The following is a 115,325-nucleotide window of genomic DNA, read 5'->3' as shown; positions in this document are numbered from 1 at the left end:
CTCATCTTCTTCCTCCTTTTGTTCTTCAACTGGACCTTGGGAGATCAGTCCAATACTCCGATGTGGGTTTTTGTCTCAATCACCATCAATCACCAGATGAAGGTTCTATCGTGATATGCAAGATATTCATCAGTGTGACTATGGGACAAGGCCAGTTCCCTTACTGCCCTCTCCCTTACTGCCCAACGACCTAGCTGGGGACATCCCCATGAACACCTGGGAACCCCTCTAGAGTCAACCCTAAATTAAGATATCTTCTTTCCTGCTCCCATGTCCTCCTTTTCTCCATCTCAACCATCCCACTCCCCCAAGCTCTCCCCAATCCTCCTCTTCTCCCTTCTCTCTCCCCCTCTCCTTTTCCCCCCACCTCAATCCCACCCCCATGCTCCAAACTTTTGCCTGATGATCTTGTCTGCTTCCAATTTCCAGGAGGATCTATATATGTTTTTCTTTGGGTTCATCTTATTATTTAGCTTCTCTAGGATCTCAAACTATAGACTCAATGTCCTTTGTTTATGGCTAGAATTTACTAATGAGTGAGTACATACCATATTCATGTTTTGGGTATGGGTTATCTCATTCAAAATAGTGTTTTCTATTTCCATCCATTTGCATGCAAAATTCAAGATGTCATTATTTACACCTGTCAGAATGGCTAAAATCAAAAACACCAATGATAACCTATGCTGGAGAGGATATGGAGTAAGGGTAACACTCATCCATTGCTGGTTGGAATGCAAACTTGTGCAACCACTTTGGAAATCAGTGTGGTGGTTTCTCAGAAAATTGAGAGCCAACCTACCTCAAGATCCAGCAATACCACTTTTGGGAATATGCCCAAGAGATGCCCAATCATACTACAAAAGCATTTGTTCAACTATGTTCACAGCAGCATTCTTTGTAATAGCCAGAACCTAGAAACAACCTACATGCCCCTCAATGGAAGAATGGATAAAGAAAGTATGGCACATATACACATGGGAAACATTTGCTATTGACATATTTGTTACTTATGTGTTTGTGTATGTATGAATATGTATAAATATGACTATCTCAGTTCATATTTGAAGTTTGTGTGTATATGGTTTCAAGGCTGATCACATTGCATTGCACAACCAATAAAGGAGTTCATCCACAGAAGTGGGCTTTCAGCCTGATTCAAGAGTTGTTGGTTACCACAATCATTTGAGTGCCACTTACTGAACACTTATGGACATCTTGTCATGCTGGTAACTGGAATGATTCATAGGTGTTCCAGATGCATAGGAATCTTTGATTACTTCCCTCCTGTGGCAAATTGAATAGTATTTTCTGGCACCATGGAGACTTTACCTCAGGAAAGAGAGTTTCAGGTCAGATCTGCTAAAATTATCCTAATTCTATGTCCTACCTATGTGGTAACTTCAGCAATAGGAGCCCACCCTCCACCCCTGAGAGAAAACCAAGGGCTATATAGGTAATATTTATTACATTGGGAGTCACTTGGACCCTGATCAACCATTTAAAATGAGATTTTTTTATTACTGGTACTGGGAATTTTGTTAGTCTATAGTTTTTGTGGTGAGCATTGAACATTGTCAACCCAAATGGCATGCACAGGTACCTACATACATACATACATACAGATAAAGATAGAGATATATCAATATATATACAGTATGATTCCTTGAGGCTTTATCAAATAGCTTTGGTCTTACCTGTCCCTTGTCCTCTCTTCTTCTTCTTGACCACCCTCCTAGTCCCTAGTTGGAGCCCCTCCCTGTTTTTTTTTCATTTCCCACTTCACATCATCTGTGTTCTACTATTCCCCTTTCAAGCCACTACCCCCTTTTGTCCCTTTATACTCTTCTGGTTTCTGTGGTTATTCCATATTGTATACTCATATCTTAGTATTTGGGGTACAAACTGTAGGTGTTTGATTTTCTGTGTGTGGGTTATCTTACTCAATATAATCTTTTTAGGTCCATACATTTCCCTGCAAATTCATGGTTTCATTCTTTTTTATAGCTGAATAGTATTCCATTGTGCATATATACCACATTTTCATTATCCATTCATCAATTTTGCTCAGCCAGTGGAATAATTTTTGACATGAAGATACTTTGCTCCCTAAGTTTAGTCTTTGTTATTCCCCAGAGAAATTCTGTGCCTACCCATAGCTACTCTGCATTTTTCCCAGCCCTATCCTGACCAGGCACAGGCAATAATATCCTACTTTATTTCTTTATGGAGTTTTCTATCCTTCATACCTCATACAAATAGAATCATACACAAGATGGTCTTTGTGACTGCAACTTTTTAATCAGCTTACTATTTTCAAGATGAATGAATGTATCAATATATAGCAATCCTTCATTTACTTCTGTTGCTGACTGTTTCATTGTAAGGTAGGCTCTGTTTTGTTTATCCAATCTTCTGTTGAGAGTAATCTCCATTTTGGGACTACTAGACTGCTATAAACTGTTCATGTACAAATGTTCAAGTACCACAATTATTTTAGTTATGCCTAAAATATGCCTAAAAATAGAATGTCTGAGTCTTGTGGTAATTCTACTTTTAATTTCTGAGAAATTGATAAATAATTTTCTCCAGAGCAGCTGTAACATTTTCTATTCTGCAGTAGGATGAGCAGGTTGCTTCCCACCACCCAGCTAGCTTAGCCCCCAAAATAACCACACAAAAATTGTATTAATTAAATTGCTGCCTGGCCCATTAGCTCTAGCCTCTTATTGACTAACTCTCACATCTTGATTCAACCCATTTGTATTAATCTGTATCGCCACTTGACTGTGGCTTACCAGGAGAGATTCAGCATGTCTGACCTGGCAGCTTCATGACAGCTCTCTGCCTGCCTCCTTTCTCCCAGTATCCAGTTCTCTTTTTCCTGGCTATCTAAGATTTGTCCTATCAAAAGGCGAAGGCAGTTTTCTTTATTCAACCAATGAAAACAACACATAGAAAGAAGACTCTCCTACACCACTATTCTCACCAATAATATAGAAGAGTTTTGATTTCTCTCCATATTCACAATTATTTTACATTTCACTAGCTAAAACCAACATAGTTGGTGGTTATGACATTTTCTTTGAACATTTTAGCATCTTTAGAGAATGACTAATTATGTTGAGTACAAGTTATGTTATGCTCATTATTTGCCATTTATATGATTCCCATATAGAAATGTTTGTTGGATTCCTTTGCTTTTTTATGTGTTGTTTTTCTTTCATTAAGTTGTAAAAGTACTTTTTACTCTCTAAATAACAGACTCCTACCAACTGTTATCCAAATGTCAAATGTCATACCATTTGTGAGTTATTTATAAGAGAGAGAAAGGAAAGAGGTATCTTGATAGAGAAAGCCACTATGGGGTTAGGGAGAAACACGGTACTAGGGAAATTCCCAAGAATCCACAAGGATGACCCCAGCTAAGTCTCCTAACAATAGTAAAGAGGGGGCCTGAACTGGCCTTCCCCTGTAATCAAACTGGTGAATACCCCAGCTATCATCATGGAGCCTTCATCTCACAATTGATGGAACCAGACACAAAAATCCACAACCAAGCCCTTGGCTGAGCTCCAGGAATCCGGTAGAAGAGAGGGAAGAGGGACTACATGAGGAAGGAGGATCAAGATCATGATGGAGAAATCTACAGAGAGAGCTGAACCATGCTGGTGGAAAATCATGAACTCTAGACTGACATCTGTGGGGTCTCCCGTAGACTGAACTAGGCTCTCCATATGTGGGAGACAGTTGTAAAACTTGAACTATCTGAGGGCCCCATAACAGTAAGACCAGGATCTATCTCTAGTGCATGAATTAGCTTGTTGGAGGTCATTTCCTACTATGGGATGTCATGCTCATTCTTAACACAGGGGGAAGGGGTTTGGTCCTGCTCCAACTTAATGGACCAAACTTTGTAGAGTTGCCATAAGTAGACCTTACCTGTTGGGAGAAATGGATGGTAGTGGGCTGGGGGAGGTAGGGTGTGGGAGGAGGTGGGGAGGGAGAACTTTGGTTGAAATGTAAAAAAAAAAATTAAATAAATTTTATAAACTCCCTGGAAGTGTCCATTGTTGTACAAAAAAAATTGGTTGATATATTCTTCCTTCTGCTCCTTGAAAGTTTTTGAGTTGTTTTGTGTGTGTCATGTCCTAAGGCATAATAACAACTACCACTAGGAAAGACTACAAACAGACATTAGGGAATCAAGACTGGAATCTTAGGCAATGACATATATATAGTTGAGATTAACAAATGTCTTTCATCATTAAGTAATCAAAGGGGATGAAATTTTACCCCTTTACATATTCTAAGATTTCTATTGTGCTCACCTTACTAGACCTGGATGGAGGTGGGTGGTCCTTGGACTTCCCACAGGGCAGGGAACCCTGATTGCTCTTTGGGCTGACGAGGGAGGGGGACTGGATCGGGGGAGGGGGAGGGAAATGGGAGGCGGTGGTGGGGAGGAGGCAGAAATCTTTAATAAATAAATAAAAAAGATTTCTATTGTCATAAATTTTGTGAATATATATATATATATTTGCAAAAAAACAGCATGTGGGATTGAAATTATATTTGTCATTATAAACCCATCACATTCAAATTGAAACTATTATCTTACTCTTAAATTCACCTTTTCTATTCCATCATTTCCTCACATCAGGCCACATCTCACTCGTTCACATTTGCACCAGATGTCAATCATTTAGTCTTGATTCATTCAAGAAAAATGTTAGTTTCGTTGTGAAATACCAGTCCAACTTCGTTCTTTTCATGTGACTGTGAATCTTAGACCATTCTAATATATGTGGACATTCATACATACAGTAGTTTACAGTGCCTAGGGCAACTTCATAGTAAACTATGGAATCAAGAAATAGAATGTAGAGTAAAAAGAAAATATAGGTACATAATGACATAGGCATAAGCATTCCTTGCTTGTCATAAAGCATCAATAAAGGCGTCTACTGACAGAGAGTAAAAGTGTATACAGGAGGATGTCTGGACTGCAGAGATGTGATCTAACATAAAAGAATGGAATGATTTGGATGTGACCACTTAGAAGCAACATTAAAAAAATAAAAGTATCAATGTTGGAGACTTAAATAATCATGTTCATGGAGCTAAGACTAAAATGAATGGCCACTAACCCTATTTATGAAGCTGTGGAGTGTTTAGGGAGATGCTCCAAATTTGAATAATCTGAGCCAAAATTTACTTTCTTTCATACAACCACCACCAGACTACTACAAAGCATGTCTGCAAAAATTATCAAGAAGTTTGAAATAACAAAGAAGAAAAGATCTTCCAGGAGGATAAACAGATACCTACTTCCTTCCTAATGACCAGAAAGAATAATTTTGGGCCCTGGTATGAATCATCTCTTGGGCAAACATAAATCAAAACTGTTACTACAAAGCAAACAGTCTATTCTGAGTATAGATTAGGTGAAAGAAAAAGGACAAGGCACACATGGAAACAAAAAAGAAGGAATGAAAGGTAAAGATATGTTCTCAGAAGTGGCAAATAGATTTTAGTAATGAAAAGTGCTAGTTAGCAAAATGAACATAAATATTTATATGTGCCCCATATATGAGCCAATGCATTACAGATATGAACTTTTGTGGACTGCTTTTCTGAGTCTTGGCTCAAATATTATTCACATTTCTTTGTATAATAAGTTAATTTTTCTGTTTTTTTTTTTAAGAAGAGTGAAAATAAGACTTGGGTATTTAAGTCAAGTCAGTTTGGACATGGGAAGACAAGATATCATTCATACCTGAATTATGGCAATATAAATAAGAAATTTCAATTAAGCATTTTTACATTACTCTGACCAGAGTCAGGAAAACTGTCTTGGAAAGTTACTGGTACCCACTTTCCCTCAACAACACATCACTGCTTAGTGCATTGATTATGAGAGGAAACGTAAATTAACATCTGACCCTACTTGGGATTTGCACCAATGCTCAAAAGAATAACTCTATTGACTCACTTATGGAGCAGTAGTGGAATACAAAGAGTTGCATTTTCCTAAAGTTGGCAGAATCTGGCTTTCCAGGGCCCTATTTTACAAGGCTGTAAGTCTACCAAAGACTTGATGCAAGCCTTGATTCAGAGAACTATTCAGGATCAAGGCAGTAGCAGTGAATACAGGCTTAGATAGCAGGAGTCAGACAAAACTGACTCCAAGAAAGACATATATGTTCATTTATATTCTAACCCTAATCAGAGATTCTTCTGGGTTCTACAAACACTGTCCAGGTAGGATGTGGAGAGCTAGATGTGGTACATCTGACCCACAGAATTTCTAAAAGATAACCTATATTATATGGGGTTATTCTGTACACTAGTATTACACTTTACATGTTGAACAATCCTAAAATATTTTGTTTGAGCAGAAAATTTTATGATGTAAGGGAAAGTCTATAATACCCAATATCAGTGTAAATATATGTTCTGTGTAAGTTAATTTAAAATCCCAATAGCTACAATCATAGCCAGAAGAGAATTTTCTTCTTGCAAAGGACTCTAACTAGGGCCCCTTTAATGTCTCTGTTTCTTAGGCTATAGATAAATGGGTTCAGCATGGGAGTCACCACTGTGTACATCATGCCCATGACTATCTCCTTTACAGTAGAATTGTTGGCTGATGGACATAAGTAGAGACCAATGACTGTCCCATAGAAGAGTGAGACCACAGACAGGTGGGAACCACAGGTGGAGAAGGCTTTACGGATACCTCGGGCAGAAGGAACCTTGAGAATAGAGGTGACAATTCGTGCATAGGACACAATGATGAGCACAAATGGAATGACAAGAATGATGCCTCCAGTTATAAATATCACTAACTCATTCACATGGGTATCAGAGCAGGACAGCTTCAGCAGAGCAGACATGTCACAGAAAAAGTGGGGGATCACATTGTCCTCACAGAATGACAATCTAGCCATGAGCAGGGTGTGCAGCATGGCATGGAAGGTGGTCAGCACCCAGGACAGAACCACCAGGCTCATACAAAGTTTGGGGCTCATGATGCTGGTGTAATGAAGGGGGAAGCAGATGGCCACATAGCGGTCATAGGCCATGGCCACAAGGAGAAAGCTCTCAAGGTCTGCAAAAAACAGGAAAAAGTACATTTGTGCCAGACAGCCTGCATAGGGGATGGATGATACTTGACTCTGCATGTTCTGCAGCAATTTGGGCATTGTGACAGAGGAGAAGCAGAGGTCAGAGAAGGACAAGTTGCTGAGAAAAGAATACATGGGTGTGTGGAGGTGGGAGTCCAGATGAATGAGGATGATGATGATGAGGTTCCCCAGGACGGTGGTGAGGTACATGGCCAGGAACAAGGCACAGAACAGGTGCTGGTGCTCTGGGGAGATGGGCAGGCCCAAGAGGAGAAACTGGGGGATGACAGTTTGGTTCCTTTTTGTGTTGCCCTGCATCTAGGATCTTTAAGAGAAAATAAAATGTCCTTAAAATACAAATAAAAGCAAACATATGTGTGACAAACATGTGATCTGTGAACATGTTCTCTATACTTGATTTCATCTTCATACCTGAAAGCTGACTCTGCGACCAGAATCACCCCATGTCTAAATCTCAGCCACCTAGCACAGCATTAGAAGCAAAACCTCTCTCCCATCTAAAACATACTCAAAGGTTATCCTGTGGTCTCCAGTTCTGATGACTGTACGACCATTCACTTTCAATAACTACTACTGGCTGCTTTTCTAACAGTATATTCCATGTCACTGCTCCCTGGAGTATGTTTCTGAACAATTTCCCTTGTGAAGATGAATGTTCAGCCCCCAAATTGCTCTCAGGGCATCAGTTGTCATCTAAGTTTCATGGGCACACCTACCATCTTCACTACCCCAGCATCAAGTGCTGAGTGATTCCTGGATTTACCAGGCCATCTTCAGATCAGCAGACCTCATTTTCCCCTGACATTTTCCTAACCCACCCCTCCATCTTTCATACCTTAGTGTGAATGGAATCTAGGCTCAAGTCAGATTCCTAAGAGTTTTCTTTCTTTTGTTTGTTTCTCTAACAATCTAGAAAGTTCTACAGATTCTGTGTTTTCCTTTGTCCTGTATTTTTTTACCTTCTCTGCTTCCTTATTTCTTTCCCTCTTCTTTATGTCTCTCCTTTCAGCTTTTTTATTAATTTATCTAGTTCTTTGGCAATTTGATTAGTGTATTAATGTATTCTGGTTACTTCAACCCTCCCCCCATTCTCTCTTTTATGTCTCCCACCCCTATTAACCATCTGTTTTGTTCTTATCTGTTTCTCTCACAGATTCATTTTTCATTTTGTTTTGTGACTCATTTAGTTTATCTAGGGACATCTGTGTTACCACTACATTGAAACTGCTCATTAGGGTCTGGTGTGATCATCAGTGTGCACCCAACCAAAGACAATGACCATCCTTTCCCTGAATCTGTCAGTACAAATTATTTCAGTGGTGAGGGGAGAGCTCTATCCACACCTGGCTGTTGATGGGACTATTCTTGTATAGACACACAATGCAGTCATTCATAATTGTTGAGAGCTCATGGTTGTAATCACTATGTATTGCCCAGAAGATGGCATTTTACAACCCTTCTCCCTATATTATACCTTTTGCATTCTTTTCTCCTTTTCTTCCAAAATGTTCCTGGAGCCTGCAAGAGGATGGTGTGAGTGTCTTGTTTAGGGCTGAGTTGCTATGTATTCCCATACTGGCCTCAAACTGACCATTCTCCTATTTTCACCTTCAGAATGCTAGGGTTGCCTTGTGTGATGCTACCCCCAGCTTTGATTCTTTTTCTAATTGAACTATGCTTATCCCATTTCCCAAATTTGGACCATGCCAGAATTATGTCTGGAAGGTTAGATCAGACCTGCTGAATTCCCTGCTTAATTTGAATTCCCTGCTTTCACACTTACCTTGTTTTGACTCCTTCACTCCCTGGCTGTCTGAGATGAAAATCTGGTAATCATTACCATGCTGAAAGTTTCATGAATGGTCACCATTTTTCAGATGGTGAAATTCTTTTAAGGCACAAAAGGCAAAATGTTCCAGGAGAGTTGTCCCTTGCCTACCTCCACATTATCATGTGACCCACTGCATAAACAGGTCCTACACAACAGTGTGTGACTTCTCCGTCACTATCTCTCCACACCTGCCTTTCACAGCTGCCGTTCTTTCTATCTGGTCTCATCTGCCCTGTGCTTCCTCTTCACCCGGCTTCTCCTCCATCTCTCCTCCATTTAGACTACATGTGACTTGAGGAGCTAAATCTTTTATGCCTTTCTAGATGAGCCCCACAGTCACGTTTCCACTGCATCCTATGTTCATCCCATTGCACTCAAGTCCCTGATCACTGGTTTGACTGACTTCCCACCCCTGCGTAAACTCCATGCAGGAAAGACTATGTCGCCATCTTGTGGCATGAACAGTACCTGGCATGGTGATTGGACATGACCAGTGTCTCATGAATTTTTGATGGCTGTCGCTCAGACTGAAACACAAATTTCTTCGACTTCAAGGGATGCAAACACTCATCTAAGATGATCACTGCTATTGTACTTTTCCAGAAGTCTCTAGATTGAGCTATATAGCATTACCTTTGGACATCTTAATATATAATTCCTGAGTATAACTTCAGGCCTGTGAAAAATATTATACTGCCTAAGCATGCTACTTTTTATCCTAAATTACCTGAAAAGTACACCATACATTATACATAAATATTTTGCCCTTTATGTTGATATATTTGTGACTTGTTAATATTAGGATGAAAATAATATGATAGATTTAATTATTTGGGAAGAAAGGAAGGAAAGGGGTAATTTCTACTCTTGAGACCACACTCCAGTTTGTCTCCAGGTACAAGCATATGTTGGATGCTTCAGTGCTAAGAAAGCTGAAAAGGAACAATGAAGCACATGGTACCTTTTTCCTCTAAAGAATAATTGAATCCACATGCTAGAATTTTCACCCTGATGGTGCTGTTTAGTTCAAGCTGCACTGATAGTGCTTGCTTGCTTCCTTGCTTCCTTGTTTCTACAGTAAGGAAAATCATCATTAAAATAGTGTACATGTGGCTTACCAAAAGGTTCATTCCTGAGAAATGAGGAAGATCTCAATTTGACATCTAGATATTATAATAAATCAAAATTAAGGGATACCACCTGGAAGACAGTGACACTCATTAGGAATAAAAGTTTGAGCCATTCCCATGATGGTACCTCTCATTTCCCTCACCTTATACACATACATATTCTCAGTATTATACATATTCTTATACATATTCTCAGTCAAGGCTACAAATAAGAGGCATAAAGCATAGAGCTTCAAGCTGGAGATATAACCCAGTGATAGGGTGCTTGTCTAGCATGCCCAGGACACTAAGTTCAAGACCTTTAGTAGTAACTCTGCTGGTCTGTGGATTACACTTAGAATAATAAGTGTGTATTCTTTGAGGACAAACTTCTGAACTGTTCCCCAATTAATGTGATAACTATAATCTCTTAGGGAAAAACTCTCTAAAGTATTTTTAAGCTCCTTGAGTATTTAAATAATATAGCCAATATAGTCAAGGGCTGAAAACCTACGTATCTGATATCTATCTCACAGGGATTTCATCATGCTGAAATGGCTCAATTTGTGAGAATGCATTTTATACTAATGTTAAAAATGTTGTCCTTAATAAATAACATAAATAAATCCCATAGAATGTCATAAAAGCAATAAAATCAAAAACCTCAAGTTGTAAGAACACTAAGACATCAGCTCATTCACCCTCCAGTCAACTTACCCAGAAATATCTCAGGGTGACTCCAGGAGCTGGTCTAAAATTCTGCTCCGATTTATTCATCATAGGCATATGAAGAATGATCTCTAAGTTGTCACCTGTGTACGTCACTCTTGTTCCTATCTCTCATTCTGCTCATCTCTGATCCTACGGGACTCTGTATCCCAGAGGTATCTTTGTCCTAGAGAAACTCATTTAAAACAAGGTAATTATCCAGTACCCTTCTAGAACCAATTCTCTAGAAGCCTTGTTTCTGATTAAATCCCCTGATTACACATGACGATACTTTGGAAAATGGTAGGAGCGTAAAGAAACTGACGGGGAAATGTTTACTCATCACCAAGGTTGTGTCAATGGAGCTTGCATCTGAGGGGGTAATGAAGGAGGTTGAAGAATCCAGAGAAGGTATCAAAGGCTGTGAACACTTTGTCAGTTTTCCACAAGAGTCCTTTAGATGATCTGAAGCAGAGAACCATCGTTAAATACATGTGCTTGAGAAAAAAGTCTATTGACTCATAGATTCTAAGCCAACTTCCTCTATGACACCCTTAAAATATATAAGCATGCTGCTAGTGAGAATCAGACTTGCATGACCCAACTTTGTACACATGGCAACGTAAGATGAACTCCCCTAAACCATGTTCAATTCATCCTCAAGTCAACATACAAAAGTCCAGACTCCCACTTCATTCAGCCCTTTTCAGCCCCATAGGAAAGCTTTGGTATCATTCTCTACCACCTTCCCAACATTTTCCATATGTACCTGAATATCCCAATGCCATGTTCTTTCAGTCCCTCTAAGCAACCACTTAGCCATAGGTGACATTTCCACTGCTTCTCCCACATTCCACCTGCACTTGGCAGTCATCAGCTGAATGGAGCCCTTTCACTACTTAGGAATCTACATCATTGTCAACTTATCTGGTTGTTAGTGTTTAAGTTAACAATTTATTTAAGGGCATGGTGCCCAAAGAATTCCACAACATTTAAAACACAGTATTCCCTGCTTCTGTTACATAGAGAGCATCCAAGTTTCCTGTGCTAATCAACATCACCCACCTCAGGCAGAAAGGCACCACCGCTCTGAGTACATCAGTTTTTATAAGAACCAAAAGCATCTATGTGGTAGCCACAACCCCAAAGAGTGAAACAACTATTACGTTCCCTACCAGAATAATTCACCTTTTGAGAACTAATACTTTGGGCATACCATTTTCAACCTGCCGTTTCTTTGTAATTCATAGCAGCCAGAATCAGCTTTTCACAGGCTCCAGCTGGCTTCAGTGGATGCACTTTGACAGCATTGACTTCAATCCTTCTGCACATGCTGCTCAGGAAGTTCTCTAACTACATAGAGAAACGTACTGCAGGAATTCCCTTAGCACTTAGAGAACTAGAAAGATCGACGATCCGTTCTGTGTAAATTATTTTGGAGAATGTGAGGGAAATGGATGGACGTGCATTTTTTTTGTCCTGACTTTACCTGTGGAAATCTTAATTTTCAATATCATTTGATAGAAAGACTATTTAGTCTATTTAAATGCCTTCCTACTTTCCTCAAATAGAAATAGCTTGTAGAAAAATGGATCTATCCCACTCTGCTCATCCATATCTGCAATCCCAGCACTCATGAGGCAGAGGGCAGCAGAACTGTGAGTTTGAGGCTAGTTGTGGTGGTTTCAATGTTACTAGCTCTCACAGGCTCATAGAGAGCAGCACTATTAAGAGGTGTGGCATTGTTGAAGTAGGTGTGACATTGTTAGAGGAAGTGTGCCTCAGTTCTTCCTGCTGCCTGCAGATCAAGAAGTAAAACTCTTTGTCAAAAACCAGGCATCCATACATGTGTGTATTAATATCTGAGTCTTCAATTCAATTCCATTGGTCAACCTCCCTGCTTTTATGCCAGTACCAAGCTGTTTTCATTACTGTAGCTCTGTAATAGAGCTTGATGTCAGGGATGGTGATCCCCCCCCCCCGGAAGTTCCTTTATTGTATAGGTTAGTTTTAGCTATCCTGGGTTTTTGTTTTTCCATATGAAGTTCATTGTTGTTCTTTCAAGTTCTGTGAAGAATTGTGTTGGGATTTTGATGGGGATTGCATTGAACCTATAGATTGCTTTTGGTAGGATTGCCATTTCTACTATTTTGATCTTACCTATCCAAGAGCATAGGAGATCTTTCCATTTTCTGGTGTCTTCTCCAATTTCTTTTTTTTTCTTTATTTCTTTTTTTTTTTTTTTTATTTTTTGAGACAGGGTTTCTCCGTAGCTTTTTGGTTCCTGTCCTGGAACTAGCTCTTGTAGACCAGGCTGGTCTCGAACTCACAGAGATCCACCTGCCTCTGCCTCCTGAATGCTGGGATTAAAGGCGTGCGCCACCACCGCCTGGCATTCTCCAATTTCTTTCTTCAAAGACTTAAAGTTCATGTCAAATAGGTCTTTCACTTCTTTGGTTAGTGTTACCCCCAAAATATTTTATGTTATTTGTGGCTATAGTGAAAGGTGATGTTTCTCTGATTTTTTTGACAAAGAAGCTAAAATTATACAATGGAAAAAAGTATCTTCAACAAATGGTGCTGACATAACTGAATGTCAACATGTAGAAAAATGAAAATAGATTCATATCTATCCCCATGCACAAAACTCAAGTCCAGGTGGATTAAAGACCTTAATATAAATCCAACCACACTGAAACTGATAGAAGAGAAAGTGGGAAGTAGTCTACAATGCATGGGCACAGGAGACCACTTCCTAAATATAACACCAGTAGCACAGACACTGAGAGCAACAATAAATAAATGGGACCTCCTGAAACTGAGAAGCTTCTGTAAAGCAAAAGACACTGTCAATGAGACAAAAAGGCAGCCTACTGAACAGGAAAAGATCTTCACCCATCCCACATCAGACAAAGGACTGATCTCTAAAATATATAAAGAACTCAAGAAACTAAATATCAAGATTCTAAATAATCCAATTTAAAATGGGGTAAAGAACTAAACAGAGAAGTCTTAACAGAATAATCTCAAATGGCCAAAAAATACTTAAGGAAATGTTTAACATCCTTAGCCATCAGGGAAATTCAAATCAAAACAACTCTGAGATACCATCTTACACCTGCCAGAATGGCTAAAATCAAAAACACTAATGATAGTTTATGCTGGAGAGGATGTGGAGTAAGGGGAACACTCATCCATTGCTGGTAAGGGTACATACTTGTACAACCATTTTGGAAATCAGTATGGTGTTTCTCAGAAAATTGGGAGTCAACCTCCCCCAGGATGGTTGCTTACCCTTGGGCTACATTTCTGATTTTCCTGACTTGATCAGGGGCTTGCATGACTGAAGATGTATTTGGCCAATTTCTCTGCATTACCTATCTGTATCTCTGTATTTTCAGGTATCCTTTCACTTCTTTTGTGAATTTTCAAAACTTTTTATTCTTTCTTTTTGGGATAGTAGTGTGTGACAATTCTGTATTCTGTCAATTATGTTTTAAATAAATGCTTATTGGCCAGTAGCCAAATAGGATGTATAGGTGGGACAACCAGACAGGAAGTAGAGTTAGGGTAATGAGAACAGGAGTATTCTGGGAAGAAAGAAGCTCTTTTAGCTGTCCTGCTCAGACCATGGAAGAAGCAGGATGTGACCTGCCCCACTGAAAAAGGTACTGAGCCATGTGGCTAACATAAATAAGAATAATGGGCTATATAAATTATAAGAGCTAATACGAAGCCTGAGCTAATGGGCCAATCAGTTTATATCTAATGAAGACTCTCTGTGTGGTTTTCTTTGGGGCTTACCCACTGTGGGAACTGGGCAAGACAGAAACCCCAACAAGCGGCCCATCATGTTACAGGATAGGGTCTATTTTCTTTCTAATTCTGATTCTTTCCATTGACTCACACAGAGGCAGCATTTGGCCCATCATCTGATTCTCTTAGAAAGTTCTTGAATTGATTTGCAAGTATTGTATTAAGATTCAGGAAGGATTCTCTACGCCTCCCACCTCTTTTCTACTCTCCTTACTGCCTGAGTCCTAACATGAATTCCAAGTGTTTGGAGTTCTGTTACAAGCTGGGGGCTTCAGCTCCAGGTTCTTTTGTGAGTAGTACTATGAGGACTCTGTGCCCTTCTCCCCAGAGAGTGATGAGTAACCAAACCAAGCAAGAGAATTGTCTTTATAATGATTCTTTACTAGCAACTTCAATATCCAAAGCATTAATGGGGTTTACAATCTTGATAGACATGGGGAATTGATGATGGGCAACACACAGGCAATTCAATATCACAATTATTAATCCTACTAATTCTAATACATAAAACCAATTCATAACCTTAGTTTGACTTATCACTTCTCTATAAGACACTTCTTAATGCAACTTATCAATTAACATTTCCTAATACTCATACCAAACATTAAACATATGTATTAAAATATCTATTTCCCTTAACATTTCATGCTCTAATATCAATAATAATGTTTCAATAACTTCTAACAACTCACACTCTAAGTACATGTTACAAAATGCCTTACTTAAATAATCCTATATTACACACACACATTAACTAGCATCATACAACCTGAAATTCTTCTGCTTTAAAAGGACTTTTTGGATTCCTTCAAGCTGGATGCCTGACTGCACTGGGTGCTTGACCACAAAGCTCAGACTCTTGATCACATAGTTCTGTGTGGTCTGGTTATGGTCTGCTCCCAGGAGATAAGGTGTTCGATGTCCTGCTCTCAGGCTGGGACCAGGTGCTAGGTCAACTCTTGACCGTGTAGTCTGTGGCCTGGTGTTAGTCTGTCTTGGAATGCAGGGCCTTTGGACTCTGCTTTCAGGTGACAGAGTCTTCAGGAAACAAGGCTTTAGTTCTCTGCTCTCAAGATGGCAAAGTGTTCTGTTTGCTCTCGAATCAGGAGGTGAAGCTCTGCTCTCAGGATGGCAAAGCATTAAATGTTTAGGCAAGGCATTAAATATTTCTGCTTTTGGGAGACAGGCCTGGAGGATCTCTCTCTATGAGGCTCAATGTGCCCAGGCCATTGTAAGAAGTGAGATAACTGCCCTGCTTCTGCTCTCTCTTTTTATATACATTAGTAAATAACTTGTTTACTTGACTTCTGATAGCCAGATGTCCTAGGCTATAGATATCGACTGGGCAAAGAGGGGTGAGGTCTCTCTCATGTCCATGTTTCTGGTAAACACGTTCACTCCAAGTCTGTATCAACTGGACACAGAAGGGTGAGCCCCCTTTTTTGTCTTACTGGAAAACATGTTTACCTCAAAATGACAAGGGTGTTTTTCCTACATGTTTTTCTAAACATTTTCTCTTAGTAATTTTCCACATCACACACAAGAAGAAATGCTTTTACACTACACTAAGTTGCACTCATTCTTATTCTATAAATTTCCTGTTCTATCTACACTGCAGATTTCCCTCTTTATTTATTCATTCAGAAGAATCTGTTTCCATGCTCATTACAAGTTCCTAGGAAGGATGTCTTAGCAGCTCTCTTCTTTCTTCTTAGCACTCCAATCATAAACCACATGTCAAAACTTTCCTTTCCTCTTCCTTTTTACTTAAACATCCTGCCACTCAGGAAGCAAACAAGAAAGACACTACTTAGAGCACTGGATGGCTTAAAGTCAAATGAACACCCCAAAGTTGCCCTCAGTATCCTACAATGCCATTTTATAGATGCTTGGTTTTATGAAATGTCCAGCAGTGGGAAGAAGCAAACAAAACCTTAAGAGAAACCACATGCTGGGGTCCACTTTGCTGTTCTCATCAGAAATGGTTCTCATTGGTGATGGTCTAAGTAAACGCAGCCAGGCTGTGGGAAGGGTGGTCTGGCACACAGCCCAGGGTAATATCCAACTAAGAGGTATCTGAAGAGTGGCATTTCTTTTATTAGAATGCAGAAGACCATTCTCCCACCAGGATATTTTACATTCAGGCCAACACAATCTCTTCATTTGAGATTTTATTTATTATTTATTGTCTTTATTCTATCAATCTACATAATAGTCTGTTGATTTTGGTTTTTCAAAATCTAGTTCTTAGTTGTTAGTTTCACTGATATTTCCCACTGTCTGTCTAGTCTCTCATTTATTTTAATCTAATCTGTAGTGTTCTTTTCTTCTGTTACCATGCCTATTTGTTTATTTGTTATTTCCTTGAAGAATAGCATTAAGTTGTTTCTGACCTTACTACTTGTCTGCAGGTGTCTCTTGGTAGAAATTTTGCTATTAGAAGACATATTCTCACTACATCCCAATATTTTGTATGGGGTGCTTCCATTTTTATTTCCTTAAGATATATCACTATTTCCCTTTTATTTTATTCCTTAAGTCATTGACTATCTAAAGACATGCTTAATTTTTATGTATTTGGGGATTTTCTGTAATTCTTTCCATTACTGAGTTTTAACTTTATATCATTGTATTCAGAAAAAGCATTTGATATTATTTCAACCTTCTTAAACCCTTCCTGTGTGGCCCAGCATATCATCTGTTTGAAAGAATGTCCCATGAACACTTAAATACTTGCTCAGTTGCTGTTAGACACAGGTTCTCCACTTGTCCATTAGCTCCTGATGCTTTAAGTCCATTGTTTCCTCATTTGTTTCCTGTCTAATGATCTCTCTGATATGGGAAGTGCTGTGCTAAGATATTCTACTCTCATTATCTCACAATCCACTCCTCCTTTTCAGGACCTTTACTACTTGCTTAGGTGGTTAGATGCCCCACTATTTTAAAAAAATTAACCCTCTTCTTGATATATATTTCCCTCATCTTTTTCAGTTCTCATTTAATGTATGTTATAACAGATACATGCTGTTGCCACTGTCTTTATTTTAGTAACCATTTGTAGAAGTTTTTCCATCATTTGGCTTTCATTCTCATTATGTCAAACAGAATTGGGAGTTTTGTCTGTCTGTGTCATCCTCTGGTTGGTTGCTTGCTTGGTCAGTTGTTTATGAAAATTTTTTCCTTTCTTTTATTTTTGAGACTATATTAAAATTACAACATCTCTCCCTTCCCTTACATTGCTCCCAACCCTTCCATATACTAATGTGGAATTACCCTGTGTATGCTATAAGTATGTTTTATTGCCATTGGTTATTTAAGAAGCTGCTTTTTGGAATAGCCAGTCTGGAAAAGAGAGAGAGAGAGAGTAGGCGGAGTCAGAGAGACACCATGTAGCCACCTCAAAAGACAAATGTCAGACGCCAGATGGAACCTTGCCAATAGGCTACAACCACGTGGTGATGCACAGACTAATAGAGATGGGTTAATTTAAGATATAAGAGTTAGCTAGCAATACGTTTAAGTGACTGACCAAGAAGTGTTTTAATTAATATAGTTTCTGTGTAATTATTTCAGGTCTGGGTGGTCAGGAACAAACAAGCAGCCTCTGCCTACAGATTGGTGCCCAAACATTTGGGGCTGATGCCTGCCACCCACTTTGGGTCCAGGTTCTTGTGTACCCACTCAGGATTGGGAGAAAAGCAGCTGAGATGGCGCAGCACTCCCCACCTGGGCAGGTGGTGGGATGAGATCTGCTAGGAGTGCACAGTCAGGAGAGCATGATCGATTCCTGTGGCCATAGACAGAGGTATTTTAGGTCATGCAGGGCACTGCACAGCATATTTAGCTTTTACTCAGAAAAAAAAGTGGAATGGTTTATATGCTACACAGTGCTACCCAGAGTTGAGGTGGTGAGGATGGCTCCCAACTGACAATCTCAGAGGCAGTTTAATATGTGTCCACCATGTTGGGCTGGGCAGAGCCAATAGTCAGAGTGGCAGGGCTGGCCCTAGCCATGCCCGCTTAGCATTTGGGGGGGAAAAGCTCTCCTGGTCAGAAAACAATTACAGATATGCACACAATAAAGATAAATTCAAATAGAAAAGACCTGTAAATGGGTCACAGTGTTGGATAAATGTACATAGGCGAGAGAGAGAGAGAGAGAGAGAGAGAGAGAGAGAGAGAGAGAGTATAGACAGTTATAAGAATACAGACATTCATATATTAAAGGAGTAAAGATAATAAAATAAATATTAAACTTGTAGAAAAAGTAATAGAGTAAGAAAAATCAGCCATGTAAAGATGGAATATACACAGAGAGTCTTAATTATGTATATTATTGTGTTTTCTATGAATTTTTCCACTGCAGAGAGACATTTGATTCTGGGGGCTACTACATTAAACTAACATAAAGGTATCTTAACTTCAAAATTTGGGTCTAAGGATATGTTGCTTTGGAAAAGAGTTTCTTCTTTTGTCTCCACAGAGGATGAAAACCTGTGGATTCCCTCCAGACTAATGTGGTTTGATAAACCAAGATACCCCGAAAGGTTGCCATGAACACCCAAAATTACTTCACCCAACAAAAAGCAGGAAGTAGTTTGGAGAGAACTATGCCCAAATTCCCAAATATTGTTTAAAAATGTTTGTTTACATTTAAAGGGGGATATGCTATAGAGATGAATAGTTTGCATTGGTATGGATCTTGGTTTATTGATACAAATATAAGGTCAATTTGGACATATATATATATATATATTTCTGCTCTTGACTAAGATATTGTGCATTAAGCTCACTTAAAATGCAATGTATAATTAAGAAGTAAAGGTTAATAGTCATCTGTAATAGTCAAGCTTGTAGTCATGTTAGTTAGGTTTTCTAGATGTAGAGAGATATATTTCATATGGATAGGTATTCTTCAATTCTTTCAAAGACTAAGAGAATATGGCATTTAAAATTTTTAAGAAATTAGGACTTTTCAGGACAATGAGACATTTGCTCCTGGCAGCACCAGTCTACTTCAAGATGATGATGAGCTTGATCAATGGCCTCTACATTGTAATTAGATAGGAGTAACATCACTGTACTGTTGAATCATCAGGAGCCTATAACCAGAATGTATTATATATTTCTCTATTAGGGTTTCTATCACTATAAAGAGGTACCATGACTACAGTAACTCTTATTTTTTAAAAACTATCTTTCTATTTTTATTATCTTTGTATCATTTTATATTATTATTTCTCCTTTGACATATCAATTCCAGTTCCCACTCCTTCCCCTCATCCCACTCCCACTACCTTTTCTCCCATCCCACCCCTCCCTCTATCCACTCCTCAAAGAGGCTTCCCATGTGGAGTCAACAAAGACCAAGGCCTCCTCACAATATCTAGGCTGAGAAAGGTATCCCTCCAAAGAGACTGGGTTCCAAAAAGCAGTAAGAATAAATCCTGGTCTCACTATCAGTGGCCCCAGTCTTCCCTAGCCATACAACTGTTACCCACATTCAGAGGGCCTGGTTTGGTCTTATGCTGGTTCCCTTGCTGTCAGGCCAGAGTTGGTGGGCTCTTATTACCTCAGGTAAGCTATTTTAGTGGGTGTCCCCATCATGGTCTTGAGTTCTTTGCTGGTATTCTCACTCTTCCCACTCTTTGACTGGACTTTGGGAGCTCAGCCCAGTGCTCCACTGTGGATCTCTGTCTCTGGACCATGGCAACTCTAACAAAGAAAACACTTAATTGCAGTGGTTCACATATACTTTCAGAACTTCAGTCCATTATCTTCATGGTAGGGAGCATGGTAGGATGCAAGCAAACATGGTACTGGAGAGGAATCCTACATCTTGTAAGCAACAGGAAGTCAACTGAGATACTGGGCAGTATCTGAACACAGGAAACCTCAAAGCCTGTACCTACAGTGACACTTCCTCCAGCAAGGCCATACCCACTCCAACAAAGCCACACCTCCAAGTTGTGCCACTCTCTATGAGATTGTGGGGGGCAATTATATTCAAACTATCACAAATTCCAAAAACAGATGGTTTTCAAGGTTTCACCACTAGGAAATGATAAGTGTAGAACTGGAAATATAGTTCAATAGTTAAAAGTTCTTGGTGCATGAGACTCGGACCTGAGTTTAGATTCTCAACACTAACCTAAAAAAGGCATGGCCATGCACCTGCCTAACTCCAGCACCATTGGAGTAGATACAGGAGGATCACTTGTTTCCTTTCTCAACCAACTACACATTTCTACTTCTGCTATTTTAATTACTGGACAATTAAATAATATTATAAAAATTTTCTTAATGAAAAGAGGTGAATAACATAATTCAGATAATAATAATATTGATATCAGTTATCTAATACATAGAATAGGTGTTGATGATCTGGAGGGATGGACAGATAATAATAATACTGATATCGATTGTCTACTACATAAATAATCTCAATTATTACCATCATGTACATCATACCATCATTTTCTTCTTACAAAACACTCTGACAAGAGCGCCCTTCATATCTCTGTTCCTCAGGCTGTAGATGAAGGGGTTCAGCATGGGAGTCACCACTGTGTACATCATGCCCATGACTATCTCCTTCACAGTAGAATTGTTGGCTGATGGACATAAGTAGAGACCAATGACCGTCCCATAGAAGAGTGAGACCACAGACAGGTGGGAACCACAGGTGGAGAAGGCTTTACGGATACCTCGGGCAGAAGGAACCTTGAGAATAGAGGCGACAATTCGTGCATAGGACACAATGATGAGCACAAATGGAATGACAAGAATGATGCCTCCAGTTATAAATATCACTAACTCATTCACATGGGTATCAGAGCAGGACAGCTTCAGCAGAGCAGACATGTCACAGAAAAAGTGGGGGATCACATTGTCTTTACAGAATGACAATCTGGCCATGAGCAGGGTGTGCAGCATGGCATGGAAGGTGGTCAGCACCCAGGACAGCACCACCAGACCCACACATACCTTAGGACTCATGATGCTGGTGTAATGAAGGGGGAAGCAGATGGCCACATAGCGGTCATAGGCCATGGCCACTAGGAGGAAGCTCTCAAGGTCTCCAAAAAGCAAGAAAAAGTACATTTGTACCAGGCAGCCTGCATAAGAAATGGATGGAATTTGGCTCTGCATGTTCTGCAGCAATTTGGGCATTGTGACTGAAGAGAAGCAGAGGTCAGAGAAGGACAAATTGCTGAGAAAAGAATACATGGGTGTGTGGAGATGGGAGTCCAGGTGAATGAGGATGATGATGAGAAGGTTCCCCAGGACGGTGGTGAGGTACATGGCCAGGAACAAGGCATAGAATAAGTGCTGGTGCTCTGGGGGGATGGGCAGGCCCAGGAGGAGAAACCAGGAGAAGACAGTTTGGTTCCCTTCCATCATGCTGTGTCACCTGAATCTTTAAGAGAAAAATTTGAAAGTCTCTTAAATCCAAATAAAACTGAACACATTTCTATGATAGATGATCTGCTACATGTCCTTCTGTAGTGGGAGCTGTGGGCTGTGTTCCTGCCGCCCCAGCTCCTGGTCACCTGGCTAGCTCAGCCTGTAGAGCATGAGACTCTTAATCTCAGGGTCGTGGGTTCGAGCCCCACATTGGGTGCCATTTTGTAGTGGCTAGCTTATGCTCCGAAATAACAACACACAAACTGTATTCTTTTAAACACTGCTTGGCCCATTATATCTAGCCTCTTCTTGGATAATTCTCACGTATTAATTTAGCCCATTTCTAATAATCTGTGTAGCACCCCAAGGTGCGCTTACTGGGAAGATTCTAGCCTACGTCCATCCTGGGTTGGAGCTTCATCACGTCTGCCCGAGAGGAGCTGCATGGCATCTAATCTCACTTCCTCTTCCTCCCAGCATTCTGTTCTGTTTACTCCACCCACCTATGTTCTAACCTATGAGGGCCAAGCAGTTTCTTTATTAATTAACCAATGACCTTCCTCCATCATCCTTCAATAATTGTTTGCATTCTCATAAACTGAAAGAAAATAAGTATATTTCTTTTGTGTGTTTTTGACAGACTTTCTACTTAGCTTTGGCTGACCTGAAGCTCCCTGTGTAAACCAGGTGGGCCTGGAACTCAAAGATCTCCCTGCCTCTGACTCCTGAGTGCTGGAACTTAAGGCAACCACCACCATGTCTGGATTAAATTTCTTAAATTTAGTCCCATGACTAAGTCTAAGATACTTGTCAGTTATCTCACTGGTAATTAGATACAGTGAGATTGGCTGTTATTTCCTATCTAAAACATGGAAAGGTGAGCCACTCTCATGGTCATTCAATGACCATTGGTTCTCAGTAGTTAGAGTTAGTTTGTTTTGGTTTGGGGGGGGGTTGTTTTTGTTTTGTTTTCTTCTCCTAATAGTAGCCTCTTGTTCCTGGGCCTTTGTACTAAACACCCATCTCTTCATTGTATGGCTTTTTCCCTTAAAAAGCTTGCCTATTTCCATGGCATCCATTTTTACTTGTGTCCCAGCCACAATTTTCTCTCCCTCCTTTTCTCCGAGTCCTTCCCTCTGACCCCACCCCTCTATTCCCACCACCCCCAATCCACTCTTTTATTTCTGTTCAGGAAAGGGAAGGTCTCTCTTGGATATTGACAAAACATGGCATATCAAGTTGTCATACAACTAAGCACCTCCCCATGTATTAAGGCTATTAAGGTGACCCCAGTATGAGTAGGGTCCTAAAAACTCGTAAGAGTCAGAGACAGCACCTGCTCCCACTGTTAAGAGGAACAAGGTACACAACTTTACAGAAATGCAGAGTGCCTCAGTTACATAAATGCAGGCTCATTGGTTGTGGGTTCAGTCTCTGTGGGCCCCTATGAGCCCAGGTTAGTTGATTCTGTTGGGTTTTCTTGTGGTGTCCTTGACCCCTTTGGCTCCTATAATCCTTTCTCCCTCTCTTCTGCAGGATTCCCAAAACTCCACCTAATGTTTAACTGTGGGTCTGTATGTTTCCAACAGTTGCTGGATGAATCCTCTGGATATAGTTGGGTTAGGCATCAATCTGGACACAGGCGATAGAAGGCCAGGCTATATATCCACTATTGCTAGGGGTCTTAGCTTTGGTCACGCTTGTAGATGACTAGGAGAGTCCCTTTCACCGGCTTTTTACCTGACCCTCACGTGTCCTCTTTTCCAGTAGTCTCTTTAAGTACTCTCCTCCTCTGCACCCCCAACCTGATCTCTCATGCTCACATCTGCACCTGCACACAGTCTTCTCACAAAATCTCTATTTCCACTTCCCAGGGCGTACCCGACATCCCCCCTTAAACCTTCCTTGATAGCTGGTCACTCCGGATTTGTGTTTTGTAGTACAGTTACTCTTTATTTTACACTCAAAATCCACTTATGAGTGAGTACACACCATGTTTGTCTTCCTGTGTCTGAGATACCTCTCAGGATTTTTTTCTACTTCCATCCATTTGCTATAGCATCACAATTATCACCTGAAATTCTTAACTAAACCACACCATTACCTGTAGTACTCTACCAACTGTTTATTATCTCCCCATGAGTATAACAGGGCCACCTTCAGCTCAATAGATCTCAAATGCCAAGTACACCTCACCCTGCCCTTTCCCCAGTCTTCTCTTGCAGTTCCTCATATCTCAGGGGAAGAAATCTAGGCTCACAAAAGAGATGTCAGAATTTTCATTCATCCATTCATTCCCAATAACATCTAATCTAGCAAATCCCACAAAGTCTGTCCTTTCATTTCTTTCTAAGTCATCCATCCATGCATCATTTCAATTGCCACACAGAAACTGCCATTGTAGCTCATCTAGATGGTTTGACTGCCCTGTTGGAATAGTTCATCTCTTTTCTTCTATCTATTTCAATCTTCTCACATTGTTGCTGTCTGAGATGAAACTGATCCTCATTCTACACAAAGTTTTTGTTGTTGTTGTTGTTGTTGTTTTCTCCTCCTTCACAATATAAAGTCAAAACTCCTAAAGACACTAGAGAAACCAGGATCATTACAACTAGTCCCTTCCTGCTTCCACAGCCTCACCTGCTCACACAGTAACTCTCATATTCCAGTTTCACCGACACTGGACTGAAAGGTCAGTGTCTTGACTCCAGCCCACCACAGTTGCTGTTCCTGATACCTAGTGACATCTTCTCTCTGCCCCCATTTCACTGGACTTGCTCTTTAAGTACAGTATATGGGGCTTGATCCACTAAATCCTTGGTTTCTTTGGAGGTGAGAATGGATATTGTGGCCCCACTGCACCCTCTTTCCATTCTACAGCCATCAATGCCCTGGTCACTGGTTTGAGTTGACTTCTCACCATACTGTGTGTTCAGGAAAGGCTGTGTCTATCCTCATGTCTTCATCTTGCAGCAGGGCTACCTGGAATGCTGCCTGGATGTGAACAGAGTTCTCAATATTTGTTGTCTGTGCTTGGAGTTAAGGCATAATTAGAAGCCTGCACATCTTCTCAGACTCAATAGTTTGGAACCAAGTAACTTTAGATACTGTGTTACAGGATTCCCAGTGTAACTTCAGATCCTTGGAAAGCATTAGGCTGCCCAACACACTATGATTTATTCCAAACACACAATCAGACAACCTGTGATGTGTGACTGCATTGATGTTTTGATTCTTGGGTAATAACATGCATATGACTCATTGATATTGAGATAAGAACTATTAATTTGAGATGTGATTTAGGGAGAAAGGAGGAATAAAGAAAATTTTGAAACTTTGTTTCAGTTTGTCTCCACATATCTATGTTAGGTGCCTCAGAGATAAAAAGATAATTAATAAGACCTTTAAGGCACATAAGAAGTTCCTCCCTTGAAGAGACACAAGTGAACCCAGCTGCTGGAATTTCAAACTTACCAATAGTATTCAGTCTAGCCAAACTAACAATTCTTACATTTAGACATGACCTTCTAGTGTTGCAGTTGGGAAAGCATCAATAAAATAAAAAAAAGCATTAATAATGCCACTGATCAACACCTGAGTTCTGGGGGTTCAATAATGGTGTCTCTCATTTTCCTCATAGGGTACCTGTTCAGTTCTCAGTCTGAACTGCATATAAGAGTGACAAAAGGGGGCTGGCGGGATTGCTCAGTGATTAAGAGCACTGACTGCTCTTCCAGAGGACCGGGGTTCAATTCCCAGCACCCACATGGCAGCTTGTAGCTGTCTGTAACTCCAGTTCCAGAGAATCTGACATCATTATACCAATGTACATGAAATAAGGTTAAATAAAGTTTTTTTAAAAAGTGACAAAAGGCTTAGTTTTACTCGTGGCACAAAATTTAATTTAGACCTGAAATACTCATAAAGTCTGATTCTAATCAGTAAGTCTTGGGTGTGCTCAAAATTCTACATTTTAAATATTCAGACTTTACATTTAGTGGCTCTAATTCTGAACTGTGAATCACACTTTGATAGATTAATCATATAGCTTGCTTTTACAAATACAGATTTTTCACTCTGTCACCTAATAATTGTGATTATAATCTCTTCAAGGGGATTACCTGAGTCCTTTTAAGTTCCTTGAATATTGTTGCCATAAGAACCAGCCTCCAGCAGCTCAGGAGTTGAGGAGAATTCAACAGAGTTAGTGAACTAATCACTCAACCTGACTTTTCTATTTGCAGAAGTAAATTTAATTCTCTTGGGCCAGCAAAGGGGAGCTAAAGCTAAAACTAACTCTCTGGGCAAAAAAAAAAAAAAAGCAGGAAACACACACTTCCAACATGTCAGGATCTCAGTTAGGGTGCTGATGAATGCCAGGCCTTCAGCGGGTCAGTGAAACAAAAGAGGAGATGCAGAACAGGTGAACTACTGGACAGACAAACAGACACACGAGGACTTTTCTGAGTGTCAAAGCTGAGCTCTTCATTTTATTATTCTTACTGTCGCTGTTCTACTCAATTTTTTTCTGTTTTCCTGCCCTGATTTTTCTTCTGTCTCTCTTCTAACTTTATTTTATCCCTTACAGTTTAGATATCCTATCAAAATTCTTCAAGCAGTATAAAAATTACAATATTACATTCTATTTTTTCAATTTAATTATTATAATAAATACAAGTAAAACATTGCCTGTTTTCCAAATCTCATACATAATTAAACATTTTATGTATTACAGGTGAAAAACCAGTTGTTCCAAGAACCCTCATACATTAATACCCAAGCAAGTAGTTATAGATTAGCAGAGTATAAGAGAGAAAAGTATTTTTCACAGCCAGTTCTTTTCTGACAGGCTGAATTTTGTAGTTACAAAGGACCAATAATTTTATTGTTTATCTCAATAGGTATCTTATTTAAAAATCTTAAAAGAATCACCAATCTAAACTTTTATATATTAAAAAGAATCAGTCTACTTTCTTTAAATCCTCAGGGTGCATACCTGTTCATCAACAGTTTTTTTTTTTTTAATAACAGGAAGCTCAGGGAAGAAATGAACACAAGGAATTAATCATCACTCTCGATATCTAACTCATACTAGTAAGAAAAGTACATCAGCCAGCAATAGTCAGGTTACCTGCTCCCTGACCTCAATGAGTCCCTTGCTCAGCTATTGAAAGTATGTTCTTCTAAACTTTATATTGATTTCCAAAGTTTTCTACCTCAAAGGTACTAACAAAAACATCTTAACCTAATATTAAGCCATACTTAAAGCTTTGTTTTAGCTATGATGAACACCAATACTCATGAACACATCTCTCAATATTAAGATTTAAGAAAAAAAACCTTGAGCTAGCTTAGCTTCTGGGACACATTGATTTTTTTTAATCATTAACCTAAGCCACAGTCCATACAGCTCCTCAGGAAAAACTAGTTGTGTAACATTTCATTGTTCCTATTTTCTATCCTCGGCAGCCCCTGCTTTATCAGGGGTGTGGGCAACACCATATCTTGTTTTGACATATATTAGTTTTCCCACTAAGCTAACCTCTATCATAATCCATTACTGTATTTATTAAAGACCCTCAGTCATCAAAATCCTACTAACACTATTATTGTATAAAATCATTGTTTCAGTTAAACAGTGCAGCTTAGGAGGAAATTGTCTTCATAATAATTCACAAGTAAAATAGGATATTTTGATGAAATAATCATACTATATTAAAGGCAATGGAGATCTCACACCATGCCAGATACCAGAGACAAAAGGTAATAGCAAACGTGCAAAGACACAGCAGGGGCAAGAGCCATACTGGAACTGAGGCTCTCGGGCCTTACCTATCCGAGATTCACCCATCAGTGCCGTGCCAGCTGCTGCTCCTCTGAGATGGTCACTGGCACTTGAATAATCAAATACATAACAAGAACATCTGTATAAAATGTGTACCTCACAGCAACGTCACTATATTGAGATGATATAATCTTATGATAACACATTGCATAATAATACTAATGAATGCTATACTAAACATGGTATATGTGACAACATCTAATCAGAACATTTCTACAATATGGAAAACACATTGGGAGGCACAGAGATTGAAGTATATCTGAAAAAAATGTCTTGCAGAATATCATGAGACATGGGAGATTAAGACCTTCCAGTTAGGGACATAAAGGTTCATTCAACTTCCTGCCAACTTACCCAGAATGTCTCAGGGTGACTCCATGGCCCTGATCCAAGATCCTGTTCCCATTTATTCAGTATAGGCATAGGAAAACAGCCTCTGTAGTCATCACCTGTGTCTCTACCATCCCTGCTCACATTCCTCATTCTGTTCATCCCTGGGACTAAGGGGGCTGCATCCCAGAGGAGTCTAGATCCTGGAGGAACTCATTAAATAAGACAAAATAATTATTCAAGACCTCTCTAGGACAAATTGTCTTGGAAGCCTGTAACAGTGACTGATTAGTCACTGATCATGTGTGACTGTACTTTGGGGGCTAAGGGGATGAGACAGCTCACTGAGAGATGTTTAATCATTGTCTGTCTAGGGAATCAGCAGGGTATTGTATGTGGGGAGAATAGTTTGAGTGGCCTTAATATAAGCAGGGGCCTTACTATGAAGACTCTAAAATAGCTTCAAAGTATTAAAGCTTAGGCTTTATCATGTGAACAAAAAACTATCAGTGATCTTTGAATACCAAAAGATATTTCATAAATATTTCAGTGGTAGCTGAATCTTTCACTACAACTAAATTCCCCATACACATATTCCAGATAAGAGAGAAATCAACTACAAGGACCAAGCGTTTAAAAACACACAGGAAGGACAGGAATAAGAGAAAAGAGAGACACTACCACATCATGTTCAATTCTTCCTCGAGTCAAAAAGAAAAGGAAAATGGATTTGTATCTTATTCAGTTACTTCTTGCTTCTAACTTCTCTAAGAAAACTTGAGTGCAGCCCCCACCATCATCCTAACCAATCTTCTTAGATCTTGAAGACCTTCCTAGTGTCAGCTTTTCCATTTGATCATTTCGGCAGTTTGAATGTATTTGGCCCCATAAGCTCATAGAAAGTGTGATGTGTGACCTTGTTGGAGAAAGTGTGGCCTTGATGGAGAAAGCTGAATGACACACACCTTAAACCAGCCCCTCAGGCTGGAGGGCACACCTTTAATCTGGGCCACACTTTCTATTGGAAATGTGTTACTGTGAGGACAGGCTTTTAGGTCTTTTTCTTAAATTTCACTCAGTGAAACAGTCCTAGTGGACTTGCTGAGTCAATATGTAGAACTCTCAATTCCAGCACCAAGACTGCCTGCCTACCACCATGCTCCCCAACATGATGAACTGAACCTCTAAACTGTAAGCGAGCCCCCACAATTAAATGTTTTCTTTGTAAGAGTTGTCGTGGTCATGGTGTCTCTTCACCGGAATAAAAATTCAAAGTAAGACAATCATGAGATTAAAGTTGATATTTGTAATATTCTATTCTATTCCTATCCTGTGTTCCCTTTTCATCATTTTAACTAGATTTGGCCTTCATTCTTCAGAAATATGGATCTAAATAGTATTGCCTTCATTGGATTTCTAGAATAGCTGCCTTTGATTTGTTGACACAAAAAAAAGATCCTACAGTTGGCTTTATTCTCTTAGTAATTACACTTCCATTTCTCTGATTCTTTTAGTTGTAAACTGTCATTCCATTGTCTGTAGTACAATAGTTTACCCATTAACCTGACAAAGAACACCTCAGTTGCTCCAAGTTGGGGCGGTTATGAATGAAGCTTATATAAATAGTTTCTGGAAATTAGACATGATCTTTTTCTTCATTTTGTACAAAAATGAATTTTTCCATGTTACCTATGATAAATTACCTCAAGCAGTATAGCAATTTGTCTTTTGATTCAGAGACTTAAAGAGCCTCCAACTTGCTGACTAGCAGTCTGTCTACTAAAATAGAGCCAGTGAGGCATCTGTTTAGAAATGGTCCTTTCTTTGAAATGTTATCAAATATATTTATGTAGTGTCATATTTTTATCTTTCCTCTCTTAATCCATAATAACCTATGGCAAGAAATTCTGCAGACTTAGACCTTTCCCATGTAGAGCAGTGTTCTCAGCCATCCTACTGCTGTGATCTTTTAATACAGTTCATGTTATGGTGACCCCCAACCATAAAATTATTTTCATTACTACTTCATAACTGTAATTTTGCTACTGCTATGAATCATAGTGTAAATATTTTTGGATATAGAGGTTTGTCAAGGGAGTCATAACCCACAAGGTTGAGAACTACTGATGTAGAGTCTGGCAGGGTTACCTCGGGCCTATTTTCCCTGTTTCTTGTATCCTAGTATTGGGCTCCTCTGGTTCCATGAACTGATTAGACACATTCAGAACCTGAAACTATAAGGGAATTATGCCTAATTGGTTCACCCTTAAACATTTGTGTTAGACACCACTGTGGAAGTCACTCTTAGTGGTGGTGAAATAAGTTACTCTGTAATTTGGTCTCCCTTTTCCCTACTTAATGCATACCATCTCTCATTTCTCCCAACAAGATAAAGCTCTCTGATAATGCATTTGGACTGGAAATAAGACTTTTCTCAGTATATGTTTTTAAGTTTCATAGACAGGGCAGAATGAAGCATTTCAGACTGAGAAATGCCTCAGAAGTTATTATAGCACTTATCGAGAAAATAAAATTGCTTAGAGATTGGACTTTTTCCTGTTGCTAAAACATTTTAGGAGGCATTATACCACACTATTTTGTGTAACTTCCATCCTGTAAACCAAGGAAAGAGATCACCTGGAATATGACTGAAGACTCCATCCAAAAAGCAAGGACAGAAAAGAAGAAAAGTGGAGTGGCATAACACATAGATGAGAAGGGAATGCAATGGACCAAAAAGAGAAGCCCAGGGGGGTTGTGGCATCAATATTGAATGGTAATGAAAACTAAAGCTGAACTAGGCAGACTTCTTTTAAATCCTAGTTAAAATTTTCCTGAATTTTAACCAAAAGATGGTATAGGAGGATCTTCTTTCTATGTGTTGTTTTCATTGGTTAAATAAAGAGACTGCCTTGGCCTTTTTGATAGGACAGCAGCTTAGATAGGTGGAGTAGACAGAACAGAATGCTGGGAGAAAGGAAGCAGAGGCAGAGAGTCACCGCCTTGAAGCTGCCAGGACATGCTGAATCTTTCCCTGTAAGCCACGACCTCAAGGTTCTACACAGATTATTAGAAATGGGTTGAATCAAGATGTGTAGGGACATAGCCCCACCCATTGTGGGCGTGTTCGCCTCGGGCTAATGTTTACGGATAAATCTGCCGGGCGTGAGCCCAGCAGCCCTTTTCTTTTGCTCAGCTTTTCCAGTGCTCCTCCGGAACCTGTGGTCCTGTAAGTCTATTTCCTTATTAAAGCTGTATATATCTATATAATCTGTCTGCATTCATTTGCGCCACCACAAAGATGTAATAATTAGCCAAGAAGAGGCTAGAGCTAATGGGTCAGGCAGCAATTTAATTAATACAATTTCCATGTGGTTATTTGGTGGGCTAAGCTAGCTGGGTAGCAGGACAGGGCCCGCCGCTGCTCTCCTCACAACAGAAAGATGGAATGGAATACCATAGGCTTAATTCTATAAATCAACCCAAGAGTACATGAACAGCACAAAGTGGATTCCACAGGTGTTTTGTTTTTTCTTGTTGTTGGTGGAGGTGGTAATTGTTTTGGTTTTTTGAGACAGAGTTTCTCTGTGTAGCTTGGAACCTGTTTTGGAACTCACTCTGTAGACCAGGCTGGCCTCAAACTCACAGAGATCTGCCAGCCTCTGCCTCCCAAGGGATTAAAGACTCGTGCCACCACCACCTGGAAGTCCATGTGTTTTTAACAGAAAAGGACACACTAAGTTGGGTGGACATGGAAATTCCTCAGAGGAATTGGGGAAATGAATGAATACGATCAAAATTCAATGTATGAAATTCTCAGCAAATAAAAATATTGTCTAAATAAAAAGTAATTAAATGATCTACATAAATGAACAAGTACAGAGTAATATTTAATACTCATATTCATCTTGCTACTGATAGTGGGAGTGCCTCCAGTATTGTCCTTTGAAGTCTGAAGGTTTGGGGGCTATCTCACATGTTTTAATCCCATGTTAAAGAATCACCTACACCTAAGATAGAGTTTTCAACCCTTTGGCTAAAATCAAGTAGATGAAGTATTTATTTCTTTCTGCTGTAGTGAGCATTTTTACCTGAAGTGGTTTTTAAAATTTAGCAAATGTAAAGCATAGCCCAACATAACTTCAAAACTAAAGAAGTCTAGTTATGCTGTTTAGGTCAAATCTATTTTTAAAAAGTTTTATTTTCATAAAAGAAGTGAAATACAGAAAAATAATAGTGATAAACCCATGCAAGAGGTAAATTAACAACAGCAAATGCTTCAGTTTACACTGCATAACTCCCTTTGTCACTGTTTACATTTCATTCATTACTTTAGTATGATACTTCATCTCCTCATCGACAATTTTAACAAAATCTTGGAAAGTCTTTTGTTCAGAAGCAGATGCTGGTCTAACAGAAACACACTTGAAAATGTTCTTATCTGGGTCGTAGTGTCCAACACACCTGTGAACTCGGCCTCTGATCAGTCTTGGAAGTTCACGATCCTGTTTTTCAAAACATAAAAGTCAAAAATTATGTATTGCTTCATCTAAAGATCAATGTCTAATTTATAATATGACAAATGATATGATGATGTGATATATGATATGATAAACATGAATCACCATAGATGGTATGGTTCTCTGTGCTACTTATAAGATAGCTAGGTATTTACACATATCCTGTCACAGAGGAATGGCCCTATCCTGGATAAGGATTCTTACAAACTAGCAAAAAGTTGCTTACTAGAATATTTAAGATTCTCCCCATAACAGCTCATGATAGATATTCTTTTTACTAAAAGAATTTCTACTGCCACGGGACTATAGCCTATATTTTCACATGATTTTTTTGTGTTATTGTTGTTGTTAGCCATAGACATTGAACGTGAACACTTTAAGATACTCACAATTTCATAAAATACACATGGAAGAGTATTTTTCCCATCTCTCATAAGAAAAGTCTTTGAATAATGTGGACCAGGCGTGACGGCTGAATCCAGGACAGCTAGGCAACATGGAAGTGGGGAAATTAATATAAATAAATACAAACAAAATTTAACAAAGAAAAGGTGATATTTAAGTGTCATTACATAACAGCCTCTCCCCGTTCCATTTATACAGTGAAATTCTATGGAGGAATTATCCTTTCAGTGTGTTCTATAGACTGGCTGAATTCCAGAGCTGTTGTAACAATAAAATGCACTATAACAAGTAAGCCTTATAGTTTAATGAAAACAACATTGAAATAGAATTCTAGTGCCAAGTCTTCAGCTTCATACTATTTTGTAACATTGTTCAAACTTGATTTATTTCATTTCCTAAAACAAACTATATCCCTGTAAGAAATACAAGAACAGAGAAAAAACAAATAGATGTCAAGTGTTTTCATTACTTCAGGTAAACAAATTGACATACCTATCCCCTTCCACAGTTACATTCTGAGGTAGGGTAGAAGCACTTAAAATCTACCTTTTGGGCTAATTTTCAATATATATTTACCATAGTTTTATGAAACACATCTCTCTAGGCTGATTCATCCTACATAACTGCAAGTTTTTATTGTTTTAAGCTACATCTTCCCATTTTCTTTCCCTTGAGCAAATTGTTTAACATCTCTCAAAGCTGTTTCTTCATCAACAAATACAAGTCCTAACTCATGTTTAGCATCATAAATTTTTATCAAAGTGTGTTATTCAATCACTTAGTAACCATTTCCTATGCACTGTTAGTAGACATCTGTTATTCTGAAGCCAGCCTACATTTCCCCAAATAAACATCATCTCCTTTTCCAATTTGTGTTACTCTTCATGATACCCTAGACATTCATAATGACATTAAAAACATCCAAATATATTACTGAAGTACTCTTGAAATCTTATACCTACCCAATATTTCAAAAAGAAGTACAGTTCTCTGCACTTGTGCATGCCAGTACCTCATGCTTTCAATGACTGCAGAAATAATTCTTAAAGAATTATCTTTTTCCTTCAACTGACGCAAGGGGGCATCCTTTGGGGGAAAAACAGCATTGGAAAAATGTCTTATTCATTATACTTTCTGAACTACGTAGAGTCTAGGTCCTTATAATAAATACATATGTAGAATATGTAAAAAGAACTACTAAAAGTTTCAATGCAATTAAACCCCCAAATTAAAGCCAGCATTACATCGCACTGCATTATAGTGTGAAAACAAGAATGTACTTAAAATAAGAAAAAAACTATGAGGTAAGAGAGATGTCCCAGTGGATGAAGTACTTGCCATATAAGCTTAATGGCCTGAGCTGGATCCCCAGAACACATGAAAACCAGCTCTACAAAGTTATCCTCTGACCTCCTGACTTCCATACAAATGCCCTCTGACTGTCACACATATGCTTTGTTTGTACATATTTATGTGTGCATATATGTGGTACCCACAGAAGTCAGATCCCCTATAACTGGAGTTTCAGAAGGTTGTGTTTGTTCATTTGTTTGAAGATCTAGAAATACAGCTTTTAATCACAGCACTTGGGAGGCAGAGACAGATAGATCTCTGTAAGTATGAGGCCAGCCTAGTGTGCATAGTGAGTTCAGGGTAACAGAGTGAGACCCCCTATCTTAAAACAAACAAGCAAGCAAGCAAAAAAGATACTAACTTTGAAAGGTAGGGGAACAATTTCCTTCCTGGGGGTAAGGGTTGTAAAGAGCACTGACAAAACTATTTTTCAAAGTTTCTCCATTTTCACCCTCTAAACAAGATTTAAATATGCCTCATTGAAGATGACTGCCACGGTAAGCCATTGTTACTAGGGTGACAATACCATATCATTCTGTGTATTAAGTAGCATAATATTGAGAATCACTATAAAACATGCTATCTTAGTCATATTTCCAGAAAATAAAGAAAAAAAAGAATTGACCCTAATTGCTTGCTAAAAAAAAAAAATGATGTTTAGATTATGGTCTGAACAAATACAGAGTTCTTAAGTACCCAAACACTAACAGCAGTAACAAACTAAAAGGGCAGAGAGACAAAAATAGAACGATCAATGGCCATGAAAACTGGGCTCACAAAGAGACACAGACATTGCTACTGATAAGATACTGAAGTAGGACAAAACAAACCTCCACCTCTCTCTACATCAGCATCCTCCCAGTGACCCCCATGTAGCTGACCTTTGGTAGAAGCCAGCAAACAGAGGCTCCCAGGGTGAGGCACCAAGTAAGGAAATGCAGTCCCCCAGAACACAAACATGTACAGAGGAACAGTGGATCTGGCCCTGGGATGAGGAACAAGGGAAGATAACCTGCACATACATAGAAAACATTTCAAAGGGCAATCAGAAGTGCAGCTGAGGAACAGGTGCATGCTCTGTAGAAGAATGGGACTCAAAGCTGATAAGTATCAGTATACACCATATCATTCACAGTGTGAAGAGTCCAGGGTGAACAGCACTTTGCAATATGGTGTAGAAGACAGAAAAGTCAGAACAGGACCAGAAGTCCTGTGAACTATGAAGCAGAAGTCAGTGAACTATGGCCTACACCCCAAATCTAACCCACTGATTTTATCAACTTGTATTGGCCCATATACAAACAATGTATAAACTATTGTTACCTTAATAATTAAAAGAGTAAAAATCAGTAAGAAATTCTGAAATCACTATAAAAACAAAAAAAATGTAAGACATTTCAGAAACTAACATTCACCTACTCCAAAAGGAAACTGGATATTTGTGTGAATCTGTATATGCCATACTTACTTACTACACATGTAAACATGCAAATAAGTCATTCATTAATATTTAAATGTTTACCTTCAGAGTGTTTTCTCCTGGGGTGTCACCCAACACTGTTTTCTTAAATTGATTTTGTTGAAAACTGGGCTTAAATGCCTGCAGTGTACTGGCTCTGTCCGGGCCTTTCACTGTAGAGCCAGGCAGCTTTGATAAACATGTTTGTCTGAGTACTCCAGTTTCCTTGTGTCCATCTAAGTTAGGAAATTCAGGCATTCCTGACTGTTTCTGTTGTTGAGCTCCCAAATTCATTGAATAAGAATTGAATTTACTGTTTGCTGCTGCGTTTACTGTTTTATGCTGAGGACGGAAATCATTTTTATCCCAAGTTCTCAAGCTGGTATTTCTGTTGTCGCCTCTGAAGCTGTAAAAGTAGAACATACTTCTCTGTCTTTTTATTTAGAAAAACCTGATGAATTTTTTCATTCTTATGACAATCAGTGGTTTGCAGCTACTACGTAGTCAGAAATTTCAAATACATCATTCATTGCACAATGGTACAATATAGTATTACTTCTCTTTCCAAACTTAGAGACACCCTAGGGAAGAAATAACTCATACAAAGTTATATAGCAGCAAGTCACTGGTAAGTTCAGAACTCAGACAACACCAGTCTCCCATCTCAGAGTACAGTGCTACAAACATGTCTACAATATTCAAACCTTCATATAACGGGAGTTTCCAAGTGAAATATTTTGAGGACTTCTGCTTAATTCTTTATACATTTATTTTGAAATTTTCTACGAAGTTAAAAAAAAAGCTACAGCTTGCCTGTAAGGTTATTTAATACTTTGTGCTTTGAAAAGCCTACTAACCAACCTGTTTTAGCATTTATTACCATATTAACCTAAATGACTTACAAAAGCTGGTCAGTGTAGGATTTAATAAGACCCAAACAAAAGTATTTCCTAAGCAGGCCAGTTAAGAGTTATACAGAAAGGAGAAATTAGTTGAATTACAAATTCTTAACTATGAATATTGCAAACATTACAAGACAATTAATACAACCCATCCTTTGTTTTAAAAAGGGGTGGGGAGAACCAGTAATAAGCAAAAAGCCTATGTTTTATGGGACATAAGGCTTGTACAGTTTGAGAACAATTGTTAATAAATTAAGTATAAATTTAAGAATAAATAGGATAAAAAATCACAATTGTGAATCTTTAGGTTATAAATGCCATAAAAAACATTAGTATTCAGGAAAAATATTAGAATTATTGTTATTCATTTTGTGTTTTGTATACCCTGTTGTGCAGATATTTCCTCTGAATTGAAACATTCCTTCAGGAGAGGAGGCTCACAAAAGATTCAAGTAGCTAATGAAATTGACAAAACTCAGAAAAATCACAAGATTCTGGCTATTTCCACAGTTACATAAGCAGCAAACACTGTTGCAAAGATAATACTCTTTGGCATAGTTACCTGTTAAATGTACAGAGAACTCAGAGATGAGCTTCTGTGAGCCATCACCTATGCTAGGGCAAGCTTCTCCATGATGTAGCTGCCTCTGAGCCCTCCACACGCTTATACATAACCTTGCACACATGCTCTTTTTATTATTTAAAAACTCACTAAGAATCACTATAAAATGCTATTTTAGTCATATTCCCAGAAAACAAAAACAAAATTTATCCTGTTTTCTAAAAGCAATGATTTTAAGATTTCTGAGTAAAACAAACACAGAGTTCTTAAACACCCAATTAAAGAACCAGCAACTTTTTTAAATACTACGTTAATTCAGCTACTCAAACAAGCACTTGCCTAGATCCAAAGTCTATATATCTCAATGAAGCTCTATGTAGTTATCAGACTCAATCTGAAGCCATGGAGCTTTACTTCAGATTGGTATACTTTCAACTATCAATTAAACTTTGTGTACTATCCACCAAAGAACTAGATCCTTATCTCTTACCCTGAAAATAAATTGACTGATTGATCGATTGAGTGATTGACCAACTGATTAAATCAAACCTCCAATGGATCAAAAGTCTCCCTGAAAATACGACAGGGAAAAGTAAGGAAAACACTACAAGAAACAGGCACAGTTATGAACTTTCTAAATAGAACAGTAGTTGCACAAGAACTAAGTCAACAATTGACAAATGGGACCTCATGAAAGCTTCTGTACAGCAATGAACATGATGGTCAGTCAGTAAAGAGGCAGTCTTCATTATGGAAGAAAATCTTTGCCAGATATATTTTGTCACAGAATTAATGACTACAATACACAAAGAACTCAAAAACCTAAACACCAAGAAAACAAACAACTCAATCAAAAAAAAGTGGGTTGTAAGTATAAACACAACTCTCAAAGAAAAGATACAAATGGTTAATAAACATTAAAAGTGTTCATTAGCCACCAGGTAAATGCTAATTAAAGCTACTTAGAGATTCCATTCTTACCCCGGTCAGAAGAATAAATAAAATGATAATAAACACTGACAAGGATATTAGAAAGAGAAACTCTTATTACTGTTGGTGAGAGTGCAGTCTGGTACAACCACTATAGAATTTAAGTGTGGGGCTTCTCAAAAACACCAGAAATATATGAACCTGTGGAGGATAGGTAGGGATGCTATGAAATGTTGTCTTCTGGACATGATATGACAATTGCACTCATGAATTCAACAAGAGCTGGGGTAACCTGCATGAAATCTGCACAAGATCAAACCAGTTATACTTCCAGCACAGAGGCGGTAGATGATCTCAAGCCCTATTATTGGCAGTTGATAGTTTCTGGAGAAGAAACGTTTTTTTGATGATGTGCCACCAACAAGATTTCAGTGTTTCAGTGACAGCCTCATACCCATGCACATGTGAACAACACTAATTGGACTTAGTGAATTACTTAAGGGAAAGATGGCACACACTTCAATCCCAGCACTTAGAAGGCAGAGGCAGTGGGATCTCTGTGTGTTCAAGCCATTCTAGTATATACTGAGCTCCAGGACAGGCAGGACTACATAAAGATATCTTGTATTCAAAAAATAAAAAGACATGAAATTGAAAGGGGGACATGTTGAAATACACGAAAGTGTAAGAGTAGGAAATAAGTGTCATATGTAGTTGTATTTCATTGTATGTGTGTATGAAATTCTCAAATCTGGTAATAGAACTGTTATATGACCATGCTCTATCACCTTGGGCATATACTCTAATGTCTAAAGGACTCTATATCCTACTATGGAGATACTTCTTTATCCATTCATTGTAGGTCTAATCACAATAACAGAGAAAGGGAATCAGCCTAAATGTCCATTAGTAATGAATAGATAATAAAAATATGATCAACACATACAGTGGAATCTTATTCTGTTGTAAAAATTTTTTAAATTGTAAAATTTTCCAATAAATTGATGGATCTAGAAAATATTATACTAAGTGAGGAAACCCAGGTTCCTATCAACAAATGCCACATTATCATATGTGAATCCTGGCTTCAATTTTTTCAGATGGATATGTTTAACTTAGAATACCTATATAGGCCAAGTGGCTAAAAAGGGGATGTTGAAGAAGTACCTTAATGGGAGCATAACAGAACATAGGCAATATGAAAGTAGAGACTGGGAATACTGGGGATGGGAGAGTTTATGTAGGAATAAAGATAGGCATACAGGGAAGATCAGGACATAATCAAAACAAAAAGTATATGAAAAAAGCTATATAAAAATCTACTATTTTATTTTATTTATATTTTTAAAATAATCTTTTCTCATTTTACATATCTATCCCACTTCCCACTCCCTCCCTCCTCCAACTCCCTTCACCTTTCCCACCCTACCCCCATCCACTCCTCAGAGAGGGTAAGGCTTCCCATGGGGAGTCAACAAAGTCTGACACATCACTTTAAGGCAGGACCAAGGCCTTCCCCCACCAAAAAGAATAGGCTCCAAAAGCTAGCTTAAGCACTAGGGATAAATCCTGGTCCCACTGCCAGTGGCCACACATACTACCCAAGCCACACAACTGTCCTCCACATTCAAAGGACCTAGTTTGGTCCTGTGCAAGTTCCCCTGCTATCAGTCCGGAGTCAGTGAGTTCCTACTAGCTCAGGTCAGCTGAACCTACTACTTTTAGGTCAGTTTAGACCTTCCATATATATCCACAAGTTCTGCTCCAACAGATCAGAACAAACCATTCATCAAAAATATTTGGAAAAAATTACAGCTATACCCAACATATACTTGTCATTATTACTTATGTACATCATGCCCAACTACATAGCATTTACAATGTATTACACTGTACAATTTAAAGTATACAGAAATGTGTACATAGATTATATTCAAATACCAGTTACGTATTAATGTAGAAATTTCCTAAATGTATGTCTAAGAAAGATTTTTTAAGGAAAGGAGGAGAAAACAAAGGCAGACTTACCCCCAGCCACTTTGGCTTCTTTCAGCATTTGACTGCATGGGTTTAGACACAGAATCTTGACTTTTCAGGGAATAAGAAGCAGAAGCTGGTATTTGCCTTTCAAGGAAATATATTGTTAAATATAGTTTGCTTTCAGATTGAGAAATGCATGCAGAAATAGCATCACTCAGTAACAGACACACATTTATTGGTTCATATTTTTACACATACCCTATATTCGTTGTTTTCTTTAAGGGAGTCACCTCTGGATAAGCAGCTTCCCACGCCCAATCTCAAAAGTATAAGAAAAGTAAAAATAAGATACCTTTTAAAAATAATTCCTTATATTTAATAAATTTGAGAGTTCTAACAATTTGAAGATAAAGACGCAGTCCTCAGTAGTATTTAATTGCAGGATTTATCATAGCCTGCCTAATTTTATAGACATCTTTCTTCCCCACTGTAAAGATAGTAGTTTAATTTGTCTTTTCCACAATCAATTCTGATATAGTGCCTTGTAAATGAAAACATAAATTTAGTCAAATCCAATGTTTCTTCAACTTTATTCTACCCTACATCAAGAAATAAATCATAACTGGTAACTAGATAGCTAGTGTATGAGACTAATGGAAAGACACAGAACGAAAGGGTAAGATAAAATTTTAACATCAAATCTAATCCTTACTATGCATGATATACACTGACATTTCTATTCTGTTCTAGTTACTCTCTTATGTTTTCAAGATTTCTATTTTATGTTTTAATTATAGGGCGTAGGCACATGAGGGAACATGCTCAGGGAGGCCAGAGGATCCCCTGGAGTTGGAGTTATAGGGAGATTGTAAGATACCTGACATAGGTGATAGGAACCAAACCCTGAAAGACCAGTAATTCCTCTTAACCACTGAGCCATCTCTCTATTCCCTTACTCTCCTCTTTGTTATCATTATTAATAAAATTTATTCTATGTTTTTCATATCATGTATCCTGATCCCATTTATTCCCCGTCTCATCACAAATGCCCTCTGCCCTTGCATCCCCCCACCAATAAAACAAAATTCAAGAGAAAAAAACTGAAGAAAAAATGAAAAAAAAAATTTAATAGGGAAGAAATGCAAAATCTCATCTAGAAACTGAAGTGTGACCCAACAAGTCATGCAGTATACTCCTTAGTCCATACTTCTCTACTTGCATTGCAAAGAGTCACTGGTCTGGTTTGAGGCCCCTGGTCTCCACTACCCATATGATGCTGGACCCCTACGAGGACTCTTCCTGGACTGTACAACCCACCGGCACCCTGTGTTGTGGAGTTCTGGCAACTTTGGGCCTGTGGGTCAGGCTTTAACATGCTCCAGCAAACCATAGATGGGGTGGACGTTGGGGCAGGCCAACTCATAACCCTAGGTCTGGGCCTGAGCTGCTGTAGGAGTTGGTCGACCAGATAAGAAATGGGGACAGATGTCCCATGCTTACGATTTAGGGAGTGGCTCACCCACACCTCCACTAACAGGGCTGGATCTGTTGTGCTGCCCTGCCAGGGTACAGGGTTTGTTCTTCTGACAGTTGCAGCTGGTGGGGACAGTGATAGCTCTCCCACTCTTATGACCACAGGGACAGTTCTCCTACCTGTTCCAGGCATTGGTGGGCATGGGGGAGGACTTCTTTCCCCTGCCCATGCTACCACAAGACAGATGAGCAATGGGGCAGCTCTCCCATGCTCACATCTTCAAGCCTGGCTCATCCACATGTGCACTAACAGGGTTGGCTTTATTGTGCCATTCTGTTGAGGCACAGGCCCTGTCATCCCGAGTGCTGCAGCTGGTGAGGTCAGGGATAGTTCTCCCACTCTTATGACCATAGAGCCATCTCTTCCTTCTGCTCCAGGTGGTGGAGGGAATCTTTCTCCTGCCCATTGTCACAAGACAAATGTTACTCTCTTTTAAAAGTTGATTGTATCCCAAACTAATAAATCAAGATAAAAAATCGTATTTCCTGGCCGGGTGGTGGTGGTGCACACCTTTAATTCCAGCACTTGGGAGGCAGAGGTAGGCAGGCGGATCTCTGTGAGTTCGAGGCCAGCCTGGTCTACAAGAGCTAGTTCCAGGACAGGCTCCAAAGCCACAGAGAAACCCTGTCTCAAAAAAAAATTCATATTTTCACAAGTAATAGTTCACACTTATAATTTCTCATGTTCAATATTCATGCTACTTATTAAACATTTTAAATAATAAGGAAGATTTTAAGTGGTAGAGAATGCTAAGATAAATGGTGTCTTATGCATGCCCATTTTCTACTTTATATCCATAAAAAAGGAATGGGTACCAAATATGGCTCTCTGTGGGTAAAGATATTTGCCATGGAAGTCTCACATTTTGAGGCTGACACCAGAGCCACAGTGGAATGAGAGAACTGACTCCCAAAAGTTGTCCTCTGACCTCCACACACACCATCATGATATGCAACATGTGCACTCATTCACACATACTAAAAATAAAATTTAAATTTTGAAAATGGGAATGTTATATGCTAACTTTATACTTTTAATTTCTGGTGTTGAAGAAAAACAATTTAATGACTATACCAAAGTCTATGGAAATATACTAAATGAAATTTAAAATGAGTACTGCTATATATAAAAATTTTATATTTAATATTTTATCCACGATTCCAATAGTAATTTTAAAGTTTATCCCAAAAATTTAAATATACATAATATAATAGACCAAATATATTTCAAAATGTTTGCCTATTAATGCCTTCTTTCAGAGATAAATAAAGTCAGTAAACATTGAGCCAGTAAACAAGATGGCTTAGTGGGAAGGCTTGCCATCAAGCAAGATGACCTGAGTCTCATCTCTGGAACACACATGCACATAGATAGATAGATAGATAGATAGATAGATAGATAGATAGATAGATAGATAGATAGATGGATGGATGGATGGATGGATGGATGGATGGATGGATGGATGGATGGATGGATGGATGGATGGATAGATAGATAGATAGATAGATAGATAGATAGATAGATAGATAGATAGATAGATAGATAGATAGATAGACAGACAGACAGACAGACAGACATAGGCAGGCAGATATAGGCAGGCAGACAGACAGATAGCTAGTTTACTGGCTCACAGGGTGAGAAGATTTTAGTGGTCTCACTTAAAAGGTGTCACATTAGAAGCTTCCTGACTCCAAAACTTAATCAAGAGTTACAGAAGGAGTCGATCTCTAAAAAGTAGAGCTAGAATATGTAAACTCCCAGCAATAGCAACTTACACAACATACTAATTGAAGCTCTATAAGGGCATACTAGATGAGAGTATCTTAGAACAAAGTATCTTAAATTGGGTAATTTACAAATAGGAATTTTTGACAGTGCTGGAGACTAAAACATCTTAGATTGAGCTAACAACAAACTAGGTATTTGGTGAAAGCATGTTCCTGCTTCAAAGATAGCCCCTTAGTGTATCCTCACATGACAGAAGTAGCAAACATACTTCTTCATCTTCCTTTTTATGTGCACGAGTCCTGTGCATAGAGATAGAGTCCTCACAACTATAAGCACCTCCTAAAAGTCTGTACCCTACTCAATGGTTAACTGCAACTTAAGAATTTTCAGAAAAAGAGTAAAAAACACAACAAAGAAAAGCAGGCAAAACTGCCCTAAGAAAGCAATGACTAGAACACAGCACCAGAAGTTCCTGGGCTTGTGTCTTTTCTACAGTCCATTTTTTCCATTTTTTTCTTATACTCCATATACACTTTTCCCTGTTTCTGAGGTAACTCAAATTCTTCCATTCTTACTACCAAATGTATAAGTCACAGTAATTTGTTTTGAGAAAGAAAATCTTTGCACTGTAGGTTTCTACTTTATTAAAACAAAGGCTCCAGACATAAAGATACTCTATTTAAATGCTAAGCCACCCTCGTAGGCAAGGCAACTCAAAACTCTTGTGCTGGAATGCTCAGAAGGAGCCAAGTAATCTCTATATCTGAGCAGTGAAAAACAGCAGGGACTTGGCCTCAATGAGAGACCCAGGAATTTTCTACAATCCTAGTTCTTGTCTCTTAAAATTTTCACCTTACTCATTTTCTTACCTGTTGGTAGAGGAGGAGAACTGTAACTGTCAGAAACAGTACTGATACCTGGATCATTCTGAAGTGGATTAGAAGTTAATGGCTGTCTGTTCCTCTTTTTCTGATTGAATAATGGCACAGGCAAACAGCCTACATGGAAGGTACCAATAAATTAGTATAAATCAGGTAAGTATATCTATTTCTAGACTAATTACCATTAATAATATGTAACGATGAATAGTTTGTCTACTTCTATATGCTAATACTCAAGATATACTTAATATGCCCTTAAAATGATTTTTATAATCTTTTAGAAATCCTAAATAGCTCACCAGTATCTCAAAAGTCCTTTCTTCTTCTATCTTATCACTTTAATTCTTACTTTTAAGCAATTCTGTTTTTATCCTCAAACATTTCCCAAATCTACTTCTTTTCCATATTTCCCTCTTCTGCAGCAGAGTACCTACAGAATATACCAAAGCTAAGAAAGAAGAAACTATGAACCACGTTTTCCAAAATTCTAACCATGTTTTAGTGTGTGACAGCCAGCTTCTGGGGCCATAGTCATCAAACTTCAGTTTGACTAAGATTTATCCTAGAATTCTGATTAACATGTGGGTTCAAAGGTTAAAATTCCCAATGTTGACAATTTTATCTCAATATATTTAGTCTGAAACCCAAATTATAATTTTAACAAATGTCCCAGCTATCTATAATGATATTTTTCTATGGATCATTTTGAAAACGTCTTAGACAGTGGCTCTCAACTTTCCTAATGCTATGACCCTTTAATACAGTTACTCATGTTGTAGGAATCCCAACAATAAAAATTATTTCATTCCTACATCATAACTATAGTTTTGCTACTGTTATGAATTGTAATGTAAATATCTGATATGCAGGATATCTGATATGCAATCCCCAAGGGGGTCACAACCCACAGATTGAGAATCACCTTAATTGCCTTAAAAGAATGACAATACCGCCGGGCGATGGTGGCGCACGCCTTTAATCCCAGCACTCGGGAGGCAGAGGCAGGCGGATCTCTGTGAGTTCGAGACCAGCCTGGTCTACAGAGCTAGTTCCAGGACAGGCTCCAAAACCACAGAGAAACCCTGTATCGAAAAACCAAAAAAAAAAAAAAAAGAATGACAATACCCAATCCAAATAAAAATAAATACTATCACCACTTCCTCCAGATCCCAGAAGCAAGTTCTCCAGTCAAAAATAAATAAATAAATAAATAATAAACTTTAGAAGCTACAAATTCAGGGACAAAAGACATCTTCAAAGCAAGAACTAGAAATCCTAGATAGGGCCCAAGTTCTTAAGTCTCTAGTCAGAAACTCTTGACACTCTACCATTGTCTCGCTACCCCATTCTCATTGCACTGCAGAATACTGACTTTGGAGGCTCTCTAATGAATCAGGTGGGCTCTTGAGCCAGGCTGCCGATGTTAAAACTGTGCCTTCAAAGTGAATTTGAAAACAACTTTAAAGTCAAATGTGAGCAGTTTCCTTAAACTCTTTGTGCCCATGATACATACAGAGAAGCATAATATGATGATTAGGATTATGGAGTCTAAAATCAGAGATTTCTAGGTTCAAGTCCTGTTTCTACCACTCAGTAGATTATTTAAGGTCTTTGTACCTTGGTTTCTTATCTAGAAAACAGAGGTGATGGTAAGAATTAAATAATACTTCTGATGAAATGTATAGAATACGGTGTGCCCACCATAAATTATTATTATGATCTTCATTGTACATTATGATCACTTCCCTAACTCTCATCATTCTTGACTTCTGTCCTTATATTACCTAATAATTGACAAAATATAAATACAAAATATTAGAAAACAGAAATGCTTCTAAAAACATTTTGAACAAGTCAATCACAAAACCACAAAAGAATGTATTTGTTTCCTGCTTACAAGCATAAGTAAATCAATCACTTACATTTTGGAGAAAAAAAGCATCAGAGGAAATCTCAGTAATTTTCATTCTACTCTCATCTCTACACGACTAAATACTGTACCTTCACAAACCTCTTTACCTCTTTTGGATATGAAAAGAAAAGAGGCTAAACTAATGTTTAATCTCTTTAAAAAAAAAAAAGTTCCTTTCAAAATGTTCCTAGAAACTATACACATCTTATGCGGTATCTGAAAAATACCTAAAAATTGAAAGGCTGTTCAATACCTGCTGTACTTCGAGTTGAATTTTCATTTAGGTTTCTCTTCATTTTCTTCAGTATCACAGCTTTGCACTTAGCATCACAAAATGAAGCTGACTAAACTTTCAAAGGAAGAAACTTGTAACTCATTATTATCAACAAGACCAAATTTTCAACCTATTAAGTATGGGCATTATGGTTTAAAACTTTCTAAAGTGGCTACTTCAGGAATTGCTTTATGACTAAGAATATGAAACATATCCCATGTTTCCAGTTATGTTCAAATAAGTTAAGATGGGTGATATAATAGTTTCCTCAATATATACAGACTTTTTAGACAGTCTAAGTAATCTATTTTAGAATCAAAGACCCACTGTGAGAATTCTGGACCAAAGCTTCAAGGAAAAGGGACTAAAGGCAATGGCAAACTTAGAGAAACAAGTAAAACATTGTTTTCATTATATTTTTTCTGCTTTTAGCTTCCTAATATATTTATATGTTAATTTGTTTAAGTTAACAAATACTTGCCCATGAAAAAGGCCAGACATAAACCCAAATAATTTCTGCTGCAAATTCACTGCCCAATGAGACAGACCGATGTGAACACAACTAAAATATAAATCAAACAGGTAACGCTAATGTCCAAAAATTATCCTAAAGCTGCGACATGTAAGGCAGGGTTTCACAACCAGACTTGCTTAAACTACTGGTTTTGCTGGGTCTCTACCGCTGAGGGGCAGGAGCTACAGGCGTAGACCACTAAAGCCTCAGCTGCCAAGAGCTTCTGCCTCAGTAGCATGTGTGTGTGGTGTGTGTGCGTGTATGTGCGTTTGTGTGTGTGTGTGGTGTGTAGGGGGTGTGTGTTTGTGTGTATGTGGTGTGTGTATGGTGTGTATGTGTGCTTGTGGGTGGATGGGTGTGGTGTGTGTGTGTGTGTGTGTGTGTGTGTGTGTGTGTGTGTGTAGGGGGGGAGAGCTACCCAACCCACAGACACACCCACCCTAACACCTTGCCTCATGAGGAGGAGGCCGGACAAGGCCTGTCTGGGGCCCGCACTGAAGGAAGGGTTACATTTTCCAGTCAGAATTCATATTCTCCCCCCAACATCCCCCCCCTGCCCCGCCGCCGCCACCTAACACAGCCAGTCACGGGGCCACGGTATTTCCTTTCTGGAACCCCTACCAACACCACGTACAAACGGAGCCCTCGAGTTAACCTCGCCTCCCTCAGCGGCCACGTGCTGTACAGCAGCGACTCGGAGCAGGAAGGCAGGGCGCAGGCGTGTCAATCTGCGCATGCGCAAGATCAGAGCGAGGCCTGTGCTTGAAGGTCTCGCGAGAGTTACAGGAACAACTGGCGTTTCTCGGCCAGAAAAGTCAAAAGCGACGGCCTTGGCGCCCTCACTTGTGAGGTACGCAGCCGGCACAAGCATGGCTCTGCCTCTTTAGCTCTTCTGTCCACAGAGAGAACCGTGTTCTGGTTATGGACGAGGCCGAGGGAGATTTCCCCAGCCCGACCAGGCTCTGCCCCAGCTATGTCAGGATATCATGGCCTCTCTTTCCTTATGCCTTGCCCATTTTCTAGACACTAGATATTTTCTAAGATGCTGGGGGCATCCTGGGCTGTGTCTAGAAGAGAATGATTTCCAAGGCATCAAAACAAGATGTGTCTTGCCTACTCTGACGACTCCATGGATCAGGCAGGGAATTTAGTCTGCAGGAGGCTGATGGGGAGCTGAGGCCAGTTTCAAACTGATCCACCACCACCACCAAAAGCAAAGAAAGGCAGAGCCAGTGCTCAGTTGTCCAGGCGCGCATAAGAGCACGGAGGCCCCAGAGGGACTCCACAAAGGAAGCTGGGTGGTAGGACAACCTGAGCCCTGAGCTCTAAGCCTCTTGCCTGGAAAAACTGGGAGTTCTTGGCTCTGTGACTTTGGGCAACTTATCCTTTCTATGTCTACATTTCCTTTCTCAATAAAATAGCAATAACAATATTTACTTCATTGCCTTAAAATATTAAAAGGTATTAAACTGTCCCAGCACACAATAAGTGCTCAGTAAAGGTTAATTCTTGTTTCAAACAGTAGCTTCCTTTTTTTTTTTTTTTTTTTTGGTTACTTTTAGTATAGAGCAGGTATTTAGATATCTGGGCTCAAAGGCCATGTCCTCTCCCTGCCCTGTCTGTCTTCTGGCTGTGTAACATAGGTAAAAGGAAGAAGTGGGAAGTGCAGCTATGGAGGGATGGTTATTTAAAAAGGTCTACAACTACAAGATACTGAAAATAGGCTTGAAAGTCAGTAAGTAAGCGTGGTACTAGATACTAGATTGCTAAACTATAGTAGAACTTGAATGACAGGGTAAAGAATAAACTTTGAACATTTTTAATCTGGAAAAAGACTTCAACAAAATATCTGGAAAAACTGAGCGGTGATGGTGCACGCCTTTAATCCCAGCACTTCGAAGGCAGAGGCAGACAGATCTTTGTGAGTTCAAGGCCAGCCTGGTCTACAGAGTGAGTTCCAGGATAGCCAGAGCTACACAGAGAAACTGTGCCTCAAAAAAAAAATACATTAATTAATTAAATAAATCTGGAAAAAAGAAAAACTGTATTCATCGTGATTCCAGATAAAAGACTTAAAGACACAAGTATAGTAAGCTTCGAGGAAGTGAGCTTTGACTTCATATATGCATACATAAACACATGTACAATATATAACCAAACAATAGATTTCTCATTCTTAAAAGAGACAAGAGATCAGATATGGCTCAGTGGTAGAGAGAGTGGTTGCCTTAGAATGAAGCCCTGGATTGGATCTTCTGAGAGCTAAATCATCTAAGGGAATCTCAGGTAAGGGATTGCTCAAATCAGATTGGTCTGTGGCCATGTCTCCTAAAAGATGATAACTGATGTGGGAGGTCCCAGCCCACTGTTAGTGGTACCAGCTCTCCCTAGGTGTGTGGCTCTGGGCAACATAAGAAAGATAGCTGACCAGAGTGGAGAGTGAGCCAGCAAGGATTCCTCCAGGGTTCTGCTTCAGTTCCTGCTTAAATTCCTGTCCTGACTTCCTAAAAGGATGGATTGTGACCCAGAAGTCACTTCCTCCACCTAAATTGCTTCTGGCCAGAGTGAGCATTCCATCACAGCAACAGAAAGCAAACTAGAACATCTTCTGACACAGTTTCAGAACAGTCTCAGCCTAAATTTCCTTCCTATAAAATTTCTGGCTTGACTCTGATTGGCTAGCTATACTATAAAGTCAAACTTTGCTGTCTCTTTGTTTTAAACATGTAATTTTATTAAGAAATTGATCATCTCAGCACTCAGGAGCCTACAGCAAAAGGCTCACAAACTCAAGGCCAATCTGAGCTACATAAAGAGTTTGAAGCCAGCCTAAGCTATGTGGCAAGACCTGCCCCCCCCCCAAAAAAATTATAGTGCTGCAAGTAATGCTTTGGGGGGGTGTATTTTGAACATTTGTCAATAGATGATGTCAGCTAGGAAGGATTTCACTCAATATGTTATCATTTCTCTAAACTCTCAAAAAGTAACTAATAAAAAATGAGTGGTTTTTTGCCAGGTGCTTTGGGAAGCAAAGTTAGTGCTTTGGGAAACCAGGAGTTAAAACCCTCTTGGAAGTTAACTTGGTATAAGAGAGTGAAAGCCTGTGTTGCTCCAGTTCTAAGCAAATGCTTTCGCTTTCTAACAAGGCTTTCTGCAGGAGACAAACTGTACACAGTAAACGAGGTAAGGACGAGAATTGCTGCTGTTCATTAATTGCCCAGGAAGTTATTCATTCATACACCTAACAGAAGCTCTAGGAATGTGAAAGTACTTCCAAATGCTGGCCTGTTAAAATTCCAGAAAACAAGCCTCAAAGTTCGAGTCACTGGTGCCTGCCACGAGTAAGTTACTGAAGTGGCGTCTCCAGAGAGAGACTAGGGCAAAGGACAGAACACACCACGAGTCAGCAGGAAAGAAACAACACGACAGAGTGGGAATGATTCTCTGCGCTTCTCTCTTTACATTTGCCTGTTCTCATCATCATGAAGTGTTTATGCCGAGGCAGAGAGAAAACCAGCAGCTACAGGGACTTTGTCTTAGATTATGGCAGTAATTTTGATGTATAAGCAAATTGACTTTGCTTTATATCTGCGTTATGATCTCTTAAGAATTGAGGCATTGGTTTATTAAATATTATGCAAACATTTTGTATTTTAATCATGTATTTTGTTTGTGTGTTTTGTAATTCTACACTGTATTGGCTGTTTATGTGAACTCTGAAAAAGAAAAATTAGAAGTTCAGAGGAGTCCAAGAAAACAGAGGCACCCTGTTGTCCATGGAAAACACTGGCCTTAATGAGAAACATGGCTTCCAGGCCTAGCTCGCTTTTATGTAACTGTGGAAACTTAATCAGGCTGCCTAGTGTTTCTTTCCTTTATCCTTGCAATGAGGAAGTCAGCCCAACCTGCTATATCTTATAAAGTGGATTTATGAATATATTAAGCAAATGTCTGTAGGGAAACATTATAGATTAGCCTACCTACCCTGTGTGGGAATGATTGCTCTATTGTGTCCAAACAACCTGGTGTTCCAAATATAAATATTCCCTGTACTTTAACATTCTTGGCCTTCTGGGTGATTGAGCATAAACTCAATATTTGGCTCAGAATCATTTCTCCAAAGTCATATAATCATCTTATTCTGCATAAGTTCCCCTACTAAGACCCCTGTAGAACAACGCATTCTAGAAGACAGTTTTTAAGGCTAGTAAATGAGATTGCATCCATTAAAATATATGTGTAATGTATGTGTGATATATGCATATGTTATTGTTATATATTATGTTGTAAGATATTTTCAGGCATTAAAAAGACTTGAAAATTACTAACAGTTGCTTTTTGCTTGGTATTTAGACAAAATTTCAAAAAAAAAAAAAAACATAGACTTACCAAAAAGTTCCTGAGAAAGACGTTAAAGATGTTTCAGAGTCACTTTTTAAAAATAATTTTAAGTTCATTGTGCCATGTCACCAAGCCCATTATTAACTGAGTTTCTGTGTCTCTGACTGCAGAAAGAACGCTGTTCAAGAGGCAGTCTGAGCACCTGTCCTTGACTGTTTGTAAAGAGAGACTCAAACGTCTTCAGATGGTGAAAAGTTGCTTACTTCAGAAATGTTTTTAAACATCAGTGGAAACATAAACACTAAATAAGCCACATTGTTATATTTGGGAGGACTGGGCTTGTTGCAGTATTATTATTATAAATAATCATCCTGGACAGAAAACAGAATTTTTATAGCAGGAGACTCTAACACAGTTGTACTTAGATCTGCTGACCATCTGAGGGAGTTGGAAGTTAGCAGTTGCGTCTCTTGTTGATCTTTGCATATTTTAACCCAAATATGGTAAAGGGAGGGGCTACAGAAGGGAGTGTCCATAGAATAAACAGGCTCGGACGTCGTGACAGAAACAATTGTTAAATACTTGAGAATTCTGTACTTTGCACTTCTGGCTTAGATCTAAACTTGGAAACTTTGCTGAGGAGTTAAGCGTCCTTTGACCTCCTCTCTTGTGAACTGCAGAAATCAGACCAGTCTACTTGGTAAAATGACTGCTTGTGTTGCTGAAGAACCTATTAAAAAGATTGCTATCTTTGGAGGGACTCACGGAAATGAGCTGACAGGAGTGTTTCTAGTTACTCACTGGCTAAAGAATGGTGCTGAAATTCAGAGAGAAGGCCTGGAGGTGAAGCCATTCATAACCAACCCAAGAGCAGTGGAGAAGTGTGCCCGATACATTGACTGTGACCTGAATCGTGTTTTTAACCTTGAAAATCTTAGGTAAGACTGTGATCTGTACTCTGTGAGAGCTTGCTTGTGTGAAAAGCAGTAGTCACTGGGAGGGAGAACACGTGCTTGCTCAAGTCAGTGGTCAGACCCGTACATAGAGCGTCCTTAACCCATAAGATCACTTTCACTTTTAATCATGCTGCATTGTGAATTATGCAGCTACCCAAACCCAGCATTCACATGCTCTGCTGTAAACTTTTTACAGCTCCAGGCTTTGCTGGTTATTCCTTTTTTTTTTTTATTGTATGCCACGCAGTATACAGCAACAAATGGGAAAGATTATTATTTCTGACTCATGTGTCTTGAAAGACACAAATATAATAATCCTATGCATGAAATTTGTGTTTGGGCAAGCTTGGACAATGTGTGAAAATAAAAATAAGACTCGAAATTCTTCTCAAAAAATAAGAATAAGTCAATGTTTGGTCGTTATGTAAATTAATTTGGTCACTGTAAACATGCTGTTTTGTGGGAAATTCACCACTGTGCTTTCTTGCAGGATGTGTTTGTGGTAAAGTTCTAGCTGAGAAAATGATGACGTTTTGACTGATGCTTGTTGAGTGAAAGAGTGATTGGGCATCCAGAGCCTGAGCACATCAGGGCAGTGTGCGGCCGGAGGGAGAGATGTGTTCATCTCTAGTGGTGGGGTATCACCGCTGAGGAAAACGAGGGCTGAAGACACCTCCTCCAACCTCTCTGAATTTGGGTTACAGCTGATTTAGACAGTTCCATGTGGTGTGTGTAGTCACCACACTCTAGGTTGATAAATACCAGTTATTTCTTCCCTTGTCTATATTATAATATTTGCTATTGTATATGCCTCTAAGTGTTTTTCCTAGCATCATTTTTTTAACCTAAAAATATTGTTAAGCATGTACCAGGTGTTGCAGATGTACAAAGCAGTGTACACAATGGTTTTTACACTCGGCTGGTTGGTAGACTGCTAGCTAAGACGAAAGGCACCCAGAGGAGCACCTAACGGCTTTAGGTGCTTGCTTTCTTGTCTTAATGCACTAGGTTATGGGAGGCACTGTCGATGCAAGTACCTAAACTCTTGGTAGTTTTTATTTTGAGACAGGGTCTTACTAAACTAACCAGGTTGGCCCTGAGCTTACTCTGTAACTTAGGCAGGCCTGAGCTTTTGACCCTCCTGCCTCACACTGCCAAGCAGTTGGAATTATAGGCCTGTGCTAGCAGGACTGGCCATATGCTTGTTTGTTGATAAATGCTAGTTAGAGAATTCCTCGGCCCAGTCTTATCATAGAACAATAGATAAAACAAAATTCACCTTTACAAAATATTTGCTTTCCCCGGAAGTTACACAGCAGTGCTATTTTGTGTACCAAATAATTTTATTAGCAAAATTTAAATTTTAGAAATACTTTTATCTTCATGATTGAGGTTATATCAGGACAATTAGTGTTTATTCACCTAAAATAGCTATTAACTAGCACATATATGACAATTAAGATTTGTTGAAGAATTAATCCTTTAACCTGTGTATTAACTTTCCAGATAGCTCTGAAGTGGATTGGGGAGAGTTTTCTTACTAAGAACAGCCAATAGTACCTGTTCAGTGACAGGTTCACATTCTCTTTCTTAGTCTTAACAGTCTTTGGAAGTTAGACAGCTCTGTCTCACGGTGGTTATGAAAATCATGAGATAAATAACCAATGAACCTCTCCGCCGTCTTCTAGGCAGCTGTCTTTTCCTCATTTCAGTGGTGGCACCATTACCCACAAGTGCCTCACAGAGGCAACCTTAGAGCCGTCTCTGCTCTCCAGCCCCCTTGACTAGTGTGGTAAGTTCTCCCACATACTCTTTACAGAACTCCACAGAGCAGCCAGGCCTGCATTCACAGGTCTGTAACCTCTGCTACTCAGGAAGCTGAGGCAACTTATCAAGATCCTTCTTTAAAATAAATAATTCAAGAAGTGGACTGAGGTTGTATCTCATATGGGAATAGTACTTGCCTAGCATGGATAAGGCACTGGGTTCTCTCTAATGCTATAAATATTGTATATACATATATATAGGCACTCCACAAAGCCAGACTTCCTCTGTGGACGATAATATAGCCTCTTACAGGACCTACATACATCCAGTTTAACCCAGGCTTCTTCCCATGAGTTCTTCATGTGGTGACCACAGCACTGCCCCTAGCATAGAAATCTGCTTTCCCATGCTGGATGTTCTTTTTAAATCTACTATCCAGAATAGATCTAAGCAACCTACTGTTACAACACGGCTATTATAGCAGTGTGGCTACTAATGCCACCCAAGGTCAGTCCCCTGTCTATTCTTGCAGTCTGGTCCCGTGGGACTCTTCTTACGGTAACTGGACCCCCCAGGCATAAGAATTCAGAGTGTCCACTATCTTTCAAAACTTAAAACCTTGACTCTGAACATCTGAATGGGTAATGGTGTCATTTATCCACATGGAAATAAATAAGATCTGGAATGAGATAATATGAACTAATCTTATATGAACTAACTTATAGGAGTTAACTTTGAAAAATGCCTGTGGGGTGTGTGTGTGTGTGTGTGTGTGTGTGTGTGAGAGAGAGAGAGAGAGAGAGAGAGAGAGAGAGAGAGAGAGAGAGATCACATTAGGAACTGTATTTGATTGCAAATAGAAACTTAAGAATAGTAATATAAACTTCTTTTTCATGAACTTTATATGCAAATATAGGTGGCCCCGGTACAGTAGCTCCCTGATGTCATCAATGCCTTTGGCTCGTCTGTCTTCCCACTGTACTTTTCTTCACATGCTCTGTTTTATTCCTTATGGTCTTGGCTTCATTATCACAAAAAGGCTAATGCACCTTCCTGATTGCAAATGAGATTTCCAAGCAGGAAAGACTCTGATACAAACTATTTTTTTAAAATGGCCAGATAATATAAATATATAAAATTATGTTAAAAGAATATATGTTTGGGAAACAATAGAGAAGTATAAGTTTAAGCCATTATCATGTATAGAACACCCTCGGAGCTCTCTTCCATAGTCAAACTGAGAGGCCGGGTGAAGTGTGCTGACACAAACAGTGCTGACAGGCAGGAGGAAAGGAGAAGAAACGAGTGAAATCATGACAACAATGAATAAAGTAACAAAAACCTTTGTGAATTCTTGAATCTCTAAAATTGTAAATTTCATTCAGACAACTGCAGGCCTATAATTCTAGCTACTTGGGAGGCTGAGGCAGGAGGCAATCCTCCTCCCTTCCCTACAGAATAAATGTAAAGCCAACCTGAGAAAATTAGCAAGACTGTCTCAAAATTAGAAAGAACAAGAAGGAGGTGCTAGGACTGTAACTCAGTGACAGAGCTCTTGCCTAACTAGATGAGGCTCAAAGTTCAATCTTCAGCACTGTAAAAAGAAATAGTAAAGAGAGGGTGGATAGACACATTTGAGAATATAATGATCGCCTATCAACCCTTGTTCCAGAAAAATTATGTAAGTAAGTTTGGTAAGTTTTGTACTTTGGAAGGGTTTGTGGTTTGTTGTTTGTAAAGCATGTCCTAAATCATACCCAATCTTCAATTTAAAATCCCAATAAAGACATAAGCACCTGAGTTGAACTACGTCTTTGCACGAGAACCACAGTGGCGGTGGAGAGTGATGTTTGGACCCATAATAAATAAGCAATGCACCATAACTACAAGGAAGTGCATATCAAATTAAGGACTTATGTTTTTTCAAAGTTGAAGACACATGGTAAATTCCACTTGCAAGGCCTTACCCAAGACCAGCCACATAAATAAACCTAGCATTTTTATAAGCACGCCAGTGCAGCGCCAGATATATGGGATCAGCAGGAGAAAAGGTGCAGTTTTTCATTTGCGGAAGTTTCTGATACATTTTCATGTTCTGCACAGGTTTTTAATATACACGTGAGGTTTACAGTTTGTTCTTTGTGTACTGTCCCCATTGTATATTTATGTTATTGTAGCCATAGATGACGTTATTCTTTTTCTTTCTGCTAAAACAGCAAGGAGATGTCTGAGGATTTGCCATATGAAGTGAGAAGGGCTCAAGAAATAAATCACTTATTTGGTCCAAAAAATAGTGACAATTCCTACGACGTTGTTTTAGACCTTCACAACACGACTTCTAACATGGGTTGCACTCTTATTCTCGAGGATTCCAAGAATGACTTTTTAATCCAGATGTTTCACTATATTAAGGTAATCTCAAAGTTATTAATTTATGTTAGCTTGGGATCCTTTCTATTTAAGTCATTGAAAGATGTCAGGAAGGCGGGAAAAAGAGAAATGGATTGTATCCCATGGCCAAATGTGAGGCTTGATGAAGTGCTACACAAAGGAAGAGGCAGTGCTGGCAAGAAGAGAAAAAGAAGTAAAACAGTAAACACAATGAGGAAAATATTTTTTTTTCAAGACAGAGTTTCTTTGTAGCCTGTTCTGGCACTAGCTCTTGTAGACCAGGCTGGTCTCGAACTCCTAGAGAACCGCCTGCCTCTGCTTCCCGAGTGTTGGGATTAAAGGCGTGCGCCACCACCGCCCAGCAGAAAATAATTTTTAAAAAGTCTATAAATACTTGACTATACAAAGTTATAAATTCTATCCAGATAGTCACCAAGCATGGTGTTTGGTAAAACCAAATAAAATTAATACCAAAATTTAAACGACACAGTTGAAACATGTCAATTGCACAGCTTTAGGAAACTCCAGAGATCATTCAGGGTTGACTAAAGTGTAAAGACAACGAGTCTTGGCCTCCTCGCATCTTACCCATGGTCCCATTTGACTGAAACACCTCTGCTGGGCAGTGTGTTTCATGAGTGCATCAAGACTTCAGCCCTGGCAGCTGGTACATCCTCGCACCCACTGCTGAGCATGATGACACGCTCAGCTACAAGATGAGGCTCAAGAATGAAAAATTCCACCATCCAGTATCTACAACTACAGAAAAATTTGCTAGAACAGCAGCAGTATCACAAATACTGAATTATCGGTTTATTATAATAAATATTCTTCCTTCCTGAGAGCTGTTATGACTTAATAGAAGGAATTTGACATAGATGTCTAGGAGAACCTGAGTTCAAATCCTGACTTTCTTATTCATCTCCCAAAACCTTGCTTCCCTTATTTTACAAAACAGGCATGATAACACTTAACCTCATGTAAATGCTAAAAGTCTTCAATGCAAAGAAGAGTTAAAGCACTTAGCTTCTGATGTGACTAACAGCCCTTTCCTATGATTGGCAGTATGGAGGCCAGAGATGCCTGGAGTTACTGTAAAAGATATTAACCAGGAGTAATTTGTCAGAGCTCTGGCAGCCTTCCTCAAAAAGTCCCCAAAAGGATGGACACAGTCAAACTGGACAAAAGTGAAAAGCTTTCCCCTGCGAGGAGAGCTGCTTCTATACGTGAGCTTCTCCCACAGCACAGCACCTGTACCTCCATGGTGGTATGGGGTCGGCTCCATGACCAAGATCTATGAAAGACAGCAGAGAAACAGTGTCAGGCCCAGCCACTTCAGCAGAGGCTCCAAAAGTCTGGCCAACTCGTTCCTCCAAGCACTGGAGAGGTCAAAAGTGGTAGAAAGGGACCAAGATGGGTGCCACAAGCTAATACCTCAGGGACAGAACGATATGGATAGGGACACCAGACAGGTGGTAGCTGCCAACAAGAAGCGTTAGAACAAAAGATGCTGGGTTAATAAATTAATAAATGTCAAGGGTAACTATTTCTTCTTTTCTCTTGACTTTTAACAGTGACTACCTAGTGCTTCTGGGGTCACAATGGGGGTAGGGTTGGGGAGACCACAATGTAGCAATCTTTTTTGCTCTCTGAATAAAAAATTGGATGCTTTCCTTACCGTATGTGAAACCACATGGCTTATAATTTATGAAAACCCAGAGGCTAGTCTAGGTGTAGTGGCATAAACTTCTAATCCCAGAATTCAGAAGTTAGAGGCAGGTGTGGGTTTGAGATGAATTAACTCTATGTAGTAAGTTCCAGGCCACCCAGAGCTCCATAGTGAAATTCTTGTCTCAAATTGAAACCTGGCTCAATTTCTCATTGAAATAAGCAGAAATTGTGGAGGAAATTACCCAGCAGCTGTAGAGATCTGGACCATAATAGTAACAGAATTTAAGGCCAATACTTTGCCGAATAGTAGTATAAACAAAGATGTAAACAAAATGTTTTCAGAAGTAGTCAAATATGTTCAGAAGGAATATTTATTTCCTATTTTTAGTTTTCATCTTTGGGTATTGTCTTATGTACCTTTTGCCCAGAAAACTAATATATTTTGATTTTATATGTAATTCATTTGTTGGTTTCAAAGCTATAACAGTGGGTTTTAGAGACTATTTCATAAGACTGTCTGGCTAATTTTAATTATGATATAAAGCATATTGAAGGGACTATGGACTCTGTAGCAGCCAAGAGAACAAAACATACTTTGCATACTAAGAACGATGTTTTCAATTCTGTTCAGACTTCCTTGGCTCCGTTGCCCTGCTATGTTTATCTTATTGAGCATCCTTCCCTCAAATATGCAACCACTCGTTCCATTGCCAAGTATCCAGTTGGTAAGTTGTACTTCCTACTGCTGGCACAGGTAAAGAAAATACAACCTAACTGAAACACAAAGAACATAATCTAGCTCCCATATCATTAATCTTAGAATGATCAGGTGAACAGATTAACTGTAGGCAAACCCTAACCATACCTAATTTCCTGAATTTCTCTGAGCAGATCTCTAGATTTATTCCTAGTATTTTATTTGCTGTAACACTCGACTCTAAAATTAGTCTGATGTTCTCCTCATTCCCAAAACTCAAGAGGAATAGAACAGTCTCTTACTCCACCAACTGTATTGCATACAGGATTTGTATATTCCATAGGTAATTGTGTGTCTGTTGGAGATCAGTCCTGTGCTAGGTCTTTAGGATGTAGCAGTGAACAAAACACACCATCTTACCTCAAGGAGCTCAGGGTCTAATGAGAAGATGGGACTGTAGTCAGATAATTACTCCATAGTGCTGAACTGCTATAGTAGGGGGTGGCTCCATTCTGTTTCCAGGGTGACCTACTAATATAATTAATTATCTACAACTACACTGCAAGAAAAACTGCTACTGCAACTCAAATCTATTTTGTTAGATAGCAGATCTTTTTTTTTTTTTTTTTGGTTTTGTTTGTTTTGTTTTTTGTTTTTCGAGACAGGGTTTCTCTGTAGCTTTGGTGCCTGTCCTGGAACTAACTCTTTTAGACCAGGCTGGCCTCGAACTCTCAAAGATCCACCTGCCTCTGCCTGGAGGGGATGGCTCAGCCGTTAAAGGCTAGGCTCACAACCAAAAATATAAGATAGCAGATCTTTTAAACAAGAGTAATTTGAAAGAGACTTGAAAAGTAATGGAAGCAAATAAGTTTCTTTAAAAAATAACTGACTATTCAATTGGTAGGATGTTTTGTCACATGGTTAAAGTAATGTATTATTATAATTAGAGAACTATATCCAAATATATACACATTATATAGGCTAAATATCCAATAACATTACATAGTTTAAATAAACCAAAGCTTTGGCCTGAGCCTATAACTCAGTGACAGAGTCCTTGCCTAGTATTCTAATACTTCAAAATATATAGATAGACGTACAGATAGAGTGACAAAATAAAAGAAAACCAGAGCCTAAATGATACAGGATAAGGCTGTGCTTGCATAGCAGGTATGGGGGCTTTCATCCAAATGCCAGCACTGCAATAATAATAACAGGATAGACAGCCTGGTTCCATTTGACACTGAATAAAAGGATAAGACTTCTGAAGTCTGACAGATCAGGCTTGGTCTGTGATATTTGTGGTTGGTACATTTTTAAATTAGAACAAATGTCTGCTGATGTGCTGTCCCTTGCAAATAAAGCTAAATTTTTAAACATTTTAATGCAAGGAACTATAAGTACATTATAACTAAGAAATGCTGGTGTGTTCTCCTGATTTTGAAACTTGCTTTGGAGTTTATTTATTAAATGATGAATAAAAACACTGAATATCAAGAGAAAGAAACACCTTTTTATTCAACATTTTGTAGTCACAAAGAGTGTCCATACAAACTTATTTTAGCTGCTAACAGTATAAGGACCATCCTAATGCCAAGTTGCCTCAAGTCTCACTGGATCCTTCTAGATAAACTTAATTGTAGTTTGCTGCAGGCAGCCTGACAATCAAACCCAAGCATATCCATTCACACTCCCCACCCTCAACACAGACGAGTAACTAGACACAGTCTTCTTAGATTTTAGGCATAACCTCATCTCAAATTTAGCACTTTTTATGACCCTTGTTTCTTCCTTTCCATCCTGAATGTGTCTTGGTCATATCCTGTGGATTTAACGATTCTGCACTGATGAGAGATCTTGGGCCGAACTTAATTTTGGTTTTGAAAAATATTCTCATCTTGGGAAAACAAACAAGATTCTTGGGCATGAAGTGCCCACCTCTACCACTCTGTAGCCCTTGCCCTCCATGTAGATCTACTACACCACATCTTCTGCTTCCCTCACAACAACATGAGGGACCAGCATCTTCTTACTCTTCACATCTTCTGCCTCCCTCACAACATCGTGAGGGACCAATATCTTTTTATTCGTCTGTTCCACAATCTTTACTGTGGTCACAAGACATGCACTGTAGTTCTCTAAACATCATTAAATAAAGAGTGTCTCAGGTCTCCCCTGCACATCCTTTATTTGGGTCCTTCAGTCACTAGAGTGCTATGATTACTATAAGTGCCTTAAGCCATTCAGCACTTATTCTTGAGCTGAAAACAAGATACTTTTGCCTTGTACTGTGGATACTCAACCAAAACTCTGATTCTGTTAGAATGAAGAAAGATGACTTTGAGGTGAATAAACAACCTCTCCTATGATACACAGACATATCCAGAAACATATTTTTCAGAGTTTTACAAATTATTTATGCAGAAATAAATACCTTACCAAGACCTATGATACCATGCATGTAAAGAAAGGTCTATTTATACACATAAGAAAAATAAGCACAACAAAGATTTTACATGAAACTGATAAAAAATATAAGTTTTTCTTTGTTTGTTGGTTGGTTGGTTGGTTTTTGATTTTCCAATACAAGGTTTCTCTGTAGCTTTGGAGCCTGTCCTGGAACTAGCTCTTCGAGACCAGGCTGGCCTCAAACTCATGGAGATCTGCCTGCCTCTGCCTCTCAAGTACTGGGATTAAAGGCGTGCACCACCGCCTGAAAATATAAGAAGTTTTAACAGACTAGGAAATAGTAGAAATGGGTGAAAATCAGATGAGGGTAAAGGAACTTATGAATTTTGTGGAATTAAATAATGGTGTGCAGTATTAGAATTTGCAAATGGTTTAAAGGAGAAGGTGGTGAGTGAAGGGATGATTTGTTGGAAGCTGGGCAGGAGAAAGGGACTAGACAAGTGGTTTAGAGAAGGAACATTCTGTAGTGGTGAGCATGGAAAAACATGATAGTACAGGCACAGTTTTACTGGAATAGAAGAAATGAATATAATTTTACAGAAAATGAAGAACAAACGTTGCACCATCTTATCAGTAAGCTATAGATATAGTGTTATAGTAAAGGCAAGGATGTTGCTCAAAAGTCACATAAACTAAACCCAAGCTTAGTTAGATAGATTTCTGACTACATAGACATATTTCATACTGCTAAGGTAACTATGAAGTTCATGACAGTTTCTCGTTGTGGTTACCTATTACTTATCAGCCTCACTTGGTCTGCATCTTTTACTAAGTAGTAAGTTTTTAATGTTTTGATAATACTGAAGGGCATAAAAGAAAAAGATAACCCTGAGTTCCTACTTCAGCACAGCTCTGTGGGTTTCCATGTTCTGTATTTACTCTGACATTGTCTCTGCTTTTTTCCGTGATATTAAACAGTCCCAACACTGGGATCCTAGATCTTTATATTTGAAATGCTTGTTCTTTCAGAGTATTCTACTGCTTACATAAAAGTGATGTGTCTGCTTCTGTACATAGGTATAGAAGTTGGTCCCCAGCCTCAGGGTGTTCTGAGAGCTGATATTTTGGACCAAATGAGAAGAATGGTTAAACATGCTCTTGATTTTATACACCATTTCAACAAAGGTGAGTGTTGGGTGGCGGTTGTTTCCGTATGTTTGTGTACATGACTTATCTATGAGGGGGTGACTCTATGTAAAAGTTAACCACTAAACATTGAAATATGAAGAGAATCTAGGTCATAGTTATCACATTTATGATCTTAACTAGTTAGCTGTGTGTGTTTGGGGGGGGGGTGTTGCCTTCCCACACCGGGCTGGTCTTGAACTCTCAGTCTTCCTGCTGCAGTCTTCCAAGGGCTGGCATTACAGATGTGTGCCATAGTCCGTTCCTAGAAGGAATGACCAGTAGAAACAAACAAACAAACAAAAAGCAGCTCTCAAAATAAAGCTCCCAAATCAAGCCATTTTCCTTATCCCGTTAATTTCCATTTTGAACAACAAAGACAGCTGAAGCCCACCCTGCTGTGAGGGTCTAGAAGGCTAATGGATCCTGGGGAGACATTTTCTTCAATGGCATAGCCACTAGGAAGCTGCCCGTGCTCCTGTAAATTCCCTCGCCATGCTTCTGTAAGCAGTCCTAAGGAAACTTACTGGGTTAGAAGAAAGACACAAAGAGAGAAAGGACTGGGTGGGAAGCAGAAAGTGATGAGCAGGAGTGGTGAGGGGAAAGGAGAGAATAATGGAGCGTCAATGTGATCAAAACTTATTACCTACACATTTGAAAATAAAACCCATCATTGTTTACGGCTAATATATGCTGGATAAGAATATAAGAATGACTAGAAAGTTCACAAGTTCAATAAGCATAAGATGTTCAGGATCATGAGTAATCCAAAGGAGTACAAAATGTTTTCACTCATGAGATTAAGAAAATATTCAAATCTGCTATTTCTGATACTAAGTTTTGGAAAAGCTGTAGGAAAAAAAAATATTCTCATTCCTTTCTGATGATCATGTAATTTGGTAAAGACCTTTTAGGGTATAATTTTATAGTATTTTATTTTTGCTTATCTGTTGTTTGTATGGGAGAGAGAGTGTGACCTATGTATATGGTATACAAGCACGTGTGTGTCAATGTATTGCTGAGCCATGTGAGGACTTTGAATGCCCTGTTCTACGACTCTCTGCCTTATTCCTCTAGGACAGGATATCTCACTGAATCTGGAGCTAGGCTGGCAGCCACAAACTGGGCAATCTTTCTGATTCCTTCCTTTCAGTTCTCTATGTTACAGGCACACATGGTCACATGTGGCCTATTATTTCAGTGCTGGTGCCCAAACTCACGTCCTCATGCTCATCCAGCAAGAACTCTTACTCTCACTGAACCATCGCTGCATCCTCAGTATATCCTTCTTGAAATGCACAAACCGCAGGATCCAGCAACTCCATATCTCAAAGAAGCATCATTGCATGCACATCCAGTGTATTACATAAGAGCTGGCTGCTACAGCTTGTCTCCAATCATAAAACAATGGAAATGACCCAAATGTTCAATGGCTGTGAAGAATTAATTAAACTAAAATTGGACTAGTCTTCAAAAGTGTTAATTTTTCAAAATCAAGCTGTTAATTTTGGAAAAGCAAGATAGCTCAGTGGGTACCATCACTTGATCTGCAAGCATGAGGACCTGAGCTTGAATATTTAGCACCCACATAAAAATCCAGGTGTAGCTGACCATTCCTGTAGCCCCAGTATTTTGTGGGGCAAAGAACAGTGAATGCTAAGATCTCACTAGCCAGCCAGCCTAGCCCAAATACCAAGTTTCCAGTTCTGTGAGAGAACCTGTCTCAAGCAATAAGGTAGAAAGTGACAAAGGACAACACTCAACACCCTGCTATGACTCTCACATGCATGCGCATGGTGCTCACAACCACATACCCACATGCAATGCACACACACACACACACACACACACACACACACATACATTGTAAACCAAAGCATGCAGTAAACAAATTGACTTTAAAATAATAGTAGTAAGCTAGTGTGATGGTTCGTTCTATAATCTAAGTTCTGAGGAGGCTGAAGTAAGAGGTAAATGAGTTCAGTGTTCAAGACTAACCTGGGCTACCCAATGAAACCCTGTCTTTACAATAATTGATTTATTATCACTTTCCAGAACTGGAGTGTGTGTGTGTGTGTGTGTGTGTGGTATGTGTGTGTGCATGTGCGTGCATATATATATATATATAGGAAAAGCACTAGAAAAAAGCACACTAAGCTACAGCAGTGATTACTGAGAAGAGGGCTAAGCGAGACTAACTTAGTTATAGTCAGCAAGAATGATGATTTTATGTATTATGTCTGTAATTAACAACTGGGTGGTGATTGGTAAGGAGGTATGTGAGTGGATCTTCTGCACATCTGCTCACTCACTCAATAAGTCTAAAGATATTCTAAGAAGTGCAACAACTATACAACAATTTACTTTAAAAGTTAAGAAAACTTTAAAGGTGTCATAGACATCCTATGTAAATAATAATTCCCTTAGGCCACATTGAGGAATTATAGTTCTGATGATGTAACTAAAGTGCAGCTCAGGGCCTGTGGCAGGTATTGCCCCTTAGCCTCAGGGAGCATCTCCTTTGGCCACAAGAGCTTCTTGTATGTGGGAGTCCTTTGACCTCCAGAAAGTCATAAAACTGAATATCAGTTCTTATCACCCTTGTCTGAGGTCAGGTCCATGCTGTCTGGTGGAACTGGTGTTGGGAAGATCAGAACATATCCACAACAGGCCCTCAGATGCCAGGGGTCGAACCACAGTGTGTTAAGAAATTAAACAACCAGGTGGAAGGCACAAACCTGACGGAAGACATGGTATCTTAGTCAGTGTTCTATAGCTGTGAAGAGAAGCCGTGACCACAACAACTCTTATAAAAGAAAGCATTTGGTTGGGGATTGCTTACATTGACAGGTTTTTGTTCATTATCACCTTGATAACGGGAAGCACGGCAGCCTGCAGGCAGACATGATGCTGGAAAGGTAACTGAGAGTTCTACATCTGGATTGTCGGGCAGCAGGAAGAGAGAGACACTGGGCCTGGCTTGAGCATTTGAAACCCCGAAGTTCTCCCCCAGTGATGCATTTCCTCCAACAAGGCCACACCTCCTAACCCCTGTCAAGTAACTCCACTCCCTAATGACCAAACATTCAAATATGCGAGCCTATGCGGACCACCACACATGGTTTACAAACACAGTCTGTATTCCCTGTAACATGGATGTGGGGTGGTGACTACAGAACACCCCTCTGCATCCTTGCACCACCCAGGCTGTTCTTCCCTTCTTCTTAAATCTGGCTTGGCCATGTAATCTGTTTTTATGCCCCAGAAGCTTGAAAAATACAGCACTATGGAGCTTGTTTTCTTACTGTTCTTGGGAACCCCTCTTTCCATACTGATAGGAAAAGGTTACAAGATGGAGAGCTCAAGGGCCCCAGCACACAGTCACATAGATCAATCTGCAGCCTCTCAAATGTCAGACATGAGAGTGGGGCTATCCCATACCATTCAGCAGCCAGAGGACCTGCCAGCTCACCTTGCATGTGTCATCGAGACAATCAGAAATCAGTCAAAGCCAGACTAAACCAGAGGAGCTGCTGGTCACCTACAGAATCACAAGCTCAATGTGTTAAGCTGCTAAGTTCTAGGCTAGAACGTTGAACAAGAAAAGTCAGCTAGAAGTGATGACCCATCTCCCCATTCCAATTCCACTCCAAGGAAAGGAAGGCTTTCCTCTAGGCTTTAGCCACAGCATGCTATAGCCCTCCATTGGACACAGGTTTCAGTGTTGGCTCAGAGATTGCCTCCTGTGTCTGTGAACTATTGCTGCTAATATTTCTTGGCACTGGGTTGTTTAGTTTTGCAGCATCTTTGAGGGTTGCACTCCACTGTTGAGCAGACTCCCTGCATCCCTAAAGGTCCCACCTCAGGGGTTGTCAGATGTGCAATGTCCCATGACGCTGAATTATGTGCATTGTCTCCTTATGCTGAATCAGGTGCAATGTACCCATTGTGCTGAAGCCAGCTAGCTTGCTGGATGTCTCTGTGAAGACACACAGTCGCGCAGTGTCAGAAGGAAGGACTCTGCCTTAAGCTCGTCCAAACTTTCGTCTGACAGTTAATGAACACAAGCCTGCAGAAGGCCAGCGAGTTGCTCAAGAATAGGAAAACCAGAAGAGAACCCAGCGGCTCTCTTGGTCGTGGTCCTAGCAAACACTGAAATGTGTACCTTCTGTTTCTACCTCTGTCTCACGCACTTGTGGGGAGTATACTGACAAATAACTCCAGAGTGTGCTTGGCTTCTTGACATTTATGAGCCTCCATAACAGACTGACTGCCTTGTGGCACTCTTCACTTCCTTCCTTAAAGTGCCAGCTTCCGTTTTCCTAGGACATTTCTTCCTAGCTGTGATTAACACATGCCATCTCTTACCACAGGAAAAGAATTCCCTCCCTGTGCTATTGAAGTCTATAAAATAATGGAGAAAGTTGATTATCCAAGGAATGAAAGTGGAGAAGTGGCTGCTGTTATTCATCCTAATCTGCAGGTAACATCTGTTTCTTTGAAACACTGAAAATAATAATATTCTACTTTGAGGTATAATTTTACTTCCATACAGCATTTTGTGCCCATTAGCTAATTTATTAGTATTTAAAGTATCGTATCAGTCAGACTTTCATCATTATAATGAAATAAATGACAGAAAAAAATCTAGTAAACTGAAAAAGGTGTAATTCTGTTCACCACTCTGGAGGCTTCAGAGTGACTGCAGTACTTTGGGGTTGTAGCAAAAGCACATGGTCAAGACAACTGCACAGGTAAGGACGTAAGCATTTGCAGGACAGGACCACAGCCCCCTCCAGAATCCTCAGTGACCTAAAGGCTTCTCTCGAGGAACCATTTCCTTCAGATCCACAGCTCTTCCTGATAGGACCACTCTTAGGAACCAAGCCCTTAACACCTGGACCACTGGAAGACACTACCCACCTCAAACTATAGCAGGGAGGGCTCCAGACCCTCTCTGGGTATTTGCCACATATAATGTGTGCTGGCTCTACGGGCACATCCATGAGTGTGGCCTATAGTCTCGTGTGATTCATAGTCTGGAAACAGTGAAGTCCGATGTACTATCTAGAAATGGTGATAGCCACAGACTGTAACCTCATAATGGGTGGGGGGGAGAGACATCCAAACAAGACTTCCAGAATTGAAAATGCCTACCCATATGCAATAGTAGGTAAAATTATATACATTTTATTTGGCTTTTAATTTTTTTTTGAGAAAGGGTTTCCCATTGTTGCCCAGGCTAGCTCAAAGTCATGATTTTCCTAACTCAGCCTCCCAAATTTGGGATTACATTAGTGTTCCACCACACCTCAATGTAGTTTTTAATTTCTGAGCCCTTATATTTTTATATTAGAATAGACATTGAGCATGGTATTGTGGTGCATACTGATAATTCCAACACTTGGGAAGATGAGACAGCAAGATTGCAGATTTGAGGTCAACCTGGGTTACAGTGGGAAACCTTGTCTCCAACAGAGAGGAGATGGGAAGGCATGAGGATGGAATGTCAGAAGAGAAAAAGGAAAATCAGAACTGTCCCATAGAGACACAGCTATGAGGGACAGATCTCCAACTAATGTTCTCTGCCGCTGGCCATAGTTGACACCTCCCTGAACTTGTTTTTCTGGGACATTCCTGACATGGTCCCATGACTCTCCTCTGAATCCCAGTATCACAACTTGCCTAGTTTAGTCAATAACACCAGTGAAGGAGCTCTCGGGGCAGTTAGGAGGTTGAAGTCTGGAGAGGTCAAAGGACATGTCAGGGAAGAAGAGCGATCTCAAACAACTGCAACACCCACTCCATCATTAGACCTAGGAGTAAAAGAGGTGAAGGGATGAAAAAGACCTGGAAGGGTGTGTGATGCAAGGCTTTTCAGCCATGAATACATATCACCTAGAGAGCTTTCTATTTAAAAAAAAATTAAATTCTTATAAAATACATCCTGACTACAGTTTCTACAGTCCCCCCCCCAACTTCATTCCTCCCAACACCTCCACCTCCCTTCTCCCCGAGACATTTCCCTTCAAAAAAGAGAGCTTTCTAAAAACTGACAGTGTCAAGCATCTCAGCTAATCTGACACTATTGGCTTGAGTATCCATGGTTGAAAATCACTGATCCAATTCAGATCCCTACTTAAATGGCTCTAATAGCCATCAGGCAACATCATAAAGCATCCTGCCCGCAAATTCAGACCAATAGAGCATATCCTGCCTTTAGCATCATGGAAATCAACTGGAAACCAGAGGAGCCATGAGCAATGGTCTTTAAAGACAGTGTGAGCTAGAGAGGAAGAAAACAAGCTCAGGAAACAGGCAGCTGACAATGCCACAGCATCCTCAAGCACGGGCCTATTCAAGTGTGTTCTCCTCAGTGACATCCTTCAAAGATGCAAAAGCAGGCCTGGGGAGGTTGAGAAGGCAGGATGAGAACAGTAACCAACTTGATTAGTGTTGGGTCCCAAAGTCAGGAAAGATTGTTGGAATTGTTAGACCATAAGGAAGGATTCAAGTTAGGTCCGGTGGCACAAGCCTGTAATCCCAGCTACTTGGGGAGGCTAAGGCAAGAGGAGCACAAGTTAAAGGCCTTCCTTGGTCATAAAGTGAGTTCAAGGCCAGCCTGAGCAAACTAGTGAGACCCTGTCTCAAAGAAAGAGATAGAAAGAAGGCTTGGAGTATAACCCAGTGGTACAGCTAGCATGTGCAGAACTCTAAAGTCAGTTCTCAATATCATTCTCTCTCTCTCTCTCTCTCTCTCTCTCTCTCTCTCTCTCTCTCTCTCTCTCTCTCAATTCTATAAGAGAGATTGATAGGTCGTTATCTCAGTAAATATGTTTGAATATCTACTAAGCCTGTTCTCCCTGGGATAGAAGATTCAGGACCTGTGTTTCTGAGACGAGGCTAATTCTTTTCACTGGTACAAGAGTATTCTAGCCTCCCAAGTGATTCTGAAATGTAGCGGTGGCCGAGAAAAAGTACTGTGGGCAGCTCTTCTCAATTTCAGTCAATTTATTCACACGAAGATTGTTTTTCAGTGGGTCTCAGCAGGGGTGGAGTTCTACTTTTCTAACAGCCTCCCCGGTAATGCTGATGCTGCTGTAAAAGTTAGGAATGCGGAGGACTAGGCCCTGCCCTGGCCTAGATAGTCATCTTAGCCCAACTCCCCAGATGTTTGTCCAGAACAGCAATGCTGGAGATGCTCCAGGGCTCCTGTGGTCTGAAGCATTAGTGTTAGAAGGCTCACATACATCCCAACGCGTCTCTCTTGTGTCTTTTCAATAGAGAATGTCTTTTTTAATGGACAATGTTAGTCATCTACAGTCTGACAGAAACAAATTAAAAAGAGGAGAAAAAGCCAAATGTAATTCATTAATGTATTTTGATGTCTCCTGAGAGGATCAAGACTGGAAACCGTTACACCCTGGAGATCCCGTGTTTGTGTCTCTTGATGGAAAGACTATGACACTGGGTGGAGACTGTACCGTGTACCCCGTGTTTGTGAATGAAGCCGCATATTATGAAAAAAAAGAAGCATTCGCAAAGACAACCAAGCTAACACTCAACGCAAAAAGCATCCGCTCCACTTTGCACTAAAAATCACTGCCAGTTCACAGTTCCTGGGAGTCTTGCAAGCCTCCAGGACTCTGTAAACGCCCCAAGAGCAGAATTGTGCCTTATTCTAGTTCTTTTCCTCAACACTTGGTCCCATGCCTCAAGCAGTAAGCATCCAGGCCAGTTTCTGAAAAAAAAAAAGAATAAATTAATGAATGTCTTTCAAATATATTCTGAATGAGTTACATACTGCTCATTCAGGCAAGTGTGTTTCTGGTTCTGTGTTACATTACATTGCATTGCATTACATTCTGGTAGCTTTAACATAGCTTCACATTCAAAAGATAACATTGAAATCAATGCTATGTGCAATTTACCACGTAGCAAGACAGTGAGATAGATTGAATGCACATTTTTAAGTAATGCATAAGTACTTCTAAAAACTAATACTACAGAATATTTTTAAGTTTTGACTTCTGTAAAGTCTTCAGAATTTCTAATTATATGTGATCTTGTTTATGGCCATGGTACCATGAAGGAGTGCTGTCTAATTAAATGTGATTTTTTTTTGTTTTACATGTATTTATTTATTTATTGTGTATGTGTGTGTGCGTGCACACTCACATTCAAGCCACAATATATATGTAAAGGTCGGAGGACAATGTTCAGAAGCGGGTTCTCTCCTTCCACCATGTGGATCCCAGGGATCAAACTCAGTCAGTCATGGCTATAAGCACCCATACCTCAATAACAGTCTGTAAATTTTTATGTGTATGGGTGTTTTCTTGCATGTATGTTGGTACACCACATGTGTGCCTGATGCCCTCTACAGCCAGAAGAATGTGTCAAATCTCCTAGAAGTGGAGTTACAGACAGTTTGAGCCACCATGAGGATGCTGGGGATCAAACCCAGGTCCTCTAAAAGAACAACCAGTGCTGTTAACTACTTAGTCATCTCTCTAGTCCACTGTAAAATCATATAGATAGATAGATGATAGATGATAGATAGATAGATAGATAGATAGATAGATAGATTCTAGACATTTTAATATATACATATCTATTTAATCTATACATGTGCGTAGTTTTATCGACTTTCAGTTATATTTTATTTTGATTGAGTCTATAACAATCTACATATCCAGTCCCCTCATTTATAAAACGAAGGTGATCGTTATAATGTCAACATAATAATGGTACCCCTGTTAGGATTAAACAACTAACGAATGCTAGAGCTTAGCTCAGTGCCTAGTGTCCAAGATGCATGTCATCAGTTATTTTTTTTTTATTCTTTTTTAATTAAAATTTCCAACTGCTCCCCGTTTCCCATTTCCCTCCCCTCCTCCCACACATTGCCCCCTCCCCCCACTCCCCTTCCCCATCCCCACTCCTCTTCTCCTCCCCCCAGTCCATTCCCCCTCCCTCTCGATACTGAAGAGCAGTCCAAATTCCCTGCCCTACAGGAAGACCACGGTCCTCCCACTTCCATCCAGGCCCAGGAAGGTGAGCAACAAAACAGGCTAAGCTCCCACAAAGCCAGTTCATGTATTAGGATCGAAACCTAGTGCCATTGTCCTTGGCTTCTCATCAGCCTTCATTGTCCGCCATGTTCAGAGAGTCCAGTTTCAACCCATGCTTATTCAGTCCCAGTCCAGCTGGCCTTGAAGAGCTCCCAATAGATCAGTTCCACTGTCACAGTGGGTGGGTGCACGCCTCGTGGTCCTGATTTCCTTGGTCATGTTCTCCCTCCTTCTGCTCCTCATTTGGACCTTAAGAGCTCAGACCATTGCTCCAATTTGGGTCTCTGTCTCTCTCTCGATCTATCGCCAGTTGAAAGTTCCTGTGCCATTCTTCTTGGCCTCTCGTCAGCTCTCATTGTCCGCCACATTCCGAGAGTCCGGTTTTATCCCATGTTTTTTCAGTAGCAGTCCAGCTGACCTTGGTGAGCTCCCAATAGATCGGCCCCACTGTCCCAGTGGTTGGGTGCACCCCTCATGGTCCTGACTTCCTTGTTCATGTTCTCTCTCCTTCTGCTCCTCATTATAACCTTGGGAGCTCAGTCCGGTGCTCCAGTGTGGGTCTCTGGCTCTATCTCCATCCATCGCTAGATGAAGGTTCTATGGCGATATGCAAGATATTCATCAGTATGATTATAGGATAGGTTCATTTCAGGTTCCCTATCCTCAGGTGCCCCAATGAACTAACTGGGGACATTGCCCTGGGCATCTGGTAGCCATTCCAAGTTCAAGTCTCTTGCCACCCCTTAGGTGGCTCCCTTACCTAAGGTATGAGTTTCCCTGCTCCCCTATCCAACCTCCCTTTATCCCCAATCACCCCAATTCCCCCATTTCCCCTCATCCTCTCCTTCACACTTTTCTCTCCCCATCACCCCTCATCCCCATCCCACCCCACCCCCAAGATTCCAATTTTTTGCCCATCAGTCATGTCTATTTCCCATAGCTGGGAGGATATCTATATGTTTTTCCTTGGGTTTACCCTCTTGTTTAGCTTCTTTAGGATCACAAATTATAGACTCAGTGGCCCCTATCCATGGCTAGAAACCAATTATGAGTGAGTACATCCCATGTTCTTCTTTTTGGGTCTGGGTTACCTCACTAAGGATCGTATTTTCTATTTCCATCCATTTGCATGCAAAATTCGAGAAGTCATTGTTTTTTACCGCAGAGTAGTACTCTAATGTGTATATATTCCACAATTTCTTCATCCATTCTTCCATTGAAGGGCATCTAGGTTGCTTCCAGGTTCTGGCTATTACAAATAATGCTGCTATGAACATAGTTGGACAAATGCTTTTGTCATATGATAGGGCATCTCTTGGGTATATTCCCAAGAGTGGTATTGCTGGGTCCAGGGGTAGGTTGATCCCAATTTTTCTGAGAAACCGCCACACTGATTTCCAAAGTGGTTGCACAAGTTTGCAGTCCCACCAGCAATGGATGAGGGTACCCCTTTCTCCACAACCTCTCCAGCAAAGGCTATCCTTGGTGTTTTTGATTTTAGCCATTCTGACAGGTGTAAGATGATATCTCAAAGTTGTTTTGATTTGCATTTCTCTGATCGCTAAGGAGGTTGAGCATGACCTTAAGTATCTTTTGGCCATTTGAACTTCTTCTGTTGAGAATTCTCTGTTCAGTTCAGTGCCCCATTTTTTAATTGGGTTAATTATCCTTTTAAAGTCTAGTTTCTTGAGTTCTTTATATATTTTGGAGATCAGACCTTTGTCTGTTGCGGGGTTGGTGAAGATCTTCTCCCAGTCAGTAGGCTGCCTTTTTGTCTTAATGACAGTGTCCTTTGCTTTACAGAAGCTTCTCAGTTTCAGGAGGTCCCATTTATTCAATGTTGCCCTTAATGTCTGTGCTGCTGGGGTTATACATAGGAAGCGATCTCCAGTGCCCATATGTTGTAGGGTACTTCCCATTTTCTCTTCTATCAGGTTCAGTGTGTTCAGATTGATATTGAGGTCTTTGATCCATTTGGACTTGAGTTTTGTGCATGGTGATAGATATGGGTCTATTTTCATTCTTCTACAGGTTGACATCCAATTGTGCCAGCACCATTTGTTGAAGATGCTTTCTTTCTTCCATTGTATACTTTTAGCTCCTTTATCAAAAATCAGTTGTTCATAGGTTTGTGGGTTAAAATCCGGGTCTTCTATACGATTCCATTGGTCGACTTCTCTGTTTTTATGCCAGTACCACGCTGTTTTCATTACTGTAGCTCTGTAATAGAGTTTGAAGTCAGGGATGGTAATGCCTCCAGAAGTTCCTTTATTGTATAAGATTGTTTTGGCTATCCTGGGTTTTTTGTTTCTCCATATAAAGTTGATTATTGTCCTTTCAAGATCTGTGAAGAATTTTGATGGGATTTTAATGGGGATTGCATTGAATCTATAAATTGCCCTTGGTAGAATTGCCATTTTTACTATGTTGATTCTCCCAATCCAAGAGCAAGGGAGATCCTTCCATTTTCTGGTATCCTCTTCAATTTCTTTCTTCAATGCCTTAAAGTTTTTGTCAAATAGATCTTTCACTTCCTTGGTTAGAGTTACCCCAAGATATTTTATGCTGTTTGTGGCTATCGTGAAAGGTGATGATTCTCTTATTTCTCTCTCTGCTTCCAGATCCTTTGTGTATAAGAGGGCGACTGATTTTTTGGAGTTGATCTTGTATCCTGCCACATTACTAAAGGCGTTTATCAGCTGTAGGAGTTCTTTGGATGAGTTTTTGGGGTCGCTCATGTACACTATCATATCATCTGCAAATAATGCAAGTTTAACTTCTTCCTTTCCAATTTGAATCCCCTTTATCCCCTTATGTTGTCTTATTGCTATTGCTAAAACTTCGAGAACTATATTGAAGAGGTATGGAGAGAGTGGACAGCCTTGGCGTGTTCCTGATTTTAGTGGGATGGCTTTAAGTTTTTCTCCATTTAATTTGATATTAGCTGTCGGCTTGCTGTATATAGCTTTAATTATATTTAGGTATGACCCTTGTATCCCTAATCTCTCCAAGACTTTTATCATAAAGGGATGTTGAATTTTGTCAAATGCTTTTTCAGCATCTAATGAAACGATCATATGGTTTTTTTCTTTCAGTTTATTTATATGATGGATTACATTGATAGATTTGCGTATGTTAAACCAGCCCTGCATCTCTGGGATGAAGCCTACTTGATCATAACGGATAATTTTTCTAATGTGTTCTTGGATTCGGTTTGCCAGAATTATGTTGAGGATTTTTGCGTCGATGTTCATGAGTGAGATTGGCCTGTAATTCTCTTTCTTGGTTGGGTCTTTGTGTGGTTTTGGTATCAGAGTTACTGTAGCTTCATAAAAGGAATTTGGCAATGACTCTTCTGTTTCTATATTGTGAAATACATTAAGGAGACTAGGTATTAGGTCTTCTTGGAAGTTCTGGTAGAATTCCGCATTGAAACCATCTGGTCCTGGACTTTTTTTGGAAGGGAGGTTTTTGATAACAGCTTCTAATTCTTCACGACTAACAGGTTTATTTAGGTTGTTGACCTGGTCCTGGTTTAACTTTGGTATATGGTATTTATCTAAAAAAGCGTCCATTTCTTTTACATTTTCCAGTTTTGTGGCATACAGGCTTTTGTAGTAAGATCTAATGATTCTCTGAATTTCCTCTGTGTCTGTGGTTATGTCCCCCTTTTCATTTCTGATCTTATTAATTTGCAAATTCTCTCTCTGCCGTTTGATTAGTTTGGATAGGGGTTTATCAATTTTGTTGATTTTCTCCAGGAACCAGCTTTTTGATTCACTGAGTCTTTCAATTGTTTTCTGTGTTTCTATTTTGTTGATTTCTGCCCTCAGTTTGATTATTTCCAGTCTTCTACCCCTTCTAGGTGAGTCTGCTTCTTTTTTTTCTAGAGCTTTCAGGTGGGCTGTTAAGTCTCCAATGTGTGCTTTCTCTGTTTTCTTTAAGTGGGCAGTTAGTGCTATGAACTTTCCTCTCAGGACTGCTTTCATAGTGTCCCATAGGTTTGAGTATGTTGTTTCTTTATTTTCATTGTCTTCAAGGAAGAGTTTAATTTCTTTCTTTATTTCTTCCTTAATCCAGGTATGGTTCAGTAGTTGACTATTCAGTTTCCATGAGTTTGTAGGCTTTCTGGGGGTAGCATTGTTGCTGAATTCTAGCTTTAATCCATGGTGATCTGATAAGATACAGGTGGTTATTAATATTTTTTTGTAACTGTGGATGTTTGCTTTGTTACCGAGTATGTGGTCGATTTTTGAGAAGGTTCCATGAGCTGCAGAAAAGAAGGTATATTCTTTCCTATTTGGGTGGAATATTCTATAGATGTCTGTTAAGTCCATTTGATTCATTACCTCCATTAATTATCTTATTTCTCTGTTAGGTTTCTGTCTAATTGACCTGTCCATTGGTGCGAGAGGAGTATTAAAGTCTCCTGCTATTAATGTGTGCGGTTTGATGGCTGCCTTGAGTTTTAACAATGTTTCTTTTACGTACGTGGGTGCTTTTATATTAGGGGCATAGATATTCAGGATTGAGACTTCATCCTGATGAATTGTTCCTGTTATGAGTAGAAAATGTCCCTTTCCATCTCTCCTGATTGATTTAAGTTTGAAGTCAACTTTGTTAGAAATTAGTATGGCCACCCCTGCTTGTTTCTTAGGACCATTTACATGATAAGCCTTATCCCAACCCTTTACTCTGAGTAGGTGCCTGTCTTTGTGGTTGAGGTGTGTTTCTTGTAAACAGCAGAATGTTGGATCCTGTTTTCATATCCAATCTCTTAGTCTGTGCCTTTTTATAGGAGAGTTGAGTCCATTGACATTAAGTGATATTAATGACCAGTGGTTGTTAACTCCGGTCATTTTTTAAGTTGTAAATTTTGTGTGTTCCCCTTCTTTGTGTTGCGCTGGTGAAGGGTCTCTAGTTGTCTGGGATACTGTGGTCATTGTTGGACTCCTTGGTTAGTGATTTTTCTTCTATTACTTTCTGTAAGGCTGGATTTGTGGCTACGTATTGTTTAAATTTGTTTTTATCCTGGAAAATTTTGTTTTCTCCATTTATAGTGAACGAAAGCTTGGCTGGGTATAGTAGTCTGGGCTTGCATCCATGGTCTCTTAGTTTCTGCAGTACATCTATCCAGGACCTTCTGGCTTTCATGGTTTCCATAGAGAAGTCAGGTGTAAGTCTGATAGGTTTACCTTTATAAGTAACTTGGCCTTTTTCCTTTGCTGCTCTTAGTATTCTTTCTTTATTCTGTATGCTTTGTGTTTTGATTATTATATGGCGAGAGGATGTTTTTTTTTGATCCAGCCTATTCGGTGTTCTGTATGCTTCTTGAACCTTCATAGGTATATCTTTCTTTAGGTTGGGAAAGTTTTCTTCTATAATTTTATTAAATATATTTTCTGGACCGTTGAGCTGCGCTTCTTCTCCTTCTTCTATTCCTATTATTCTTAGGTTTGGTCTTTTTATTGTGTCCCATATTTCCTGAATGTTTTGTGATGAGAATTTGTTGGCCTTGCTGTTTTCTTTGATCAGCGTGTTTATTTTCTCTATGGTATCTTCAGAATCTGAGATTCTTTCTTCTATCTCTTGTATTCTGTTGGTTATGCTTGCTTCTGTAGTCTCTATTCGTTTACCTAGATTTTCCCTGTCCAGCTGGCCTTCTGTTTGTGTTTTCTTCTTTGCCTCCATTTCAGTTTTTAAGTCTTGTACTGTTTCCATTATCTGTTTGATTGTTTTTCCTTGGTTTCCTAGGGTATCATTCACTGATTTACTCAATTCTTCAAACTTTCTGTTATACTTCTCATCCATTTCTATAAGGGCATTTTTTACATGTTGTTTAAGGGCGTCAATCCCTTTCATAAAGTCAATTTTATCTACCTCTTCATGATTAAGGTGTTCATGTCCACCTGTTGGGAGGTCGCTGGGTTCTGGTGGTTTCATATAGTTTTTCAGATTGTTAGGTGAATTCTTGCATTGGTGCCTGCCCATCTCTTTCTCCGAATGCTCCCCTCTGGATGTTCTTTTACCAGCTCAGGTCTCCTTGCCTACTGATGTACCTTCCCAGTGATGGCTCTCTGCAGTGCTAGCTCTCCTGGTGTTCTAGTGATGTCTCTCCTTGCTTGTTGCAGGCAGGCCAGTGAAACAAAGGAAGTCTCGCCTGCCTACTTGCCCTGAGGATTTGCCCCCAGCGCCAGACAGACTGAGCTGGATGGTATTATGTGCCCAAAGAGGAAAGGGGGCAGAAGGAAGAAGGGTTCTGGATGCAAGCTGGGTGGGTCAAGAAGAGAGAGGCAGTATGCGGGGTATAGAGCCCCTGCAGGGAGCCCAGGGAGTATAGGGAGGGGGATGAGGAACTTCAGAGTTCCCTTTCCAGGGCTGCTTCTGCTGCCGCTGGTCACAAACTCACCGCATTGCTGTCTCTCCTGGTGCTGAGATCAGATCTCCATGCAGGTTGGGTAGTTTGTAAACAAAGCGCCTACCTTGGTTGGTGCAGGCGGGCCAGTGAGACAAAGGAGGTCTCGCCTGCCTATTTGCCCTGAGGATTTGCCCCCAGCGCCAGACAGACTGAGCTGGATGGTGTTATGTGCCCAAAGAGGAAAGGGGACAGAAGGAAGAAGGGTTCTGGATGCAAGCTGGGTGGGACAAGAAGAGAGAGGCAGTATGGGGGGGTAGAGCCCCTGCAGGGAGCCCGGGGAGTATACGGAGGGGGATGAGGAACTTCAGAGTTCCCTGTCCAGGGCTGCTTCCGCCTCCGCTGGTCACAAACTCACCGCACTGCTGTCTCTCCTGGTGCCGAGATCAGATCTCCGTGCAGGTTGGGTAGTTCGTAAACAAAGCGCCTACCTTGGTTGGTGCAGGCGGGCCAGTGAGACAAAGGAGGTCTCGCCTGCCTGCTTGCCCTGAGGATTTGCCCCCAGCGCCAGACAGACTGAGCTGGATGGTGTTATGTGCCCAAAGAGGAAAGGGGACAGAAGGAAGAAGGGTTCTGGATGCAAGCTGGGTGGGACAAGAAGAGAGAGGCAGTATGGGGGGGTAGAGCCCCTGCAGGGAGCTGTCATCAGTTATTTAAGATTAACACAAAAGGCCCTTCATGGTCTGCATCTCCATCCCCACAACCTCCAGACTCGTCTCTTCTTTCCTGTTCTTTCTGTTCCATTGTCTTCATGTTGTTTTGTTCCTATATGCCTTCACCCAAACTAGTTCTTCCTCTAGAATTTTCTCACCTTCCTGCAAGTTCCTCCTCCCCAGACTGATCTCCTATCACTCAAAATGCAACTCCACTCTCATTGTGTGTGCAAAGACTTCTGAATCTCCCTCTGTCTCACTCAGTTACTCCTTTGCCCTCCTCCCCTTCCATCTCACTATGACAACATTAACACCATCTTTAAAAGTATCTACAACCAGAATGTGCCAAGAAAGGTTGGTAGAATAAATGTGTGCATCAGACACATTTGGGGGTCACTTATGTATACTATTATGTCATCCGTAAATAGTGAAAGTTTGACTTCTTTTCCAATTTGTATCCTCTTGATCTACTTTTGTTATCTTATTGCTAGCTAGAACTTGGAGTACTACATTGAATAGATATGGAGAGAGTGGACAGCCTTGTCTTATTCCTGATTTTAGTGAGATTTGTTGAGCCAAAATTATCTCAGGGCCTTTACCTCAAAGCCTATAGGACAGAAAAAAGCCTGGCTCAAGTTCAGGGCCTATACTTTGAGGTCAGTAGGACAGAGAAAAATCTGGCTCCAGTTTGAGTAAGAATGAGACAGCAAAAACCAAGTAGACACCCCTCCAGCCAGAGGAAAGGTTTGGCTGCCTCTCATTGGCTAGAGGTACCCCCACATCACAAGATGTCACTTAACATATATAAGCTGACGCTCACAGTAATAAACCGAGTTCCTGATTGCCCTGCATCATGGGGCTGTGGGATGGGCAGACAGAGCACTCACCTTTCCCTGGGGATAAAGAGGCTCAGGAAGCCTAGCAGGATGGCTTTGAGCTTCTCTCCATTTAGTTTGACGTTAGAGAGTTGGGATAGTTCCTCTTGTTCTTTGCAGTACCCACAGCACATAACACAATGCTGACACGCAACAGGAGCATGAATTTTTTGTGAGTCAAATGAGAACTCATCTAGTGAGTATGAAACCATCTAGAAGGCCTTCTCTGGAAGAATGTGCTGTTGAGTCTCCTAGGTGATGCTGAAACCATGGGAGTCCACCTGGACAGGACCAGAGACCCACAGACAGTCATTGTATCAGGACCAAAGACCCACAGACAGTCATTGTATCAGGAGGAGGAGCAAGTGAGAAGAGGCAGTGAGAAGAACTCTAGAGAATGCAGGGATCAAGGCTTTGGTGCTGAGAGGTACAAGTCAGAAACACATCAGGGCCAGAGCAAGGTGTGACTGAAAGGCCTTGTGCGCATCCTCCACAAAAAGCCTAAAGAACGGCTTCTTAGGGGACTCCTAGAGCTTTTGGGTGTCTCTACCTTCCCTCCTACATTGTCTTCAGGAGGCTTGTCACTTAACCTGCTGGGGTGACTCATATCTTCCACCCCAACACAGCCACATGAAGCTGATACAGTTTTTGGCAGGTTGTGGTTCCTTAACAGGCATCAAGTCAGTGATAAGTGAACGCCTATCAAGGATGTCACGGTGCACAGCACTCCCCCCGCCTTGTGATTCCACAGTCTTAGCGCTCCTATCCTATGAGATAACCCAAAAGAATGAAAAATTCCCAAACATAAGCGTTAGGCTGATGGCAGTTCTCATTGCCTCATCATGGAAATCCCAGGTGTTAGCAGGGAGTCATGCATTCTTGTCTCTAAGAGAAGTCATGGGTTTACATGTATGCAAGAGAAACAGCAAGACATGATGGATGGAGTTGAGAAATTGGAAGGCCGGAACTGCTAACATCATCTGACTGTGACTTCCTATAACTACTTCAAAGGTTACTGAATCAGGCTGGAGAGATGAGTCAGCAGTAAAGAGAACTTGCTGATCTTGCAGATGGCCAAAGATGGATTCCCAGCACAGCTCACAACCACCTGTAACTCCAGATCCAGATCTGGTGCCCTCTTCTGGCTTCCATGAGCACAGGCATGCACATGTGTATGCACAGGCATAGACATATAAATCTCATGCACATAACATTGATCTTATTTTAATTTTTTGTCATGAAATATCTCTTATCGGGAAACACGAACAAACCACCTGTGCACATGCCCCCAAGTAGACACTGTGAACTTTCTTCCGTTGCCTTATAGGATCTTGACTTTGTGGATCAGTGGCTTGTTCATTCCCTCAGTAGAGCCTTCACTAACTTGGTTCTGTTTCCTCCAGGCTCAAAATAAAATCAAACTCTTCTTGGGTCAAAGGCTGAACTGACAGTCTCTGGCGAGTGAAGAAAGTCATGCTTTTTAAGGGGCCACCGGAAGCTTTGTGGGCATGGTGATGGGCTTTCAGTTCCTCCAGGAGGGTGAAATGCTTCATCATTCGAACAAACTGTACATCCACCATCCACCATTTAGGGTTGTCCACTTTGCTGGATGGGTCGTAATGGGGATTATTTTTTTTCAAACTGTGTGTGGTCTGGGTAGGCCTCCTTTACAATCTCCATAAGTCCCACGATGCCTGGCTGTTAACAGTTTCTATGGTAGAAGAAGGCTTCTTCCTCCAGCTTCATGGCCCTGAGGAAGTTCCGAGCCTGATAGTTGTGAACACCATCCCAGCAAGCTGTCTGCTTGGGCTGTGCTGTGAGATCCTCAATGCTTAACTTCACATCAACGCCTTTCTCTAGCCAGCTTTCTGGCTTGAACCATTTTTTGTTTATGTGCCTTGGTGTTTTGCCTGCCTGTATGTCTGTGTGATGGTGTCAGATCCCCTGGAATTGGAGCTACAGACAGTTGTGAGCTGCCATGTGGGTGCTGGGAATTGAACACAGGTCCTCTGGAAGAGCAAACAGTGCTCTTAAAGACTGAGCCATCTCTCCAGCCCCAGGGTAAATTTTTTTTTATTCAAAGTTGTCAAATAAGATTCCAGTTACCTATGTGCTTTGAGATGGAGACACCACATGAAGGTGATGTGCAATGCACCATGCTAGCTCAATCACTGAACGGGTCTAGTAGCGATGCTTTAGACCCAAACCTTATTTTTACCCATTCCTGTTAAGAAACACTCTAAGATTTCTAGTTGATCTTCATATTCCCACACGCAATGCAAAGACAAAAACACAGCCATGACATGACAAAATAAATATTTATTAGAAATCAAAACTATTTCCTCAATGAGGCCAAAGTAAGTTTTCCTCTTTATGATTTCTTAAACATGTAGTTTCACATATACAACACTAAAAACAAGTCCATAAGTTAAATTTTACAAGAATCAGGCACATTCAGTAAGAACAAGATGATAATTCTGTATCTGGAACTAAAATCACAGTAAATATAAAATAAGTTAAAAATGTGTAAGTCAATGCAGAAGTCAAGTATGGCTTACAGACTCTGGGAGGACCTGTCTCCCCGAGCCTCACTCAGAGCCAAAGGAGACGGTCACCAGGCCGTGAGGAAGGAAAGGAACCTCAATAATACTGTACTCTCTTGGGCAGGTGCCTAAGAGCTCAATGACTTCACAGTACAACTTTTTACTCCTTCCCCTGACACTGGGAAGGAAGGTGAGCAGCTGTGTTATTCCAGACACAGGACATAATGTCTAGAATACAGAACTCTTCTTGGGGAAACGTTCAGCTAAAACAGGGTTTACACCTACTGCCTGAGTATGCTCGATCCCATACCTGGAAAATCTCTTCTCCCTACATTACTGAAATGTAAATCATGGAGTTTTAAGATGTCCTGATAGTTCCATAGAGTCAGTGGTGTATATTGCTGTTGCCATTGTTGTTATTTTGTTATTTGTGACTTTAGGCACATTTGACATTCAGACTTGTCATTAGGCTTGTAAAGACAATGCTCACTTCCATGTCATGTGAAGGAAAAAAAACTAGCCCCTGACTGTGCCAACTACAAAAACACCCAATGATAAAAACTGTGCAGAAGGGTACCTGTGGCCCAGGTATCAGGACATGCTAGCCTCACCTGCTCTGACATGACTTTGGACAAGTCTATGCTCATTCCAGAGCCCGACTGCCCAGGTGTATGGTGAGGGATTTGAACCTTTTGAGCAGGATGCTTTTTGTTGAGCTTCCCTTCCTTGGTTTGGTAAACCTTCTTAGCTTGGCCCTCTGGGATGAAAGCCTTTGGGGAATCCCACATTTAGACAAATATCCAGTTCAGAAATGGTTTTGCCAACAAATTACATCCAAATCCACAGAAAGCTATTCTCCACAACACGTAAGAAGACAAAGGTCCAGCTGGTTATTTCTATCTGCTCAACTTCTGCCACCTTCTCTCCAAGTGGGGCATGCAGAGCTCAGTGATTTTGTCTACCAACTTCCAAGTCAAAGCACAGCTGGAATCCTAACTCCCTGGAGCCAGTGGTTGCCCTTCCAACAAAGACATCTGTTCAAGATGACTCATGGGAACTGCAGCAATATAATACTGGTTTGTAGAATACCTAAGAACCTTAAATTTACCTGATTTCTTCTTCAACATCTTCCCCCATAAGGGCTCAGCCCGTTTCTTGAACACCCCAAAAGCTGAAGCAGCTGTTTACCGAACTGAACCACAATCTTAGTCTAGTTCTCTCCCTGTTCCTGACCGTTAGGAGCACATCTGTTCCTTCTGCCCATGATGTCCCCTCGAATACTCTCTTTTCCAGGGACACAAGCATGCTTTGTCATCTTCCCCTCCCTGAGTGTGATCTTTGAGCACTAGAGATCCCGGAAGTTGAGCAGGCAGTTGGCTGCTGCTGGCTGGGCAGTCTGTGGTACTGTAATCACCCACCACCTCTCCCCCACCTGGCCATGCAGGATGGCATCCCAGCTTCTCATCTGCCCAGCTGAGCTGGGACACAGAACCTTCCAGAATGGCAAAACCTGCCAGAGTGAACTGCTTTGCCTGGTCTCCAGTCAGATTAGCTCACCAATGCCAAGTTTTCTAAAGACCCAACTTATTTATGATCCCTTTATCAATTTAAAAAAAAAAAACTCTTCATAATGATCTGTAATTCTATCTCAAACCTTTCCATGTGAACCCTTTTTACTAAATACCGGAAGAGTCTGGGGTTGGGGGGACGGGTTATCGCATTTCCAGTCACTGGGAAAATTCTCCAGTCTCCAAACTGACTCTGAAATTTCAAGGAGAAGAAAACTCTGAGGCTGAGGATGTGAAAATAAGCCCCAAGTCAGGCAGGCCTTCTTTCCTCAGAAGCCTTCTGCTACAGTTTCGAAATTCACAGTTAACAAAAAACGTGCGCTAGCGGGCAGCTCAGGTGTATTGCTGAATCCCCGCAAGGGAGACACTAACGTGTGCTCGTCACCTCTGAGTTTTAAGACCTGTAAATAAATCAGCTACTATTTCTGACTCAGCTACAGTGAGGCCATCATGGGGTAAGATTGGAAGAGGATGCTTGCCAAACCCTCCCCCCAGATCACAGCTTGTCTCCCTCAGGCTTTATGTTGACCTGACTCTAGCTACCCTGAGACCTAGTATATAATACTTACATCCTGTCCAAAAGCCCAAAATCTAGTTCTCAGCTTTCAAAGTTGCTTACTTCATCTGAAGTAATTTTCATTCAAAACTGAAATGTCTTTCCTGAACTAAAAATAAAAACCGTGTGTCAATTCACTATTAAAAACATCTCTCGTTGGAGACAGTTTTAAGCCTTGGATTTCATCCCAAGGATGGAGTCCCGTTTCCTGTTTTCTGGAGTTTCTAGAAGGGTATTTCCATAGCTCACTGCCCTCTTCCCCCAGCAGATCTGACTTAGCTTGGGTCCTCTGCGTATTCTGGTACAGGATCAAAAGTCGGCCACAAATTCAGGAGATGTAGTCATAGTGAGGAAGTAAAGAAGAAGTCTAGGTTGGAGCTGGCCCCAACAATAGGGCCATTCCAGGAAAAAGAGTACTCGCCCTGCTCCTCAGACTCCAGTTCCTCCCTTCCCCAGCACATGCGCCCTAGAGCTGAGCCAACCTGCAGGTACCTTACACTGGACTTCAGGAGACTTCCAGACTCAGGACTGCTGGCCAAGAATTAGTACTGACCTTCCTCAAGCCACAAAACTCAAGGTGCTTTCCGTTTAGACCCTGACCGCTGCCCCTCAGCAGCCACCAGTCGATGTGAAGAAGGTCTTGCTTCTAATCCAGCATTCTGCACAGCACCTCAGCCCCAGGACTCGGCCTGCAGCATCAGGACCAACCATGGCGTCACATCAGCTCTAAGCCATGCTTCTACACCGACGTTTCTGGAAATTCCTCTAGTTCATCAAATGCATAGAGGGTTGTTTTGCTATTGCTCCTGGAAGAATCTTGGATTTTGTTCACATCTGCTACGGGGAGGGAACAGAGAGAGAGAGATGAGCTTAGAAGTTCCTGTGTGTTAGTGCAATCCTTTTTCCTGGTGGTGCTGAGGATTGAACCCAAGGCCTGAGCTACATCCCAGCCCCCAACCACTCAGCTTTCAAAACCTGTTCTAAATAGTGCTATAGAGAGTCAGAGCTGGAGAGGACCTCCAGTTACACTGGTGGGAAAAGCACATGATTCACATGAAGTCATATGATCCACAAAAGAGGGTCCCACACCACCTCCCAGCAACAGTACCTGTCCGTCTTATGGGCCCTGGATCTTCATTAAGGAAGGACACGTGTGTTTTCCATTCAGTCCACTTCACCTCGTTGATCCTGCATGTATGACCATTGTAATCACTACTCCATGACCGCATCTCAGTAAACAAACACATTTGGGATGTCCCAGTCGCTACTTAGCTCCTCTTCTGACTGATACAGATATGGGGATGCCCAACCTCCTGTTTGCTGATCCTGCCCCTCTCAAAGACTACTGCCCCACAGCCCCTCCCTCTCGGTTACCGCAGACACAGCCGGAAGTCCTCGTCTGCTACTTTGCACAGCTCTCCCATGCGGAATCTGCTTCTCAGCCATTCTGGTAACATTTTCTCAAACTCCAAGATGGTCCTGGCTCTCTAGGGAGGTAAAGAAGCCTGGACTAGCTTCCTCAAGCTTGCTCCGAGAGCCCTACTCCCGAGGAGGGTCAGGTACCCCATCTGGTAGCTCACTCCAGTCCTACTTGTGCTTAATGCATAGGTCTTGACAGTTGAGGTAATCTACAGAACTCAAACATGAGAAAGTAGAAAACTTGGGGACAGATGGCTAAATTGCTTTAATGTTGACATGAATTTAGTATCTTTGGACACCAGGAGCCTCCTAATTGGAAGGTTGGGGTCCTGGGAACTGCATGTGAAAGAAAGTTCAGAAGTCAAACATTCCCACACTCTCTCCCAGGCTTGAACTCCGTGGAGACTTTCCTGTTCTTGAGTCTAGTCTTCCTAGAACACTGTGTACAATCCAGCTAAAAAGGTTCTGGTAACTGGGAATCCTCTGTGTCAAGGCAAAGCTGCTTTCCCTGTAGCCCTGTGTGTCTGTCCCTTGCAGGCATCTCTGCAGATATCTGAAGGGATGCTCTTCTCCTCAACCTCCTTTCAAAAGCCACTTCCTAAGTGACACTGTTTCTAGTCAGCTCACAGATCTGGTCATCACACTGGATCCACACTAGGATTTGTTCTCAGGAGTGAGAAATGATAACATCTATTTGGAACAGACAGAAATGTCACTTCCATTGTTCCAGAACCTTCCTTCTCCTGCTTCAACCTGAGGTCACCTTTCAATGTCCACATATCATGGGGTGATGAAGAATAAAGCATCCCCAAAAGCCTACATTTCCCTGCATGTGCTGTTGTTCAAAACCAAAAGAACCTACCCAGGATGTGCCCCATACCCACTGGTGCTGACTGAGGCTGTGCAAGACCTCAAGATGAAGTGCTGAACAAAGTCCCAAGAGAGGCTGCTGTCCCACTCACCTGAAGGCGCCAGATCCGCTCACTCTCTTTGGAGACATTTTCCACTGTCTCGCCCATCAGGGCAATGAGCATGTTGAGGAGGAGGACGAAGGTGAGGATGACGTAGGTGATGAGTAGGAAGAGAAAGAGGATGGGGTAGGTGGAGTTCTGCTGGATGTTCAGGTCGCCCAGACCTATGGTGAGCTTGAAGAGCTCCAGCACCGCATCGCTGAAGCTGCCGTAGGAGCTGCAGTCCTTTTTGTCTTTGGAGCACTTCTCAATCAGCGAGGCCAGCGCTGGGGGGACAAAACGGATGACCTTGGGCTCTCTGGTGGTTAGCTACTCCGAGAACTCATATGTTTGCATGTGTGCACTGATGCCTCCCTCCTTCTGGCAGCTCAGCTCCCATCTCTCCTCTTCTCCATGTCATGAGGCTGGTTTTCCTGCCTGGCCTCCAGAAATCCCTTTCTGTCAACTGAAACCCACCCTCTTCTCCCCTCCTCTACCCCCAGCTTGGCTCTCACTCATTCATAGCCTACCATGGTTACCACTTGCCCTTTTTATGAACCTGGCTCTTTATAGACTAAGGTTCTGGCTCTATGTACCTGAGTGGTATCCCCCAAGACCATGAGATCCTGCATCCCCTCTTGATGTAGTGCTAAGAGGTCCCTGTGCACAAGATTATGCTTGCTTTTCTCTTCTGTGCAATACACCACAGTGGTTTGTTGTGTGGTGAGCAAAATGGCTCATGTGTAAGTGAATGCTTGGAGGAATAAGTGAACAGGTAAAAGGTCAAATACGCAAGTGACCTTTGTCCCAGCAAAGGCATCAGACAGATGAGAGCAGCTGCCTAATTTGAGCCAACAGTCACTAAAGGAAGAAAAACAACACCCACAAAATTGATATGGAGAAAAACATGCTAAACATGCCATCTCTTTATGCAATGGTTAGAAATAAAATTGGGTTATGCTGTTCCCACTGGATTTTAAAAAGTGACTCCATATCTCTGATCCCCCACAAACTGTAAGCTCTCACAGAGATATCTGAAGTAAACAGTGAAAGTCACAAGATGTGGAGGCCAGAGGAAGTTACGTCAGTGTACCAGGTTGCTCCTAGTTTTTGAAGACTACCCATCAAGTTTCCGTGAGCTCTCGTTTCCCCATCTGTAGAATGGGTGAAAACATCTACTGAGTCTGTCTCGGATTATGATGGATGTGAAAGTCTGGGGAAACCACAGACCGGATGGGTAAGAGTGACAGCCCGGGGTTAATCCATGGGGTCACGGGTGATGACACCAACTTGGTCAAACTGCTGAGAGAAGGAAAAAATCTGCTTGGCAAACACCAATGTGGCAAGTACCGCATTGTCACTCCTGAGGCTGCGTGTGTTTTGTCATTCTGCTATCCGGATAAAGTGCTTTACAAGCACAGCAGTTACTGTTAGTTAGGAAGCAATTACCTACTCCAAATCCAAGTAAGAACAGGATGTAAACAAACAAGAACTTCAGAACATCGTGCAAGATGACCTACAAAGAAATGGACATGATTCAAGTGTGAGGTGCAAACACACCATCGCTGTGCGCCCATCTCCCTCCTGCCCACCTTAACCCTGCCTTCACTCTGGTCATTCTCCTTCCGCCTTCATCCCCTTGATGCTCCCAGGTTCCTCTGAGTGCCCCATCTCTATCAGGAAGCCTTCTTTCCTGCTTTGTTCCCAAGGCTTCTCTTCCCTCAATCTCACCTCCCAGGACACAGTCTCGCTGAGTCTCCCTATGACTTTCTCTATGGAGTCTCACATCTGGGCCTCCCTGGGGGCAGTGGCGTGCCTGTGCCAGCCCATACCAATGTCTGAGAACTGATTGTTGAATTTGCATGAGTGTTATGATCATGGCCATTGAGAAGAACTGAACAAAACATTCAATTGTAGGATAAAGAAGTTCTGGGACTCTCATGAAAAATACAAATTGTTTGGTCTCTGATGTCCTAACACAGATAATGGTAGGCTGTGTTAACTAAGTTGAAATTGGTAGTCACTTCACAGTATATAGCTATACCCAATTCTACACTTTAAATGAACACGTTTTCAATTGTAACTAAATAAAAGATAAGAAAAAATTGCAAAACTATTCAATCATTTAAATCAATCTTAGTGGAACATGCCTATAACTCAAGTGCGTTGAAGGCTGAGGCATGAAGCCCATGAGTTTATAACCAACCTGAGCTCTATATTAAGAACCTATCTCAAAAAAAAAAAAAATTTAAAAAAAAAAGCTAGAGCTAATGGGCCAAGCAGTGATTTAAAAAAAAAAAAAAAAGAACCTATCTCAAAATCAAATTTTAGTCACATAAATTTATAATTAAGCTACATTTTTAAGATAATAGATATTCAGAATTGAGAGTTATCTGGTTATTTCTATCTGGGGATTATTTGTAGCTATTGTAACCAGAGAGCAGGAATAGTAGTAACAATGTAAAACTGCGCATCTCTTCCCAGCTGCTAAGAGATACAATGTCAGCAACTGCAAATCCTCCATGGTTAGAATATTCATGCTGTGAAAATTGGCAATGCTACAAATATTTAAATCCTGCCGACAAAAGGTTCCTTGTTTTATTGATGTCTACATCTAGAATCAAGACAATGACCCAGAAAAACGTCAAGGCAGATTAAACTTTAAAATGTGGCCTGTCAGCAACCGAAGGAGGTAGATGCAGAGATCAACAGCTAAAAAATGAGCCTAGCTTTTGGAGACCAGCCCAAGAGAGGGAGGAGCAATGAGCAAAGGGGTCATGACCATGATGGGGATACCCACAGAAACAGCTGACCTGAGCTAGTGAGAACTCACTGAGTCTGGACTGATAGCCGGCAAACCTGCATAGGAGCAAACTAGGCCCACTGAATGTGGGGGATAGTTGTGAGGCTTGGGCAGTCTGTGCGGCCACTGGCAGTGGGACCAGGATTTATCCCTAGTGCTTGAACTGACGTTTTGGAACCTATTCTTTTTGGAGAGATACCTTGCTCAGCTTAGATATAGGGGCGGGAGGGCCTCAGTCCTGCCTCAAAGTGATGTGTCAGACTTTGTTGACTCCCCTTAGGAAGCCTTACCCTCTCTGAGGAGTGGATAGGGGACTTGGGTAAGGGGAAGGTGGGGGTAGCGGAAGGAGGAGAGGGAGTAGGAACTGGGATAGGTGTGTAAAATGAGAAAAGATTGTTTTTTAAAAAGTAAATTTAATAACAAAATATAAAATAAAGTGTGGGCTGTCAGAAACTCTCAACTGGACAAAGTGCAGAAAATTAGTCTCCAGGGAGGCTCAGCCATAAATGGGACATCATGTCCCCTCCCCACAAGGTTCAGGGAGCACTGTGGAATAAAGGGCAGAAAGACTGTAAGAGCCAAAGGTCAGGGACGATTAGATGGAAGCAGTGTCTTCTGGGCATGCCAGGACCAGTGTGCCAAGGAACTGCAACTGTTGCCTGTAGAACAGCTGCATAAGATCAAACCAACCTCCATTCCAGCATGGAGGGGGGTCACCAGCAACCCCAGTTGAGAAGCTAGTGATAGTTGATGGTTTCTGGGGAAGAGAGGGTCAGTTTTTCTTTAAGAGTGAGGCCTTGATAAGTTGATCACATTGCAGCAGATGACTCCACACCCGAGAGTATATGCACATCACAAATTGGAATCATTAGGTGTGTGTGTGTGTGTGTGGTTTTATATATTATATATTCATTATATATTCTATACATATGTGTATATATATTTGATATTTTTTAAAGAAAAGAAAACTTGAGGTTAAGAGTCTTGGGTGATGAAAGGAGGAGTTTGGCAGAGGAGTCAGGTAAATATGACCAAAATATATAGTAAGCACGCATGAAATTTTCAAAATGTTAGTTATAATAATATATATATATTATTATATATATATATTTGGATTTTTTGAGACAGGGTTTCTCCGTAGCTTTTGGTTCCTGTCCTGGAACTACCTCCTGTAGACCAGGCTGGCCTCGAACTCACAGAGATCCACTTGCCTCTGCCTCCCGAGTGCTGGGATTAAAGGCGTGCGCCACCACCGCCTGGCATAATATTATATTTTTAAGTATAGGCTATCTCTCGCTGTTACATCATGACTAGCACAGGAATGTTACCAACCCTTCTGGTACTTGCTAACAATTATCCAGCTCAACAAAGCAGTTGCTCTCCGCTTGACTAACAAGCTCCAGGCTAAGTCTCCAGGGCTTCATCTCACCTTGCTGCTTACAAAATAAAATGTCAACCAGCCTGAAGGTCAGACAGGAGCAGCGCTCACTTGTCAGGTGCCACCACAGGCTGGTGACATCCTTCATATAGTAAAAATGTATGATGAATGTATGTATGTATGCAATGTATATATGTATGCAACTTGTCTATGCACCCATGTAGGCATGCACACACATATATATCCCAAAGCGCAATTGTTAGATACTTTTCCAGCATGCTGATGCTCAAGGGTCATAATATTTCCTTCATAAAGTGTGTTCCTATCCACTGCCCAAACAGCCCAGGTGTCTTAAGAGCTGGACATTTAACATCTGACCAAAACCCAGTGAAGACTGTGGCATTTTGGAGAAAGTGCTGGACTACTGAGTATCATTTCAGATCTTAGCATCCACATCTGAAAAGTGGACGCCCTGCCCTCAGAGGGCTCTGTGCAGTTCCCAGCATACCTTCTGAATCATGACGCTGTACATGCCCATGGACTGGAAACCTCTCGTGTAGTAGAGCATGTTCGCCCAGCCCAGGGCCATGGCCAGCACGAGGCAGGCGAGGTATTCTTTGCAGGCAAACAAGTACAAGAAGACAGACAGTATCACAAGCACAGCTTGAACAAAACTGTTCAGGAGACACAGGAGACAAGGGCCTTACTTCTCAGCAGCAGGCAGAGACATTCAACCCCCAAACCTTAACCTTTTGAAGGGTCACTCCAGTGGCTGATGCTGATGAGATGTATAAGGCTGCCTGTCATCCATTCGGCTGGGACTGAATGCAGTGTAGACTGCATCGCTAGCAGAAAAGCAGAGCCAGTGTGGACTGGTTGTACCTGGCTGGGACTCTGGCATACAGCCCACAAGGCCAGACGACTTGGAAATCACCTACATGTTACAATTCCCATATAGATAGATGTGAGAAACACTAGGGTAGATTAATGATTTAGTAAAATGTATGTTTTTGATAAAATTATAAATCTTCCAACATTCATACTCAGAAACTAATCATAATTTTAAAGTCTCCAAAAGCCTACTCTTCTATCATTTTAAGGTATAACGCAGCTGGAAAATGACAATTACCATCTTTCTACTTCTACAAAGTACCCACTGTGGTCAAAATCGGAGACTAAAAATAGAAGGGTGGTTGCCAGAGGGGAAGACAGATGGGGTTAGGGTTTACTCGGTCCAGAGTCTCAATTCTGCAAGAGGAAGAGCAACCTAGAGGCTGGGTGTACAGCCGTGTACACTCCACAGCCTTGAGCTGAACTTGAAAATGGTTAATAGGGAGGCTTCAGGGGCGGCAAGATGGCTCAGGTGGTGAAGGTGCTTCCTGCCAAGCCTGACAACCTGAGTTTGATTCCTGGAACTCACATAATAGGAGGAGAGAACCAGCTCTCACATGGTGTCCTCTGACTTCCATATATGGCATGACTTCCTTCCTGCCCGTGCGCGCGCACGCGCGCGCACACACAAACACACACACACTTAAATAAGTATTTTTAAAGTATTTTAAAGAGGGTAGTTTTGTGTGAAACATCATTGTGGAAGAGGTGGTAGAATGATTGCAAGAGCCAGAGGTTGAGGAGGCCTGCTGCAAAGCCATGTTTTCTGAGCATGACAGAGTTGTTATTTATAAGAATCACAGTGGCGGGGGCTGGAGAGATGACTCAGTGGTTAAGAGCATTGCCTACTCTTCCGAAGGTCCTGAGTTTGATTCCCAGCAACCATATGGTGGCTCACAACCATCTGTAATAAGGTCTGATATCCTCTTCTAGCCTTCAGGCATACAGACAGGCAGAATATTGTGTCCATGATAAATAAATAAATATTTCTTTAAAAAAAAAAGAATCACAGTGGCTGTGGCAGCATAAACAAGATCTGCATGAGATCAGGACAACCAAACTTCCAGTGTAAGTAAAGGAGGGGGTCACAAAGCCCCACCCATAGCTAAGGCGCTATTGGCAATTGATGGCTGCTGGGGGAGGAAGAGTGTTTCCTTTGGTAGTGTGGCCTTTGACTGGCTGCCAGCCTTGTCTGTATAGTGAGTTCTGAGCCAGCTACATAGTGAAACCCTGTCTCTGAAACACAAGTGAGTACATGAAACTGGGAGGGAGAAGTGGTAGGGAAATATGAGAGGTGGTGGAGGTGGAGAGTGAACGTTAGACTGATGAAAACGTATTATATGTGCATATGAAACTTTTCCAAACAACAAATATAGCATGCAACAAGCATACATGATGAAAACATCCTCCTAAATAGTGCCTACACTTGCAGTTTGGAAGACATCTAACTGAAAACTCTTGTGCTTCTGATGTCAGACAGTTTCACAATTACAACGCCTCTGACCAAATTGAGGCCACAGCAAGATTGCTTTTCCTGCAAGTGAAATCAAAGGCCTGACTGATAAACCACACTAAGGACCATGGTGAGCAAGGGTACCCTATCCTCCTCTGCCATGACAAAGCAAAGAAGAAACTGAAGAGCAGGACAAAATGCACCAGGACCAGAGACTGTGTAAACAAATCTCTGGAACTATCGAACCTTCTCAACAATGAGAGGCACACATGTGCTCTGCATCCTGGGGCAGTGTCTAAATGGCCTGTCCACTAACTAAACCTGTCCTTAGGGGATGAGGAACTCAGTTCATATCTCTGGAGCAGTGGTTCTCAACCTTCCTAATAATGCAACCCTTTAATACAACTCTTCACATTGTGGTGATCCCCAATCATAAAATTATTTTCACTATTATTTCATAATGGTAATTTTGTTACTGTAATGAATCATTATGTAAATATCTGATATTCAGGATGGTCTTAGGTGATCCCTGTGAAAGGGTTAACTCCCCAAATGGGCTGCAACTCTCAGGTTGAGAACCGCTACTCTAGAGGGCAGGTACACATTAGGTAAAAACTAGGTAGGAGCTGGAGATGGCTCAGCCGGCATAAAACTTCTGCATGAGCATGAGGACCTGAGTTCAGATCCCCAGCACCCATGTAAGAAAGCCAGTGGCGGTGTGTGTTCACCATCCCAGCCCATGGGGAGGCAGAAACAGGGTGGGATCCTCAGAGTTTGTTGATTAGCCAGTCTAGCCAATCAGGAACCTCCAGGTTCAGTGACAGACCATGTCTCAAAAAGTAAAGGGTCTCAAAAAACAAGGCCAAGACTGATTGAGGAAGATACCCAGCATCAAACTCTGACCTACATACATACACATGTACTCCTGTACACGAGCAGGGACATACCACACACACACACACACACACACACACAATCAGAAACATCAGTCTCCTACATATTCAGAAGAAAGACATCAAGAGTGTGCCACAGTTGTGGAACCAGCATTCTTCATCCTTAGCTATGACATTACCACAGAGCCATGATGACCCTCTGCTCGTTAAGGGAGGGGTCAGAGGAGGTCTTAGTGTCAGCTGCATCTGACTTCATGCAGAGAGGCTGCTAAGCTGGGCTTTCCCACAGGAGCCCAGGGCCACCAACACAGCAACAGCTGGGGCTCTGACACTGCTGGGACACGGCGTCATGGTGTGTAACTTACTACCCTGCTCCGAGGACTCCAGAGTTGACTATACAGAAGACTGATTTCTTAGGTGCCTTCTCCTCCTGACCAACCAAGATCTCAGGTGGCAACTTTAAGGTACCATTGAAGCTAGAAGGGGTTGCCTTAATACCCTGCTGTGTGCAAACACCATCAGGACAGCCAAGCCTCTGTTTCTCTGGGGTGCCTGCCATTTGGGGCTCTGAGAGATGGAATTAGCCTTCCCGTGCCATCAAGACAGATTCTGTCCTAGGGGCTCCTGATCCTCTTCACAGACACCTACATACTTCTCCATCTAGAAGAGGCAGAGGGGGTCTCTGGACTGTAATGATAGCAGGATGCTTAGACATGGACACAGGCGGTGGGCTGGACAGACCTACTTACAAGACAAAATGAAACCAGGCATCTGACAGGATGGACTGTAGATCAGAAGGTCTCAGCAGGAAAATGGCAATGCCCTGGAGACAACAGAAAAGAAAGGCTTAACCCTCTCCCTGCCCTCCCCCAGGGTTCTAGGAAGTACTGTCCCCAGTGGGGATTCTGGGAGGGTTCTGTAATGTGGTAGCTCAGCTGGAGTACAGGGATGACCTGTGTCTGGAGGACATCACTGACCCCTCAGTGAGGGTGACCCCTCCCACAGGCTTCTCACTCCTATCCTCGGCCCAGAAAAGGCAAAGCAAGCCACACACTCACTAAAGCTACCCGCCAAATGCGGCCTAATTTTCATCTTCTGCTGCTTCTCATGGCCTCCTGTCCTGCTCTACTGTACTGCTGAACTTCCACCCCTTCTCCCACTCCCAGACAAGTCCTCTCCCTCCCTCTAAACACGGTTCTCATCCACCTTACAGTCTCAGTGTTCGTGACCATTAGCTCCCTACCCAGTTGAGCTTAAGAAAGGCAAACTCCCTCCCTCCCTGTCACACATGCATCCCAGTGCCCCATATACAAAAGACTCCACATCTGTAGGTTGGTTCATTGGCTGGTTGAACGGATAAACAGGTCGGTACATGAGTAGATGTGTAGTAAAGTGGATAAATGGATGGTCACAACAGGTGGGGAAATAATTGAATAAAGAACAGAAGTATGGTGCTGAGGTTGTGTAGGATTTGGAATGGATGACTGAGTGACTGGATAAAAGGCGGGTGACAAGATGGTAGAACCAAGAAGGAAGACTCATAGACACAGATGGCTTGAAGGATATATACATGGCACACAACTCGACAGATGAATGGAGGAGGAGATGGAGCCGATAGAATAGGCCTGTCTTACTCATTGTTCTCTGTACTATAACTTAGAAATCTAAGGCCTAGAACAGAAATGTCTTCCTGAAACCCCTACAGTAGTGGCAATATAGACTAGAGTGCAAGTCAGCCCTGCTCCCACCCTGTTGGCCTCAAAGGGCAGTCTAGAAGGGTATAGAAATATACTCACCTCTTTCACGGAGATGCATGTGGCCCAGATAAGAACAAACATCCTACCTAGGAGTTGCAGCCAACTCATCTTGTGTGTCAGCGCCAAGGGGTGCGGGAGGTCCTGGGGGGAAAAGGAAGGAGATGATAAGAATGAGGAATAGGTAGGGAAGGACAACACCAGCCCTGAAGGAACTAGGCTGTATAAGCATTCTGGGCCTTCAAGATGGACCAGAGGCCTTTATGGAACCTCATCTCCTGGCCCTGCCTGCCCCACCCTCAATGAGAACCCAGAACTCTGCAGTGAGAGAGACAAGGCTCTATTTGCTAACAAGCCCATTGCTTGGTTCTTTCCAACTATACCCACTATCAGACACTCGATGGGGCCTCCTCCCATAGTTCAGTGAAGCCAAGACTGCACTCCACTAACTGGGAAACTGAGGCCCAAAGTAGTGGGGAAGTTTGACCAAGTAACCTCTCCTCCACCCACCTTCTGTGGGCCTCACAGCAAACACAGTGTATTCTAGAAAGTCTGGGAAGGGCCTGGAGCTCCTTCATCCCCAACTCTCTCCCAGTATGAATCTCCCTAGATCTATTCACCTACAGATTGGCTAACTATTCTGTGCACTGGGAACTTTGGAGAATAATTGGATGACACCATGAAAAGGCCTTAGCCTCTCTGGACCTCAGTATCCCCATCTCCACATGAGGCAGTTCCAAGATCCTCTACCTCAGACCTTCCACACACCACCCCATCCCTAGAACCCCCGTACCTTGTCCTCCCGGGGACGGTAGTAAGAGACGAGGGTCAAGGTGATGTTGTAGAAGAAATAGAAACAGAAGGACAGGAAGAACATGTATTTGGCGAATTTCTTCCACTTCATATGCAGCAGCGTGTGCAGGGGCTCCAGGGTCAGCATCTCATGCCGGTTCTGGGGACAGAACACCCCGTGGAGATGAGGCAGGCAGAGAAGGACCATTTCTCAAAGGGCCTATCAGGAGCCCAGAGTCAGTGGGGTCAGTGGCAGAAGGCTCTAGTCATCGGAAGCGATGGACCGGCTTGATGGAAGTGTTGGAAGGGTAACTCCCAGTTCCCATGGCTCCTTTAGGAGCAGTCAAACACTCTGGGGGAGGGGAGCATACTGGGGCTTCTTACAGGAAGAACTGATGCAAACTGGACTGGAGACTAGAAAGGGGCTCTAGTATCTCTGTGACCTTAGGACATTGCCTGAGCTTTTCTCGGCCTTCACCTCTTCATCTATACCACAACCCTTATCCACCCTGCCGAACAGGCTGCTGTGAGAGTCCAGGGAGCCTCTGGGAAGTAGGACTGTTGATAAAATACAAAGGATCTATTCCTGGCCCTCTGCCTCACTCACCCCAAGAGCAGAAAAAGGAGCTGATCCTCGGTCTTCACCCCAACTTCACTGGTGTTCCCTCTCCTACCTCCTCCCAAAAGGTCCAGATTGTTCCAGCTAGTGAGCACTCTGACTTCCTGTGTACTCAAGATTAGAGGAATAAAGGCCTCTAAGCCAGACCACATAGGTAAGTTAGGGTATACAAGATACCACACACCTCTTAAATTGCCTCCAAACTGCCCAGGATTTGGAAGCCAGCTCCTCAACCTTAACTCTCTTATTCATTGTTGGTCAGAAACAAAAAAGCTAGCTTCTGCTTGGGCCATGTCCTCTGTTCCAGACTCCACTAAGACAAATCACCAATATGGGGCTTAGGGGAAGTTGACACAGTTCCTCCAGGGTCCTCAAGCCCTGGTCCACCCCTCATTCCTTGTTCCTGCCAGCCTGCTTGGGAGACCCACGTCAATGTTGGTGTTGTAGACGATGATTTCCAGCACAGAGTTATCTGTCGTGGTGTCTACATTGGTGAGGTCATAGAGTGAGGATGACACAGGCCCATATGCCCAGTCCGTGAACTTCCTGGACAGGCTCCGAAGAGGCTTCTCCTTGATCTCACGACTAAGGATGTACTTCAGAATCTGGGGATAAGAAGAGAGATAATGGGGTTTGGAAACAACAGGTCTGGACCAGCCAGAGGCAGGTCAACCCTGAATATGTTCAGTATGAGTGCCACCTCTGCCTGGAGTCATGACTGTGAAATGTGTGTCCTTCCAGCTGTGTCTGTGAAGTGGAAATGAAGTTCACAGTTCTTGCCTTCTCACGAGGAACCAGAGTATGAGAACCCTTTGCACACTGCAGAAAGACAAACCATCAGCTAGTAGGTCCCCAAACCATCTGGACTCCAGTACAGCAAGGAATCCAAAACTGACCATCTTTAGAAGCGATCTCCATGAGGCCTGAACTTGGAGCTCTCAGTTGCTCTGTTCCTCCATCCCCCCTCAGTCTAGACTTTACAGCAGGCTCATCACTCTGGCTGGACAAGCCATGGCATCAGACACCAAAGAGGCCCATGGAATCCACTCTGCAGGTCAGTGGTCCTCAAACTCTGCTGTATGTTAGGGTTTCTGGAGAGTTTTTCAAAACACAGAGGCAACTACTAAAACTCCAGATTCAGGAAGAAACCTGGAGAGCACTTTGTGAAGCTCTCTGAGTGGGTCCCCTATGCAGGAAGAGGGGTCCTGCTCTCCATCTGACCACTTCCTGAAAGCCTAAGCCATCAGTCACCCTATACTGGGAATAGAGCATCCAGGGATATGAACCCACAATCCAACAAGAGGGACCTGTTGGGAAGACAGCATCAGTGTGTGACTCTCACTCAGCTCCACAGCCTTCCCACTGCATCTCCCATCACACCCAGGCAAACGACCCCTACACCCTAGCGAGTAAAAACCCCAGGGGCAGGTCTGCGGCTTCAGCCATCGCTGTGTCTTGCACTAGCAGTATGGCAGCCACCTTGGGTGGCATCCAGAAACGTTTTCCACAAGGCACTGAATAAAAGAGAGTACTGGGGAACCTCCCTGGTGGGTACCTCCCTGAGACTGGCCCAGAGGAAAGCACTACCCGCTGGAGTAGCAATTCTCGACCTGGTGATGCGGTCCCTGTTGGGGTCGCATATCAGAAATATACATTGCAATTCATAGCAATAGCAAATTACAATTAGTAAAGAGCAACAAAATTATTTTATGATTGAGGGTCATCAAAACATGAGGAACAGTATTAAAGGATTGCAGCATTAAGATTGAGAACCATCGCCCTAGAGCATAAGGGGTCCCAGGGCCGTGCCCTCTTAAGATACATCTTCCCTGGGCTGGGTAGCAGGGAGCACAAATGAGACACTGGCATGCAGGGAAAAGCTCACGAGAGAAACTAGACCCACAAATACCCTCTGACTCTCCTTAGAGCCCCTACAAGCTGTGACCGTGGGTAGCAGGACAGGGGGGTCAGACATACAATTCTCCCTTTGTTAAAGTCATTCTCCATCTCCTCCTCCCCCACAAGGGAATATAAAGGTCCCTTGTGAGCTCCAGCCCTGGCCTGACCTCAGTGCAGCTGACTAGAAGAGGTAGAAGGGTACACAAACAGAATTGCTGAGTGGTGCCAACCATCTAGCGTCCTCCCACAGCCCACCAGGAGCCACAGTCCCCTCCCAACATCGGTCCCCTGAGAAGAAACTTGATCTCAGCCAAGCCACAGCTCCAACCACAGATAAACAAAACACATCAGCCTGGCCCAGCCTAGGTCTTCCCAAAGAGCTCAGATGAGCCTAGAGTTCTTTGATCACATCACACAGGCAAAGGGGCCTATATAGCCACACTGCTAGAGAAGAATCCTAACCAACAGGCCAAGGTCCTTCTATTGCCAGAGAGCAGACACCCATTGACTGGGGACCCAGAGCAGCCATTCTGGAACCACAGCCCCAGAAGAGGCAAGCCTGAAGGACAGATACACAGCTTGTGGTTGAGCATCACCACTCGGGAATGCTCAACCACGAAGCACCTGAGATATTGCATCACCTTGGCCTTAGGGATTCCCCAATCTGGCCCCACCTAGGAAGTTCCAGGAAGAGAGACTGAACTCTGGAGTATGTGACTGGCATCCTAAGGATAGAGCACGTGCTGGATTTAGCGGAGCCACCACTGAAATTCCAGACCTAAGCTGGGGCATTCCTAATGTTGAGGCCGGAACCGTGGGATCCTCAGATGGGCCCCAAGCCGACAGAGTAGTAGCTGTGCCTCCCCAGTCCCCACCCTCGCTGCCGGGCCCCACCTCAGCCTTGCCCATCTTGGCAGCCAGCTGCAGTGGCGTGAGGCCATCATTGTTGCGCATGGTCTCCAGCTCCCAGTTGCCACTCCTCAGCAGGATCATGTCATACATGCGCTTAACAAAGTCATTCTGGGTCTTGAAGTCCTCAGCCACTGTCACCAGTGCGTGCAGGATGTTGTTTCCCCGAGAGTCCTGGGAGGTGATATCTGTCTGTTCATTCTCCATCAGCAGCTGTACAATTTCGGGCTGGTTGGTACATGCTGCCAAGGCCAGGGGTGTCTCGCCTGGGGAAAGGGGTGTCGGAGCTCAGTCCTTCCTAGGCCAAAAGCAACAGCCTTCAGGCCCCAGGACCAGAGTCCCAGATACTGCTCATCACAGCAGCACTGATCCCTGAGGTTCCCTGACCATCCCACTTCCCCTTGCTCAGTGAAAGCTGAAGCAAGATCACACCAATAGTCACCTGCTTCCCCTGCTGCCCACTGACTTTCCAACACTCTGCTCAGCAGGGGAGCAAAGCAACCCAGTTAGGTCCCTGCTTACTCAGGGTGACAACCTGGAAAGCCTTCTAGGTTTTGAGTTCTCATCCTCTCAGGCATGCTCACACCTCTACAGGCACAGCAGCCTCCTCCCTCAAACATGGGACATTTCCTAACCTTGGGGCCTTTGCATAAGCTGTTCTTGCTTGCTGTAGATACTCTGCATTGCTTATCCCCAGTCTTGGTTCTGATCTCACCTTTTCACTGACTCACTTTAGCCACCCTATTTAAAATTTAGAAATCCTCCCACTCACCTGGACAAAATTCCTGCTTCTCCTTCCTCTGTTTTACTCCTACCTGTGCCCTCTCTTCATTCCACCCAACAAATGTTTCTCAACACTGGCTGTAATTAGGTCCTATGCTGGGCAATGGGGACACAAGAGTGACTGAGCAAGAGGCTGTCCAAAGATGCCCAGACTCATCTAGTCCTGCTGATTAAAAGGCCAGAGGTGTGGGTTGGAAAGATAGCCCGTGGATAAGATTATTTTCTGCACAAGCATGAGGAACTCAGTTCAAATCCCCAGCACCCATATAAAAAGCTGGGCATGATTGCTATGGGGGCAGAGTCAAGCAGTTTGCAGAGGCTTACTGGCCACCAGCCTAGCTTCAGGTTCAGTGAGAGACTGTCCCAAGGGGAAAAGATGAAAAGTAATACAGGAGAACACCAGATAACCACTGGGCTCTGCACACACACATGCACACACACCACACACATAACCTCAAATATAAACCACACATACACAAAAAGGGAAAGAGGAAGGAAGGAAGGAAGGAAGGAAGGAAGGAAGGAAGGAAGGAAGGAAGGAGACAGAGAGGGAGGGAGAGAGGAAGGAAGGAAAGAAGGGGGAGAGAGAGAAGGAGGAGGAAAGGAAGGAAGGGAGGGAGGAAGAGAGAGAAAGAAAGAGAGAGAGGAGGAGGAGGAGGGGGAGGGGGAGGGGGAGGAGGAGAAGGAGGAAAGAAAGTTATAGCCCACACCTTTAATCCCAGTACTCAAGAGGCAGAGGCGGGAGAATATCTGTGAGTTCAAGGCCAGTCTGGTCTACAGAGCATGTTATGTTCTAGGACAGTTTGGGCTACACAGTGAAACCCTGTCTCGAAGAAAAACAAAAAACATAAATTTAAAAAAAAGTCAAAGCAGTCACAGTCAGGCCCAGTGGCACTTCCTATTGCCTGTCCTTACTGTGATGGTGGTAATATATTTATAAAAACAACAGAATCTCACACTAAAGTGGGTGGATTTCACTATAACTTAGTTACATATCTTTTTTTTCAACTCAAAGAATCTGTAAAGACAGTGTGAACATTGTCAGAAGGGGGGAAAGGCATTCGTGTCTTTCCTCCCACTAACAACCCCAACACACACACTACACATATACACACATGCACAGTCTCACACACAGGAGACACACACATACAAACACACACAGAGACAGACCAAATTTTTTTAAAAAGTAAATAAAGCCAGGAGGTTGTCAAGGAAGGACATTATAGGCATTTTAGCCAAGAGTACCTACCAAAAAGACTCCAGAATCTCAGGTCTGCAGAGATCACTCCCTTACATAAATGGCACCCTGTAAGGACATTTATCCAGCACACACAACACAACTGTTTCTGGATTTCTGAGGGGCCAGAGATTCTCCCCATTCACTCTGCCAGTCCGCACAGATAGCACCCATCTCTGTCTTACTGCTCTAAAGCAGGTCCCTTTCCTCCTCAGCCCAGTGTCCTCACCTGTCCTTCATGCCCTTTTACATACACACACACACACACACACACACACACACACACACACACACACCACCCCAAGTCTCTGTTTCCTGCAGATGTGACCCCTTCTGCTACCAGATGGCACTGTCAGGCAGGCTCTTCTACCCCAGTGAGCCTCTCTGGAGGTGGCACCGGATGGATCAGCACCAACCCAGTCTCTGATCTGCAGAAAAGATTCTCTCTTGCAGCGCCCCCATGTGGCAAGGCCAGTCACAACGGAGCTCAGGGCAAGAAGTCCCTTCTCCTCTCCCCATCCCCCCTTCAGTGTCACCTACCAAAATAGAAACCTTCATGCTGGTTTTTAGGGTTGAAGAAGATACCCTTGGCGTGCGCGTTGACGTCGGCGCCTGCTGCTATGAGCACTGCTGTGATATCTCCCTGGCGCCGCTCAATAGCGATGTTCAGCGCCGTCTGCCCTGCGAACAGAGCCGGCATGAGCACTCAAAGACCTGGGATAACTTAAGCTGACCGTGGAGCCCCTTGACCCCAGGGAGCAGTAGCTGACTGAAAACACTAAGGGTATAGATATCGTGTGAAAGACACCATGTTGGTAGCTGCCTTGGTTCTGAGAAAGCAAGGTTGAGTGGTCCCCTGCCTTGGAGAAGACCAGGGCAAGGACCTCCTGCAAGCCTAACAAAGGGCTTGGTGGAGAAATCAAGAGGCTAAGGGAGTCTGAGAAGGAAAAGGACTTGTGACCAGGACAGAAAAGCCTTACTACAGGGATGGATAAGGTTGATAAATTCACTCTCTCAAAAAATATGTTAAAAAAAAAATCCTCTCCAGTGTGGGAACCTAAGTACACCCAGGAATAGACTCCATCCTTGCCCTCAGAAGAATCTTCTGGGCAGGCCTAGTGGCCCAAGCCTGTAGTCCAGCTACTCAGGAGGCAGGGAAAGGAAGATCACAAGTTCAAGGCTATGTGGACTGTGGAGTAAGCTCAAGACCCACCTGAGCAACTTAGTGAGACCCTAGCTCAATTTTCTGGAAGAGCTGGGGATGTAGCTCCATAGTGAGAGCACTTCCCTAGACCACCACCCCCAAAAATAAAGGGATCTTATCTTGTGCCAGCGGTGGGAAGATCTAGGACCCTGAAATAAACAAGAAGAAAGAAACGTACAGAAAGAGATTGGGAGGGGAGAAGGTAAACCTCAGGCGCTGTTCTGAACGTCTGCAGGACTAGTGCCAGCAAGTGACAGGCTGACGACAGGATATGGCTCATTCCCTCTCTCTCTCTGCCTTGACCCTCAGGGAGCTCGCCCTGCAGTTCAGCAGTCAATCAAAGCAGCTGCTCCCTGGGGATCCCACGCTCCTCCATAGTGCCATGACTTTCCCTTTTGAAACTCCGTAGAGTTCAAACAAAATAAATCAAGATTACGTTCCCCATAAGAACGGTTAAAGAGCCCGTCTAAACTCCCACCTGGGAACACTGAGCTGTTTACGTCCCCTGACATAGCAACAAGATGGCCCATCGTGAGCTGACCACTCTGCTAACTATGATGAGTCAGTGACTGACCCCAGAGACTTAGGATGTGACCTAGTAACTGCTCACATGGGGTGTCCTGGGGAGGGAAAAAAGGCCCTAAATTATATTCCCTAGTTCCACTAAAGCCATAAAGCAACGCAGAAAACTAGACTGAAGGGAACAGCTTGTGACACGACTGCAGAGCTGACCGTTGCCTTCCCTGGCCCCTACCTGGCTCTCCAGCCTCATCACCCGGCTTTGGTTTGTTTGTTTGTATTTGCTTGCTATGTGGTTCCTGGGGATCTAACGGTGTCTTGTGCGCGCCAGGGAAGCTCTCCTCAATTGAGCTACATCCCCAGAGCACCCAGTCTTCCCACTGTCAAATCAGCTATGGCCGTGCCCATCCTGGGGCTTTTCCCCTGAACTTGCTCCAGCTCCTTCCCATCAGCTAGGCTCCAGGTCAAAGTTGCCATTCTACAGTTACTCACCCCGGTCACTCGCTCTCATATTACATCGTCATTTCTGTTCCTAGCACAGTCTGTCTACGGTCACGTTTTCAGAGCATCCCCGTTTCCCGACTTGTCCACCCCTGCTCAGCATTATTCATGGGAAGGATGAGCAGGCTGCCTGCTGCGTATCTGGCTTCCATGGCCAAAGTGCCTCTGTACAGCAAGACTGGCGTGGCTGTGTAGCCACACCACATGGGCAATACCCGCCTCCGCCCTTTGCTCTTAAGTAGCCTCTGCCTACAGGTACCTTCATAGGCCTCTTCTGTGTACTCGGCATTGATGAACCTGTCCAGGATGCCGTTCTCCTCGGCAAAGGCCAGCAGAATCCGCACAATCTCTTTGGTGTTGGGGTTGATGTTGAGCAAAGCCTTCATCAGGCAGGTCTTTCCTGTGTCTGAGGCTGTCAGCTTGTGCATGAGGAAATCTGCAGATGGAGTCAAGGATAAAGGCAGGGCTGGTTGCCTGGGCCTCCCAAACAGAACAGGGTGTGGGAAACGGCAGCCTGCACCTCAGAAGCACACCCTCTACCCTGTACTGGGGGGAACCCCAACCCTGTACTACCTAGCACTCTTCCTTCCTCTCCTCACACCCTCCTCCGGCTCCCTGCTTGGTTTACTGTTCACAGCTCTCTACCACCTATGAAAGCCTCATCCAGCACCCACTGTTCTTTGACCTTTGAACTTTCTCTGTGGAGGGGAGATAATATCATCTGCTGCTTGGCTTCCCACTGGCCATATTTGTGCTGAAATCTCCATCTTACCCCTTCTCATGGCCTAAAAGTTAGCTCGTTACCTCCCCATCAACCCTTTCTTCACCTTGTTCCCCAGACAATAAACCCACTAATCCTTCAGTTCCTGCCAGTGCCTAAGGAACTCTCCAGAACTCTTCCCCCTCTCCCAGGCCTACTACAAAGTTCCAACATTGTTTGAATAGCAGCTCTCTCCAGATTTACACCACCCCGTAGCCCTTCCAAGCCCAACACCTGCCTTAACCCACCCATGACTCCCCATGGCCCTCTAAATCAAGCTCAAGATTGCTATGCCAGTATCCAAGGTGCCTCACGCTTCAATCCCAGAGGAGTTGGAGCAGAGGCCAAGCCAAACCAACCAGGGTCCCCAGGGCCTGCATCCTGTACCAGGGCCGGGCACTGACCAGACACGTCCAGGCCACGGCGCCGTCTGCACAGCTCCTGTAGTTCTTGTAGCAGTTCCCGCAGCTCCCCCACGCAGCCCTCAGACACGGCCGCGAAGATGCGCTTCTTCAGCCTCTTCTTCTTCTGCCTCTGTTCTTCTTTGGCCAGGTTTGCGCTAAGACCAGAAGGCAGGCATTGAGAATTCACCCCGCATTCGCCTCAACTCCTACCCTCTTCCGCTCCACCACCAGAGTTGCTGGCCTCCAGACCGCTGCTCCAACTCCTGTGCCTCTCACGTCTTTTAGGGATACCCATGTTTGTGCTCTGTGTTGTCTGATCCTGGTTCCCTTCCTATCTATATGCAATCACAGTGACCAAAACACACCTGTACACACGGAGGTGATCAAGAAGGATGTGTAAGTTATTACTTTGAAATATGGAATTAAGGGAAGAGAACGCTCCCTTTCATCTCCCTATCTGAACTTTTCCCTCTATCCTTCCCTGCCCCCACATTCTCAACAGACCTTTGCTGTAACATAGATTATGTTCTTTCATTTGTATGTGCTCTTGCAAAAATGCATACTGATGTTCTATGTGAATGGATTTTAAATTTATGTAACTGTGTAACTTGTGCTAAAGTCCTTATTCTCCTGGGCATTGTTTGAATGTTTTATAATGAACAAAACCATTTTATAATTTACTGATATTTCTCTCCTTTTCACAAAATGTCACATGACACAACCATGGCCCAGGCCTCCAGACATTTGTCTCAGCTCCCCAGGGATAATGGTTTCTTTCTCTTTCCTATGCAGGCCAACCCTGTGACACCTCCTCTTGCTGAGAACAGTGTCAGAAGGGGGAGAACCATACTGACCTTGGACTGTTGGGATTGGATGGGGTCTCTGTCACATCATCCTGAGGAGACTGGGGGGAGTCCATGTCATCACAGTTGCCAGACATGCTGGCAACAGAGAAGAAGAACGAGAAGGAAGAGAGCAGGACAAATTTAGAAATGTACAGTGCTGCATGCCACAGTCAGGCACAGCCATGTGTCCAGGCCAGCAGCCAGTACTCACCACTGCCGAATGTTGGAGTCCATCGGCTTAGAGAAGATGGGAGGAGAGGTCTTGGTGACTGTGGGATTGGGCTCAAATCCTTCTATCTCCAGGAAGAAGTGTGCACTGGGGAGACACCCAATCAAGGCCATTAGAGCTGGGGCAGGGCCTATGTGTCTTGCAGTCTTGCTACGAGGACCCACCCATACTAGTCCTCAGCCTGTGTGCCATGTTAACCTATTCCTCATGGATGGAGTAGGCCCTGGGTTCTAAGCTGAGTCTGAATGGCTCTTGTCATCACCTTGTGGATGAACCCAAGAGGCTCACTGAGGATGGCCCAACACCTGAGGATCTGCAGTTGTCCTCAGGTAGAAGCCCTTTCGTAGATGGGAACAACATGCAGGTAAACACCAATGCACATTCAAAACACACACACACACACACACAAAGATGGGAAGACAGCAACAGGAGCTGGGATTCCCATTGCCATCCAGCTGCTCCTAGAACCAGACCTGAAGGCAAAGCTTTTTAGGAGGGGTCCCTCGGCTCAAATCCACACAGGCCTTACAACAACTTAAGCGAAAGGGCCAGAGTCACCCTGGCTGCCCTCACTGCCCATTAGTCCCTTTGTCATAACAGAAAATGGACTGAGAAAGATAGGGTAGGGCAGGGAGAACTCAAGGAGCCGGAAGCGTAGGCTGAGTATCCCCCACCAAGAAAAAACACCCAGACCAAAGATGGGGGCCTATGCCCCTAATCTCATCACTCAGGAGGCTTCAGGAAGATCATAGGTTTGAGGCTAGCCTGTGCTACATAACAGTATTATCTCTAAAGAAAAATATAAAATATATCATTTGAGAAGAGCTATCTTCAAGCTAACAGGCACCAGCAAAGGTGGCGAGAGTGGGCGTGGGTGAGAGAAGAGCCCTTACATGCTGCTGTAGGGAACATGGAGCAGTGCAGCCTCCGTGGGAGTCAGTATGAAGGCACCGCAGAAAGTTTACAATAGAACTTTCCTGTGACCCTGCTGTATACTCTGTAGGTCTGCAGCAAAAAGAGCCCTACAAGGACACCTGTAGGTGTGCATGTCTCCTGCATTCACTGTTCACAATAGCCAGGTTACAGTCAGCCAAGCTGCCCACCCACAGGTGAACAAATAAAATACGGTACTTTATAAAATGGTGTTCTAGTCAGCCCTGAAGAATGAGATTCTGTATCATTTTTGAGAAAATGTATGGAGCTGGAGATTCAGCAAAGTGAAATAAGCCGACTTAGAAACACAAAATATCTTTCTCTTACATGTGGAAGATCGAAAAGGGACGTAAAATTACATGTGGAGGCCAGTTGGTGGTGGCGCACACCTTTAGACCCATCACTCAGGAGGCAGAGGCAGGTAGAACTCTGTGAGTTCAAGACCAGTCAAGACCAGACTGGTCTATAAGAGCTAGTTTCAGGACAGGCTCAAAACAAAAAAAAAAAAAAAAAAAACAAAAAAAACCTGCAAGTGGAAATGCTGATAAAAGAAAAAAGAATAAGAAGAATGCAAGAGAGATGGCTCAGCAGTTAAGAGCACTGTCTGCTCTTCCTAAAGACCCAGGTTCGATTCCCAGCAAACACATAGTGGCTCAAAACCGTCTGTAACTCTAGTCCTATGGGATCCTGTGCTATCCCTCTTCTGGCTTCTGTAGGCATTTCACATACATATTTCACACACATAATATACAGACATACAAGTATGCAAAACACCAATACACATAATAATATATATTCACATATATTTTTTAAAAAAAGAAAAAGTAAAAAGAGGGGGAATATGATCAAAGTTCATTATGTGTATTGCATGAATGTCAAAATGAAGTCCCTAACTTTGTGCAATTGATATAACTAGCAAAAAATGAAAAAGAAAGGATAGGGAGGCCCAGAAGACATTTCCAGACAGTGAGGAAGAAAGACAAAGCCATGGCCAGCTTTCTCCTCAGACATCAAGGAAATGGAAGACACACACTACCTCAAGAAAAGCCAGACGATCTACCCAAGATATGCCAGCCACAGCCAGCCACGCCCACAAATGTGGATACACATGACCTTGAATACCACAGTCACACACTGGGAGATGAGTCTTCTAGTAACGTTAAGGTGAGGATCAGCTGAGGGTGAACTCAACTGCACGACACTCAACCCTGCAGCTGCTGCAGCTTAGCTGCTGCTGGCCATGTGACCCATTCAGAATGCTGGTCTCCTGACTGCAGGCATGCAGCATTTTCTAAACACCTTTACTGCCTGAGTCTTTCCCAGGCCCAGAAAGGCGGATGCTGCAAAGTGCAGCTCCTCCCATCTCAAGTTTAGAGAGAAGAGCAGCTAGGTGTGATCAGGGCATCTGAGGCTAAAGATGAGTAAGCACCTCCCCCCAGGGCAGACGCGAGTTGGCCATAGAACCTGCTTCCCGCTGTCCAGGCTAACAAATGACACAGCAATGCACACTGTTCTGCTCAGTTTAGTCCTCCGGCCTTGCTTCCAGCTGAATCCACTGCAGGAATTGGCTAAAGGGAGGCTACCCAATCGGGGCAGGCAGGAGAATCCTGGTCCCTCTCCCCACTTCAGGTACAGACAAGCCTAAAAGCTCATAATAAATCCATAAATAGGGCAGAAGACACCCTGGTCTTCTCCCTCTCAGCTTCTGACCACCAACGAGAAGCCTTCTGCCAGGCAGGGCAGCTCACACCTGTGGAGCACTCAGGAGGCTGAGGCAGAAAGATTGTTCAAGGACAGTCTGGCTAAGAACCTGTTGAGGAGAACAGGAGAGAGAAAAAGAGGAAAAGGAAGGAGAGAGCATGTGTATGTGTGTCTAGCCTCACCTAAAAACAAATACTTCAAAACAGAAGAAAAATATCAAAAGAGAGAAGACAAAGGGAGGAGAAAATCTTTGGCTGGGACCCAAAGCTTAGGCTCTGATCAAGCTCTGCATCTGCCTCCAGGTGGGTGCTTTCCATCTTTGGACCAGGAATCCTCAGCTGATGGGATACTGGTTAGGCCTAATAATTCCCAGCCAAGGCAACCCCAAGACCATGCATTTGTGGACTGTCCAGCTTAACTGGACATTGACTATACCCTGGTCTACCACTCTGAAGCTGCCCCGCTCCACTATGGCAGCAAGACTCAGAGATTCCAAGCACATCTCTTAAAGATATGGCCTCAGGACAGCCTGGTTGAGAACTGTCAGATTTTCTCCAAACAAAAAGAGCCCCAAACCCGCATCCATGGATTTTCTCCAAGAAAGTTTGGTCTGGTACTCTCTTGAGCCTACCCTGCTACTGAGGCTGCTTCACTCAACGTATAAATACTTATCAAGTTCCTACAGTGTGCCAGGCACTGGTCCTGCAGCTATGATACAGGGCGACTCCCTTCTTTTCCAGATCTGCTATTCCAGTGGATTGATCAAAACTGACTCCAAGGCAAGACCAATGCATAGCACAGATAAGCCATTTGGTTCTTTGCTCTGGACAATACACTGTCATTCAGCTGTAAGATTCCCAATAGCAAGGACTATAATAACATTATCTTTGATTTTCCAGACTCAACCTTGGTTTCCTAACAGTGATCCTGGTACTCAGAAGTGTTGAAGGAGCGGCTAATGAGGGCAGCGGGCTGTGCTGCGTCCCGCCACCCGGTTAGCTTTACCCGAAATAATTACACGGAAACTGTATTCTTTTAAACACTGCCTGGCCCATTAGTTCTAGGCTCTTATTGGCTAATTCTTACATATTGATCTAACCCATTTCTAACATTCTGTGTAGCACCACTAGCTGGCTTACCAGGAAAGATCTTAACCTGCGTCTGTCTGGAGTGGGAGAATCATGGCAACTGCCTGACTCGGCTTTCTTTCTCCCAGAATTCTGTTCAGTCTACTCCACCTACCTAATTTTCTGTCCTTAGTAGGGCCAAGGCAATCTCTTTATTTAACCAATGAAATTAACACAAGACAGAAGACTCTCCCCCATCACAGAAGACCCCACTGAATGGATGCACAAAAGGATAAGTGATGAATGAGACATATTCAAGTGGAAGGAATAATGGCTGACCATGCAGAAGGACAGATGAGTTAATAGATGAACAGTGGGTAGATGACAGAATAATGGAAGAACAGATGGATGCAAGATGCATGCATGCATGTATGGATGGATGCACGGATGCATGGATGCACGGATGCATGGGTAATAAACAGTCAAGTAGGTCGAGAAGGTGGAGAGGTCTGTGGATACAACCAATACTCAGACAGATCAACACAACCTTAAACTGTCGATGGTAGAGGCTGAATCCTCCCTGTGACTGGCTGTGACGCCAATTGCTGAAAGCTCTCGCCTTTTCCCGCCCCACCCCCCTCTCAGTCTCATACACAAAGCTGAAATGGGGTCTTTTGTGACTCCTCTTCTCAAGGGCTCCTCGAGAGATCAAGAATGATACAGAAAGCCATATCATGTAAGCATTCAGCACCCAGGCCTCACTATGCAGTGATCTGGCTGGGCAGCATCCTCTCTGTCTCACACACTCCCCTCATTTCCTCGCCTGACCCCTCATTTACTCCTCCACTTACTCAAAACTAATCAGTGGCCCATGTATGAAACTGAGGCACTAGGAAGGTGACAATCACCTCTTCCAGAGACCCCATCCTCAGAGATGTCAACCAGGACTAACACATTTGTCCCAGTGACCACATCAGTCTCTTCAGGGAGAGGCTGGGTTACAGGAGCATGAGAACAATGGAGGCCCTTATGACTGAGGTCAGGAATTAGAGGTTCTGTACGTGATAACTGGAATACAGACTGGATATTGAAATATGCCTCTGGTTCTAGAAAAGCCCTGGAGTAGAGAGAAAGAGAAATGCTTCCTGGGCTAGAAAGGAAGTCTGTCTTGGAAAAGGAAAGCTTTGGATCCAGAGAACAAGATGTGGAGAGAGGAGTAATGACAGCCAGGCTGGGGAAGACCAGACAATTAGGCAAGGGCCTAACTCATGACCCATCCCTGCCCTACTTGGCATTAGACAGCCACATCCCAGCCACTATCATAAGCACATGGGAGGTCTGGACCACATGACAGCCTGGCTCCTTCCTGCTGTAGATGATCATTGTTTATTCCTTTGGTCTAGGCCAAAGGGTGCAACCTGGGTGTGGTTAACTTGGGTGCACAGACAGCTGTATTTCATTTCTCCACCATTTCTGTCACTTTCAAGAGAGCACCAAGACCAGGAATTCCGCAGGGCTAAACAGGAGCTTGTCTAGCCGTCGACTCTGATCCAAGAAATATCCAAGTATCCAAACTCCCCAAGGCCAGCTCTCTGACCCTGGATGTTCCCTTGCTTAGGGCCCAATAAGGAGGTCAACGTAGCAACTTCTGAAGGATTGACACGGTGGTTCAGGAAAGCTCCCAGGTCCAAAGAGCTCTCCCCTCTGTGGACCTATAGGCCTCCGGCCTTCAATTCTCCCATGAGCGCATAGCCCAATCATTAATAATGACTGTCATTGTACTCTGTCTTTAAAAATAATTTATTCTTCTTCTTTTTTCCGTTTAGGCCCAAGACTTATACTCATTTCTGAGGGAAAGTCTCAAACCTTCACACGAGAACCCCTTAGAGAGTCTACGGGACCACAACTTCAGGAGACAAAAGTCACACCTCATAGCCTTGCCTGGGCCAAGTAGCCTGTAACTAATTTCAAGAACAGACATGGGCTTCAAAAAACACAGTTCAGATGGGCCTGATGTGAAAGAATCCAGGGTTTTCTTGAGATCCTGTCCACAACCTACCCCATGCCCAAACCTCTCCTTGGAGTGAAAAGGAGACCCAGAGAGATGGACCGTATTGGCTTAGTTAACTGTGTCTCTGTTACTTCCTGGATGGCCCATGAAGATCCATGCTGCCCCCAATTGTATGCCACCTGTCTCACCTCCACTTCCTCCTAGCTTTCTCTCTTGAGAAAGGGTAGAAGCTCTGCCTGGGGTCTTCTAGGCACCTCTTAGTTGGTACTTCACACATGACCTCGACTCCCCACTCCTGCCCTTGCTCCTTTGGTAGGCTCTTGACCGAGGTAACCCGCCATCCTTCTGAGTTACCCCACCAGAAGGGTGTATCTTCTGGCTTTTCCTTCTCCTTCTTGCCCCTAGAAGATCCCATGACTCACTCCACTCTCATCCATCCCTTCCTCCTTCCCTGAACACTCAGGCTCAGACCTTATCAACTGTCACCTGCTTCCCAACAACTTCCTCCAGGTCTCTCTGCCCTCAGTCCCCCTTATAATGCATTGTCTACATGGGTCACCCGATGAAACATTTCCAAAATTCCTCTCTCCCTGTACCACCCATCAGGAAATCCCCTGTGACTCCCCCACTCTCCACAGGATCATCTGTGTACTTTAACAGATCCCCCAAGACCTGGCCCTAACAGACTTGTCTCCCTGTGACTCTTCTGCCCTCTTGGCACTTCAGCTACTAAAATCCTCACTCCCTGCTCTCAGCCTTCACTCTCAGGACCCTTTCCCATCAACTTCATCTACCAAAGCCCACTCTAACGTCACCTCCTCTCTGAGGTGCTCCAGAGTGTCCACAGGCTCAGAATGACCTGCCTCTCCTCAGTCATCCTCTGTCAAAGGTTTTTTACTGACTCCAGACACTTTCCACATTCCCCTTTGTGCCCACCTCTCCAGGCTATTAATAAGAGTGGGTGTTCTTTATCTCTGTGTTAAGACGGGAAACCTCAGTGATTCTGACTTTAACCAACAAGCAGACAAAACCAAGTTCTCCACTGACCCAAGAGGAAGGCAGGCAAATGAGACATCCTAGACTGTGAACCAGAGCTAGCCTCTTGGTGTAGGTTGGCCCAATTGAGAAGTACCCAATCAACCAAAGAGATCAGCCGTGGACATTTAGAAGTCTGCTCTCTGTCCCAGCATCCTCAACTTTGAAGTGAGACAAAACCACTCCAGCCCTAGCCAGCTTCCAGGAGTCCCATACTGTCAAAGTCAACACACACTGTTCACTGATCCCCTGGCTGTGCTAACCACGTTGTCAACATCACGGCAATTACCTGTGTCTTATAAGCTGGTTCATTAGTAGTATCATCTTATAGAGAGCCAGCTTGACACAACTATAGCCATTTTGATCATAATCTCCATTTTTCCCACCAGATGACCATGCCATGCATCTAAAGACACATAGTCATTACATTAACTGAAGCTGAACATGGGGTTGTACATCCATAACCCCAGCACACAGAAGGTGGAGGATCCTAAGTTCAAGGCTCCTTGGCTATGTATCAAATACCAGACAAGCCTAGGAAACATGGCAAGAACCTCTCTCAAAAGAAAATACTCAAGCGAAAGCATTATGTGCCCAGCTTGTTAATAAACAGTGGCCACGAGAAAATCTGGTATATTCTGATTAGTTACAGCCACCTTTATCCAGCTTAGCCAAAAATATCCACCTGCTTGCTTGCATACCAGGATTCTCCTGTTTTGCCGCCTCCCAAAATACACTTTTTTCTGTAAGTTTCCAGTAATTTACATTTTGCACAATACTGAATCCATCTTTCGGTACCTTCTGCCTCCCCAGGCTTCCTCAATATAGCCTATTATACAGAGTCGATTCCATGGTAGATTGAAAGCTGCTACATGTGTAGGTGAGAAGAACATGCCCAGCTGAGGACCCAGACTACTTAGAATGACACCCACATTTTTACTCCTCTTCTCAAGAACCGCTTTAGCAACCCTTACACTTCCAAGAGCCTTCCTGAATGTTCTTGCTTCCATTCCCCCAATCTCCTCTAAGGAGAACCCATCCCTGTGCCAGTCACGAAAACATCAGCAAAGGCACCTGAATATGTAGTATTTGTCCCCACCCCCAAGTTACACCCAGTCTGTCATCAGGTCACTCCAGATGACACTCAAGAGTCTTTAGTCTATGGGAGACAAGGGATACCTGGAGTGCGTACCTCCAGAGCCCCACACTGTACAAAGCTCAGGCCCAAGCCTTCAGCCTTACCTCTTCTTGGTGGGAGTGAGATCTGCTGGCCTCTTCTCTGTCAGCACAACGGAGTTCCCACTGGGTGCAGTGGTTCTTCTGCCCATGAGGGGCACCATCTCCTTGGAGTGGGCATTCATTGCTGGAGACCAAGACATATGCTGAGGTTAAGGAGGGCAGGGGCTTGCTACTAGGGGTTTCAGACTCCCATGGGGTACCATCTACCTCCTGCTCATACCTCTCCAACAGGAATTTCACTTCCTATCTTTCCAAACTCTCAGCCTTTCTTGGGCACAGGCAAACTGTTCCTGCGGTTTCCGTATCCCCTGCTTCTGCAGTCAGGGGACCGACCACAATTTAAGTCACCTCAGATAACTTACTCAGATATGGAAGTAACCCCCAGCCCTTGCCTACATCCAGATGGGTACCCTTTAAAGTTTGACTCTACCCAAGGCAATCAGTAGACATACAGAGCTGAAAAGGCTTTGCCAGGCGAAGAGCAAAGGTAGACAGAGGTGTGCCTCACCCTCCCCCATCCTCTGGTTTCCCTCCTGAGAAATAGTTGAATGGTCCCCAATAAACCTGTGCCCCTGACACCAATTGCTCCATCCTTCTTGGGCTAAGCCCATGAGTGTAGGCTATTCCGAACAGCTGGGGCAAGTGGGGGTCAGGACAGTCTGGACTCAGGCTCCAGCAGCTATAATTAGCTCCTGAGTCAGCCTCTACGCCTTGCATCCTCACCTGTTGGACTCTCTCCCTGCCCTGGGATCCAGGTCCCTCACTCGGGAACTACCATGTCACACCTGCCAAGGACCTGACACTGACTGAAATGGTCTGACCTAGGAACACAGACCAGGCAGAGG

General features: G+C 42.2%; 5 protein-coding genes and 1 pseudogene across 6 annotated transcripts; 1 reads left to right on the top strand and 5 right to left on the bottom strand.

Moving 5' to 3' along the window:
* Window positions 1–6,494: 6,494 nt before the first annotated feature.
* Window positions 6,495–7,448, bottom strand: LOC130876950 (olfactory receptor 1468-like). The gene has a single exon (XM_057773804.1). It carries the CDS (start codon window positions 7,446–7,448, stop codon window positions 6,495–6,497), a length of 954 nt encoding a protein of 317 aa, XP_057629787.1.
* Window positions 7,449–21,080: 13,632 nt separating this feature from the next.
* LOC130876986 (olfactory receptor 1468-like) lies at window positions 21,081–22,019 on the bottom strand. The gene has a single exon (XM_057773890.1). The coding sequence runs from the start codon at window positions 22,017–22,019 to the stop codon at window positions 21,081–21,083; it is 939 nt and encodes a 312-aa protein (XP_057629873.1).
* Window positions 22,020–32,510: 10,491 nt separating this feature from the next.
* On the bottom strand, window positions 32,511–46,659 carry Spata22 (spermatogenesis associated 22). The gene is made up of 8 exons (XM_057776504.1): window positions 46,617–46,659; window positions 44,440–44,568; window positions 40,567–40,627; window positions 40,357–40,452; window positions 35,998–36,340; window positions 34,085–34,208; window positions 33,107–33,204; window positions 32,511–32,702 (listed from the first exon to the last, which is right to left on the bottom strand). The coding sequence occupies exons 1-8, from the start codon at window positions 46,657–46,659 to the stop codon at window positions 32,511–32,513; spliced, it is 1,086 nt and encodes a 361-aa protein (XP_057632487.1).
* A 5,386-nt stretch (window positions 46,660–52,045) lies between these two features.
* Window positions 52,046–70,672, top strand: Aspa (aspartoacylase). Its single transcript, XM_057774895.1, has 6 exons — window positions 52,046–52,430; window positions 56,432–56,627; window positions 58,909–59,002; window positions 62,461–62,568; window positions 66,942–67,051; window positions 69,967–70,672. Exons 1-6 carry the CDS (start codon window positions 52,198–52,200, stop codon window positions 70,162–70,164), a joined length of 939 nt encoding a protein of 312 aa, XP_057630878.1. The 5' UTR covers window positions 52,046–52,197; the 3' UTR covers window positions 70,165–70,672.
* A 10,292-nt stretch (window positions 70,673–80,964) lies between these two features.
* Window positions 80,965–82,751, bottom strand: LOC130877022 (thymocyte nuclear protein 1-like; annotated as a pseudogene).
* Window positions 82,752–84,864: 2,113 nt separating this feature from the next.
* Trpv3 (transient receptor potential cation channel subfamily V member 3) lies at window positions 84,865–114,602 on the bottom strand. Of its 2 annotated transcripts, none has more exons than XM_057775870.1 (17): window positions 114,484–114,602; window positions 106,477–106,581; window positions 106,275–106,361; window positions 105,421–105,575; window positions 104,516–104,692; window positions 102,573–102,713; window positions 99,998–100,278; window positions 97,633–97,809; window positions 96,587–96,745; window positions 95,836–95,937; window positions 94,789–94,862; window positions 91,311–91,476; window positions 88,071–88,137; window positions 86,634–86,908; window positions 85,627–85,739; window positions 85,361–85,440; window positions 84,865–85,089 (listed from the first exon to the last, which is right to left on the bottom strand). In XM_057775870.1, the coding sequence occupies exons 1-17, from the start codon at window positions 114,600–114,602 to the stop codon at window positions 84,992–84,994; spliced, it is 2,376 nt and encodes a 791-aa protein (XP_057631853.1). In that variant the 3' UTR covers window positions 84,865–84,991. The 2 variants fall into 2 exon arrangements, with proteins under 2 accessions (XP_057631853.1, XP_057631854.1); XM_057775871.1 differs by having other exon boundaries at window positions 84,865–85,086.
* Between the last annotated feature and the right edge of the window lie 723 nt (window positions 114,603–115,325).

The sequence above is a fragment of the Chionomys nivalis genome, chromosome 7, assembly GCF_950005125.1.
Source record: "Chionomys nivalis chromosome 7, mChiNiv1.1, whole genome shotgun sequence".
Classification (NCBI taxonomy): domain Eukaryota; kingdom Metazoa; phylum Chordata; class Mammalia; order Rodentia; family Cricetidae; genus Chionomys; species Chionomys nivalis.
The sequence above is the reverse complement of the archived record's forward strand: the minus strand, read 5'-3'. Positions and strand labels throughout refer to the sequence as shown.

Bases quoted from the DNA above. Each gene is read 5' to 3' on its own strand.
- LOC130876950 (XM_057773804.1), bottom strand. From the start codon at position 7,448: ATGCAGGGCAACACAAAAAGGAACCAAACTGTCATCCCCCAGTTTCTC.
- LOC130876986 (XM_057773890.1), bottom strand. From the start codon at position 22,019: ATGATGGAAGGGAACCAAACTGTCTTCTCCTGGTTTCTCCTCCTGGGC.
- Spata22 (XM_057776504.1), bottom strand. From the start codon at position 46,659: ATGAAGAGAAACCTAAATGAAAATTCAACTCGAAGTACAGCAG. The intron at 33,205-34,084 runs GTAGGTATAAGA...CATGTTGCCTAG, and splicing joins ACTTCTTTTTGAAATATTGG to CTGTCCTGGATTCAGCCGTC. The intron at 32,703-33,106 runs GTGAGTATCTTA...TTTGAAAAACAG, and splicing joins CATGTGTATTTTATGAAATT to GATCGTGAACTTCCAAGACT.
- Aspa (XM_057774895.1), top strand. From the start codon at position 52,198: ATGACTGCTTGTGTTGCTGAAGAACCTATTAAAAAGATTGCTATCTTT. The intron at 52,431-56,431 runs GTAAGACTGTGA...CTGCTAAAACAG, and splicing joins TTTAACCTTGAAAATCTTAG to CAAGGAGATGTCTGAGGATT. The intron at 62,569-66,941 runs GTGAGTGTTGGG...CTCTTACCACAG, and splicing joins TATACACCATTTCAACAAAG to GAAAAGAATTCCCTCCCTGT.
- Trpv3 (XM_057775870.1), bottom strand. From the start codon at position 114,602: ATGAATGCCCACTCCAAGGAGATGGTGCCCCTCATGGGCAGAAGAACC. The intron at 95,938-96,586 runs GTACGGGGGTTC...TTTTCCCCCCAG, and splicing joins ACCGTCCCCGGGAGGACAAG to GACCTCCCGCACCCCTTGGC. The intron at 94,863-95,835 runs GTGAGTATATTT...TGTTGTCTCCAG, and splicing joins CATGCATCTCCGTGAAAGAG to GGCATTGCCATTTTCCTGCT.